Source organism: Molossus molossus, unplaced genomic scaffold, assembly GCF_014108415.1.
Source record: "Molossus molossus isolate mMolMol1 unplaced genomic scaffold, mMolMol1.p scaffold_m16_p_5, whole genome shotgun sequence".
Taxonomy (NCBI): domain Eukaryota; kingdom Metazoa; phylum Chordata; class Mammalia; order Chiroptera; family Molossidae; genus Molossus; species Molossus molossus.
In genome coordinates, this window is record NW_023425388.1 from 17,508,675 (window position 1) to 17,652,853 (window position 144,179).

Genomic DNA, 144,179 nt, shown 5'->3' on the forward strand with positions numbered 1-144,179 from the left:
TTATGCTCAGATATTGATTCCTAAACTTAACTCTGATGACTTCGTCTCAGTACTTGCCTGTTCAGTTCTGTTGATTTTTTCTAATCTTCACCTCAAGCAGATATTTCAAATCTCTTTTTTCGAAGAGAAATGGTATCTGCAAACAAAATTAGTATGCTATCATAGCATGCATTTTATTGATGAAAATAGTAAACAAGAGTATGCCTTTCATAAGATCTATCGAACATTCCTATCCTTTGGGCGCCAGCTAAAGAAATTATAATGGTGTGGGCTGGAAAAAAATGCCATAATGTGGTTTTATCAAAAAGTGAAATATGTGTTGTTATTGGCATATAGAGCCATTATTTTAAAAAATCGTATACAGCATTTTTATCTTAGTAGTGCTGTATAAATACAAATCTGTTATTTTGCCTTCTTATTTAAAAGACATCTGATTATGTTAAAATTTAGCACTGATATTATAGGGAAAGAAATTTTTTTTACATACAGAATTAAAAGAGAACCTATGACTTATTTTTCAGTCTTTGATAAAGCATGAGTTCACTTGCTTCTGGGCCTCCAGCCAAGAGGACGGTGATATTCAAAAATGTTTCTCTGTTGTGATATTATTATTTAAATAATTTTTGATGCTTTCATCTCCTACGGGCAGGAGTAGTAAGAAATCCCTTAATTACTTTCTATGTTACATAGAGCTGCTTTGAGTAACCTTAGAAAACAATTCTAATTAAGAAACTTGAAAAAAGAAAACACTGGATTCTACCTCTGCTCTTTAGACAGAGCTGAAAATACAGGTCTGAAAAACCCTACTGAATATAAAATTATTTAATACTTTTCACCAAATTCTTTTTAGTTTAATACGTTTTTATAATTTTTATTTTTGTGCATGTATTTTAAGACTATGATATTGAAAATTTGAATTTCTTCCATTGGATTTAATTACAATGGCATTTCTTTAATATCCTGGTTCATTCCTGACATCATTGGATATAGACACAGGTTAATTAGAATTTTTGCTCTTTAAAATATACAAACAGCCCAGCTGCTGTGTTTCAGTGGTTGAGCATCAACCCATGTACAAGAGGTTGCCGGTTTGATTCCTGGTCAGGGCATATGCCCAGGTTGTGGGCCAAATCCCTAGTGGGGGGCATGCAGGAGGTGGCCAATCGATGTTTCCATCTCTCTCCCCCTCTCCCTTCCTCTATCTCTAAAATCAATAAAGAAAAAATAATTTTAATGAAATATGCAATCATTTTGATAACAACTGAATTGATGTTATGCATCTGATTAGATCTCTGCAAAGTTCATTTGATGAAGTTATTGATATAATCAATATTAGGTCACAAATGTTTAGTGCTATAATTTCAAATGATTTAGTATTAGGTTTCATTGCTCATTTGTAATATAGGTGTAAAGCTCACTCAGGTTTATTTATTTGATAGAATTCACAATAATACTCAGAACATAATCACATAAGGATTTAACAAAGGCAAATAACACAACAAAGCAATAAGAGATGTCACACTAATATGGAGGTCAGGAGATTTACAGACACAACTCCCAGGAGTCTTCTAATTCTCACAAGGTGTGTGATCTTGAAATCAAACCATTATTTGTGTGTTGGATTTTGCTTGGAGATACTCAAGGAGGCAGATGTCCCTGGTGGGGGCTTTTATGCCCCTCTATCAACATAGCCTAGACAAGCTAGAAACTTAAGGCATAAAGAGCAGTTTGTTGGGACTCGCCAAGACGACCCTCAGGATCCACGATTATTTAAAACTCAGAGGACTCAGAGAAGGTGTTATTCTCATGGTACAAACATAGTATTATTATTGTAAAAGTTTACAGATTAAAATAAGCAAAACAAAAAGGTACATAGAGCAAAGTCTGGGAGAAACTGGCAAAGTTTCCAGGTGTCTACTCCCTAATTAGGAAGGTGCCTAATGTTAATTCTCCCAGCAATGAAGTGTGACATGTACAAACTGCTCTCAACAAGGAAAGTTCATCTGGGACTATGTGCCCAAGGTATTTGGAGGGAGTCGGTCACTTATGCACACAGTGTCTGCCTGCTTGACCTCAGCTGGTTAGACTCCAGCCCACAGAGAAAAAACGCCATTCACCACAGATAACATCAGCATAAACTATATGATCAAATTAGCACCCTGGGCCAAAGGCAAGAGGCACTAAAGAAAAACAAACAAACAAACAAACAAACAAAAAACCACTTTTATGAGGCAAGATGTTTCAAGGACTTAACGCTCATCGCACAGAGTCAGGCAAGGACCCCTCGTAGGGACAAGGCTTTCTGGGAAATGCGGAGGGTTTGAGCAACCCAGGCCCACAAGTTAAACTTCCCTACATCTGTTCAAGGTACAGTGAAGAGGCAGAGAAGGAACTGATATATTAAAAACAACTTATGAGACAAATCTATTTCAATTTGTAGGTTTAATTTGAAGCATTATACAAATAACCAACACTAAGGAGTGTGTGTGTGTGTGTGATATTTGTGAAGCAATGAACAGCTGAAGCACTAACTAAATGTTTAAAGCATAATAATAATAATATAATAATAATAATAATTTGGGGGTTATATAACATGATCGTATTTTGTAGACTTGTATGCAGAAATATTCAGAAATTTAAATTATAAACCTGTGAAGTTAGAGAATGTATGAGTACAAATAAAACATTTTTTGCCATGAGATTATAAATGTTATAATTGAAAGATACATGAAGGTTTATTATACTCTGCCATAACAACTGCCTAAAAATTGACATGAAAATACATTTTAATGATTAAGAAGAAAATGGATTACTAAAATAATTCTAACAATTTGAATAGGTACTGGATAGAATGGGGGATTTTGCTAATCTTGTTAAATATGATACAGTTCATATGGTTTTGTAAGAGAATATATTTTGAAGACCATTGCAATGTATTTAGCCTTGAAATAATATAATATCTTTAAAATATTTAGCAAGATAATAAATCGATACAGTTAGATGAGACAAATGTAAAATCTTGATAGATACTGGGTGCTGGCATAGATCTAGGATTCTAGTCATAATTTAATTGTGTATCTTCTAAATAACTAAAATCAAACAACTATGACACTCAGAATAGAATGAGCAGCAATTTCTTAGATATGCATTGTAAATACGATGCGTAGTGATTTCTCAGATTTTATTCTAGTCTGTAAAATTTCAAGGGAATGATTAATAGTTTGCATTATGGCACATTTCACAAGGAGTTGGCCTTTTTAAAAATCAGTTGGTGTTAATTCGAAAATGAATAGTTTAGCATAACAGCAAATATAACTTTCCCCTGTGCTATTTCTAGCACATAATGTGACTGTTATGTTTGATTCATGTTTGGGGTCTGTACGTTTTCAGTCCCTTCCATTCATGCCAGGAGCATTTGCAGCAATGAAACATTATTGTCCACAAATTCTCCTGTCTTCTGTGTGCAGGCTTATTTAATACATGCACCCTGTTGTTTTCCTATATGTGTCTACTATTTTCTGTATTCCACAAGTCTTGTTCTCACAAGTGGATATTTCCCAAAACGGTGTCAACATTTATCTTCTGATTATCTTTCTTCAGAATATTTCTTATCTCTCGCAGACCTCCTTTCTCTGGTCTTTCTCCAGTTTCTCAACTATTCTCTGTTTTTATGCTTGAGTTTATTATGGATGAAACAGACCTAATCACATTACATTTTAAACTAACGCCTCATAAAATATCCTTAATTTTCACCATGACAATGTTTCTCCAGGTTTCCGAGGCTCTAAAAGACATAGTTGTAATTTGACTCATTCATCCTCCTCATGCACCATGTTTAATCAACCAGTAATTACTATTGTTTTAACTTTTCTTTTTCTCCTCTTTGTCTCTTAGTTTTCTTCATTCCACTTACTCGTTTCAGCCACAATTTCAGCTCTTTTGATCATTGCAGTTGCTTGTTAATTACTTTCTTCACTGATAGGCTTTTTGTCATTTGTATAGGAACCTACTCTCAGCCAAAAAATGCAGATGTCATATCTTTGCATGTCAGGTAATATGTTAGACAATCTATACCTCATCTGCTTTTTACGTACCACTCTGACTACTCACACTCTTATCAAATGTTACTTAGTGGTATTTCTTCCCAGTATATTTTCACTACTTCTTTCCTCCAGTCTATAAATTTGAATGTATGCCAAGGTGAAAGGAGTAAAAAAAAAATTATAACGTGCCAGCAGCTTTATATTTCTGACCAAGAAAGATTAGACTTTGATGTCTTTGATGTTCCTCTATTTTGCTCTTTGTGAGCACAGTAAATGCTGCATTATTAAGTGTGATTAAAATATGATTTGGGATCAACACTCCACTGTGCTCTGCCAGATAAATATTTTTGTCATTTTTCTTTTAGTTCAGTGATTGTCATACCCTTGCCTTCTTCCTCTTGGGGGAGATGGGTCCCCACCTTCCAATTAGCAGGACTCAGATGAACACATCCCAGAAACTCTGCTTAGTTTCCCTTCATAGTCTTGTCATTTACACACCTTTGATCACTTCTTGCTTATTCTATTTATTTTTAAAAAGTAGTAAACAACAAATTGAAAAAATAAATTATAAAACAAGAAAAAAAATATAAAAATATTTAGAATATTTTCCTGATTCATCCCATTCTATTGTTAATAATAAAACTCATTTGTGTCAATGTTTTGGGTTTTTTTACCTCTTTTTATTTTATACTTATCTTTTACCTTTAATAAGTCAAAATTAAAGACTAGGATGCAGAAAATCTTAATTACTGTGTATCTGCCTTCACCCTATTCCCCTGATATAAACAGGAGAGTATAACATTCAATCATTCAAAATTTAAACAACTTAAACATGCATAAATACATATAGTTTTTTTGTTTTACTTTTATTTAGATAGTTCACTCTTATTTTCTCAGAAAAAACTCTAAGCTAAAATAATCCTATTCTGTGCGTAATGGTATTCACTTGTTTCTAATTCCTGTACTTTCATAGAAACTTCATGAGTTGACACACACAAAAATCATTTTCTGATGATAAAGACAGCAGCATCAGATACAAATTCTTCCAACACATAAACCACAAATTATGTTGCACCTATTTGAGGTTACACTGTAGAACAAAATAAAATACTAGTTAGTTTGCAATCTTAGTATTTTCTAATACATTTGACAACTTTAGTAAGCATATTTGAATGCCACCAGCTGGCTAGTCTCAGTAAGTATAAATGTGTAGTCTAAGAAAAAATTCTAATCATAACTCTCAAATGACATGGAGCAAGGCAATAACTAGAAATGCATTATACCATTGAATGTTTTCCAATGTAAATTACCTCATTTGCAAAATGTACTTAGCACAATGATTTTTATGGATTTTTACTCTATTTTAGTTATCAGTCTCTGATTTTAACAAATAAAGTTATTGAACACTGGTATTTAAAAATATCTAGTTTGAAGAGCTCTCTGGGAAAAAGGAAATACTTAGATAATAGATATAAACCACTTGGGATAAGGATGCTGTATGCTTTTGTTTTAGCTATCTTCTTTCTTTATCCCTGTTAAAAACACATTTGAGTAGTGGAGAATATATATATAATATATATATAATAAATATATGCCCAACCCCCAACTGATTAACAATATTAATACTTTGAAATATTTGTCAGAAATACATGAGAAGTTTTTCTTTTAAATCTTAAAAAAAAAAAATTTCTTCTGCTGATTATGTCTTCACACTCTTCTCATTTTATTTATTCCATATTCCTTTTGTTTGTTTATTTGATGTGATACCTTGCAGGGAATTTTCTATAGGACTAAGGTTTGTACTCCAAGGAAGGCATGTAATTAAGAGGTTTAGGAGAAAAAATAAAAGATAGACTACATTTACATAAAGGTGCATAATATCTACTATATTCCCAGAATGTAAAAAAGGCTACTGGTAGAACTATTATGCTCATTTGCATCTATTTAATGAATACACAGTTGTTTCTATTATAGACTTTTTATCTGAGTCAAAAATCAAAACTATCTCTTATTAGTAAAACCTGTGGGCAAGTAGTAGAATATCAAATAATAATTGCAAAAATATCTTTTTTTATAGATAGTTATATACTACATACCTTGGTATTCATAATGAGTGTGTATGTTATTGCTAAGCAGATACACAACTAACTCAATTGCAGTAATTCTAAATTGTATTTCATATACCTTTCGACCACAGTGTGTATTAGTGAAAGAGGAATGTGTCCAATGTAATGTATAAAGCAAATAAAATAGATTTTGATTTGGTGTGTCTTTCTAGTATCTATCTTAAATTTGATATCACACAAATGGCATTTAAGGTACTAAACTTGATCATTAAATGTTTTTAAAGATCAGATGAGTAAAGCATTCTTATGAGCACACCTAGAATTATGATCAGTCTGTTTTTTTATAGTTTTTAGAATGACATTTAAAGAATAATTCCTTTTGTCGAAAGAAACTTGTACAGAAATAGATTCAACAAAATATGCGTGCATGGAATTAAAACTCCTCTCCTCTTCCATTAATCTAATTCATTTCATTGTACAAAATTCTTTTATAAATGTATCTGTGCACTGTGGAAATGTCAGCGAATGTAATAGAGAAAATTCCTGGGAGATTTATCATGGGATGTAATTTTTAAATTACCTATATTGTTGTGCTGGGCAGGATCACAGATGAAACTTATTTGAAATCACTGCTTCTTAGATGATCTTGAAAAGCTTAAAAGGTCATCGGGCTCCCCATCATGACTGAGAGTTAAAACATAAGTTAAAATGTTACAGAGAAAAATTTTTAACCAAGACCTATTTTTGAAAGCACAATACCTTTGGTTTCTGCTGATGTGTTTTCAAGTGTAAGGCCTAGTTTACTGTTTTTGTTGTTGTTGTTGTTTTTTAATTAACAACATATGATAGAAAATAAAAGTGAGTGTAGATTAACTGATTTGCTTAATAAACACTACAGGTGCTGACTTGACCAGTATCCCCAATGGTTAGAGCATCAACCAGCACACCAAAGGGTCAAAGGCCACATACCTGGGTTGCAGGTTTGATCTCTGGCCCAATCAGGGGTACTTACAGGAGTCAACCAATAGATGTGTCTCTTTCACGTTGATCTCTCTCCCCCCATCCCTTCCTTTCACTCTCTCTAAAAATAAATTGAAAAAATATCCTCGTTTGAGGATTAACGAAAAAAACTATGAGTGCTTAGTTCAAAATGTTGATTTACTAAATATAGAGTTCCAAACTAAGAAACGAGGAGACAGTTGTTAGCACTGGAGAAAAAAACATGTGAATGGTTTGTAAGAAATATGAAGGTAACATAAATATCTATAACAATTTAAGTGAGTTATGGAATTATAGACATATAGACTAATGAAGTGACAACTGGAGATTATATCTCTGTGTGTGTGTGTGTGTGTGTCTGTGTGTGTGTGCATGTGTGTGAATATATACATGAATGAACCTGCAATTCTAATTAGGAAACCTGATTTACCCAGAGAAAGCTAAAAAGCCCAAGTTTTCACTTCCTTGAGCAAGAATGCAAATCAAGATTATCGACAATGCAAAAGTCAGTCCGAGAAATAGAGAAAACACCAAAAGATACTGAGTCTCTTTGCATAAATTCAAGAGCTTTGATGGAGTTCACTTAAAAGTTTGTAATAGTTTATTAAAGAAATTTAGAATAGTTTATTTAAAACATTTCAAAAGTTATATACAGTAGACCCAGAAACATGGAAGTGAGATCCCTCAGAAGAGAGGGTGGGGGAAGGGGAGATAAACCACAGAACTTATATGCATGTATGCATAACCGAAGGACATGGACAACAAAGCCGGGGACGGGGCGAGGGGGATGGGGTTCCAATGGGGTAAAAAAGGAGAAACATCTGTAACAAAAAAAAATTAAAAATTAAAAAAAAGTTTTATTTTCTTAATTATTTCCAACTATGATATATTTATAAATATATTTCCTTAAACCTTTATACATCATATATTGTTAATTTAAAAAAATTTTTTTCTTTATTGATTTTAGAGAGAGGGGAATGGAGAGGGAGAGAGAGATAGAACCATCGATGAGAGAGAACATTGATTGACCACATCCTGCATGTCCCCCACTGGGAATCAAACTGGTGACCTCTTGGTGCATGGGTCACCGCTCAACCACTGAGTGACACTAGCCGGACTATATTATTAAATTTATTAGGTAATTAAATTTGGAAATTCATCATACATTTAACAGGGTTAGAAAAGGAAGAAAGAATGGGAACAAGAAGTACCAGACTAAAAAATAAAGAAAAATTTTTAAATAAAATAAAACGTTATCACTGAACAAAACATAAATTAAGCTGTTGTAGTGTCAACCTGTATTTCCATTAGGAAAACTGGGAGGCTGTTTAAAATTGATTTATCCCCTGAAGAGTATTTTATAAATAGATTACTACAGTTTCCAGCATCAAGGGAAGAAATAGAATGCATTAGTTTGTTTACCACATTTTAAAAATAAATGACCTATATTTATTGTTACTAAGTTTACATATATATTATTTCTATATTCAGTTAAGCCTTGTAGGGTAGGGAATGTGTCCATTGGAATTCTGATAGGAAACCAATGGCATGTGCCAATTAAAAAATCAAAATAAAAAAGTATTTTACTATTCATATTTAACAGAACCAGGCATTTTTATGCAAACAAAAATGATTTCAAACAATCAAGTTTTCATTATGATGCATTTTTTTAAAAAATTGTAATTGTCTGCATGTTAAAAAGTCAGAAAAGAACAATAACAATATAAAAAAATTGCAAATACATTAAAGGCAATTCCCATTAATAAAATAAATAATGATGTGGCAAGTACTATGAAATATAGTAGAGAAAATAATAATAAAAAAATAAAACATCTGACCAAAAAAAATCCCATTCTATTTATGTATTCTGACATATAGAAAGATTAGCGCTTTATATACTCCATCCAAGGATCTTGTCAAATTTACCTAAAAGTTTTGAAAATACCTTTTGAATTTTCAAGAATTTTATGTATATGGTCATCTCACCTCTGAATAAAACAGTATGATTTCTTTGTTCCCCACCAAAAATATTTGGAGACTAAGTGTTTTTGTAAAGAAACCAATTAAAATATAACTAGTCTAGCCAGTGTGGCTCAGTGGTTGAGCGTTGACCCATGCACCAAGAGGTCACAGGTCTGATTCACAGTCAGGGCACATGCCCAGGTTATGGGCCTGATACCTGCTGGAGGTCATGCAGGAGGTGGCCAGTCTATGTTGTTGCTCATTGATGTTTCTATATCTCTCTTCTTCCTTCCTCTCTCTCTAAAATCAATAAAGGAAAAAAAAATTATATTAAAAAAAACCAAAATATAACTAAACTATCCTACGTTGTTTCTTGGTGGGGCTGTTGGTATGATGTCTTTGAGAGCTGACTAACCAAAATCCATACTTTCTTTTCAAATTCCTGCTGAGGATGGGCAGAGGACTGATATTATTAAGAGGCCTTAATGCAATCTTCTCCGATGCAGTGAGTATCTAATCCCACTGTTTTTCCTTACAGAAAAAAACATTAAAATTGTCAAAAAGATTATTCACTGTTGGAAGTTGAAATCATTTTTCATACTCAAAGTTATTTCAATGTTTTATAAAAGCCAGATCGTTTTAAGTATAACTCACAATTCATAAATAGAAAAAAAAAAAAAAGAGATCATATATATATAGTAGTGGAAGCATTTAAGAAACATACACTAATATTCCTCAGAGTATTGGGTCTGCCTTTGTTTTTACTTACTTATTTTGATTAATCAATTGATTTTTACTTACTTATTTTGATTAATCAATTGAGACAGCAGGTGCCTGTTTACTTATGAAATATAGTAATACAATTATACTTACTTCTTATCATTTCAGGGATTAATAGTTTATATTGTAAACTGATTTTTCTTCCCAAACTTCTTTTACCCCATTTGTAAGTAAATTGCTTTAGATTTACTACTTCATTTCTTTGTTGGCTAATGACCAAATGAGAAATTACTAAAACCAAGAACTATCAACAACCTGATGAGAATTTCAGCTACCAAATTTATTTCCAAGTTTGAATCTCAGACAAGATAAAGAGCAGCTGGCTTACCTAAGTTGTTGTGAAGGCAAATAAAACCAGATAATGCAACCCAAGTACATCTCCTGAAAATGTGTCCAAAACTTGTTTTGTTGTGTCTAGAAATTGATCATGCTCAGTCTCAAAGATTTATGTTTCTGTATCAGTGGATACATCTATCTATTGATTGGTAATAAAGATTTAATTCTTGTTTATTGTTGTTGTTGTTGTTGTTGTTGTTGTTTGCCTAGAATTTTGATGACGAAGTTAAGACACATGAAGAAGAACTCAGAACTTAGAAATGTCAGGGCTATGGGAACCTTTAGACTTTATACCTTAAATGTGATGAAACTGATACAAGGAGATTTATGTGACTTTTCCAAGAGATACAATTATTGTTAGTGTTTGCACTATAGCAAAAATCTCTTAACATTTTTTCTTATGGTACATTCTTCTAAGCCATAAGCTTTTTCTTTATAAATAAGAGGAGCATTTCCAATGGGCTGTACATTAAACTGAATGCTTAGCTTTAATCCATTTACCTTTTTTATTATAAAGTAGCTACACATCACCCCCCATTAGTCAATGAAGAACCCATGAAACTAAATATTTCATCATTTTCTCAAGATCACACAGAAAGTGAACAACCTGGACCCAAAGCCATGTGCTTCATCATTGGGCTAGTTTGTCTCTCTTCTTCTGACAATGTTCTAAACTGGAAGCTAGATTTTTATATAAAAAGTTTAGTGGCAGAATGAGTGGTCATCCAAGCCATCTCTCTTTTAATAAAAAGCCAATATTTTCTTGAAAATACTGGAAGATCAAGCATGCATAGACAGTACCATTAACCAATTAGATAATTACCTGCCTACAGCTTCTCCAAGCCAATGAGCTCCAAGCAGGGCATACCTGAAATTTCCTTTTTTTATTATTATTACAAAGCTTTCCCACTCCACTGCCTACCTTTGAATCTCTGCCCAAACACAAGTGATGGCGGCCGACTCACTCCCTATGGCAAGTTCTGAGCAGTCTTTGATTGTTCTCATTTGTTCGGTGTTTGTTAGTTTCCCCCATCCTTTACTATTTTGAACTGAACTTGATCTTACTTACTTTAAGATCATGTTTGTCTAAATTATACTACAATTTACTTACTCTTTGTGATAACACATGCCAGACTGCATTTGATGAGATAGTCTTTGAAAGGTGTGATTGTTTTGTTTCATAGGGTTGGAACAAACAGAATTGGTGTCTATGTATGAGTGGGGAGTGTCACTGAACTAATGTTTAGATAATTAAAAACTTCATGAAATAGTGGAAAATCACAGCAATTGTTGTTGTTGTCTCTGACTATTGTTGTCTCTGACACCGCATTCCTTGTATATCCTTTTGAAATTACACCTTCATATTAATTTTCTCTTTTACAACATAACTCCTTTGACCAATACAACATGGGACTGGAAATGTATGTACCACAGGACTCAGTAATTAGAGAGGTTATTCTTCTCTCTATCTCTGAATTTAATCAATTGCTTTTCTTGCATATGGATGGATTATTTGAGGTAACATTTTTGTTATCCCCAGTTTTCTCCAATGATCCTGTAAGAATACAGTCAGGATATTGTATTTCTCTGATTCACAAAATGTTTATGGAATAGAAAGCAAAAAGTAGATTGAAGCCTATGTCTCTAAATGACTTACATTTTGAAAATATTTTAATTGGTGTCTTGGACAGAAGATGAAAAAGAAGAATGCCCTTATGAGTGGTGACTGTGATAGAATAGTTGCTTATGGTCTTAGGAGCTGATATAATTCAGGTTCCCATGAGTTGGAGAAACTGGTCATCCATTCCAGAGCTGTGTCCTATGGAGGTGACTAGAGCATGGGAGGGAAGGTAGACTTGTCTCCTATTAATCTGTAGCAGACAATATGGTTTTATAGAGGGTTTGCAATATACATACAGAATCTAAGAAATCTGAGGTATGCACTCTTATGCACTAGTTTTGTTACTCAGCTATCAGTAACCAATTGAATACATAATTAGGGTAGCGGAAAAGCAAATGTCCTGTGATACACAAAATATCTTCTTACTTTCTTGTTTAGCTGTCTTCCCATTTTCTTATTTTTATTTGTTTTAACACTGAACTCTAGTCAGCCTAAAATCCCCACAACGCTGAAGGTTTATTTCCTATTTGAAGAGTTACATCTGCTTTCTTTAAAAAAAAAAATCACAAGTCTTGGCTGGTGTTCCGGCACTTCCTCCAGATGCAGTGAGACAGATGATCAGGCCCCTGCAAATAAGTCTTAACTATGAACATAGCAAAGATTATTCCAGAAAAACCTCACAGATTTGGGTATTTTAAACATAAATTATATTAGAAAATGAAAACCATTGTTACCTAAGAAACACACAATTTAAGGCCTTTGATTTTGGAAAGTGGAAGTTGTAACTTGAAGTGGAAAGCTATATTGGAGAGTTTTTATAACAACCGTTTCTTTCGGATAAAACTGTGATAAAATTATCATTCTATAACTTACTTTTCCCTGAGCTATATTTATAAAAATAAACTTCAGTAGCCCAGCTCCTGGCTCAGCAGATGGAGCGTGTCATGGACTGAGAGGTCCCCATTCAATTCCTGCCCAGGTTGTGGGTTCAATCCCCAGTAGGGGGCATGTGAGAGGCACCGACCCCTGTTTCTCACATCTATGTTTCTATCTCTCTCTCTTTTCCTCTCTCTCTCTAAAATAAAATCAATAAAAACATATTTTAAAAAATAAAAATAAATACATTTTCATAAATAACAGAGAGTGCTTACAAACTTATATCTGTTCTTACCCACAGTGTACATATCAACATTTGTAATGCATTTGTCAAAGGTGATTCCACTCGTTTTGTTGAAGATGTTTATACATAAAATGAATAACAATAAATTTAATTTTGGCAACAACACAGGCAGCAGTGCACACCTTTCTCAGCTGTAGCCAAAGCAAACCCACAGTGCGTGCACAGCTAGGTCACCAGGCTATCGGGTACCGCTGTTGTCCCCCAGTCTAACGACTGAACGCAGTGGGGGTCCCTGGCCTGGCCACTCCGTGCGCATAGTCCACTGGGGGCTTCAGCCGAGGTCTGCATTACACGCGGCCATCTCAACCTGTTCTCAGTGGACAGGAATAAGCCCCGAAGATATTTTTAAACTTGATATTTTTCGCAGGAACTAGGCTTCAAAGATGTCCTGAAAACACCGTCAAGATTCAAAGTACAGGCCTGCGATCTTCGCTCTTGGTTCCCATTGACATCAACCAGGATTCTGCGCGCAGAGACTGGGCAAAGCCGACCTCATCTATGGTCACCAGAATGTTCGAATGACTCCAGAGCTGCCCGAAACTTCAAACTCTGTGTTGATCACACTTTGACATGACATTGAATTTTAAGTGCTCAACAAATAGGTATGCTGCCTTTTACTTGTTTAATTTTAAATTTTTAACACTTACGGAGTCTTTACAATTTGAAGGTTAAAGTGAAGTTAACTAAACACATTGAAAATGTTGAAGTATATGGTGGCTTTTAAATATCCTTATATTAAATTCTTTTTTTCTCTCATGAAAAATATTGATTTATTAAGTATCTAACAATTGCGAAAGGAAATTGCCATCCAATCGTTTGGGCAAACCAAACCCACCAAATGAAACGTCAGTAGTAATTAAAAATTGTGAAAACAAAAACAGAAAGACGGACCACGAAATATTGTTGGGGAAGGTTCATCAAAGAGATGTGACCACTGCCCAGCCGGTATGGCTCAGTGGTTGAGAGTTAACCCCTGCACCAAGAGGTCAGGTCTCTGGTTCGATTCCTGCTCAGGGCACAGGCCCAGGTTGTGGGCTAAATCCCCAGTGTGGGACATGCAGGGGACAACCAGTCGATGTTCCTTCTCATCAATGTTTCTATCTCTCGCTCCCTCTCCTTCCTCTCTCTCTAAAATCAATGAAGAAGAAAAAAATTTTTTTTAAAAAAAAAAAGATGTGACCACTGATTTGATGCACAAGTTAGACCTGTGTTTGGAATGTGTGCTCTGTTTGCGGTCCCCATACCAGAAGCTACCCAAGGACACAGGCTTGATATAACGATGTGGGAATGAGACCCTCTGGACTGGACATGACCAAACCCGGTTAAGGCCACCTGTGTGTTTAACTGCACCCAGTTAAGACTTCTAAATAAACTTTTAAAATTCTGCTGAGTGGGTGTGAAAAACGACTTGCTTTGAGGCCACCCAAGGTAAGCTTCATAAGTCAGTTCCCTGGTTGGTCAGATGTGCTGCCCAGCATATCTGGCGAGCTCTGTCTCTTTCTTCAGTCTCTCTCTGTTCTTCGGGTTTGGGGCTGATTTCAGATTACCCCTGGAACGCTGCCAGAAAATTACAAAGCAACAAATGTATCAGGAGATATTTACAAAACAAATGTAACATTTTAAGTACGATTAGCTAATCATCTTTGTTTCTAAGCTTTGTGGAGTTGTGTTGCCTGTGTTCTAGGTTTGTGCTTATTCACCAGAGGCTGTAAACCTCACGGGGGGAGGGGGGTACAGGGTTTTAAGACACTTTTTTTTTCAATTTTTTTTTCCTTTATTGATTTTAGAGAGAGAGGAAGGGAGAGGGAAGAAAGAGATAGAAACATCAATGAGAAAGAACATCGATTGGCCACTTTCTGCATGCCCCCCACTGGGGATTGGGCCCACAACCTGGGCATGTGCCCTGACCAGGAATTGAACCGGCGACCTCTTGGTGCATGGGTCAATGCTAAACCACTGAGTCACACCGGCCAGGCCTAAGACACTTTTTTAGTGATCTTGTGATGCATGACATTGTATGAAATTTCTTTTCTGCATCTAAGTATAAGGATTTAAAAATTGGTTTTTAAGCATCTTTCCATTGTTTCATGAAATTCCATATTTAATAATTTTTCTGCTCAAAGGACATTTCCGTCTCCGAAATCTACTATTAACATGCAAGGATTACTTGAAAGTGTATGTAGTCGTCCTCCCCACCCCATACATGGTTTTGCTTTCTGAGGTTTCAGTTACCTGCCAGTAACTGTGATCCAAAAAATTAAATGGAAATAAACAATAGATTGAGATTTTATGTTGGGCTGCATTCCACATAACAACTCAATGTAGAATTCAGGAAACAGGTTCAATAGTCAAATGTGGACAGAAGTTGTATTTTGTAGAAAGGCTTATCAGGAAAGCTTCTCTAGAAGTAGTATTTACATAAAGATGTCAGTGGACAGTCATTCTGGAAATTAAGGAATAAAAGAACAAAGAAATCTTCATCTCAAGGGTCAATAGAAAACTACTTAATAGTAAGTATAGCACAGTCTCTCTGCTCTGAACAGATTCATGATCCCAGACGTAGAGCTAAGGCAGCCTCCAGGAATCCCTGTTATGCAAGATTTTTAACCCTTCTAGTCACTGAAATTCAGGAGGTCCTTGGAGGGAGGTGTAGCCGCTGGGTCAGGTGAGATTGGGGGGAAGATTGATATGGCAGTTATTTGCCAACAGGACTGAAGTCTTTCACTGTTTTAGAAACTGTTTTCCCCTTTATCGTGTACTGTGGTGAGGACCGAGGCTCCATCACGCATTTAACAATTGTATTTGGTATAAAAGTTCTTCCTACAAATCAAGCATGTACAGCAAAGAGATCTGTTCTTATCCCTACGTCCTCACCTACCACTCAGGGCAGTGATGTTCCATCATACAAAGTGTGCCTGAATATTTGTGTCTTCCTAAAACATACGTTAGGGCTCCGTGGTGATAGTATTTGAATATGAGGCTTTGGGGAGGTGATTAGGTTATGAGGGTGGAGCCCTGACACTGTGAGTCTAGTGTTCACAGGTCAAGACTGAGGCCCAGGAGAGGAAAGTGGCCAGAGGACCTTCAGTAGGGTTTGGACAAAAAGCAAGCCCTGGTCAATACGCACTGCTCTTGATGCTAACATTGGCCTTATTCTTATACAGTAAATTTAAATCGTTTTGTTGTTGTTCATTCTCACCCGAGGATATTTTTCCATTGATTTTTAGATAGACTGGAAGGGGGCGGGGGGAGAGAGAGGAGAGGGAGAGAGAAACATCGATGTGAGACACACGTGGATTGGTTGCCTCCCTCAGGACTCTGACCAGGGCTGGGGAAAAACCTGCAACCCAGGTACATGCCCTTGGCCAGGAACCAAATCTGAGACTCGTCAGTCCACAGGCCAACACTCTGACCACTGAGCCAAAGAGTCCAGGGCTATGAATTTCAGTTTCAATTTTATCAACAAGTTTTTTATCAGTAGATCCTATCAAAACACATGGCTCCAAAAATTTTTGTCGAAGATTATCTACCCTAGGTTATAAAGAGAGAGAGAATTTTTTTATATTTAAAAAATTATAGTCACTATGTAATGTTTATGATTTATTCTTTATCATTATTTCATTTGTTTACATAAACTGGGTTTTCAATATGCTCCTTTGGGTCTTCTACTGTAGACAAATTTCTGTGATAAATGAATAATTAAGTGGTCACAAAATGCTTCGAAACGGTGTACCTTGTATTTTGAAATAATCAGTCGGATTCAAATATAATTGTATCAAAAATTTATAATAGTTATGGCATTCTGGAACTGGCAGTCTAGTTTGGATTTCCCCAAAAGCAGACTCTGAGATGGGTGGTGTATTTGTAAGGCAATCTCAATGAACATGGGTCTGCTAGGGGAGTGGGATGAGAAGGTCACCAATAAGAATGAACGTGGGTCTTCCCAAGGGGTATCAGGGCTCAATCTGCTGAGAACTTTCTGAGTTCTGAGAGAATAGACCAGCAGATTATGGCTCCTGAGTAGAAGATCCTGAGATATTTATTCAGCAACTATTTTTCCTCTTTAATGTAGATTACACTGGGGTCCCTGCCTCGCTGGCTCGTCCAGTTCACCCACTATAGGGGCCAAAGAACTCCCTATGGCCAAAGATGCTCTTAGACTGAAACATAGATACAAGTCCATTTGTTGTATATAAAATATGTGGAGGAGACCTCCGGGACTGGGCTAAATGTAGATGGACTGGATATTGACAGAATCTTCTCCAAGATTAAAAAATCAGAATTATTCTGAAAAGTTCATATTTTGTTCATATTATATGTGAGGCAACATTTTCACTATGCAAAATTTGTAATGAGAAAAAGAGAGAAAATGGCCTGGAAATTATCATATATATGGGCTAATTTTAAGACAGATGAAGAATAATTTGCTAACTGATCTTGCACTTTTTTCTCTACTGGCCTCAAAGTGGCATATATATCAAATAAGTCCTTTGAACAAAAAAATGAGAGTTACAATATTTTGATATTTTCTCTTTAAACAAAAACCTTAGATGCTTAGAGATAATAATGGATCTGAAAAGGAAAAAGAAATGAGGAAATTGTTAAATGCAATTAGGTGATGATTATTGGAATAAAAGCTAGCATTGTTGTGATTGAGTGTTACCTAGGCAGCAAGAACTAGATAATGCCATTATGAAAATGAACCCATTAACCTTCAGAATCTATTTAAGTAAAGGCTGTATCTCTAAATGAGCTGAAATGGGAACAAACATAAAGAAATTAGCTTTAAATATATTTATTAATGTCAAATATCATTGCAGGTTTTGTCCTTATGTATTTTTATGAATTATTTAATGGGTATTCCTGGCCATCATTCTGAATAATCTTATAATAAGGCAATCAATGTAGAAAACTTAATCTTGTTCTTAAGCCAAATTTTTAAAAATACCTTCTTTTTTATGGTAATCAGTCATAAAATAATGATATTCCCAGGTTAATTTCATCCAATTTGCTTACCATATAGTCCATTTAGTACTATAAACACCTGGGTTAATATCTTGATTTAATTTAAAGAAAGATGTTTATACACATAATGAATGCATCCTTGCTTAAGATTTTCTTTTTCTTGAATAATAATGCTTATATTACACATTATCATCACAAAATTTGAAAATATATGTAAAGATTATGCATTAGTATAAAGCATCATATCTTATATATCATCTCTTGTTTAGTTTCAGAACTAACTGAATTTTATAATCAAACCTATATATAAAGAATATTACTGTAGAAAAAATGTAGGTCATTGTGAAACCAAGCATCAGTGTTTGTGTCTGTTGTCTCACAAAATCTAAGAATGAGTTCAGGGACTAAAGGGTAATTGAAGGAAAGTTTATTGGAATGATAGACAGACTCCCACAGTAGGGAGGGGAACCAAGTGGGTTTGCCAGTGGGGCTCTGTTGTCTAGGGGTAGATATGTACTTTAATAGCCTCTGATTGGTCCTTTCAAGGAATTCTGCCTTAGCAACATCCATACATTTTAAAGCTTGTGATTTCCACCTGACTGGGTTCAACCCTAGGACATTTTATAGGTACTTTAGTGGCTTCCTGTATTTGATAATTTCCCAGACTATTAGTGAGGAGGAGGGGAAACACCCTTGGAGCAACCCTATGGTTGCTTTTGGTTTCTCCCCAAATCCAAGTAGGTTTCCTATAATGCTTTCTAGGGTAACCTGGCTTTCTGCAGTAGGAACACACTCTATAGCTTTGTAGCAGAACTCATTCAGCAACCCTGTTGCCTTGCTTGAAACCAGCCTTTCTGGTTTTCTGTTTGTTTGTTTGTTTGTTTGTTTGTTTGTTTGTTTGTTATGTAGTTGACCTGTGCTCCTTCCACGAGCTTCTAATTTGCATTTCCATAATTGGGGAGAGGGAGTTTCTGGCCTTGGAGGCACAGTTCCCATGTTGACTTTAGTTTTATTTTGAGATCTGTGAAGTCCAAATAAACCTCCAGATGGACTGTGCACTGGGCTGCCTGCTGTGTGCTGAGCTCCAGGTCATCTCTAACTTCCCACATGGCTCAGCCTCCCCGTCCCTCACTGCCCAACCTGCCTCTGTCTCCTTAATTGGAATAGTTGAAAGTATTTTATTTAATATGTTATATATTAGTATTTGTAAAAACGTAGAAGCTTTACAATATAAATGTTTAATACATGAAAATATTGAATACGTTTTTTATCTCTTTCACAATGTTGAATTCATGCTGGGTAGATACTAAAAAATATTTTTGAAATAAATGTTATTAATATCTGTATTACTTTTCATTTTATATTAAAAGGCAATATTTTTATAAATGTTTTTCTGTAAATCTGATTTAGAGACATGAAATGATGAATTGCTTGAATGGCCTTTATATTTAAATAATTACACCACAATATTAAATATTTAATTTTAAAAATTATTTGAAAATGACCACTCATGATATTTTAAAAATATGTACTGTGTGTTTAAAGAAAGCTTTGTTTCTTTCTTTATAGTCTGGTTACTTTTCATTTCTTCTGTCTTTTTTTACTGGCTATCCTCTTCATTAAAATGTTGAAGGGAAGTGGTAAAAGTGATCATGCTTGTCTTGGTCCTGATCTTACCAGTAACCCCGTTGGTGTGCAATTGTGGGAGTTCCCCTGGTGAAATCTCAAACTGCCTCAGTACACAGAGCAAAAGGAGAGATTAAAGAGATGGGCAGAGCCCAGCTGATGTGGCTCAGTGGTTGAGCATCGACCCATGTACCAAAAGGTCTCAGGTTCGATCCCTGGTCAGGGCACATGCCCAGGTTGTGGGCTCAATCCCAGTGGGGGGCATACAGGAGGCATGAAACATTCCAAGGACAGGGGAGGGGGTGAGGTGCCTCACATTGCCTGGATAAACTTGTGGGTCAACCTGCAGTCAAGTACTCTCATTAACCTCCTCCAAAAAACTCTTAATTCTATCACCATTGATTAGTTTGTTAGTCACTGAGCTTTGATAGATTCTCTACCATGTTGAGAAAGGTCCTTCTATTTCTAATTGCTAAAATATTTTATAAGAAATAGATGATGGATCTTGCCAAATGCTTTATCTGAATTTTTAAGTAATCACTTTTTTCCCTTTCCTGTTAATTTGATAAATTGCATGTATTGATTTTGTAATCAACCTTGAATTTCTTGGGTAAACTCCACTTGATCATGTTGCATTATCATTTTTTATGTTGTTGAACTCAATTTGCTAAAATGGTCAGGATTTTTGCATCTGTTTTCATAAGGGATATCATTGTGTAGTTTTTTGTTGTTGCTGTTTTTGCTTTTTGTAATCTTGTTATCCGGTTTTAGTGACAGGATAATAATAGCCTCATAGAATGAATTGGGAAATATTTTATCTTTTTAATTTCTGGAGGAGATTGTACAAAATTGGTAGGATCTCTACCTTAGACGTTTTATAAAATGCATTACTGCATCATTGCAAACACCTGGGTCTGGAAGTTCCTTGTGAGAAGGATTTTAACTACAAAGTTAAGAAATTTTATACATATTGGCCTATTTATGTTAAATATTTCTTTTTGTGGTAGCATCTGTAGTTTGTGTTTTTCAAGAAACAAATTCCTTTCATCTGAGCTGTCAAATCTTCATTGTTTATTTTTAATATCATATCACTAATCTTTATACACAGAATAATTTAAAATCAAGCTACATATGTGAAATTTTTGTCAGCCTGATTTGTTTGTACTTGTTTAATGCCTAAATGTTTAGACAAAATATTGTATTCCAGCAAAATATTTTCTCAGACATGTTGTTCACCAAGTAAGATTTTTTTTGTATTTATATGTTGTCTTTTTATAAAGAAGAAAACAGAAAAAACAACTAACACCTCATGGATGGCTGAAAAAAATAAATAAATGACCTGGGAGGAGGCAGTGTTGATTTAGCCACGTGCTCCATGGCTATTACGTTCTCCAGTGGGCACTGAGATACATCTACACCTGAGTGTGAGCCCTCCGATGGCTGGCTGCCTATTTCTTCCTGCAGCTGTAAATCCCGCTGCTTCTGAATTCGTGGCTCTGAAGGTATCCGTCTGATCCCAGGGAAGATCTCAACTGGTAGAAGTGAACGTTTTCCTCCAATTGTGTACCCAAGAGGGTGGAGTACTAATGTATTTCTGGCTCCAAGAGAGATACACTGATTAAAATTCATCCTTGATATTTCTTCTCTAGTTTAAGTACAGAATAGCTCATTAAGTTGCAGAAAAGACAGTGTGTTATATAAAAACTAAAGAAATGTAAGTTCAGTTTTTGGAAGTTCCACTGAAAATATAGGCATTCACATAAACAAAAAGAAATATTCTATACCTGGGGAAACATCAACAAAAAAAATACAAACCCAGATACAGTGGTGTAATCAATTACGTCATGTACAATTATTTGACTGTGAAACGGGATATGAAATAAGAATTAACTTAATTTAGACTACATACTAGTCTGTAATGAACCACAGTTTTATTTTTGTGTATGAAGTGAGGTAGGGATTCATGGAATTTTGGAAGTATTTGATATAATTAAGATATTGATTTTTATTATTCAGGAACATAGTGTGTCTTTATTTTCTCCAATGAAGGATTCCATATATTTTGTGGAATTCTTCCTATTTATTTTATATTTTTTAATTGCTAGCTTTGATTTTATTAAATTATATCTTCCAAAAATCCTGTTGAAGATATACAAAAATATAGCTTACATACTGAATATGTATTTTACGTGTTTGTATGTGTGTATGAATGAATGGGTATGTTTTCGTCACCTCACTGCTGAATTATCTTACACATTCTCTTTATTAGTGGATGGGGTGGGGGAAAGAAGTTTCACTGTATAGAAAATAATTATTATTTATTTTTAGATTCTGTAAGTATAAGTATTTCTTAGTATAAAGCAGTATAACTGCCCAGCCAGTGTGGCTCAGGGATTCATGGAATTTTGGATGTATTTGATATAATTAAGATATTGATTTTTATTATTCAGGAACATAGTGTGTCTTTATCATCCCGTGGATCGAGAGATCCTGATTTGATGCCTGGCTTGTGGCTCCATCCCCAGGAGAGGTATGCAGGAGGCAGCCGTTCGACGTTGCTCTCTCTCGCCCTCTTCCTCTCTCTCTAAAAAATGAATTTTAAAAAATACATGTTAAAGTAATATAACTAAGAACATTGTTCTTTCTTAATATACAAAAACAGTTATTTCAATATTTCATGAAGTAAGATAGATAAGAGCTTTCTAGAAACCTCCTTCAAACAAGTTTCCTTCATCCATAATATATGAAGGGCTTTTTGCATTCGTATATAGTAGACAATATCAAGCACAGTTACAGATCATTGTATGTTTTGGTCATTTTTTAAATGAAAAAAATACATAAATAAGTTTTCTAATTTTGTAAAACAACCCTATATTCATAATACAATTTAGTCTTGATGTGTTTATCTTTTTTGTAAGGTGCTAAATTCATTTCCATAATATTATAATTAGAATCATTTGAAATAATCAATGCAGGGAGTTGGGGTTTTTTTTTTAAATAGTTATGTTACATTCAGAATTACTGTCAAATATTGAGACTCATACATTAGTCCAGGGATATTCTTTTTATATTCCCTAGAATATCTTTAATACTCTTGGCATCTCTTCTTTTTCCTTCTTTAATCCCTTCTTAACTCCACATGGGACATACTCAATCTGCAATTAGTTTATTTAATTTTGGAAAATTTTCAGGCATTCTATTTTTTTAATTCCTACACTCTTTAAATAATAAATCTAATTTTATTATAGGTCTGTTTCTGATTGTCGTTGGCTATTATTTTGTGTGTGAGTGCTTGCTCCCCATGTGTGAATATCCCTCACTATTTGACCTTAGTTATATTATTTAATATCCCTTTTGCTCCAGATCTTCATCTATAAAAGGGAAAATGTTTTTCATATAGTAGTTTTATTTCTATTTTACAGCTAAATACCTAAATATAATTATTCATGTCAAACGATTATAGATATAATCATAGCTGATAGTTTTGATATTCATTATTGTATTATATTCAGGGCAATGAGTAAAACAATCATACTGATCTATAAAATTATTGGCATAATATATAGGCACTAGCATAAATTCACTGGAATTATTTTATAGATTGAAATGGAACTTTCTAATTTTTCTTCTGTATTCCCTGATAACTTTATTGAAAATGCATCCTGTAAATATAAATTTAGTGTTTTTGCTACTAAACATGTATCTTCCATTCTTTTTTTAAATTTTTTTTCTTTATTAATTTTTAGAGAGTGGAAGGGAGAGGGAGAGAGAGACAGAAACATCAATGAGAAGGAACTTCGGTTGGCCGCCTCCTGCATGCCCCCCATTTGGGTACTGGGCCCACAACTGGGGCATGTGCTCTGACTGGGAATCAAACTGGTGACCTCCTGGTACATGGGTCAATGCTCAACTGCCAAGCCACACTGACCGGGCGCCATTCTTTATACTCATATAATAGAATTAATTGTCTGGATTTTAAATCCTTTGATTCATGCAAATCCAAACTTTTATACAGTGATCCCTAGATTTGCTTTATATAATCCTTATTTTATGTGTGAAATGTCTTATAAAGAACTGTGGGAGGGATTGGGGAAAATAACACTCACAGTAAAAGAAAAAATGCCAGCCCCATCTGGGTGGCTCAGTTGTTTGGAGAATCATCCCCTACACCAAAATGTTGTAAGTTCAATTCCTGGTCAGGGCACGTACCTACGTTTGCAGGTTTGATCACAGGGTGTCTACCAGAGGCAACAGATTGATGAGATTGATGTTTTTCTCTCGCATCAATGTCTCTCTCTCCCTTCCTCTCTCTCTAAAACCAATAAGCATATCCTCAGATAAGGATTTTGTAACGGGCCAATGTAACAGAACTATGGCTACAGATTTTCATATAAATATAAAGCATCACCACTCTGTTCTTTCAGTCTTGCAGATTTTTGTATGTTTGTTTCTTTCTTTTAACTCTTTTTCAATGAAACATGTATTCTATTCAGATTATGTTTATTAGCTTAATTCAAAAATTTTCTAGCAGTGGAATTTCTTCAAATGTTGGATAAAAATTTAACTTGCAGAATTTTACTTTATTGTGGTTTTTCAGGTGTTATGTGTCTCCAAAAATACTTTAGTGGAAAATATATATATATATCTTTAGAAAATGCTAGCAAAATTTCTGTGAAATTGGAAATTTCCATGTATTTTGAACTCATCTTTGATCTAGTTCCCCAAAATTAAATCAGTTCATTGGTTCTTAGCTTTTTCTATTTTACTTTAAATTTTATAAATCTTAGGCTTTTGTTATTGTTAACAATGTAGATCATAACAAATTTTTTTTACTAAAGAGTTTTGGAAGTCAAAATGTTCTTTTTTTTTTTCAAGAGAAAATAAATTGAAATATGCTGTACATAAGCATATATTGTTATTAATATTTTAATAACCTTTATTTGAAATGTTCATATTTCTTGACTTGAGTCTTTATTTGTCCCAGAATGTTTAATAATTTTTTGACTATCAGATAAATATTCAACTCCAGAAATAAAAACTTGTATGTAACTAAAAATGGTATATCAATGGCTGTCACCCCAGTGCCAGCAGAGTAGGACATCATTTGCCATTGCATATAAAAACAATTAATGCTGTATCATCATAGTCTTCCTTGGATACGATCCCCTCAATCCCCTCAATCCCAGTCATACATTCATGCTTTGCACCACACTTCTTCACAGGCCTTTTCTTCCCTAAGCCAAATCAATTTTATTTGTGTAGCTCTGTTTTTGGTAATAATAAAATAATGTATGAATTCCCCCCACTAACTATTAATTAAATAATACCTATGAATTCTAACAGAATTACTCTTCTTAAGAATATTATGCCGCCCCGGCTGGTTTGGCTCAGCAGTTAGAGCATTGGCCCATGGACCAGAAAGACCCGGGTTCGGTTCCTGCTAAGGGCATGTATCTTGGCTGCAAATTGTCCCCAGCCCCAGTTGGGTGTCAACCACTCGATGTGTCTCTCACATCGATGTTTTTCTCTCTCTCTTCGTCCCTCTCTCCCTCCTGCTTTATATAAAGATAAATGTAAACATGTCCTCAGGTGAGGATAAAAAAAAAAAAAAAGAATATTATGCCTTGTCAGAGTTTTTGAGTTTTAAAATAGTCACTTCATATTCTAGCTGTCAAGAACCTCACACATTTCCTGTGGATACTTTATGTCTTAAGTCTGTGATTTTTAGTAATATTAGAGCCAATCAGGTGCACTTTTAAGCATAAACAGTAGCTAGCAAGGCTGTCCTATAATAGGTATTGACGAGATGATGGTTACTTTCAGCTCAGATAGCTTACCTGAAATTTTACCTCTAAATTTAAGAAACACTTAACTGGCCCTGGCTGGTTTGGCACAGTAGTTAGAGCATCAGTCGGTAGACCAAAGAGTCATGGGTTTTATTTTGGTCATGGGCACGTACCTCGATTGTGGTTCGGTCCCCCGCTATGGTCGGGGTCGTGCAGGAGACAACCAGTTGATGTGTCTCTCTCACATCAATGTTTCTCTCTCTCTCTTCCTCCCTCCCACTCTATCTGAAGATAAATGCAAAAATAGCCTCCAGCGAGGACTGAAAAACAAACACTTAACTCTTTCTTCCTCTGCAAAGCCCCATTTATTCTCTCCAGTTCCTTACCTTTGTTTCCCCTACTGAGGCTCCACACTCTTTTCGACGGGCTTTTGTTTCATTTTTATTTCACTTTAGAAATTTTAAAGTGAGTGAAGGGCTCCCCACAGGGAGGGCACTTTTAGGGACCCATAAGAGGTTGCTACTCAAGGTTATGGGGGACGTCTGAATAGTTACAAATTCTAAAGATGTTGAAATTTTTTTAAAAAAAGCTTCATGATTTTCGGGAAAACGTCATCTAACTTGCATCTTTTTTATTTAATATGTATATTTGATGGCAATTTTAGTGAAATGACTTGGCATAATATACCAGAAAGGGCAATTATAAATTATGAAAACTTTAAATAAATATATGAAGGAATTTGGAGTTAAACTCCAAATAGTAAGTGGTGTTTATTTTTGTTTTTGTTTTTTGTTGAATGACAAAAAGAATCCCTTTATTCAATAAAATTTCTTGGTGGTTTGGCTAAGGAAATGAGATGCAAATAGAAGGAAAATAAAATAATAAAACAGATTTTAGAAAATAAGACAAACCATCTGATCTTTTGGGACTTATGCCAAACCAAACCATTTGAATTTTCTTTGTCACTATCCTGTAATTTATATGCTAATGATAGTATAATTCTAGCATCAGTAACTATATACTTTAGGATTTAGTGGGCTCTACCTGCTCATTTTGTGTCCAGCCAGATGTACATACAGCTGAAAATTATATTGTCAGAGAAGCATCTGGAAATGGATGTTATGTTTGGAAGCAAACCTAACTAAAGAAAGAATGTTTTTCTGTCAATACAAAAGCTCTCTAAGTAATAGAAAAACATTCTTTTGTTGCAAATTTCTTCCTCAACTGATCCTTTATAACATCATATAGTTATGTGTGTGGCCTTACATCTTATAAACAATATAATCACAGGTATGACATTAGCAAGAAACTATTCTGATAAGATGCAAACAGGTTTGACATGGTATTTTTTTTATATTTTTGCTGTGTATGAATTTGTGTATATATACTTACTGGGGGATATGTCTGAGTTAGGTAAGATTGAGGAAGGATAGAGACCAAAGTAAATTATATGAAACCTTAATAAAACAAATTCTCTGATATGCATGATATTATTCCAGTTATGTGCAGGTGAATTGAGTATTGTGTATAAGTTTATTATTTTTGTGTATAATATGTAGAGGTGTATATGTGTATGAGGTAGATGTATGAATAAACTGAAATGAATTTTCCTGAAGGAATAACCTGAGTAACAAGGTAATAAAATATAGAAAAAGCATAAAGTGAGATGATAAAACATGGGGTTATGAAGGGAAGGTCATGATGTTCCAGTCAGGGACTAACACACATGGAGCAGATGGACAGTCCGAAATGAGGTAAATCCATAAAGGATGAGTGATGTGGAGGGAGATGTCAGGGTACAGGGGGATCAGTGATAAGGAAACACTATACTGAAAATGCTCATTCCACGCCCATGCCAACCTGACTCATCTGTCAGTCACCTCAGGGTGGGCATTGGCGTGAGTCACCAAGTCAACGTACAATGCTAGTACAATTTGGACAAATCAACTTTTAAAAAATATAATGTAGAACTAGCTAATCACTCCGATTATTCATTTTCCCTGTGGTAATCTAGCTTTGTGAGCTTTCTGAGGTAAAGAATAAAGATATAATGAACCATTTTTATAGTGTAGGCCAGTCGTTAACCAGTAAATCAAGGAAGCAGAAGCAAGTCCAACAAACAGCAAGTGTTGCTAATTTTTTAACATATTTATTTCATAGCTTGTTTTCAGACTCAGGTATTGTAAACCAAGGCACACACAATTCATTTTCCATGTTTCATATTTTACTGTGTGCTTTCCTGTTCTGAAAGAAACAGCTTACTTTAAAGAAAAGAAAAAATATATAATGAGCCATTTTTAATTTGATTATCTCAGATTATACTAACAGTTAATACTCTTCCTGCAAGAAAGTAAAATGACTTTTAGATAAACATTCTTCTTAATCCCAATAAAGGTACAAATAAACTAAAAGTGTATATGAATGAAAATGTAAATGTTGGAAATCGATTTTGCAGTTGAAGGCATTTGTAGTATAATCTATGTGTTTCTTTCACACGAATTGTTCAGCTGGGTGTAAATAGCAAACTTTCACAGGAAAAACTGAAATGTATACCTTTTTGGACAAAACAAATTCTATTTTCCATGTCCTGATCAGCTCTCCCAGACTCATCTTTGATTTTATAATACATGCTTCTGAATGGAGACATCTGTTGAAATTTTATAAATTTTCAGTTGCTTGCCAAACAACATAACTACGGAAGAACGCACCTGCTCTAGGAAGCTGCAAACAATGCAAACATGTAAACTCTGCCCGGACCACGCAAAATCTCCACCCCAGGCTCATGGTATGGATACAAAAATTGGCTGAAACTATAGCACTGTAACCTGTGTTTGTCAATTAATGACACACTGTGTGTTTTAATATTCATGACCAGTGCCAAGAAGACACTTATTTTTAACTTGCTTTTATATGAAATTTTAGTGGATACAAAGTGGACCATTCTAATATCTCCTTCTAAATGGATACAGAAATGGCGATTTCCCTGGGAAACAAGATTCAGATCAGTTATGATGTCCTACACAGCCTTCTATCACATATTGGTCAGAATGAGGGCGCCATGCTCCCAATATCATGCACAGGGATGTGCAGTGTGTTTGCCTACATCTGTAAGGTGAAATTCTATTGCACAACGAGTACTTGGCTTAAGAAATATAGCGTGAGCTGAATATTAATAGGCATCTATAATATATCAGAATCTTTGAGAGACACATTAGTGTCCATTTTCTTTTTTTTAATGTTTTGTTTTATTTTAGTTTAGTTGCCTCATCACTATGTATCCCTTCTATGCCCTCTTCCCCCTCCACCCGCACAATCCCCACCCTGTTGTCCGTGTCTATAGGCTCTCTCTCTTTCTTTTCGCTCATTCCCTCCACCCCCCCTCCTCAATACCTGCCCCCTCAAACCAAGCTGTCTGCCTGCTCTCTATCTATGAATCTGTCTCTATGTTGCTGGGTAGTTCAGTTTGTTTATTAAATTCTACCTATTAATAAAATCATATGATACTCATCTACAGGAAAGTGATAACATGTCCTGTGAGTAGTGCTGAAAAGGGAGAAGAAATATATCCTCCCTCACTTTTCAAAGTCTAATTGTCAGGAGTTTAAATAAGTAAGTTCTGGTGCATTTGTTAAATAGATTTTTTTAGTCCTTTGGATGATGAAGCAATACGTATCTGTAGTATTCCCCATACCACTTGTAAAATATCTACCTAACAACAACAGATTGTGTATATATACACAATCTACCTAACAAAACCACAAGAGCAAACTTGCTGCCTTTTTCTTATACATGTTGATAAAATTATAGATATAAATGTAATAGTTTAAATCATTTCAAATTGTCCCAAGCCCTTCTTAGTTATAACACATAATGATGCTACAAATCCTGAATGTGTTGATTATTTTCTTAGATAAGATTTGTCTTTACTAACACGATAGACTGAGAATGTAGGAAAAAGACAACCTACAAATTGAGCTAATTATTATGTGTATAATCAGATCTTAGAATCTTATACATACTTAAAACAATTGCCACCCAAACTTTGGCATTATACTGAAAAGAAGGGCTGGAATGGATTTGCTTCTTTTCTATTTCTCATAAGCTTAAAGACGTATTTATGTAATTGTTCTACGTTTAGCTCATTAATGTGTATGCTCACGGTGGATTAAAATGACATTGATGAGAATGTTCTTATATGATTATAGATGGATTCAGTAGAGTGTGGTTTCACAGCCCACGGGCTGCAGAGTGATTCCTAGAGATAAAATGTGTTTTATCTCTTGCTACTTATGGAAGTATCCCCAAATTAAGTGGTTTAAGCATTAACCTTTTGGCTCCCAGCTGAGTCTGCTGGCTGATCCTTCTGGTCTGGCCGAGCTCAGCTGATAACGTCTGGACTTACCCATACAGCAACCACCAGCTGGTGGGTCAGCTTGTGTCTGAATGATCCAGGGGTCCTGACTCACATTACAGGGTGATGGAAGCACCTGAGTTTATTTCTCCTGGTATCCAGCCAGCCAGCCTAGATTTCTTCGAAGAGTGGTTGTGTGAATCCACAAACTGCAAGAGAAGCCACCCCCGGGGTACCAGCCCTTAGTGAGCCTGTGCTTGGACCACTTTCTCTAGTCAAGTCTAAGGGCCAATGAAAGTCACATGGCCACTCCAGGTGCAAGGCATGGAGCCGGAAGCCCCACCTGCTCATGCTGTGTACTGTGGACAGGAAGGAGTGTGTGGGCATTGGGAGGTTAACCACAGCCATCCTCTGGCTGAAATTTAGTCACGTTTCTGTCACATGGAAATATTCTCACCCTTATCCCAGGGACCCAAAGTGTCTCATATACTTCCGTCCTTCGGGTTGAAATCCAAAATCTTGTGATCTAAAATCAAGTCTAAAAGGCAGTCTTGCATGTGTTCTTTTTTTTGTTTTGTTTTTTTTTTGAGCTACAGAGACGAATTACTTGCACCCTTCCCCCACAGCAGCAAGATATACAAGGATGTGCTAGAAATGTACACTAAACACATACGTCGGCATTTCAAATTAGAGCAGATGATAGTTTACCAGCTGTTCTACTACAAAATAATAGAGGCCACCCTTTATCCAGCTTGCTATACGATCTCCTCATTGATTTTCCTGGCTTCCATGAACAGATTATTCATTGTTTTCCAGCTTCCCTTAATTGTTTCTTCACTGCTTTTGCGAGTCATTGCTACCTCCCACTCCCAAGATTAATGATATGTATAAGTACAATATCTCTATTAATTATCTATTGCCATATAACAAACTATTCCCAAAACATCAATGGCTTAAACCAATAATTATGTATTTGGCTCCTCAATTCGTGTGTTGGCAGGGAAGTCTGTCCTGACTGGGCCAGCCTAGCTGTTCTCTGCTGGGTTAGCTTATGCATCACGGTACAGCTGACAGGTCAGCAAAAAGATGGATGAGTTGTGGTGGACTTGCTCACAGGACTTGTACCTGGCAGACTCTTGCCAAATGGAGGGGGCTGGTTCATGTGTCTCTTTTATCCAGGAGTATAGCCTGTGCTTCCTCAAATGTATTTGAAAGGTTAAAGACACTGCGAGATAGAGTAACCTCAATGTTCAAGCACTTCCAAGTCTGCTTCTATCATGTTTGCTCATGTCCCATTGGCCAAAACACTAGCGTTAAGTATCACAGGTTAAAACGTTGGAGAAGTAGACTCTACTTCTTGATGAGAGTGAAAGGATTTGCGCTAATTTTTGGAATCTATCACACGAAGTTAAATAAAGAAGGAAGCATCTTTTCTTGTTTGTATAAGCATGTGTTTTTTGAGACCAGTTAGCCACAAAGAAGTTTAGGTAGGTAGTTGTCAGTGAGGAAAATGACGGGATCTATTGCAAAGATGAAGAACCTAATGGAAGAAAATTATCCCTGTGTTTCTCAATGTTTCAGCTTTGTCTGGGCCTTCTGAGAAAAGGAAATAGACAAGCTGTAATATAGAGAACATCTCACCCTAGAGACATTTGATCACATTCCAGAGTAATAAACCTAGAGATTTATTTTTTCTCCTAGGGAGTTTTACTTTCCAGAGCAAAAGATAAGGTCTTCCTATTTCTAGAAGGGAAGATGGGCAGTTATGCTAGCAGGTCTATATAAGTATTAAGCCTCATAATTTTAGGGTTCCTCTACGATTGTGCACCCCTGCTGCCTGTGACTGTGAGCATCTGACTGCTAAGCACGCAGTGGAGACACATGCATGGAAAACCAACACATTATGCCCTGCAGACTGTTCTCTGGTCCAGAGTCCTGTGTTTTCCATCAGAATATGAATATAAAAATCTTAACTGATCCATACTATGCAGAAGCAAATTATTTGGTAACATTATCCCTTTGAGTAATCCACTAAGGCTTTATTGAGTTTGTGGACCTGAGAATAAAGTTAGAAAACAGGATATTACAAATATAAATTGTTTATTACTGGCCGCTTTTAATTATAGTAGAGACTGATTTGCTATAACAATGGGCTGATTTGCAAACTGAAAGTCCTGAAAGTGAAATATCTTAAGATATTTGAAGCTTCAAAGATATGAAAAGTATCTCTTGTTCCTGGAATTCAAAGAGTAGGAAAGAATTGGCTTTTCATAATACCAAAAAAAAAAGAAGACTTTTTCAAGAAATTTGTTGAAAAGGATTGGTAAAGCCTCCTTCTTTCAGACTTTAAATAGAAATGCCATTTGAAAGCTTTTGAATGGCACAATCCCATTTCTATTCAGCCCGGCCCCAAGGACAAAGTGAGATTGTAGCCTTTCTATTCCACTCACTTGGCTTGAAGATCGCCATCACTAGTCTATCTGTGTGGGGTTCTCAGTCCATTCAGAATGAAGGTGCCTACAGTTTTGGTGTCTGGTGAGGGGCCTGCTTCCCAGCTCAGAGACAATTGTCTGTCTCAATGTCCTCATGTGGCAGAAGGGCCGAGTGAGCTCTCTCTGGGACCTCCTCAGTAAGGGCACTGATCCCATTGATGAGGGCCCCACCATCATGACTGAATCACCTCCTAAAGGCCCCACCTTCAAACACATCACACTGAGAATTAGGTTTTTGTATATGAATTTTAGTGGTACACAAACATTCATTCTGGAGCTAAATGAAACATTTTATTTCAAAGAAACAAAAATGAATTGAGACCTAGGATATGTTTGATGTCTAGGAAATAAGTGTGTGTGTTGCTATGTAGGTATATAGAACTAAGTGGGGATAAATTGATCAGAAGCATAACATATTTTATGGGACTCATTCAGCCAAAAATTTCAATGGGCAGAATTAAAATTCTTTGACAGCTTGAAATTTCGAACTTCTTTTAACTTTCGATCTTATAAAAGGTATTAAGTTATTAATGAAGAAAATTATATTTTCAGTTTTTTTACCTTAAATATTAAGAATGATTTATTAGATTTACTATTAATTATAAAGAATATAGTTGTTTACAGTGTATTAATCTTATCTGCTTGTCAATTTGATGCCAACCGCCTCCTTATTTTAGTGAATTGTATCTATTTAAACTGCCTGCTTTCTTTCTTTGTATTGTTTTTGGATTTTTAAATATTTTATGCATTTTATTCAGTAATTTTTGGTTCTGAACAGAAGTTAAGTTTAGAACTTTCAGAGCTTTCTGAAGGTTTTCCCTGTTAACAACACAGTTCATTGATTTTGTTTTATAATATTTTACACTTACTAATAACTTTTTTGTCACTTAAACTTTATCTATTAGTTTTCCCTTCCAGAATAGTGTAATCTGATAATTCAGTTCCTATATTGTTCATATTTTAAGATTATAGTCTTTCACATGACGATTTACTTTAGGTTTTTACTGACATTTAGAGTACATGTTGCCTGCGTAGATTTCTACTGAGGACACTTAAATCAACCTTATTGTTAATATCCTTCCGTTCCTGTATATAAGTATGGACGACTTATTTTTTATTTAAATTATGTGACAGAGACCAAATGGTAATTTGTCTGTCATTTTTTCCTTGTTTGTCATGGCTTTTGCTTATTTATCTGCTGTAGTGTTTTCACCAAACAAATACATATGACTATAAATAATAATCGGCTAGCTCTAAACAGTCTGCTGTTTAGAACTAAACAGTTTTGACATTTGGTCAAAATACTATTTTGGATGCTTTTACTTTTGTTACATGTTTTTTATTTTAATTAATTAATATTGTTATGTAAGTATTTGCCAGGTATATATTTGTAAACACATAGTTTTAACATTCATGTATCTTTTTATTTTTTTATTCAAAGGCTTGCATATAAAAATATATACCGGCAGTCCTGACATTGCAAAGAACCATATTAATCGAAATTTGGGCAAATCTGGAGAATACAATTCCACTATGCCCAAGTTCCAGTCCATATGGTTCTGTACAAAATAGGGACTGCTTGCAACTGGATCTGGCTATTTCTGTCAATCATTGGACAAGATTTGAAATTGTTCCTCTCATCTAGAGTTTATATTCACTGTTTAGATATTTTTCCAACTTTTTAAAATTTTATGGTTTACTAAATAAAATCATCTGTGTCTTGTCAAATTAATAGCTTTTTATTGGTTTAGAGGTGTATTATTTCTAATTCTACTACAGGTAATGATTACATTAATAGTCACTTTTGAAGTTATATATACACACACACACACACACACACACGTGTGTGTGTGTGTATACATATACATATACATATATATATATATCCCAAAATACTTTAAACAATTTTCACATCCTTCAAAATTTGTTAGGAATTTAATCGTATTTTTGCCTCACACTGTTTACCCTCCTTCTGAATTCTGATGATAGCCACTTTGATTTGAGATGATTAACTTAAATCAGCTTTTTGAATACTACCTGGGAGAAAGATGTGTTTATTCAGATGCCGAGCAATTATGTGCTTATTTATAAATGAAAAAATAATTATTTATGACATAGTGACCTAAAACCAAAGAAGCTAAACAAACAAATAACAAACAAATATTCATGAACCTTGTCAGCTACCAAATAATGTTAAAGCAAAGGTCTGAGGGAAATTTAAATCTAACTGCTTACTCATTATTTATGGAAAGTTTATGAATTGACTCTGTGTGGTGAACACACAATGCAGTATACAGATGATGTGTTATAGAATTGTACACCTGAAACCTATATAATTTTATTAATCCATGTCATCCCAGTAAATTCAATAAAAATTTTTAAAATATAAAAATAAATAATTCTAAACTTGAAGTATATAATAAGAAAATTGATGTTGGTATTAATGTAAAAATAAATGTAGTTTATTTTTCAACATCAAATAACATATTATATATGCTGATTAATGCTGTCAACTATTACTTTATGATGAAACTTATAACTCAATAGTTATTATTATTTTTAAAATTTATTTATTTTTATTAATTAATTTTTGTTACAGATGTTTCTCCTGTTTCCTTCACTGATTCCCCCCTTCCCCTCCCTCCCTACCCTGTCCCTAGTTTGTTGTCCATGTCCATTGTTCATGCATACAAGTTCTGTGGTTTATCTCTCCCCCACCATTTCCTCTTCTGAAGATTGTCAGTCTGTACCCCACTTCCACGTCTCTGGGATTACCCCATTCCTCAGACTGTTATGTTCATTATTTTCCACAAATAAGTGAGATCATATGATACTTGTCTTTCTCTGTTTGGCTTGTTTCACTTAGGATGATACTTTCCAAGTCCCTCCATGTAGTCTCAAAGGATAAGAGATCTTTCTTTCTTACCGCTGCGTAGTACCCCATTGTGTATATGTACCACTGCTTTTTTATCCATTCGTCTACTGATGGACACTTGGGCTGTTTCCAGAGCTTAGCTATTGTAAATAGTGCTGCTACGAACATGGGGGTACATATATTCTTCCTGATTGGTGTTTCAGGCTTCTTAGGGTATATTCCTAGAAGTGGGATCACTGGGTCAAATGGCAATTCAATTTTTAATTTTTTGAGGTAACACCATAAATTTTTCCATAGTGGCTGCACCAGTCTGCATTCCCACCAGCAGTGTACTAGAGTCCCCTTTTCTCCACACCCTCGTCAGCACTTTTTGTTTGATGATTTGTTGATGGCAGCCATTCTGACAGGTGTGAGGTGATACCTCATTGTTGTTTTAATTTGCATCTCTCTGATGATTAGTGAAAAAATAATTTTACTATACTATTTAAAAAAAAGAAAGAAAAATTATGAAATCAGTATTAACTGTTTATAATGCAAATATCTGACCTATAAACTCTGAAAGCTTATAAAATATATTTTAAAGAACTACATGAATAATAAATAATACATAATAGAGAAAAATATTACTCATATACCCTTATCCTCTATCATAATTTTGAAAAAAAATTACCATTTTAAAAGCATATACTATAGAGTATTTTTAAGCTTAGTGTTTTATATGTATGTAAAATAAATGCACTTTCCCTCCCATTTTAAACACTTTAGTGCACATTATTTCCCCCTGCTGGTAATAGAATGGAGGTGCAAAGAAAATCAATTTCTGTGTGGGTTTTTTTGTTTTTTTTTTCTCACAATTTGATATCCTGGTATCTTGCCACATATTTCTCAAAAAAAAGGATTATGCATGGACTGGTAACTATAAATTTCATCAAAAGCAACATAAGAAAACATTATTTTCTTTAAGCATGATTTTTGGTAGAAGGCTGACTGTGTCTGCTAGCCTGAGTTTATTTTAAATTGATTTTTTCCTCTACAATGTAAATTGAAAGGGGACAGTGTATAGAAGAAGTTAAAAAGACCAACAAATAAATTATTATTTTCTCCATATGATTTAAGATAATCTGGAAATTAGAAGAAAGAAAGTTGTTTTCATTTCCGACACTTCAAATGGGTATGTTTCTTTGCGCAAATTAAGGACTGAAAAACCTAGGCATGGTTTACTTGAGACTGAAGAATAATTTAGTTTGAGTGTTATGTGTGAGACTTGAGTTATGATGCCTCCCTGAGGACTTGTAAAATTATTTGTGGACTGCAATAGTTTCCAAAGTTTTCTAATAAGACACTGTGGGCCAACCCTGCCAGCCCTCCTAAAAAAAAAAAAAATGCCATCTCTTGAGAATAAAATCATAGACAGATTTAATGTTCTGCAGGAATTAGGATGTTACCACGGCTGATTCTCTTAGTATGTTTCCTCTGGACACTGAGCAGAGACTGACATGCAAAAGGGAAATATGTAAATTCACAGTTATATCTCCATACCCCAGCCTCTGTCAGTTCAAACTTGAGTTGGACTTCATGGAATAATCTGAACTCCTCTGTACTATTGAGTAATTTTCAAATTTGGAGGACCGTCTAAGGGGGAGAATTTCTACGTGTGCTGATATTAAACCTGTGGGTTGTACCCAAGCATACTGCACACTTTGTTATCAGATGGGCTTCTTTCATGGCATAGTCTAGTTTCAATACCCTCAACAAGAGCTTAACCGGTACTGGTCCTGTTAAGAATCTCCTTGGCCAGAGGTAATATCACATCTTTATAACATTTCTCTGTGAACTCAAAATCCCTCCAAGGTATAATGAAAAGGATATCCTTAAAATCTAAGGTGAAACCAAATATTGCAAAATTCAATATTCAGTCTGCACACAGATCACCCTTGACTTAAGCTCAGAGGTATTTCTCAGTATCAGGAAACTACACAAGAGATGATCAAAATCTTAGTAACAATGCTAATAACAGCCCTATCTGACAGCTCTTAAAGGATATCCGGTTAAGTGGATGCTCTAAAGAAGTCTGTGGGTCTAGAATTTAAATACATACATATATATATATATGTTGTGGACTGCAATAGAGTCTCCGTAATAGTCTAATAGGGTAATAAGTGTGTGTGTGTGTGTGTGTGTATTCACATATATTTACAATTTGAATTTATATATGTATGTATGAATTCATGTCTATATATCTGTATCTGTATATGTATATGTATATATGTATGAAAAGAGCAAAAAAAGAAAAAAAGAAAGAAAAGCAGCTGGTTATTTGAAAGAATAAAATGAGCCTTTGATAGACACCTAGGCATTAATGATGCCATGAAAACTTTTCCTGAAGCAGTAGTACCTGCTTATGATTCTGATTCACTAAGATGCTAGAACAATTAACATCCATCTGTAGCAGTTAGCAGATAAAAAAGTGACCTTACATTGTTAGTAATCAGTGTGTCTATTGTTATAATAACCTGAGAAAAGGCTTTGGAATAAATCCATGGCCCTAGAGAGTCAGAATATTGAAACCTAGGAAAACAATGTAGGGACTTCAGATGAACATGAAATAAGTATAAGTTTTTGTGATTAAAATTAAAGGTTCGGGGCCTAAAGTTTTTATATCTCTGCAAAGGCATTATTTAACTTGCCAAAACTGACATGTAGAGATGTACCCCCAAATTTAGTGGCTTGATAACCCAGCCGCTCATTTGTTCACAGTTCCGCACTACGGGCGGGTTCAGATAAGGGTATAGTCTGCTGGTCTTGCTTAGTCACCACGTGGTCCCAGGAATCCGGAAGGTGACCAGGACTCCACGTCCAAGTTAACATGTTGGTATGTCTGCTGCCTCAGCTGGAAAGTCAGGAGCTTTGGAGTCATCCTTTCCTCTTGTTCTCCTCACAGGAGGGTCAACCGTCCTCACCAGTAAATCATGTGTCCAAGGTGAAACAGAAATTTCCAGAACCCTTAAAACCCAGGGCCAGAACTGGCACCGTGTAGCTGGAACTCTGCTGAGCAAACTGATTTCAATGTCAGCCAAGATCTAAGGGAAAGGAAAAAAACAAAAAACGATTTCTCTATGGCAGGAGTGGCAAATATTTTATTGTCGTTTGAAATTTCTAATAACTCACCTTCTACAAATTTTGCATATGGCTCTGACAGGCAGACTCGTGTTTTTTCATGTTTCCCCAAGTTTCATCTCCTTGTAACATGGACTCTGGCTTGAAGTTCAAATTAAATGAGTTATATTTTAAATTAGGTTCAACTTCATCTAAATTAGGTCCAGATGAGGATGTGACCATTGGGTGTGGTTTTATAGTGAAATGTTTCAAATGCAAATACCTGTAGACAAATAAATATGGAGTTTAACTCTCTTTCCTTCTCCCACAATAGACCCTCCATACACCTGTGTGTAAAGGATAGGATAATCAAAGTAGACATGCCCATTTGAAAAGGAAAAGGGAGCCCTGGCCAGTTTTTCTCAGTGGTTAGAGCATCAGCCTGTGGACCAGAAAGTCCCGGGTTCAGTTCCCGCTAAGGGCACGTACCTCGGTTGAAGTTTGTCCCTGGCCCTGGTTAGGGCCCTGTTGGGGGCAACACTCAGTGTGTCTCTCTCACATCAATGTTTCTCTCTCTCTGCTATCTGAAGATAAATGCAAAAAAAAAAAGTCTTCAGGTGAGGATAAATAAAAAGGGAAAGAAAGCCCTGGTCACTATGGCCCAGCGGTTAGAGCGTCAGCTTGCAGACCAAAGAGTCGTGGGTTCGATCTGGTTAAGGGCTGTTCAGACTGGCCCTGGTTGGGGTCATGTGGGAGGGAACCAATAGATGTGCCTCTCTGCCATCAATATCTCTCTCACACACACACACACTCTTTCCCTCTCTCTCTCTCTTTCTCTTCCTCTCCCTCTCTTCCTCCCTCCCACTCTATCTGAACAGAAATGGAAAAATATTCTCTGATGAGGATTTAAAAAAAAAAAAAAGGAAAGGGAGCCCTGGTCAGTTTTCTCAGTGGTTAGAGCGTCAGCTCATGGGTGAGGAGTCTCAGGTTCGATCCCTGGTCAAGGGCACATACCTCAGTTGCAGGTTCAATCCCTGGCTCTAGTTGGGGGTTGGGGTCATGTGGAGGCAACTAATCTATGTATCTCTCACATGGATGTCTCTCTCTCTCTCTCTCCCTTTCTCCCTCCCACTCTATCTAAAAAATCAATGGAAAAATATCTTCAGGTGAGGATTAAAAACATTAATTAATCAATCAATCAATCAATTAGTTAATTATAAATAAAGAAGGGACGGGTGAAATGGGAGGCACATCACTGGTCCATAGCAACTGTGAAATTCAAGCAGGTATATATCACCACTTCTTTCATTCCGGGGACAAGAAATGTACCCTTTCCTCTGGTAAACAACCAGTGAGAAATATTTTTTAAATGACCAATCAGGTTTGTAGCTGGGGTCTGCTGAACAATTCTAATAGGGCATTGGGCCGTAAACATTAGGAGGCAAAGGAGATATTCGTTTACTTTTCAGTATAGGGCCCAATTTTCTCTTTGGTCTTTAGGCTCAGATCTTTGATCTTATCAATAGGAAAATTTGATGGAGGTTTATTTTTGTCTATATTTAGACTAATTTCCCCCCAGAATTACACCACTTTGAAGAGAGAGACAGGCATCTTCTCTAGGGGTCTAGTACCAACCACCGAGCCTACTAGAACTCAGAGTCACCAGTCTTTGTGTTCATTGAACCTTGATTCTGTACAATTGAGACTGTTGCATCTAGAGACTACTAGACTTCAAGTCAGCAATTTTGTGAGTTCTTTTGATCACCTCACTGAGATTTTGAGATTGCCTAAGCATGAGATGCTGAAACTTCACCCCTATAGTTGCCCATAGAATATTTTCTTTTAATGAATGTTATTTTCAAAATGAAATTCAGCACTCCACACTCAGGCTTATCTAAAGTTTCATGGCTGCTCCTTACCTGAGCAAAGACTGTCCTTCTCCCATAGGCTTACTCTACTACCTTTCCTGTCTGAGACTTCAGAAACTGACAACAGACCGTGAATGTCCCCTTCACGTGTTCATTTAACAAGGTTGAGAATCTTGGAGTTTAGCCATTTGATCTGGGTGGCTAATAAATAGCAGTCATTTATTTTTAACAGTTCTGGAAGCTGGGAAGTCCAAGATCAAGGAGCTAGCATATTCAGGGTCTGCAGAAGACCCTCTCTCTGCTCATGGACGGGCTTTTCCTCTTTGTGTCCTCCCATGGAGGGAGGAGCAAGGGAGCGCTCCACGATCCCTTTTACCCCCAGGTTCCCCATATCACGACAGAATCATCTCCTAAAGGTCTCAACTCACAATGAGGATTAGGTTTCAACATGGACATTTTGGAAAAGACATAAACATTCAGTCTATAGCAAATAATGTTTTTATTTATTTAGGGATTTCTTGTTTCCTTTATTTCTTTGTTTGTTTGGGTTTTTTGGTTTGTTTGTTGTTTGTTTTTTACTAAAATGGAGGTTTTCTACATCCTGTGTATTTGACTACCACTGGCTTTTTTTCTCAGTGGTACATAGCTGTGAGTTCTTATTTCTTGGAACTTTAGCTATGACGTTTTTTTAGTATACATTTTAAAATTAATTTCTTCTGTGAGCATTTGCACATGATTTTAGCAGGGGTCTGAGGGCACAACCAAAGATGGATCTTCACATGCAGAATCTTTTTTTTGGACACTACGCCGACCTGTGGGTATAGGCTTCACTTTGAATGTAACCCAAAATCAAGAATAAAAATTGGAATTAGATTTTGAGAGAGAACCTTCTTAATTTTTTTTCTATTCAAAGTATGCAAATAATTTTCTGTTGGTGATAATTGCTTGTCTATTTTCTGTTGTTGTTTTTTTTATTATTATTATTTTTGGTTTTCTGTTTTCCTAGTTACCATCGATGTAGCTTCTCTCCAGGGGTACTCGCCTCCTTGACCAGCCATCTGACTTGCGCTCTCAGAGTACCCCCGCCCCCAGGGATTGCGCTTTCCTCTTCCTGGCTTTGATTTTTCAAGTATCTGATTCATTCTTTTTTTTCTCTCTTAAGCCTTACATATGATTAAAAATATGTTCCTTTTTAGCATTTAATTCAGTATTTTAGATGTACTTACTGTACAAGATGTTTCTCTGAAATCTCATCTAATCAATTACTTAAAATTAAAATTTTTCTTATAATTTTGAAAACATACAAATCTACATTTTAAAATGTCTCTTGTTAACAGAGTAACAGATAAAAAAAGAATAGATCCCTAATCATGTAAAATATCATTCTTGCTTTTTATTGTTGTGTTCAAGAAATTCGTTTTGCCATCCCACCCACATACAATATTCCCATAATCTATACTTTCAGCCTTAATTTCAATGTTTTTTACTCAACTTGGGTTATCACAATAAACTGCACAGCTCTGCTTAGACATATTTCAGTGTATCTCAATTGCGTCTCAATACACATATGTTCAATTATTAAATTCTATTTTTTCATGACTCTAAATGTTAATATATATTTTGATAGTTCCATAGACTTGAATAAATGTATCGTATATATTTAACTATAATTTATAAACATATCTTAGACCTACTGAAGTGATTTTGCAATTCGATTTTGATAGAGTGTCAACTGGACAATACTTTTATTTAGCGTTGCTCTCAAACATTCTCTCTTCTCTCCACCTCCATAGTTAATACCATGTTAAACAGAACCTCCAGTTACTTTTGGATATGAAATACATGTAATTCGGTTCAATTTAAATCTTTCCTCTCTTATCCAGTTTAAGCTTAACATCTCTGCTCGAGGCTGTAGTGGGCTGAAGAGTCGCCTCCAGCCGCAGTAGAAAGGGAAGACTAATTCTGTCTGCCAGCCTTCTCCCACCTTAACTTCTATGCTCTTCTTCCCGTTGGAGCCGCCATGGTTAGGACACAGGGAAGGAGCGTGAGTGCAAGGCACAGCATCCTCACACCTCTCGTGCTGCAAAAAAAAAGGCAAATATATACCTGTCTCTAATTGACCCACAGCTAAACTCCTGCTATCTCCTGTCTCAAATTGCACAAATGCGCTAACATCTGATCTACCCACACACCTCCCCATCTGTTAATAATTTTATTTTTCCAGTTGATGGGGTTAAAACTCCAGAACTGTTTGTGACCCTCTTTCCTACATACACTTTTCTCCCTCTCACTCCATATCAAATGTATCACAAAATCATGCTAATCCTGTCTTCAAAATATCAAAAACTTCCTGCTTCTCACCATGTCATGGCAGAAATTGGGTCGGCGGGAAGAGAAAGAATGCATGCACTTGGAGGATTAGACAATGACTGTTTAATGCACAATGGTGCTGGCCCAGCGGAGTCACCTCCAAAGGCCGAGCCCTGTGCCTGGGTTCAGCTGCCTTTTATACACGATAAGCCTCCGGGTATTTGGGGGCTTTCTAGTTCTGCTGTACTTTAGGCAGTGGGTCGATGTAGGGAATTACAAAAGCCAGGGGCGGGGTCCCTGCACTGCCTAAGGGTCTGCAGCTGGCTTGCCTTCTCATTCCCACCGCTCGATTCTCAAGCTCAGCCTTACAGAACATCTGGGACAGGAAGTCCCCTTAGTGCCACGTGAGGAAGATGGGCAACAATCTCTCTGACTGCTTCCTGGGGAATAGGGGCGTTGAAGGAGAGGGATGCAGCAACTCGAGTTCTTCACCATGCTGAGGAGAGTAGTTGGGGGTCCTTATTTGAAGCATCATTTGGAGCTTTATTGTCTCTAAATGAGAGGAAATGAAATGGGTTAGCATGTTGAGAATACAAGGGCCAAACAGGAGTGCTATAAAAAGCATTAAGAGAGGACCCGCTAATGGGAGTACGCAAGTTCCATTTGTTACTCCAGGAACTCGAGGATTCCGATAATGCCTGTGTTTTGTAATTTGTTCCTTTAACTGCTGGGCCATGTCTCTAACTATTCCTGATTGATTAACATAAAAGCAACATTCCTCATTTAAGAAGAGGCATATTCCTCCCTTTCCAGCAGTAGGTCTAACCCCCTTCTATTTTGTAATACTACTGCTGCTAAGGAGTTTACTTGGTCCTGTAAGGCTACTAAGGATACAGAGTCCAGTGCTGGGATCAGTCCAGAGGTGATGACCATCGATTCTACTGGCAGAGTCCTCAGACGCTTGCCATAGACCAATCAGGAGGTTTCACTGTCCTCTTAAGGGTGACCTTCAGAGGATTGTTCTGGCTGGTAGTCACTCTCCAGGCCGGTTAGTTGTCATGTGGCCGGGGAGCTGCCTTTCCCCATGAGTGGTGGGTCTAGGTATTCAGACCTGCAACCTTGAGACCTGTGAAATGGTTAGTATAACTAAATAGGGCTCTTTCCAGGTTGGTTTGAGGGGTTCCCTTTTCCAGTCCTTTATTCAGATTTGGTCCCCTGGTCTGTGTACAATTATTCCCAGGAAAATGGGTATTGTATCAGTTAACCACTTACGTACCTTGAGAATGGTTTTTCCTAGTCCTTGGAGTTGCTTTTGGATTTCCAAATTTCCCAGTTCTTTTATATTCCATTTGAATTTGATCAGTGAAGGAGGTCTCCCATGTAAGGTTTCATAATGGGAGACCCCTATGTTTGCCTGAGTGGTACAACATATTCACAGGACAGCTAGGGACAATATATCAGTCCAGGACAAGTTGGTTTCTTGACATAGTTTTGCCATGGTCTGCTTAAAGTTCTGATTCATGCGTTCTACTTTCCCTGAGCTCTGGGGCCGGTAGGCCGTGTGCAAATTCCATCAGATGCCGAGACTTTTAGCTACCTGCTGTACTATTTCTGCTACGAAGGCTGGGCCATTGTCCGATCCTAAAGTCAATGGCATTCCATATCCCAGGATGATGTCTCTCAGTAGAGCTTTGGTTACTTCTCTTGTCTTTTCTGTACATGTGGGGTAAGCTTCAACCCAGCCTGAGAAGGTACAGATGAAAACCAGGAGCTATTTATTTTCTCTGCTGGGTCCTATTTTCAAGAAGTCTACCTCTAGATCTTCAAAGGGTGCTTGGCCACAGCGCTGGATCCCAGCGGGCCCAGCGGGGCCTTGTCTGGTATTGTTTTGAGCACAGAGGAGACAGCGTGGGGAGACCGAGGCACAGAGGGATGGAAGTCAAGCAAATCAGGTAGTATTGGCTTAATAAGTCTTCTAGGGCAGGTTTTCCCAGATGGGTGAGTTCATATTGTTGGAGGGCTAACCAATGGGCTAATTTTCTCGCACGTAGATTCTGTGGTCTGGGAGTATGCACCACCCTCCCTTCATTATATTTCCTCCCTCCTGTTGGGCCCATTCTTCTTCCTGGGCCGTACATTTTGGGGTTGCAGGTTGTCCTGGAGCCAGCATAAATTTTTAGCAGTGTGGTGGCTGCTAAGGCCCTCAGCTCGCTACAACCGGGTCAATTTGCCTTGAAAGGTAAGCTACAGGTCTCTGCCAAGGCCCAAATTCCTGGGTTAGGAGTCCTAATGCTGGTGCCTCCGTGAGCTTGGTAAATGCCTTCTCTTATTTGGGGCCCCAGACAAGGGACATCTTTTTTTCTCCTTTTAGAACCTCATGTAAGGGTTTTGCTGATTCTGAAAATCTGGGTATCCATATTCAACAGAACCCTGCTGCTCTCAGGAATTTTCAAATCTGTCGACGGGACATGGGGACCAGAATAGTGCAGACTGCCTTTTTCCTTTTGGCCCCGACATTCATTTGCCCTGGGTGATCTTGAAACCTAAGTCTGGCTGGTAGCGGCTGGCAGTTCCTGGTTTTTTTTTCACTGGTGGTTGGGACATTCATTTTCCCACCTCCTGCATGCTTCCCCCTGGGGATTGGGCCCACAACCTGGACATGTGCCCTTGACTGGAATCGAACCCGAGACTCTTGGGTCTACGAGCCAATGCTCTAACCACTTAGCAAACCGGACAGGGCTGAGGGCAGGAGGGCGGCCAGCAGGAGCGGCTACACCAGCCCAGGGAAGGTCACAGGAGGGAGCCGCAGATGGGGTTGGGCTCCCCGCAGCCAGCCGCCCGTCTGGCCCCTCCTGGGATGTGGGTCCAGCTGGGACATGGCAGGGTGCTGAGGCTGGGAAGGGCTGAGGCTGTCTGGGCACAGTGTTCTTCACGCCTTGGCTTTGTGGAAAGCTCCTCGGTGTGGCCTGGGGCCTGGACCAGCACCAGAGTCGGAGGCAGAGTTTCAGAGGGGCTGGGGAAAGCTCGGAGATGGAGAAAACTTGCCTCTTGGCTTGGGAGGGGTGCTCAGTGGCCCGGCTCCTGCATCCTTGTCTCTCCCTGCCTCTGTCTCCCGCAGCTTCTCTGGCCTCTCTCTGTCCGCCCCAAACTCTGGCTTCGCCTCTGGGCCTTTGTCTGTCTCTCTCCTGCCCTCTCCTGTCTGTGTCTGTGGGTCTCCCCGAGGGTTCCCCATCAGGTTAGGCCTCTCATGCCCAGGATTCTATGTCTAGATGTCCTGCTGGCGCCTGGGTCTGGAGCCACTTTCTGGCTTTGGTGACAATTTGTTAGTTGACCCAGGTGCGGCACTGAGTCTGGAAGACTGATCCCCCCTCTTGTAGGGTCCCATCAAGGCCCATTCTCTGTGGACCCCCTGTCCCCCGCAGTGGTAATTGCATTGCTGTTGGGGGTTTTGGTCCCTGGGTTGCTGACCTGAGACATCTTCCCATCGGCTCTGGCGACACAGTGGCCGGCAGTGGGGGTAAGACGGATGGAAGTGGGCTGCTGGGCAGGTACGTTTCCCCATCCTTACGTAGCGGGGCATATGGTGATGGCAGTGGAGGGGCTTCTTCCAAATCCCCTTGTAACATAGGAGGCTGCTGAATTCGCTGTGAAGTCTTCCTTTCACCTTGGGCCACGAGGGCCTTGCACAGTCCTGACTAGTAACACAGAATCGGACCCACGGAGGCCTGATCTGGGCTATTTCCAACCTCTGGTCTATGTAGGGAAATTGGTCAGATGGCCAGAGTCTCTGGTGACTACCCTGTACATGGCCTGAACTATGGGAACATCAAGGGTGCCCTCAGAGGACCGTACCACACCAAAGGTGGCTCATTCTAATTCACAGAGGATGCGCAATTTTCGGGGGTCAATTTGACCCCATAATCTCCTGAGAATCATTTTATAAAATTTTTTATCATATATTCCAGAACAGTGGGTTTAGAGGAACTTCCCCCCTATAATGATATCTAAGATGGTTAAGTAAACCTCCCAGGGAACAGTGTTACGAGACAAATAGGAGGAAACTCATTCTGTCCGCCTGGCTACTTCTGCCTTGGGGACTTTGGCACCTCTTGGCATTGGCAGGTCAGTATAAACCCCTGACTTGGATTGGGTTAGCTGGGTGGAGACAATATCCCCAAGAACCTATGAGGTCACCATGGACACACAGGCTCTGTAATAGGCGTTGTGTAGCATGGTCACTCACAATCACACAGAATTTAAACTTTCCACCCAGGAATTCCCTATCCTGTGCAGCATCTTTGCTGCCTAGGAGGTGATCAAGCTCCCTGTCCACCTTAGAGGAGGGCTTGAACTTGGTCTTGGGTCTCCGGGGACACTTATCGGTCCGATGTCCTGGAAGGATTTTCTATCCTCCCCCGAGTCCGTTCGAGTGAAGTGGTGGGCCCGGCGAGGATCAGGGTCCAGTGAAATCCTTGGTGGTATGCCTTCCTTTCCATTGTGGGGGCCCCAAATTAGTGCTGTTTCCTGCTGGCCTCTGACAACGGTGGCTCCAGAGGCCAGCACAGCTGTCAGCTTCCTGGCCAACACACCAAAATGTTGTGGCAGAAATTTGGTCGGCAGGAAGAGATAGACTGCACACACTTGGAGGATTAGAAAATGACTGTTTAATGCTCTGTGGTGCTGGCCCAACAGAGTCACCTTCAAAGATTGAGCCCCGAGCCCAGGTTCCAGCCACCTTTTGTACATGGTAAGCCTCTGGGTATTTGGAAGCTTTCAAGTTCCTCTGTGGTTTAGGCTGTTAGCCCATGTAAGGGAATTACAAAAGCCAGGGGCGGGGTCTCTGCACTGCCTAAGGGCTGCACCTGACTTGTCTTCTCAACCACCTGTTCCGATAAGCCAATAAAAAACCCTCATTAATTTTGAGAATGATTTCAACAGCATCCAACAGGTTTATAGGCTTTTTTTGGGGGTGGGGGACTCATATACCCTTACACGCTTACAAGCTATTCAATCAGTTCTCATCATAATAACCAAACTTACTTTTTTTTCTTTATTCTCACCCGAGGACAGTTTTTCATTTTTTGTTCAGACAGAGTGGGAGGGAGAGACAGGGAGAGAGAGAGAGAGAGAGAGAGAGACAGAGGGGGGGAGAGAGAGAGAAACATTGATGTGAAAGGGACACATCGAGTGGCTGCTTCCCTCATGACCCAACCAGGGCCAGGGACAAACTACAACAGAGGTACGTGCCCTTAGCGGGAACGGAACCCAAGTCTCTCTGGACCGTAGGCCAACGCTCTAACCGCTGAGCCAAACCGGCCAGGACCCAAACTTACATTTTTGCGACAAGAAGGAGTGTATGCTGCCATACCCCACTGAGGGTCTATGAGAATCTACCTGAGCTGCTCTTTCTCTGGTCTTCTCTTTTCTTCTTTCTCCCTAATTCTTCTCCTTTAGTTTTTTTTTGCTCTCCATGTGCACTAGGAACTCCTGCTTTAGAATATTTATTCTAGCTGTTCATCCTGGGTGGAGAGATCTTCCTTGGGTCTCTATGTGGCTGATTGCCTAACCTTCTTCATACCTTTGCTCAAACTGTCTTCACAGTTCGTTCTGCCCTGTTGAACCTCTTTAATAGCCTTGCCTGCTCCTGTCCTATTTGGAACTTCGGATTCCCCTTTACCTTGCTCTAATTCTTTTATTGATTTCCTGGTTAAGTAAATCATGTTCAGGGGCATGAATCAATATTCTAGAAATATATCTGCCTTTCAAGTAAAGATTGGCTGTGAGTCTATTTCCCCAGTCAACACATTCCAAGAGAACTCTTTGCTTTTTTAAATACATTACCTCCTTCAGAAAGGTATCTTTTCCTCCATGAACATCATTCATTTATGTTAACATAACACAAACCAAATAGCCAAAGTGAAAGTGTATATTAAATATGAATTATTGTGAAATTAATTTTATGTTTGCAAACTTGGAGAGCAATCAACTTATAAGCAATCCAAGAGCAGAGTTTTGCTCTATGTTTCTTTCATCAAGTAAATTGAAAGCCCATGAAATAGATGTTTCATTTGTCATTAGGAAATGAACTATAGAATTGTAAATTTGATGTGGTGGTATGTCTCACTGTTTGTCACTTTCCATTAGGTGAGCAATTTGGGGGATTCTTTAAATTTTCCCTTGATATACAAAACAAAGAGACTAGCAGTCACTGTGCAATTTTTGTTTAGAATTTAGCTTTTTACATGATCCATCAAAGACATGGGGGGACATGAAGGCAGAGATTACCAAACCTGCTTTTCCCTAAGGCATTCGTTTTCCCAATCAGTTTGTTTTTCAGTTCAATGGAGTGTCTTACTTTTTAATGGTTCACTTCACTGTTACTTTAAAGGACACAATATATCAAAGTGGGGGAAAATGTTTTGTTATTTTTCCCATCAACAGTTGATAGAAAAGGCCAAAATTTCAGTTTTTATCATTTTTAACATAATCATATACACATGATAGCCTAATAAACTACATTGCAATCGTTTTGTTGAGATTTTTTTCTGTCTGTAGTAATCAACAGTGTGTGATTCAAAAATAAAAAAAATGAAAAAAAGCCTTCTACATAATAATACAATGATAAGTGTAACATTTCTATAACTGTTTGGAGGCGTAACAGATTTTTAAATCAGAGTGCATAGAGTATATACACTGAAGATTGAAAAGATGGCAGTATGCTGGGATGAGAATATGTTTCTTGAAATAGAAAGTGTTATGTATGTGCGAGCTAAGAGATATCTTGAAATTTTAATCCCTAGTAACTATGAATATGACCTTATTTGACAATAAGGTCTCTGCAGATGTAATTAAGTTAAGGTGACATCATGAGTGTGGACCCTCCGTGTTGACTGGTGGTCCTGGTGGAGAAGAAGCTGTGTGAAAACCAGGGACAGGCACAGAGGGAAAACGGCCATGTGAAGATCTGGACAGAGATTGGAATTATTTAGTTTCAAGTCAGAGATCACTGAGGATGTCCAGCGATGCTAGAAGCAAAAAGATAGGCATGAAAAAGTTCTCCCCTAGACCCTTGAAGGGAGCAAGGCTGTGCCAATACCTTGGTTTTGATTTTCTAGCCTCCAGAACTTTGAGAGATTAGATTTCACTTGTTTTAAGCTGCCTTAGGAAACTAATACAGAACTGGAAATGAATTTTCACTACTCTGTGAGCAATAGGGGAAAATGTTTGCCTCCTTAAATCCAGAAAGTAAGAAATGAAGTGACATTTATTTAAAGCACTCTAAATGCCAGGCTTTTAATATACATCTCATTTAATATAATTTAGCAAGATATAGCTTTGAAACCAAACTGCAGGATCTGGTCTGACTTCATTGTATTGCAAAATCAAATAACAAGTTCACCGACAAAGTGGCAAGACAAAGGAAAGTTTATTTGAAAAACAGACTTCCCAAAGCAGGGAGGGGACCCAAGTTGTCCAGGGGTAGATAAATACTTTGCTAGCCTCTGATTGGTCCTTTCAAGGAATTCTGCCTTAGCAACTTCCATACATTTTAATGCTGTGTTTCCTGCCTGACTGTGTTTAGCCCTAGGTCATCTAACTCTAAATTCATATTACCCTTCTTGAAAAAGCACGTGGGCACCCTTGAGTTAAAAAGCTTGCCCTATCAAGTGAATTGGAGTAGATTTGATTAGCAAAGATATATATAGTCCCATAACATTACTTAGTTGGAAGTGAACAGGTTCTGCTTTAAAAACAGACATTGATTAGCTATTCCTGACATTTGCACAGAAGCTTACTCCCAGGTAAGAGAAAACTTAGATGTGGTTAAGAACAAATAAAATAGCCTCGGGTCTATAGGAGTCTTAGGGGCTTCCTTTTTTATGATAATTTCAATTTCTTCCAGACTATTAGTGAGGGGGAGAGGAAACACCCTTGGAGTAACCCTACACTTGCTTTTGTTTTCTCCTCTAAATCCAACCTCGGTTTCCTATAATTTTTTTTAAGGTGACCTGGCTTTCTGCAATAGAAACATACTCTATAGTTTCGCAGCAGAACTCATTCAGCAATCCTGTTGCCTTATTCCCCAAAGCCAGTAGGTATATTAATTGGAATAGGTCAGACTCACCAGCACTATATTCTTTAACAGTAGATAAAATTCATTTGCAAACCCATCAGGGTCCCAGAAAAAGGAATGGGCACAATTGCTGTTCCCCTCTTGCCTAGAACCAGCCATTCTGAGTTTTGTTTTGTTTTGTTTTTGTTATATAATTGACCTGTGCTCCTTCCAGGAGCTTCTAATTTGCATTTCTATGACTGGGGAACTGGAAGCTTCTGGCCTTGGAGGCACAATTTCCCATGTTGATTTTAGTTTTAATTTGAGATCTGTAGAGTCCAAATAAACCTCCAGATGTACTGTGTACTGCATTCTACTCATGTGCTGAGCTTTCAATCATCTAAAACTTCCCCACGTGTCTCAAGCTTCCCTTCCCTGGTCCTGTCCTGCACTGCCTAACTTGCCTCTATCTCCTCAGCTTCATTCTACAATTAAGTACATTGATAACTATAGCACAGAGCTAATAAATGACAAAGGAAAGATTTGAACACATCTTAAAAACTGAAAACCCTGTGTACCTTCCTATACCAAATCTGTTGTAAGTTCCCACTGCACAGAACATGTGAATGACAGTGGTGTGTTACAACATGCCGTAACATTATGGCAGAGAGACATTAATTTTTTCACCTCAGATAGAGCTATTGCTGGACAGTTATTAAATTTTATTTAAATGATGCACATTTGGCTCTATAAAAGTTTATATACCAAACTAAGATATTTAGATATTTTTAAAATTCTCCTTACGTTCAATAATCTAAAATGAGAAAAATTTTTTTTAAAAATGATGGAACGTTTAGCAACTAAATAAAGGGCAGGTACTTTTCTTTACATAATTTATAAATGCATTTGACTGACACATAAAGAATAGCATTTAGCCAGACTCAGCAGAATAGCAAATTTTATTTGAATTCTAAAGATTGCTTAAAAGCTGAATCAATTTGCCAAGGAAAAATGCACTACTGCACTGTCTGAACATCATTAGTGATTAAAAGTACTTATAAAAATTGAAAACAGTCTTGGAACATAGGAAATAAACACTACATAGGGGAAAATACTTTATATTATTGTGTCTTCTTTTTAATGTTTCTAAGGTTTTGTCATATTTTATGGACAATTCAGTAATTTCTAAAATTTTTCTTATAAGTGATAATAATATTCTTTTAAAATATATGGCTCATTTTTGGACCTTATTGTATGTCATCTTATTTGATGTAATAGTGTGTGCATGTGTGTGCATGTGTGTGCATGCAGCATGAGTATGTTTGGAGCAATAATGTTTTGTCATTCTTCTATTTATTTATTTATTTATTTATTTATTTATTTATTTAATTCAATAAATATGTATCGAGAATGTAATATAGAACCAAATCAGGAGCAGCAGTGATAATAGAATTATGAAGTCTTCAAAAAATCTGACCATATAGTTAAGAATTAAATTTAGGATGCCCTAAGTCTTTTAAAAATTTAGAAATGCTAAGGTTCACCATGGCAAAAGAAAGTGGCTAATAAGCTCAGAAGGTTAAAAGAGAAATTATTGAATACATATGTCATATTTGAGTTTAGAAATGGTAGCACAATTTTAGAAAACCCAGAAACAAGAAGGACAAGAAAATATACTATCTACAAAAAATATATATATTTTATGATGATATAAAGATAGTCTGGTACCTTTTACGAAATAATTTATGTTTAATATTTAAGAAAAATGTGCTGTATACACACAGAGGACACATTATTATGAAAATTCTCAGCTACTATTGAGAAGGGTAAAGCCACTTACCTTATAGAAAGTATTTGAAATCTGAAGAGAATGACATAAACATAACTAAGAAGTCAAGAAGTATCCAAGTCTGGCCGTTGTGGCTCACTGGTTGAGCATGGACCCATGTACCAAGAGGTCACTGGTTTGATTCCTGGTCAGGGCACATGCCCAGGTTGTGGGCCCGATCCCCAGATGAGGGCATACAAGAGTCAACCAATCGATGTTCTCTCTCATTAATGTTTCTATTTCTCTCTCCCTCTCATTTCCTCTCTCTCTAAAATCAATAAAAGGAAAAAAAAAATTTAAAGAAGTATTCGAGAAAGAATTCAGTAAAACATTACATCACTATTTTAATTGATATTGTTTTCCAAGTAATATTAACTTCCTTTCTAGTATCAAATACCTTGCACATGTGATTGTGGAATGCTTCTTTGTAACATATTATGAACCGAGGAATATTGCATGGCTAGCCGAAATATAAAGTAGGGAATGCTTTTCAGAGAGTAGAACATAACAAACTATTTAAATTATAGCTCAATGTGATAGTGTTTAACTATATTATGATAAAATTTATCATTTATACAGAAAAAGAAATGATAACTAGGATTCAGCATAGAGTCACTAAAATGAACATATAGTTTTATAACATACTATTATAAAATGATGATACTTGTGAAATTTTGTTTGTATATATATTTACATATATATAGATTTATATCTTAATTATTTAATAGTTCAACATGTTTAATGTTGTATACACACAGAAGACACACTATTACTATGTGGATAAAATGGAATTAAATCATTGGCATTTGTTTCATTGTAATATAGTTTTTCATACTTAAATATTATGTAGAAGAATTCAAGTATATGTCTTAACCACACTCATAAATATAAATTCACAGAATTTTTATTCATAAATTTTAAAGTAAAAAGTTAAGAGGAAAATATTAAATAATGATAAAATAAAATAAAAAATGAATGAATATACAAAAACCTCCAAAAATTTGAGTAATGGATTCAAACAATTAAAATTAATAGATGTAAAATTTTTTATTTGAGAAAAAAATATATTCAATTAACTCTGTAGGTTTATCTAAATAGTATTTCATATATTAAGTTTAAATTATATATATATATACACACACACACACACACACATATATATATTTTAATCCACACCTGAGGATATTTTTCTATTTATCTTCAGATAGAGTAGGGGAAGGGAGAGAGAGAGAGAGAAACATCAATGTGAGAGGGATACATCAACAGGTTGCCTCCCACACGACCCTGACCAGGGCCGGGGACTGAACTGCAACCGAGGTACGTGCCCTTAACCAGAATCGAACCCTCGACTCTTTGGTCTGTGGGCCGACGCTCTAACTGCTGAGGCAAACCGACCAGGGATTAAATAATATGTTTTGATTGCTATGTGCTAATTTAACACAATTGTAAGAATAAAAAATGATGTAGCTACAAAGATAAGTAAATTCAAACTGTAAAAATGTAGTATCACTTCAGAGGTAATAGATTCAGTCTTCCATTCTAATTCTTATTTACTTCCCATAGCTCTAGCATTTTGTTCAATTCTTGATGTCAATTTTAATAGATACAATATTAAGCCAGAGTGAACTCAGTAGAAAAATAAGCAGGGCATCGAGGTGTAAATGCAAAGGCAAAAAAGTACGGTTTGCAATGTGAAAGACATTTTTAAATGCTCGAAGACATATTACTTACAATGGAATGGAAGATTGCCTGGCACAGCTCAGAAGTTCAGAACTATCACTAATTGGTGGGTTTTTGCTAAAAATGAAAGTGTACTTTAGTAATGTAAAGTCCATAACTGTTCAAGATGACGTAGTTTAAACATCGTTTGTGAGCCATCGTGAAGGACATCCATGGTGCCTTTTGACCAGAGCCCTTTTCTTACCAGAGCCATTCTTCGCTTTGCTCCAAGCAAGTGTTGTAAATGGGATGCACCTCCTTGCTAACTACACAAATGGACCTGACCTCTGCTAGCATTTGCTTGCAGAACCTACCACAAGTCAGTGTCTGTCTGTGGGTGTTAAATGATACAATCCAACAGATTTGCTTTTTCCTTCCACTGGAATATTTTTATTGTGAATAACGATATCATCAGTCCTTCTATGACGTTAGGAATTAAATGGTTCAGATGAACACCTGTTGGTTGTTATATTCCCCAAAATATTGAGGAAGTGAATATGCAGTTGAAAAGAATGAAGTCAGATTATATATGGCACAGAGGAGGGAGAAAGTAAGCCCCTGAAATGCACTGCTTTGAAGTCCGGCTATTTTCCTGCTCGCCATGTAACTTATTTAAGTCCTTTCTTTAATTCCTTTGGCTACCTCTTTACCATTTCAGTTAAGTGTCCTTTATCACTGAGCTGGTTGGAGTTGTTTTTCTGTGGTTTGTCTAAAATACTTGTCCATTAGGGAAGGACTAAAATAATATTTCTCAGCCACAATACGTCAAATAGAAGGATACTATGGGAGACAGAAATGGCCATTTGAAGAACGTACAACTGTGTAACAAAACTTTCTTTCTTATGAATTTCATCCAGGATTAAACCCTAGCATGTAGCTTTCTGTATAAAAGCACACTCCTATTTCTCGTTATTGCTGCAATTCTTAGTTCATTTCTTTTTCCCTGTAAATTTAACAATCCTAATATATAATTAAATGTATATTTTATATTTCCTTAAACTTATTGTTTTCTTAAAATTATTTTGAAAATAGAACAATCATGTCCTGGCCAGTTTGGCTCAGTGGTAGAGCATTGGCCCGCAGACCAATGAGTTGCGGGTTCAATTCCAGTCAAGGGCACGTACCTCAGTTGCAGTTTGTCCCCAGTCTGGTTGGAGTCATGTGGGAGACAACCAGTCGATGGGTCCCTCTCACATCGATGTTTCTTTCTCTCTCCCTCCCACTATATCTGAAGATAAATAGAAAAATATCCTCAGGTGAGGATTAAAAAAGAAAAAAGAAAATGGAACAATCACAATTTATAATTATTAGACAAAATGGTTTCTTTCATAACTAATTCGTAGACATTTTGAAATGCTTCATTTTATCATGTGACAAGAATTCTTTGCTTCTTACCAAATTTAGTCATGCTTCTAAGAATTCTGGGACCATCTCTGCACTCTCTATAAATTCATTTTTAACAAGAACCCAGCTAAGTCAGTTTAACTGGAATCCCACCCCCACATGTGATCAACCCAGATACTGTGTTGTGTTCCTCATCCCCCACCATCCCAAGGGGACGTCTGATCAGCCTGGCCTTTCTTCAGCCAAGCATCCTGTCAGACTGGTCCAGCCAGGATTCCCTGTGCCCTGGCTATTTCCTTTCAGGAATTTTCTGTCCACTGGCTCTAAGTTCCTAATTGTCCATCCAGATCCGAGCCAGGTTGTCTACCAAGGTCTATTATCCTCAATTGCAATAGTCCTGTGTAAAATCTGTTTTTACTGCTTTAATATCCAGTTTTGTTTTTTCTTTGACACATACTTGGCTTTTAGAAATTGTATTCAACTTCCAACATTTAAATATGTGAGCTCCAAAAACACACATATGCACATATATGATTTTAGGAGATACACAATCAAGACTATACTTGTATCTGACACAGATGCACATGTTCAACGTAAGAGCTCAACTGACCCCAGGCCTGTCCAAGGTCTCCAGGCGCATTTCCAACAATCTAACGGGGCAACTTATAAGTATAGACACTTGGGTAACCAGCTTGAAATGGTTGACACCCAATGACAAGGTCACCCAGGCCTTTGTATTTTAAGAGGGTAAAGCCACAGTGGGGAAGGGTCTGCTGGAGCTTAGATTCACACTGTGACCAACGGTGCATAGGGTGTCGCTGCTGCCCTTGGGGGGCGGGGGGAGGGCGGTCAGTGGATCAGGGGCCTTTCTCTGCTCACCCTTCTGCCCTTGAAATCTGACAATGTGTGAAATTCAGAGGAAGATTTAATGACTCTTAAAGGAAGATGGTCTCTTACAAATCATCCAACCTCACCGCAGTCTTAGTGCCGAAATTCTCTTCTGGCCAAACCCATTGCTCCTGTTCTCATTTTTCTTCTTTGCTTATTACGTCTTCACTCTGAAGCACATTTTCACAAGATTCATCTGAGATGTTTAAAAAATGTTAGAAAACTTGGTCCAGAATTTTATATCATGTTCTTTATCATCCATTTAATTAATTTGTTTTATCTCTCGTGCTTGCTTTATCTCTTCAAGATTGAAAGGTTTAAACTAGAACTGAAGATAAAAACACAACCTTTTGCCTCAAGGCATTTATCTTCTGTCCTGGACCTCTAAGCACCTAAAACTCATGGTCTAGATAGTTTTATTCAAGATATATTGACCCTGGGAGTAGCAGCTGATGAAGCTAACAGCTCTTGGCTTAGTCTCTGTCACAATTTGGAAAAAAAATGTTCCAGGAAAGTTGAATATCCTGATTGGCTGTGTCATCATCTCCACTGACAAAAATATGCATTTTAAGTGATAGCACCATAGAAAAGAAATGGTTTTTCTGACCAGATGCTGCCTCCTCTGAGGAGGTTTTTGTTGTTTGTTTTTTATCTACTATAGAGTAGCACTCCCAAATGTTCCCGTTTTCTACTTTATTTTTTTTCATAGCATCTACCCACCAGCTGACATATCCTGTAATTGTCATTATCTGCCTCCCTCACTGCATTTAAGCACCTCTGGAGCAGAGACTTGTTCAATTTCAGCCACCTCTTTGTCTTCAATGTTAGAACAAAGCCTGGTAGAGAGGGTACCCAATGAACATTGTTAGATAAAAGCAACTCATGCTTTTTTTAAAAAAAAAAATACAAATCCTAAAAATCTAGACCAGTATTGCAGTTTCAAATGATTTACTTTAAATAGAAATGACTAAACTTGAAAAGGATAGTTTTTAACAACTATAGAAAGTGTCCTGTATTATCTTATGAAAATAAACGGTCATCTCAATATTTATTCACTCTTTTAGTAAAATACATTCACATTTAGTACTTAACTATTTTACTACTACCTAGAAAAATAAAGCCAATAGTAATTGAATATGATGGGTTAAACCTCAGCTTTCCAAATGCGTGCCTTTTTGTGTAAACTCTATCATCAGGATATTAGTCGGCTAGGACTGCCATAACAAATGACCACCGACCGTGTGACTTAAACAACACAATTTATTTCTCACAGTTCCAGAGTTTAAAAGGCCAAGGTTAAGGTTCTAGCAGGCTTGGTTTCCTCCTGAAGGCTCTCTCCGTGGTTTGGGGATGGCTGCACCCTCACATGGCCTGTCTCTGTGCACACATCCCTGATGCTGCTTTCTCCTCTTACAACGGCCCCTGTCGTGTTGGATTTAGGCAACTCCTTCACGATGACCTCATTTAACATTAATTATCCAGAAATGAACTCTTTAAAAGCCCTGTCTCCAAATATAATTACATTGAGGGTAGGGCTCCAACATATGGAATTGAGGGAATACAATTTGTACATACCTATAGAAAGTTCTTCTTAATTTGCCCCAAAGTTCATTTCTGGATTTACAAACAATAAACTGAGAAATCACTGTTTTTTTCTTCTAATACTTGTAGAGGTTAAACAGAAGTTGTTCTCATGCTATTCAACTACAATAGCATGAGTGTGCATGACCAGCATCTTCTCATATAGCTTGTAACAGATGATATGTGAGTGATGATGTTACCTGTGGGGAGAGGTCATCGCCTGCACTTGGTAGTAGTGGGAGTAGGCTTCTTGCAATATTCCAAGAAAAAGCATCTCTGAGACTCATAAGGGAGGATGAGATATTGTAGAAAAGTTTATGTTTATGTTTGTGGAATTATATCCCTGGATGTCCAAGGTCCCCTTTCCTGCAGTCTTGGCATAAAAGTGTAGTTGTGGTTTCAATAGGCTAGAATCAGAGCCAGTGTCCAGTTTTCCTTCCATGTCAGGGTAGAGTCCAGTTCAGCATCAGGCTAGTTTAGTCTGCATTTCCCACTACAATCCATTAGTCCAGTGCATGTGTGGTTTGCAAGACCACACTTGGACAGAGCACAGGTGAGTGCAAGGAAGCAGGAAAGAGAGAACCCCACACACCAAAAGTCACAAGAGAGCAAACTCTTTTGTTTGGGGGATTATGTATCCCCAAATTTTTACAGGCTTGCATCAACTCCACTCATTCTGGCTAATGATCTCTGTTTCCAGGTTTGGATGACAGGCACCTTACCTAGTCACCCCAACTGCATGTGTCTATCTCCCCTTTTCTGTATCCCTTCTTGCAGTGACCTTTGGGGAATGGGCCAGTGGTCTCCTGGGGGTTGTGAAATTGCCATTTCCTGGTGAAACCTCCCAAATGACATGCCTATAATGTCTAGCCTTTTTTTTTTTTTTTTGCTTCTTTACTATTTTTAATAACTAGATAATTACAAGTGTGTCAATAATATTAGAACTCAGGGAGAATGATGCTATTGAATGTTGATGTCTATTACATTTATATTTGTTTTGTTTCAATACTACCTGTAATTCTAGGTCACATATTAATAGATCTGTGATTTTCAACCTTTTTCATATTATGGTACACATAAACCAATTGCTAAAATTCTTCAGCACACTAAAAAAAATTTTTTTTGGCTGATCTGACCAAAAAATAAGGATAATTTTTATTCATTCACACTATATGTCTATTGTGTTGGCTGTTGTCAGTTTTTTTTCTCCATTTGACAGTAAGGGAAAGAATATTAGTGCCCTGACTAAATAGTCAGGTATTGCATGTTTTAAAAATTCTTGTTGCACACCAATGTGCCGTCATGCACCCAGTGGGAAATTGCTGTAATAGATGATATATTTTGAAAGAACTTACGTTTTTGCATGATCAGTCTATATAAAAGAATATAAAGAACTCACTGTTGTTAATATTGAATACACACTATTCTGCATTACACAAGTGATATATTTCAACAAGAAATTATAAAGTTAGGTGATGGCTAATCTGATAGTCCTAACAATAATTAGGTTCTAATTTTGATAACTAATCGAGACATATTTAGACTTAAAAATCCCAAATACATCCCTTGAAGAAAATATATCTTGAACTTCATTATACCATTAAATGAGTCAAAGGGAAGAAAAGTTTCTTAAAGTTTATTTCCATTAATTTAACATTATTTTTTATGAATTCCAAAGATAGCAGAGCCCACCACATTGGAGGCAAATGCACAGGGGCTCCGGAGCCAGGCCTCAGCTTTTTAAAAAATTGGATGGGTATTGTATCTAAATATTAAGCATTCATCTGTGTTTTGGTGAAGAAAAGTTAACATGGGTAAAGATGTTTGACAATGGATAAACAATTTCTATTCAAATAGACCCTAGATGATATTCTTGTTTTACTTAAAAATAATTGTGTTTGGGAGTTGCTTTGCCAGGTTTCAGGCAGTGGGTGACTTTTACTCAACATTTTTTACTTCATTTACTGGGTGGTTTGGGAAGCTCTAGACAGAACACGGGTAAGGACATTGGATTTGATATATGAATTCAGCCCTGGATAGTGATAGACAGAGAAGGCTCTTTAAGTACTTGAGGCTCCAATTGTGAGACACTTGTCTTTCAACAGTAATGGAGAAAGAAATCGTATTTTTCCATATGGGTGTGCTGACCATTTTACAAAGTAAACCTTGAAATATACTCAGCATGGGCCCATATAAAAACAGCTTTCGTTGTATGTTACCTATCCTTATTTTGATTTATTTTTCAGAGTAATGAAAAAACATAATTGAGCCAACTTTGGACTAAGTTTTCATATATAACATGTACCACAAACAACATCTGTAAAAAGAACCTTAAGTACAATTTAAATATAATCTTTAAAAGTTTGTGGTTAATAGGTTGGATCATGTTTCTCTCATCCCCAATTCATATGTTTACAAATCCTAATTCTCAGTACCTCAGAATATGACCTTAGGTGGTGGCAGATATAATTACCTAAGGTGAAATTATACTATAATAGGATGGACCCTTAACTCAAAATGAAGGTTGTCCTTATAAAAAGGGGGAAATGGGACACAGACCAGACACTCACGCAGGGAGCAAGTCCCGTGGAGACGAAGGCAGAGATTGGTGTGGTGCGTTTACAAAGCAAGGCATGCCCTATCACTAAAAACTGGAGGAGAGGCATGGAACTAGCTCACTCACAGCCTTCAGAAGGAACTAACCCCCCAAGACTTTCATCTCAAACTTCTAGCCTCCCTAACTATGAGTTAATGCACTTTCGTTATATTAATCCACTCAACGAGTGGTACCTTGTTCTAGAAGCAATTGCGAACTAATATAGGTTAGATAATCGTGAATGCTAATCCTCACAATTCTTTTTGATTATTAAAAGTATGAATGATTTAAGCAGTAAGCCCATGGGTTTCTTAATATTTTCAATGGAAAAGAATCACTAATCCATTTAAGAGCCCAGGAGAGTCATCTTCCTTGAATGAATGGACTAGCCCAGAGGGGTCTACATGCACAACTGAGGAAGAAAGAACTTCCAGGCACCACTGCAGAGAAACTAGTACTGGGATCACCTACTTCACATCTATCATCATCACATGCACAAAATAAAATAAGAAAGTTGCACATGAATGGACCATGTTAATATTCAACCAATATGTAATTGAAAAATATGACAGAGTAACTTTAAACAAATCCTACAGTGTTGATCCAAGAAATTACAAGGTAGGAAACAACAAAATAAATAGCTATAAGCTTATCTAAAAGGAAATTCTACCTAATATTACAGCCCTACCCATAAAATAATTATTCTTCATGGAAAAATCTTTTGTGATCAAATATGGTAATCACTTAAACATATAAGTCATTTAAAGACTAAAAGTTGTGCAGTGTAGTTAAATACAACAAATTTTAATCTTTTAAGTTAAACAGTTCTGTGGGTTCTTTTGTTTTTTTAATTTTTGCTTTTGTATATCTCCAGAGTTATGTGATCATCATTACCATCTAATTTCAAAACAATCTTACTACCTTAAAAAGAAACCCTATATCCATTCACAGTCCTTCTCAATGTCTTTTCCCACCCATTGGAAACAAGTAATCTTTTTTCTCTCTTCTACTTGTTCATAAAATAATATGTTTTATGCACTTTCTAGATCTTCCACATAAATGGACTCATACAATGTATGGTCTTTTATGATGGACTTAATTTACTTAACAGAATGTTTTCATCCACATTGTATCTAAAAGATCTGAGCCGGCGGGAGATCACATCCACAAAGCACGGCCAGTGTAGAGCAAAATGGCTTTATTGCATATGCCTGGGTGCAGGTGGACTGAGACGCAATTTTCTAGCTCAGCATCGAAATCTCTTTGTTCTCTGGCTTTTATAGGCCCAAACTACAGAAACAAACAACAAAAGAAAACTATATTAAAAAAAAAAAGCTACATTCTCTTGGCACCGCTTAATTGGTGCCGGGCTGATATAAAATGTCTCAGAGGTAAGGAATCTGCTTCAGCAGAGGTCGGGGCCATCATTAATCCCTTTCTTTTTTCTGGTCCCTCCAAGCTTTCCAAGGCCACCATTAACCCCTTACCTTCATGGTTCCTCTGAGTGTCATCCCAGGGTTTTTAGAAAACTGCTCGGGTGTTTACGTGCAGGAATAACTGGTCAGAAAGGAGTTTAATTTTGTTAAAACATTATTAACCCTTTCAGTATCGTGTACTATTTTTTTTCTTTATTTTTTGTTCTGGGATATTTTATTATATGAATATATTCATTGCAGTTACCCATTCATAAATTGATGAACATTTGATTTGTTTCTCTCTTTGGGTTATGATGAATAATGCCTTTAGGAACTTTTATGTACACATTAGCTTGGATATATTTTAATTTGATTATATACATAAGGACGGAGTTTGTATGTCACAAACTTTAACATTTTGAGGACCTGCAAAGTGTTTTCAAAACTGGCTGCACAGTTTTGAAATACCAGTAGCAGCATATGAGTGTTCCACTTCTCCATGTCTATGTAAGCTCTTATTGCTTATCATTGCCATCCCCGTTGGTGTGAAGTGGTATCTTGTGGTTCTGATTTGCATTTCTCTAATGATTAACATAAAGTATGCTTTCATGTCCTTATTACAATTTACATATTTTTTTTGAGAAATGACTATTCAAAACCTTTGCTCAGCTTTTTCTCTTGAGTTGTAAAAGTTCTTTGTAAATTCTGGATACAAGTCCCTTGAATGACATTTAATTTGCAAATATTTTCTCTCATTCTATGAGTTGTATTTTCCTGGTGGCATCATTTGAAACACAAGTGTTGATTATCTTGATGAATTCCACTTTATCTGCTTGTTGTTCTGTCACTTATATTTTTGCTTTCAGTTATTTACTAGATCACAAAAAGGTACTTCTACATTTTTTTCTAAGAGCTGTTTCAAAACCATATGTTGAAAAGACTATTCTTTTTTTACTGAATCATCATGATACCCTGGATAAAATGAATTGACGATATAATGTCAGAATTTATTTCTGGACTCTCAGTTTCATTACATTGATCTATAAACCCAGCCTTAATCTAATTCTCTAAATATTTATAGATCCCTCATGATCCTGATATAAAAGATTGTGTCCTCTGCAAACACAGATTTACTTTTTCTTTTGCAATCTAATATCATTTTGTGTTTTTATTTGCTAACTGCTCTGGCTAGAACCTGTAGCTCAGTGTTGCAGAAGTGGTAAAAGTAGACATCCTTATCTTGTTTCTGATCTTAGCAGGAATGTTTGCAATTTTATACCACTAAGCATGATGTCAGCTGTGGATATTTCATAAAATATTTTTTTCAGACTAAGGAAGATTCCTTTTTTCCCTTGTTTGTTGAGTATTTTTATCATAACAGGTACTGGGTTTTTTTTTTTTTTTTTTTCAAATGAGTAGAACCTTTATTCTATTAATACGATGCACTTAATTGGTTGATTTTCTTAAATTTAATTATTCTTGCCTTCTTTTATTTATCCCATTTGGTCATAATGTGCAATACATGGATGCATATACTGCTACACTCAGCTGACTAGTATTTTCCTGAGGGTTTGTCCTAGTGTCTTAAGGTATAAGGTTAGGTTATTGATTTGCTCTCTCTCTCTTTTTTTAATATAGTCATTTATAGCTATATATTTCTCCTTAACCATTGCTTTTGCTTCATTTTCTAATCTTTGGTGCATGAATTTGGTTTCAATACTTATTTTGTTTTCAAAGTATTTTTAACTTCTTTTGTTATTTCTCTTTGACTCATTGGATATTAAAAATAGTGTTGTTTAATTTCTACAAATTTGTGGTTTTTTTGTTTTATTTTGTTTTGTTTTTGTTACTGGTTTCCAACTTAATTCGTTAGGATTAAAAACATACCGTGTATGATTGAAACCTGCTTAAATGTGTTGGAACAAAGGAGAGAGAGTCAGAGGGAAGGAAGGAGAAAGGGAACCAACGAGGTGGTGGTGAAACCTCCGTCTATTAGATTCCAAGACATCCAGTCCTTACCAGTATGCTAGGTAGTCTCTTAGATACCTAGTGAATAGTATCATGTTTTCTACATCTCTTCTACTTCTGCAGTTTATATCTGAATCATGTTTTTTCCCCCTCTGTCACCTCCTGCTAGCTTATTCTTTGTCTCTCAGACCTAATTCTAAGTAAGTTGCTCACTACTTACTTCACTGCTTAAAACACATACAATCAAGGCAGATCTTTACCTAATCACTAATGTACTCCGTGGCCCCAAACCCCCAAACTCTCTTCTCTCTTGATGTTACTCAACTACTCTTGGTTCCCTGGACACATCAAGTGCTTTCTCGATGACATTTCAGTGCCTGCAACACTACACTCCTCCATGGTCACCTGGGTAATCATCCGATGCTTCAGGTTGAGGCTCCAAAGCTTCCCTTGCCTAAGAAAGCCTTGTCAGGTGCCAGTTTCTTCAGAGCCTCTAAGTTAGACAGCATCTGGCAGCCTTGATCCAAAACGCACATGGTTAGTCAAAATGAAGGTAGTAACACCATTGTCATAGTTGAAGAACCATTAGGAACTAAGGTAGGATCCTCACGTTCACAAGGCCTCCCCGTCATATTTTTCTTCTGTATTTTATAGTATTTGACCTCAGATTTTGTGGTATTTGACCTACAAATAACAGAAAATAACAGGAGATTAAAACAAAGTTAATTAGAAAAAAAGGGAGTCATGATTGATCTGTCGTGATGGATAGGTTATTCTAAGCTTCCTTCTTTCCACAGATGGTTTATGTTAATTAACTATTTTTGATAACTGTGATTTTAAAATAAAAGTCCATTTAAGAGGATATGGAAATAAAGATAAAATGATTTAGCCTCCTCATCCCCTCATTCCCCACCCGTCACTCCACAGTTCACAGTTGTGTTCAAGGCTTCTTGCTCAGCTTCAAAGGCTTGTGGGTCCTCTAATGAAATGTCAGATACCTGTCTAAGTATTAATATTGCATGCTTGACTTCAACCAGGTCTCTCGCACTGTCCTTGGAAAGTGTGTCTCTTAATAAGACAGATGATATAATTTGCAATGCCCTTTGCCTCTACACTTGGCTGAAAAAATACGTGTTTTCATATATGATTTCTTGACGTCAAAGATGGGAATAATTCTGCAGTTAACCAGCAGAATTTCAAAGTTATTTCAAGTTAATGGACTGTAATTGGACATTTCAAAGAGAAATGTCTTCTTACAGGTCATGATGAGGAATCGGATACTATTGAATCATATATTTTTAAGGCGACAGAAATAGTATAATTACCTATTAGTCACAACTGGTAATCACATTTGTTCCTTATGAGGCTCCCAAAAGACTAGTAAATGGAGAAATAATAATAACTACCAGACTCATGCTAAAATTCCCAAAGCAATACTTACTTGCCAGAAACTAGGTCTGGATACCAGCTTGGGTTAAAGGAGCAAGAAAACTACTTGCTTCACCTTGAATCATAATCTTAAAATCAACCAGAAACTGAAGGGTTTGAGGAAAAGTTATACCGAGTTCAGTTTTAAAAATCTGGTATTAACTAAACATTTGATGCACATTATATTTGGAAAAGAAACTGTTATGGGTTGAATTGTGTCCACAAAAGATGCTTAAGTCCTAATCCCCAGTATCTGTGATTGTGAGTTTATTTAGAAATAGTGTTTTTTGCCAATGATCAAGTTAAGATGCAGTCACTAGGTGGGCTCATAACCAATGTGACCAGTGTCCTTATAAAATGGGAAAGTTTGGGCACAGAGGCAAGTACACAAAATTGCATTGTGAAGGTTTAAATGAGGATGCCACAGCCAGGGAACACACACCTGGCAAACCACCAGAGGCTCGGGAGAGGCATGGGACAAATTCTCCCTCACAGCCTCCAGAAGGAGCCAACACTGTGGACAACTTCATCTGACTTCTCGCCTGCTGAACTGAACTGCAAGACAATAATTTCTAAGTCACAAAGTTTGTGAAACTTTATTAAGGAAGCACTAACAAACTAATATGAGCTATCCATAATTTTAATTTATAAATTGACCTACTCAAGGAAAACATAGTTAATTTATATGGAAGATTGACTATTTTAATTACTGAATTTATCTATTCAAAATTGTGGAAAGAATTTGTGACAGACACAAGCTACTCCTATTGAATTTATGTGATAAATAAGCAGAAAATCATGTGTCTTAATTTGAACGTATAATATATAAAATTATTTTTTCTTCACAACCTTCTAATAGCTTAGATTTATTTTAGAACGATTGTATAATGCATTCAACCTTTGAGTCATTTTAAAATAGGCTTAAAAAAACTGAAAACAAATAAAAATAGCAAATGTTCTATCATTTGCCTTTGGCAGAAGAAACTGAAAATCAAGTGAAACACAGAAAAAATAACATGAAAACTTGCTGCCTTGAGGTTAAAAATTATTTGCCTAAGATGTCATGTAAAATTGTTTGGAAATAAATTTATATTGTTGATAAAGTATATGAATCTCTCATAATGTGATAAACCATTGGTCTCCAGCAATTTAAATATATTATATAAGAGTAACAATGTATTAGGTAATTAAATTTTATAAAAATAAAACCTTCCATTCTACATGATGTTGAAAATCAATTTAATAGATTATTTTCCTGACATAAATAATCGTTTACTTTTAAAACATAGGTTTTTATAGATAAAAAGAAAAATGCTAGTTTAGTGAGTATAACATTTAAAAAAAAAACAAAAAAACCTCAAATCTCAATAAAACTCAGTCATTTTGAGCATTTTCCCTACCTGCCTCCTGAGATTAGTTCTAAACACTGAAGGCTTATTAAGTCATGTGGCATCATTGGAGAGGAGGTGCCTACTTCTAGGTCTATTTTTTAATGTTTAATTAAATTTATTGGGGTGATATTGGCTAGTAAAATTCTATAGGTTTTGAGTCTAGATTTCTATACTACATCATCTGTGTATTGCATTGTGTGTCCACCACCCCAAGTCAAATCTTCATCACCATGTGTTTGAACCCCTCTATTCTGCGCTCCTCCTTCCCTCCCTCTGCTAACGGCCATACTCTGGACTGTGTCTCCTTCCACGTCTTGCGTCCTGAAGTGGCTGCTAACGAGACTTACAGCCTCAAACCTCCCTCTCTTCCTCAGGCACCATCCTGTCTCCATGCCACAGCTGTTAAAGGACCTGCTAGCAGAGAGGATGTCTGAATAAATGGCTGAAAGGGTTTCCACTGAGGTTTTGCATCTTCTGCAAGTAGAGCCCCGGGGCAGCACACTCACTCGGCTGGCGCTCACACTGGGTAAGGGGCCAGGGACCCTTCACTCACCCTCCAGGATGTTCTCGGAGGCCCAGGAAGGAATTTGACGACCCCTCCACTTCCTTTAGTCCACAGAGGGGAAGCTGCTCCACCCTGTGCCCGGGTTTGGAGACCCCTTGCTGCGCGGCGGGCCCCGAGAGGGTAACCGCAGCCCTGGTCTCAGCCACGCTCATTCCCAGTGAGTCTGCTGCCCACGTGCCTGTCTCAGGGAGGCCAACCTTGTAGGGGGCAGGTGTTCTGCTCCTAGACCCTCACCCGTGACAATACTCTGGTGTTTTCCCACGTACTTTTTATCACCCTTCCTACAGCAGGGTTTCTTTACCTGACATGGTCAGTTGGGGGAAGTGATGCTCAAAACCTGGCAGATATTTAGCAGTAGACTTCCCAGACTTTCACCTTCCCTCTGTGCCTATCATTCTGCCACGATGACTTTCTTCCTAAGCAGGGGTGACTAAGGGATGCTGGAGCTAGGGACCTAGCTTTAGTATCTTTAAAAACAAAGGAAACTCACGGAAGCACCCAAATGACAACATTTGATGCAGATTATTTTAAATAGTTCTCTCTGCACCAGGCTGGCTTCCTGGACATGCCACTCATATTATTGTACAGGGCCCTGTGGTCAGCAGGACTCCACGCTTGGGTTAATATCCACAATGATAAGCAAACCTTACATTGTCAGTTTCTTAACTCTTTATGTCCAGGGATATTTTTCTCCATATTCTCTCAGTGGCCCTTAAACCATACCCTAGACTTTATCATTTCCATTCTTCTCGGTAAAATAATGCAGAAACTCAAATTTATTTCTAAGTTCCTTTTGTTCCATTTTACTCACTCAATTATCCTCTACACACTTTAAAATAATTAACTGAGGCTTCAAAACATACCCATCATTACACTAAATGTTCTCTAATTAAAATAGAAATTTAAATGAAGTTTTCCAAGTGGATTAAAAAACAAACCTCAAGTCTTCTGCATGTAAAATACATACTTAAAAGAAATTGGTAAAGAAAATATGTAAAATTGTGGGCATAAAATTAAAGTCAGTTGCCCTGGCCGGGTGGCTCAGTTGGTTGGAGTATCATCCCATACACCAAAAGGGTTGTGGGTTCGATTCCTGTCAGGGTACATACCTAGGTTTTGGGTTCCATCCACAGTCAGAAAAAATTACTCAACAATGTAAAGAGTGAAATTTCAGAGTGATCAGATATATAATAAAGAAAAAATACAAATAAGGCATCTGTATGTACCAAACAACCAAAATTTAAATTAGAATGAAAACAAATGACTGAATCATAGAAGTAATTAACATTATTTCAAATCGTGTTTGTCACAAAAGGAGTAGACATTTAATAATAAGAATGATCAGAATTAGTACAGAGTTAACAGAAAGTATTTGAAAATGCTTAAACATCTCCTTTTACTCTACCTTTAAAGATTTGAGCACTCCAACTTTATTTAGAGAATTTCAACCTATAGTTTTAGAAAAATGCTGTTTCTTATACAAACTCTTAATAAGATAGAAATAAAGTGCATTACAAAATATCAAAGATCTTTTAATAACATTAATGAATAATCATAAACCTAAAATATGTTTAATTCCATGAACATTGGGAATTAAAAGACACCTGCTATTGTAATCATTTATGAGTATTATCAAGATGATAAAATCAAAGGAATAAAGTAAATGAGATTGAAATTACAATAAGAAAGTTCAACAGAATATTTATATAACTAAAGAAATATTTCAGCATTTCCAGCTTAAAAATATTAAAATTAATAAAGGATTCTGATGATGTGGTTACATAAAAGATATTTAAAAGTAACAGTTTCTTCCCAGCTGGTATGACTTAGTGGTTGAGCATCGACTCATGAACGAAGAGGTCACCAGTTCGATTCACAGTCAGGGCACATGCCCAGGTTGTGGGCCTAATCCCCAGTAAGGGGTGTGCAGGGGGGAGCCAGTCGATGTTCTCTCTCTTCAATGTTTCTTTCGCTCTCTCTCTCTCTCCCTTCTCTCTCTCCAAAATCAATAAATAAAAAATAAAAGTAGCAATTTATTTTCATAATATGCACATAAATAAAATAATAAAAACATTATTACTTTTTCCACTAATAAAAAATATCTCTAAAATCTTGCATATAAATTAAAAAGACAAGAATATTCTTATTAATAAGACAATCAAAACCTATTGAAGAATATTACAAAAATAAATGTATGAAAACATGTTGACATTGGGAAGATTTAATGCCATAACATGTTACTCCTACCCAAATTTGCCCTTTTTTCATTGATTTTTAACAACATTCTATTAATGCAGTGCACATTGGCCTAACTGTAAGAGCTAAAATATGCACACAAAGGCAAAGCTCACTGGGCAATCAGCTCTGCTCACTCCACGTGTAAATATGTCTAGTGTACCAAATCAGCCCGGCAGTCTTCTGCAAATGGACAGTTCTGCAAGAGGATAGTTCTCTTGTCGTACAAGGTCAGAAGTTCTCAACCTTTCAGACTCAGGAATTTTAAATCTCTTAAAAATTACTGACTCCAACGTGATCTTGTCTATGTCAGGCGTACCTGTCAACATATGCCATATCAGAAATTAAAGGTGATAAAATTAAAACATATTTATCTATTTAAAAAATGATCTTATTATTCTACAATGGCAATTTAGTGTGAAGAGTGGCATTATTAAACATTTTTGTTATACTATAAAAGGTCTGGCATGATAGAAGCCAGCTGCATTTCTATAATCTGCTTCTGTATTCAAAATGTTGCAATATGCTATTTATTGAAGTATATGGATAAATATACTCACACATGTCATGAATAAAAAAATTAAATGTAATTGTGAATACTTCTTTTTAATACTATACCAAAATTTAACCAGTTGTAATTTCCTAAGGTTTAGTTACATGTGTTTAGTCTGAAACCATATCTGAAAAATGTGTATGTTTCCTTTTAATCTATTCCTCTATTTTGAAATTTTATTTTGTCTATGCAATATTATGCATTCATAATTTGAAAAATATTGTTCCAATGATTCTGCAGCTTTTCCAAATTTTGGCATATTTCACCAAACAACATCAAGATCACGTTTGTTAATCACAACCAATGTCATCAGAAATTATTTCAATTTCGAGAATATGTCAAGCTTAAGATGGCAGATGTAAGTTTTCCAAAATGCTAATTGTACTTGAGAGCTCCCATTTTATCATCGCCAACATTTTTCTTTTATTTTTCCTGAAATGACAGCCTCACTTCTTTTATTTTCAGAATATGTCTGCCAAGTATCCAAATCTGAATAATCGTAGTTTGTCTTTTAGTCATTCTTTCCAAAGTGCTTTTGCTTGATACAACGATCATACAATGGTATTAAACTGGAAGTGCTTCATGTGTTTCTCATTCATCATATGGAGTATTAAAAAAACACTGAGATGTAAGAAAATAAATATGTACTGCTTCATCAGGAATATTTGTTACTGAAGCAGGCTTTTTGGCTATTATTATATGGATTTCAAGCGTACAATTCTACGAATCACCATCTGTATTTGCTTTGTGTACCCACCACCCACTCAAATCTTCTTCCCATATATTTGATGACCCCCTTTACCACCACCCCGCTTCCCTCTGGTAACCACCACACTTTCATCTGTGTCTATGAGTTTGTATTTGTTTTTCTTGGTTGTTCATTTGTTGCTTTCAGTTTTATATCTCACATATGAGTGAAATCATACAGTTCTTAACTTTTTCTGACTTATTTTGCTTCACATGATATTCTCAAGATCCATACATGTTGTCTCAAATGTTAGCACCTCATCTTTTCCTGTATGTAGTGTTGAAGATCATTACTACTCGTTCATCTTGTGAGTGCCTTCCTTGGGGCACCAGCAGTTTTACACGTCATTGCTTTTGCATCATCGAACCAACTGTCAACATAGTGATGAAGGCAAATGCTGCAGATTTCTTTGCATCGTTATTATGAAGCAGTTTAGGTTTCTTAGACCCCTTGCTCATCTAGAAATTTAAGAATAATCACTTTCCCCCTCTTCTCCTGGTCCCATTATCTGCCTTTAGTCTCACAACATGTACTACCAAACCTTAAACACTAATTATTCTATAGGCCTGCCTTCATCAACAATACCCCAAAGCAACTATAAAGTGCTCAATCTAGTTTTCAATTATAAGTGGGTCAAAGGCGAACCTAGGTTGGCCAGTGTGGCTCAGTGGTTGTCCATTGTGTTCAAGATGATGCTTTTGAACACAGCTTCTAAAAAATGAAAGGACAGACTGTTCTCTCTGCTCCCTAGTTAGGACTTACTGTCATGCCTTACCTAAGAAAATCTAGCTGTGTTCAAAAGCATCATCTTGAACACAATGGACAATAGAGTTGAGTGAACACCTAAAGCAACTGGTGTCAAAGCCCAGGGTATGCTGGGAGTCAGCTGCTGAGAAAATTACTAAACTGTTCATCAAGGGTGATACAGTTTTCATTTCGGACCTGACAAGAGCAATGAAACACAATTATTTTATATTGTTTGTAGGAAAATTTGCCTTTATCATGATATTTTCTCATTTATCTTCTCTTATATCTATTCTTTAGAGTTTCTCAAGGATAATAACCAGCTTGCTTAATTGCTTTAATCTTCTATCTGCTACTAAAAAACGGGGCGGGGGGGGGGGATGAACCTGTCAAACTATTGTACAGTAGTATTGATGTTAAAGACTAATAAACTTTGTGGACAAAATTATTTTATATCAGAGAATATAATTTCTAAATAGTTTTTAAACAGTTTTGTTATCAAATTTTAATGTATTTCAAAGAAGAAATAATCTTCATCTTAGCATATTTCACACAAAAAATATATTCCTGCAATATCCATTTTGTGAAAAGAAACTACTTCACCATATGTTCACATACATCGTTAAGCTTAAAGTACCAAATTGACTATTCTATTACCTTTCCTTTTAAGCCTATAAAAAACATATGCTTATTAATAAATAGTAACATATCCTTTAATTTTATTAAAATCTGTATCTTGGACCAATATATCTTTCTTGAATTCCTACTATCTTCAAAGCAACTATTTTTAATTAGATTTAGAAAAAAAAACAAACTTGTCTTTATTTTGCAAGTGGCTAATTTTAAATGGTTTGAGCTGATTAAAATATCTTTTTTATCCTTTTTGCCGTGCAATTATCATATATTTTCCATTTATCTACCTCGGCATGAAAAGCAACTAGGAAGTTATTCTATAATATACACTTCCTGTTGCAATTTAATTTACACATTATTGCCATGTTTGAAGAGAAAACAGCAGGCTTCACAATAGCAATCACTTTTTGTGACTGCTAAAATTATCATATATCTTTAATTTTTTTGCACTCATCCGCAGGGGTTCAAATACTCATTTTCTTCATGTTCTTTTAAGATTTGAAATTCACATTCACTTTACCCAAAGCATTGGCATTCTGATGCCAAATTCAGACATTACACAATTTCTTTCTTGCTTTGTCACATAGAAGTATCCAGCCCAACTTCCCAAAAAACTATTTCCTAGAAGATCAAGATGAAATTCTACTTCCAATGAGGTACGATTCTTAGGCCACTTTATAAAAGGATTACCCCAAATAAAAATCAGTTCTTGTTGTACTAAACAGCTGTCAATATGATGCATTTCAATCTGAATATGCCTCTTCTCAATAGGAACCACTCAATCTGCCATAAATATATTTACATAATGATAAATCTATCAATAATATGTACAGTTATATTTTATTTTCATGTGTATGGGCTGCATTGATACACATTGCTGACTTGTGCTAAACTATTGGTTCAGCTTTTCATTTGTTTTACTGAACATTTCTTTGGACCATTTAGAATTGCTCTGCGTAAAGCTAATCAATTTACTTTGAAAGCTATAATATTACACAGTGTGCCTGCGCCACATTTTATCTGTCCTTTTGAGAACTGATGAACATTTATGTTCTTGCCAGGCTTTGCTATCGCACATAATGCTGTAATGAATATTCTCACACATGTCCTTTTTCATGACTGTGCTAGAGTTTTATGAAGTATATTCCCAAGAGGAGAATCGTGGAGCCAAGGTTCACTAAATAATAACAAACTGCAGTCCAGAGTGGCTGTATCATTTCACGCTCTTAGTATCAGCATCTGAACTTTTCCATTTCAGTGCCTTGTTAATATTTACTTGTCTATATTTATTATTTTTATTTTAAAATTCAAGCCCTTTAACTAAAAATATGAAATAAACAATCCACCCGTCTTCCCCCATCCAACACCTCTGCCAACTACCAATCTGTTCTCTATATCTATGAGTTTGCTTTATTTTTATTTTTAAGTTTTTTTAGATTTAGTATATGAGATATACTGTATTTGTTTCTCTCTCTGATTCATTTTGCTTAACATAATGCCAGTGAGGTTTTAATGCAATTTGATGTTGCATAGTTTTAATTTGCTTTTTGCTACAAAATAAAAAGTTTTATTATTATTATTTTTCCTCTCACCATTTACCCCTCAACCTCTCCCCCTTCCTCCTCTTCCTAAGCAATCACCACACTGTTGAGGGTTCTTTCTCTATTTTTTTCTCTTTCACTCAATCTGTCCACTCTCCCTACCCAGCCCTGTTGTGTGGGTTTTTGTTTTTTTTTAAATAAATAATCTAGTTTATATTATTAAAATACTACTTCATACATTTTCCCAATTTATTTTTTCCTTTTATTTCAAATATGTTTGGATTTTCAATTTCCTAAACCCATGAGTTAAACACAATGTGTGTCAGTCCCTTCGCTGCCAACTGTCTTTCTATCATCTAATGTCGTCCACATTCAAACAATGGTTTAGCAAGTTCTGCTGCATTTAGAATTGGCTAGAAAATTCAGTCACATCTCTTAATTATTGTCTGTGTCACCTTTTTTTCAAAGATAATTTTCAGAACTTTTCTCCTGATGTAGTTCATATTTTGGGCATAGGACTTGAAGTCATTTATTTGGAAAGCTCACCTAATTCTCTCATGCCTTTTCTATGGATAGGACCTAACATCCACTTTCCCAGACCTTTATAGATGTGCTGCACTTGCCTCGATTTAGCGATGATTCTATTCCATTGTGCCATTGTGGGTTTTTGGGTTGTTTTTCTTATTTGAGTGATTGTTTGATTGTTTGTAAGTGATATTTTTAGGTATTTTTTTACTATATTGCTTTTGTTTCTCTTAAGTTGCGGACTTTCAACTTTAAAATTTTAGGTAACAAAGTTTTATCATAGAGGCAGGTGAGCCAGTGAAGAATGGGACCTCGGAAGGGGAAAGCTGAGACATGGGGAGGTTGGAGGTGACCTGGGGCTCAGCACACAGGCAGAACCCAGTCCACAGCATATCTGGAGGTTTGCTCAGACTCTATATCTCAAAGTAAAACTAAAACCAGCATAGCAAATTCTGCCCCCAGGGCCAGAACCTCCAGTCCCCATTTATAGAAACCCGAATTAGAAGCTCCTGGAAAGAGCACAGGTTAATTACATAACAACAACGAACCAGAAAGGCTGGTTTCAGGCAAGAGGGGAACAGAGACTGATTGCATAGTTCCCTTTTCTGGGACCCTGATGGGTTTGCAAAGGAATTTTATTTACTGTTAAAGAATATAGTGCTGGCAATTCTGACCCATTCCAATTACTACACCTACCAGTTTCTGGGAGCAAGGCAACAGGATTGCTGAATGAGCTCTGCTGGGAAACCACAGAGTGTGTTCCTATTGCAGAAAGCCAGGTCACCTTAGAAAGGATTATAGGAAACCAAGGTTGGATTTGGGGAGAAACCAAAAGCAAGCATAAGGTTGCCCCAAGGCTGTTTCCCCTCCTCCTCACTAATAATCTGGGAAGCCACTAAGGCCCCTATAGAGGTCCTAGGGCTGAACACAGTCTGGTGGGAAACAGAAGCTTTTAAAATGTATGGAGGTTGCTAAGGCAGAATTCCTTGAAAGGACCTATCAGAGGCTAGTAAAGTACATACCTACTCCTAGACACCCATGGGCAGCCCACTTGGGTCCCTTCCCCGCTTTGGAGAGTCTGTCTGTCTGTCTTTCAAATAAACTTTTCTATCACTTACTCTTGGTCCATGAACTCATTCTTCAATTTTATGAGACAACAAATCCAAACACCGTCACTTGGTTTCAATTTTATATATGTTTTTCTATATCTTTTTCTATAATATTTATAGATTGGATCTACTGGTTTGGTCCTGAAACTGATTTTAGTCTATCTTTAAATTAAGATAAAGTTTTAAAATATCTTTTACTTAATTATTTTATACACTTGGTCATTAAGAAGATAATACGTTTTGCTCAGAAGAAAACAGTATTCAGGCTTTTAAGTATAATTAAAATGAATAAAGTCACTGAAGACAGGGACCTGTGTTAAAATCATGATGACCTCAGGGTAAAAGCAAAACACAGCTAGGTGGCATAAGAAACAAAATTTAGAATGTAGCATTCTATCAAAAACAAAAATGGAAGTACATAATAAAATGAGATATTTAAAGAACAACTTGGAGGTCCATTGTAGAGTCATAATTACTTTGTAACTACAAAGAGCAATGCAAACTCAATGCGATTAAGAACAGATCCAAAGATGGTCCTTTTTTTTGCTACACTGCAAAAGCCGAGGGAAGAGTGTGTCGAGGACCGTGCAAATGAAAGAATAAGATTAATAAATTAGATTATGTATAAAAGAAGTTCTCAGTACAACATGTCATCATATTTTTATGCAGACTTGATGAAAACTTGACTAGTAAATCTGTAATTTCACATCTGTACTATCTTGTAGATAGTATTCATTGACCTCACAGGCTCTGAGGGATTTGGAGAGTAGACTCTAGAATCCTTATACTTGGCTGATGGGGCTTGGTTATTTTAATTTGCATGTGATTCACTAATGAGTCCTGTTTTTTGTTTTTGTTTTTTAAAAAAAGGAGGAACCTTTGATTCTGTGGAATTTGGTCCAAGATTTTGCATTTCTCAATAGTTCCTAGAGGAAACCAAAGCTGCTGGTCCAGGACCAGGCTTGTGTTACCAAAACTTTAAATTACTGGGTAATACTTTCTATTTCCAGGAGTGAACACACGCCCCAGAGAGCGTCTTTAATCGTTCAAAGTTCTGCAGCGATAACTTTTCTTCACTACCTTCGTCATAATTAGAAAGCACACCATATATATATGTGTGTGTGTGTGTGTCTATGCATATATATATAGACACACACACACACATATATATAGACACATATATATATTTTTGTGTACTTATTCTTCATCTAATAATTTTCTTCATAACTGTTTGAATCACAAATACTTTCACATGTACAAGACCTCTCTTAATCTTATTGAAAATATGACTCAAACATTTCAAAACCATTTATTTTTGTTATCATTAAATGAATTTCTTTATGAATTGTCTGTGGTTTTTTCCCTTTTAATGAAATATATTCAATTTTTTGAGGCAATCTATGCGTTCACAATTGGTGTGTGTTCAAAAAACTTCTGCACAGCAAAAGATACAATCATCAAAATGGAAAGGTGACCCACTGTATGGGAGAGCATAATTGCCAATGATACATCAGATAAGGGATTAATTTCCAAAATATATAGAGTGCTCATACAACTCAACAAAAGGAAGACAAAGAACCCAATTAAAAAATTGGCAGAGGAGCTAAATAGACACCTCTCCAAACAGGACATACAGATGGCTAAGAGACATATGAAGAAATGCTCAACATCACTAATCATCAGAGAGATGCAGATTAAAACAACTATGAGGTATCACCTCACACCTGCCAGAATGGCCAACATCAACAAATCATCAAACAACAAGTGCTGGTGAGGGTGTGAAGAAAAGGGGACTCTAGTGCACTGCTGGTGGAATGCAGACTGGTGCAGCCACTATGGAAAACAATATGGTGTTATCTCAAAAAATTAAAAATGGAACTTCCATTTGACCCAGTGATCCCACTTCTAGGAATATACCCTAAGAAGCCTGAAACATGAATCAGAAAGAATATATGTACCCCCATGTTCATTGCAGCACTATTTATAATAGCTAAGATCTGGAAACAGCCCAAGTGTCCATCAGTAGATGAATGGATAAAAAAGCAGTGGTACATATACACAATGGAGTACTATGCAGCTGTAAGAAAGAAAGATCTCTTATCCTTTGAGACGACATGGAGGGACCTGGAAAGTATTATCCTAAGTGAAACAAGACAAATATCACATGATCTCACTTATTTGTAGAATATAATGGACATACAGTCTGAGGAATAGAATAGACCCAGAGACATGGAAGTAGGGTACAGACTGACAACCCTCAGAAGAGGGGGTGGTGGAGGGAGGGAAGAAAATCACAGAACTGATATGCATGTACACATAACCAATGGACATGGACAACAAAGCCGGGTATAGGGTGGGGGGGATAGGGAGGAGGGTGTCAATGGGGAAAAAAAGAAGAAACATCTGTAACAAAAATAAATTAATAAAAAATTTAAAAAAATAAACTGGATGTGGGGTCAATCAGAACTCATTAGAGCTACTACTTGAAAGTATTGTCATTTTTGTGTATCCCATTTAAGAAAAAGGTGTATAATATATACACAATACACTTAGTTTACATTTTAGAGTTCACCAGTTTGGAATGGAAAAGGGACTTTAATATATTTTCACAAAGTAAGATTTTGTTTAGATTATAGATCCTCCTTTACTACCCCTTTTCACACCTGTAACGTATGCTTCTTGTTTCCTCCAACCTGGTACTTGCTTCCGCTTCACAGTCTTATTTGTAAATGTCCATGTTTATTAGATATGTGTGAGAGTTTAGTTCCTCCAGATCCTCATAGTCTGTCCTTGTAGGATCCTCAAAATCCATGGTGAGTATTTAGCTCAAATTCCCTGCAGGTCATCTTTCCTCACTTTCTGATTGGACAGTTAGCTTGTACACTGTATTTAAATATGATTCTATCCTCATTGCTAATAGCAAAAATCCCTCATATGTGGGATATTCCATAAATATAAAACATTTCCAGGATGTTTGCACGTTTCCAGATTTTTTACTTCGTTTTTCATTTCAAAAATAATATATGGTGGAGAGAGTGTCCCAGATAACTGTTAACTTGACCAACTAGATTCTGTTCCATATTAACCTTACTAGAGTGATTTTGGAGAAAGCCAAATGTCTGAAAGATAGAATTAATTATAATTAAATTTTGTTATATTGAGCATACAAACTAGCCATCTATATTTTGAACCACAGAAACTTTCATTTAAAACATCAGAAATAACTTGTTGCACTATTATATTATATAAATTTATTCACAAATACTTCTTCTTAAATATTTCAATTACACTTTTTATGTTTTCCTTACTGCATTATTCTACTAACTGAAGCCTATTACTATATATGCATTCTACACGATTTCACCGAAAGACTTTGCAGAGACTTCCATTCCGTGCTGTCACCATGATGAATTAAATATCTAGCCTAAGGAGGTGATTACTACTCCTTGTCTTTTCTTGAGCTATTCATGGTTGCTAGTGTGATTAGAAAATAATTGTTTGATTTATTTACTTATCTATGCAGCTTATGGGAAATGCTGTGCATTTGGTTATAACATCTTTCTTAATTCATTCCTGGGAAAATGTGGACCATAGCATAATTAAATAATCTCTCCATGGATGACAATGGTAACTATAATCATTATATGTCTTTTGTCAGCCACCAGTAAAACAAATTGCAGGTTAAGAAAATTACAGAGTTTATCATTATATTAATGACTGTGTCTCAGTTGCTGTATTTTTTTGCCTATATATTCTTATGAACCTGTGTAATCATGTGAAAAAGGTTCTGTAATTGTAGTTTTCAGAGCATGTTCATGAGAAGAATGTTAAATGAAGCAAATGTTTCTGTGTTTGTATTAAACAAATTGGTGTAGAGCGAAAAATATATGACCAGTAGAACACCAGAGACTGCTCAAAAGGTTACTAGAAAATATGTGAAAGATAAGTTACTATAGTTTGTCAATCTTTTAATTATATATTACCACCATAAATGTTTTTAAGTAAAATCAATTATTTAATTTTTCTCTTAGATTTGGCTATTTATTGACTTTACTATAAACCAGTATTACATGAGAACTCGGTTAGAAATGTAAAGGTATTCGCTCTTCAAAATTTATGTAGAGACATAAATATTATAAAGTTAATGACAAGTTTCATCTATAAGTTCACTAATTTCTATTTTCGATTAATTTCACTTCAAGTTTAAAAATCCACATTAGTGCATTTAATTTTTTTAAATTTATGCATTGAGAAATTATTAATATAATTATTGATGTAATTGTTGACAAACATCCCAGTGTTAACTAATTGTTAGAGTTGCATTTATAATGACAGTAGTAAGTTGGATATTTTCCCCAAGCTTTTCTTTTTTTTTTTTTTATCCTCACCCGAGGACATTTTTTCATTTTTTGTTCAGACAGAGTGGGAGGGAGCAAGAAGAAGAGAGAGAAAGAGAGAGAGAGAAACATTGACATGAAAGGGACACATCGAGTGGCTGCCACCCACAAGACCCAACCAGGGCCAGGGACAAACTGCAACCGAGGTACGTGCCCTCAGCGGGAACCGAACTCGGGTCTCTCTGGACTGCAGGACGATGCTCTAACCACTGAGCAAAATTGGCCAGGGCTCCCCAACCTTTTCAATGTATTAACATTGAATGTTTCATGTAAACTTCAGAATTTTCTGTTAACCTCACAAAGAGTCTTCTATGGTTAAGATAAAATGGTGTAGACCAGTGATTCTCAACTTGTATGCCGCGGCACACTGGTGTGCCACAACAATTTTTAAAACATGCAATACTTTATTATTTTGTCAGAAGCACTGACCTCTATTCTCTTAGACTGCGAAATAAAAAATGACAGCAACCAACACAACAACCATACTGTATGAATGGATCAAAATTATACCTATTTTTTTTTTTGCCGTATTGACAAAACAATATAATATATATTTCTGGTGTGCCACAGATTTTTAGCAGTTAGTTTATGTGTGCCATGAGTTGAAATTGGTTTAAAATCACTAGTGTAGATGATTTCTCCAAACTATATTATTTTTACAAGCAACTTGTATGGAATAGCTTTCTCATTTTGCTTCACTTTCTCGTGATTCATATTTTCTGTCATTAATTCTGCAATTTAAACAGGTAATGAGTCATTAAACATAAATGCTTTCTGTTTGCCATTTATATAATTTATAGCTTTCTTTGGCAGTTTTGCATGTTTCAAACAGGAATTACCTTGAATACAGTGTATACAATCTTGTCACTTAGGGTGAATTACCTATTTACAAATCAGTTAAAAACAATGTCTTCAAATAATCAATAAGCAAAGTTATAAATGGCCAACATCAATCAGAATTAAATGATTGCACTTAAGAGTTATTCTTTAATTTACCAAACTGGCAAAGTTTAAAAGAGAATTAATCATGTAAATTGATGCGTGTGTTAATTGACTTAAGTATCAAACAGCTGGCAGTGATACTTCTCCTGGCGGAAATGTAAACTGGCATAAATTTCCTGGGTTGCAATTTAGAAAATTTTATTTTAAGTAATAAAACATTAATAACCTTAATATCTCTGAAGATGGATAGTCATTTACTTCTGCCTTTCTGGATAATCTTTAAAATGAGCAATAACAAAAATCTACATCACCACTAAACTAAAGCAAGGTATCATCTACACACTAATCATATTTGAGGATATACCATATATAGAATAATATTAAAAATTGATATGTTTTGCCTTGGCCGGTTTGGCTCAGCGGTTAGAGTGTCAGCCTGCGGTCCAGAGAGACCAGGGTTCCATTCCTGCTAAGGGCACATCCTCAGTTACTGTTTGTCTTCGGCCCTGGTTGGATCAGGAGGCAGCCACTCGATGTGTCCCTTTCATGTTGATGTTTTTCTCTCTCTCTCTCTCTCTTCCTCTCTCTCCCTTCCACTCTATCTGAACAAAAAATGGAAAAATGTCCTTGGTGAGGATAAAAACAAAATTGATATGTTGTTGCAAATCTTTATAAAGCATCAGACAAAAGAAAAGTCCTATCATGAAAAATGAGTATGAAGTCATTAAAGAAAACCACACTTGCCCAGCTGGTGTGGCTCAGTGGTTGAGCATTGACCCATGCACCAAGAGATCACTGGTTCGATTCCCAGTCAGGGCATATGCCCAGGTTGTGGGCCAGATCCACAGTGGGGGGCATGCAGGAGGCGGCCAATCGATGTTCTCTCTCATCAATGTTTCTATCTCTCTCTCCCACTCCCTTTCCCCATCTCTAAAATTCAATAAAGAAAAAAAAGATAACCATAGTTTACTCTGATTTGAAATAGAACATATTACACATTAATATTTTCTATCTTCATCATCATCATTATCATGACTATCACCTAGCATTAGTTTTCTGCTATTGCTGGAAGAAATTACTAAAAACAGCAGATTAAAACAATATAAATAAGGAGGAAGGAAGGATGGATAGGCAGAGCACAGAGGATTTTTTTTAGAACAGGGAAATACTCTGCATGATACCATAATGATAGAAACATGTTATCATATATTTGTACATACCCATAGATGTATAGCACCAAGCGTGAATTATAATGCAAACTATGGACTTTGAGTGATAATGACATGTCCGTGTAGGTATGACTTTGATGCACCTGTTGACAATAGGGGAAGATATGTGTATCTGTGAGGGCAGCAGGCATGTGCGAAACCTCTGCCTTCCTCTTAACTTTGTGCCAGCCTAATATTGCTGTGTACAAATAAAATCTTTAAGGCAGACAAATAAAAATCATGCAGACATATTATCTTCTGTATGTCAGAAGCCCGGGATGAATCTCATTGAGTTAAAATCAACATGTTGGCAGGGCTGTATTTCTTTCTAGAGAAAAAAAGCTCTAGGGGAGAGGGCATTTCCTTGCCTTTTCCAGGTTCTAGAGGTCACCCACCTTCCTTGGCGCATGTCCTCCTTCCTCAGTCTCCATGTTCATATAGTCACCCAGTAGTGTTCCATTGTATATATGTGCTGCACCTTCTTTTCCAATCATCTATCAAAGGACACTTGGTTGTTTCCATGTCTTGGCCACCGTGAATAATGCTGCAATGAGCATAGGTGTGCATATGTCTTTGTGAATAAATATTTCAAACTACTCAGCCATAAAAAAAGATAAAATATGGCCATTTGCAACAACATGGATTTGAGAATATCATGGTTAGAGAAATAAGTCAGACAGAAAAAGTCAAGACCTATATGATTTCACTCATATGTGGGTCGTAAAACTGAAACTCATAGACACAGACAACAGTGTGATGGTTACTAGAGGAAAGGGAGTGGGAGTGGTAAAGGGTAAATGGGTGCAAATATATGGTGATGGAAGAATATTTGACTTTGGGTAGTGGGCATTCAGCACAACATACAGATGATGTATCATAGAATCGTACACTTGAAACCTGTATAATTTTTAACCATTGTTTTGTCACCCCCAATACCTGTAATTTAAAAATAATATAGAAATAGACATCTAGGAAAGTTAAAACTTAAAATTTTAGTATTACAAAACCGGGTATTATAATTTATTAGGTATAATAAGCAAATAAACTCTATAATTTGGTCTATATGACTCATGAAAGAAAAGATACGCTATTGTACTTCAGATTTTGAAATTTTCCTATCTGGAAATATTTTTTAAATAAATGTAATTAGACATTTATTACTTTTTCATTGAGACTGATGTTTGCTTCTTCAATAATAACAACATGCCTTCTATATTGGTGAGATGCTAAGATTACTAAATGGTAAGTTTTAAATTAGAATTTGATATCCATTCCTGGTGTCTTATCTATATGTGGATTTCACAAGAATACATACTAGCAAAAGACTGTCTATTTGACTGTCAAAAATTTTACATTGTAAATTATTCAAGAGCATGCTATACTATTGAAACAAAGCGGTGGGGCTCAGGTTCATAGTCTTGCAAAATCAAAGAATGAGTTCATGGACCATGGGTAAGCAAAAGAAAGTTGATTTCAAAGTTAAGACAGACTCCCTACAGCAAGGAGGGGACCCAAATGGGTTGCCCTTGGAATTCTGTTGTCTAGGGGTAGATAAGTACTTTGCTGCCCTCTGATTTGTCCTTTCAAGGAATTCTGCCTTACAACATCCATACATTTTAAAGCTTGTGCTTCCCACCTGACTGGGTTCAGGCCTAGGTCATCTATAGGGCCATAGTGGCTTCTCTTATTATAATTTCAACTTCTCCCAGACTATTAGTGAGAAGGAAGAGAAATGCCCTTGGAGCAACCCCATGTTTGCTTTTAGTTTCTCCCCCAAATCCAACCTTGGTTTGCTATAATCCTTGTGAAAGTGACCTGGCTTTCTGTAATAGGACCACGCTCTATAGGTTTACAGCAGACCTCATTCAGCCACCCTGTTGCCTTGCTTAAACCCAGTAGGTATATTAATTGGAATGGGTCAGAATTACCAGCACTATATTCTTTTTTTTTCTTTTTTCTTTTTTTCTTGATTGATTTTTAGAGACAGAGGAAGGGAGAAGGAGACCAGTTATAGATTCTTTAAGGTAAATAAAATTCCTTTGCAAGCCCATCAGGGCCCCAGGGAAAGGAATGGAGACCAGAGCTGTTCCCCTCTTACCCTAAACCAGCTTTTCTGGTTTTGTTATGTAACTGACCTGTGCTCCTTCCAGGAGCTTCTAATTTGCGTTCCTATAAATGGGGGCTGGGAGTGTCTGGCCTTGGGGCACAATCTCCCATATTGATTTTAGTTTTATTTTAAATATAGCGTCTTAATAAACCTCCAGGTACACTGTGCACTGGGCTGCCTGCCTGTGTGCTGAGCTCCCAGTCACCTCAAACTTTCCGGTGTCTCAGCCTCCCCTTCCCACGGTCCCGCCCTTCACTGCCTAACCCGCCTCTAGCTCCTCACTACTTCATTATATATTGATAAATTTATCCTCTAACAATACATTTTGTGAATCAGATTCATTGATCCATGGTAGTTCTGATAGTATTCCTACTACCAGCAATATGGCGATGGTCTTATTTGAAACTATCCTCGCTAAACAAAATGTGGTGTGATTAATTGTATCTGTCGCTATATATATTTCAGAGTCATTTCCTTTTCCACTATTATGGCCATAACTTTATTTCATGTTCCCCATGAACCTTGGGCTTTATGTTCTTACTGATCTCCGTGCCTCCAGTTTGTCCAGTTTTGAAAATGGTGAATCTCTTCTTCAAGGTCTCTGTGAAATGTTAAACTATCTGATCAGCCCAGGTTTTAAAGTTTTTTAGGGGTTCCATAATTTTATTGTCATGGCAAATGAAAGTGTCTCTTCCCAGAGCCCTGTATAATTTTGTATTCTATCTCTTTCCAATTCTCTTACCAGTATACATTCTGGAAATATAAAATGAAGTATTGTCCTTTTCATCATCAGGGTCCTGGCAGAAGCAAATTGTTCATTCAAATAAAGTAATCAAGTGGAGTTTCCCATGGGATTACAGACAATTGTGTGAGCAGCCTTAAGGAGAAGCCGGGAGGCATATTGAAACCTGCTACAGCTAGCAGCCATGGGAGGGAGCAGAGAGAGCATCACTCTCCTGAAAGGCTTCAAAAGACAAGGGACAAGGACAAAGTTATTGGAACCAGAACTTGACAGAGCTGTATCCATTCCCTTTGTGAAGAGCCTGGTGGCCCCTCTAGGTCAGCCAGTGTTAGAACTCCCCTTAGAATTTACAAGTGTAAGTTCAGCTATAACCTCCGAGGGCTCAGAACTGTAAGGGGAGAAAGGATCTGGGGAGGCAAACAGAATATCCAGTTCATTCCACGTAGACATGAAATGTTCCTCAGGCTTTTGCGTGCTTTTCCCTTTTTCTGGAAATGCTTCCCAACCCTCCATACACAACCCCTTTGATTGGTTCCCACATTTAAAACTTGGAAGCATGTTTAGGGATACTATATCCTTTACTATTCAAGACAAAAGGACGCAGTCTTTTTTATTCTTTCACACTATTTCCATCTCTTGTAAATTATTCTGTTGTTTCACATTTCATATTGAATCATAAAAAATAGGTTAACGTGTGTGCTTATTTTTGCCTTCTTGCTGTTTTTTAATGATTCTGGAGTTGGCACAGTGAATAAGAATTATTTTGATATTTTATCAAAATGTTTATTGATGTACCAAATTTTTAAAAATTTTGTCAAAGGTGTTTTAAAAATTAATACACATAGGTAAAATATACTTCACAGCAGGTTAAAGTTGTGGAAATATCTTTGAATGTGACACTAGGGGAAATAATATCAGTTTAAAATATTAATATTTTCAAATGTGACTATATTATAATGTCCAAAATTAATTACTTCTAACTTATGAAGCAGAGGAATATAAAAAAGGTAATACAAGTTAGAAACACATTTATGGCAAAGAATTTACCATGTGCATTTTAAAGTCTTTATTTTGAACAAATTCTAATATGACTTTCCTCAGGAAAAAGGTAAAATAAAGTTAATAAAGATAAATATAACTTAGGATGTTTATAAATTTTAACTTGGTTGGAGAAATATTCCATAGTATTTCTTGATCATGCACATGAGCAACTTCTGGAAAGAAAGTATCAGGAAAAGATAATGTGATTAAGGAATTAAAGTATAATGGATGGAAAATAGTATACTATGATTACATTAATCTAATAAAACTATAACTTTCTCAAGTGATGTAAAAAATGGTTAAAATAATATAATAATGACTAATAATTTCATTATCAAGCCTGTAATGCACAGCGTCACATTTAAGATAGTACTTATTAATACTGTTTCAAAGGAAGAACATTGAAAACATATAGAAATTGTCCAGGCTGCACTACTCTGTTGGAGCAGACTTGAAAAGAAAATGCGGTTATATAAAATATAAAATTTATAATGTGATAATTATTGATATTCTCTAAGTATCATAATGTGGTCAATGACATAAATTTCCTGTCATCTATAAACAAAAGAATTGAATTCCTCTCACTTTATTCTGTATTTTTCTACTTACATATGGATAGTCAGTTTTTGTTTTTCTTAAACAGCTTAGAAGTTTTCATTGTTTTCCCTTTTTAGTTTATTTTTATTTTTTTTAACATCCTCCATCTGTTACTCAATTTTAGGGATATCTTTTCTAAAGAAGACTGAAGCATCCTGTTTTAATTTTTTTTTTCTTTATTGATTTTAGAGAGAGGAAGGGAAAGGGAGAGAGAGATAGAAACATTGATGAGAGAAAACATCAACTGGCCACCTCTTGCATGCCCCCCACTGGGGATCAGGTCCACAAACTGGGTGTGTGTCCTGACCCGGAATAGAACTGGTGACCTCTTGGTGCATGGGTCAAAGCTCAACCAATGAACCACACCAACTGGACTAAAATATACTGATTTCTATTCAGTCTCAATCTTTAGTATTAAAAAAATATATACCTCAATTAGATTGTATACATTTTGGAACTTCATCTGTTTAATTTGCTGAATAATTCTTCTATTTGATATTCTTTGTAACAAAAAGACTTTGGTTGGTTGGTTGACTTCTATTGTTACTGTAGAAATTATTACCTATAAATATATGCTATTCTCTTACAAACTGAATTTCCTGTATATCTCCTTAATCAGACTCTAAGTCCCATGAGTCCAGGGGTTATTTTTCCTATGCTATTTACTATAGGGTACCTAGAATCTAAAACTTATAATATTTAATAGGTGCTCAAATATTTGTTGAATTAATGTCAAATAAGTAGTAGCTTATTTCATGGCATAATGCTTGCAAACATAATTATTTCAACTTCATCTTGGGGGAGTTCTAACAAATCTTTCTTGGGAGAATATACTCTTCCAGATAGAATTTTGTTTCCTCTCTGAGTAAGATTGTGGCTCATTTAGGAGACTTGAAATAAATGTGTTGTATTTGGGAGAATTTGCATGTGCATGTAGTATGAACTTTAACCCTAAGCTCATTTGAGTGGCTACCACTGTTTAATGATTCTACAAGAAAACATTGTCCCAGTCACCTATAACCTAGTGTCAATTTTCTCTTTCTTTCTGTGTATATCACCTTTCTGTCCCTTGTTTGATATTTTGTGTTTCCTGGTAGATACTCTTTCATTGAGGGTTTTATTTGTATGTTTCTGATAAGTTGGACTCATGCCCGTATTTTGTTTCAGCACAAACATAGGGATGTTTTCTCTAGATACAGTCTTGTCATATATTTTAAAATTAGAGACCAATTCAGTTATGTGAAATGGTTAACTAAAGTAGAGAAACAGCATCTTGATTTTATGTACTATGTCTATAGAAAAAGAAGTACTCTGTAACATATACGAATGTATAAAAAAGCTAAAGGTTATGAATCTGTTTAAAAGAAAACAACTAAACTGTGACTTCTCTTATTTGAAAAAACTGTGGGAATCATAACGTATACCTATACAAAAAGACCAAAGAAATTGCATTTAAAGAGGAAATGGAATGGATTAAAATTTTCCCTTGGAAATAATATTATATACCAACTAGTCTTTGAAAGAACTTCTCTGAACATCTGTATAAAAAAAATACTTTAAATCAAATCTATCTATCTATATCTATCTATCTATCTATCTATCTATCATCTATCATCTTTTTTTTTTTTTTTTTTTTTAGTTTGAAAGGCCTCTGTCAAAATCACCACAAAAGTCACTAGTGAAAGTAAACATAATAGTTTGACAAATTTAATCTGTGTTTTGTTTTTTTCTTCTAACAAACTATAAGGAATCAACAATTTACTTTTCACTGTTTCTCCTAAGGACCTAACAAGCTATCTTTAGTAAGTATCCCTCTATTTTGGAAATAGCTCTCTTCTTGTAACTATTTCTAAAGTTTAGGATATTACTCATTTTTATATGGACTCAAAATTTTAAAAAAATTAAAAACTTGTTAGAAAAAGAAAATATGAGATGATGGAGAGAGTGAGAAAAGATGAGGGCAAAAGTCAGAGAGTAGACAGAATGATTTATGATTATATAGATGAACTATGATAGATTCAATGACATAAAAACACATTGTTTAAAAAACTGGTGGTGACACCTATCTTAAAAAATATGAACAGAACATCTGCTGGTGACTTCTTAGATTTGGAGAATAATTGAGGCCAGCATCTAGATAGCTGTGTCTCCTCTAATTCACTAACATTAGAAATAAATACTTCTTTTAAGAATACAAAAATTAGATTTTATTAAGAAATGTCTATCTGCAAAAGATTGGGGGTGCCATTAGCTCTAATTTGCATTTTGTTAAGCTCTAGTTGAGATACTATATATACTGTAATTGACTTAATCGGGTATTGAAGTAGAATTTTGTAACTATTTTCCTATAAAGTAAATGCAGATATAATAAGAAAACTATTAGATGCAAATGAAACTATTAATTAAAACATAATTTAGGTAATACATTTTAAGTATGTATTTTTGCAAATCAATTTCTCTAAGGGTAAAAGTAGAATCATAAAAACTAATAACATGCAATTTTTTTCTAGCCTTGGACCAGATCTTTATTTCTCAACTACATTGTCACTGTCACTATCAAAATAGATTTACTTTCCTTAGATGGGTCATCTTACTTGTATTATCATTCTCTTTGGAATATAACAATTTACAAGATAATTGTTATGTGTTAAAAATATATACACTTTTTTGTCTTCCATAAAAAACCTTGAGAAGTCCTGGCCAGTTTGGCTCAGCAGTTGGAGTGTCAGTTTGTGGACCAAAGAGTCTCAGGTTCAATTCCAGTTAAGGGCAGGTACCTTGGTTATGGTTTGGTCCCTGGCCCTGGTCAGAGTCATGCAGGAGGCAACCAATCAATGTGATACATTGATGTTTCTCTCTCTCCCACTGTCTCTGAAGATAAAGGAAAAAAATATCCTCAGGGGAGGATTTAAAAAAAATAAACCATAAAAAAAAAAAAGAAATTTTTATATCTATGGGAAAGCTTTAGTTTCTAGAATTTGGCTTGACAAGCTAAGACTCTTAAAGTAATCACTTGGAGACTTTAATGAGTTAGTTCTATGTAACTGTTCTAAATTTTCGTGGCTTTAGTGTTAATTAAGCAACTCTTTGAAGGATGTAGAAGAGAGGACCTAAGAGTCAAGTTTCCAACACCCTCTAACCATGTAACCACCAGGACGCCTATCAGATTTCCGATCCCGGGTGTATTAAGTCTTCTAAAGGGGAGTATATCTCTGCCTTCAGAGGCCAGATATAGATTAATTGAAAAATTATAACAAAATATGTTAATGATAGTTGTTGGGTAGATAGATCTTTTAAAAAGAACAAGCATAACTTTGATCATTTTGTACTGTATTTCAAACACTGGTAGTGAATTAAAGGAAACATTATTATTAATATGTTTGGACAATAAAGTGTCATGGAGCTCTGTTTCTGCTAATGGTGGCAAGAGATTAGGCCCTTCACCTGTACAGAAAACAGTATAAAACTGGAGTGCGTGATGTTAGTGCACTTGATAAGAGTAGAGAATTATTAACGGACAAAAAACTGCTATTGCCTCTAACAAATACAGCAACTATATCACTTTTTTCTTATCCCCTTCCCCAGTATGAGTGGTGAAAACATTACCAAAACCATGTACTACAGAGCAGCTGGAAATTCAAAGAGTAGAGTCTGGTACTGACAAAACCATAGCAGGGTGGATATCATCTCTGATTACTGATAGATGTTACACATTTAAGGCAGAGCCAAGAGCCCAATGAAAAATACAAAGCCAGTGTGTAACTATAAACTTTCTACAGCTTTGAATATGTTTCTCAACTCATTCATGGTTGGAAAGGCAGAGAGCGATAGCCTTAATATTTTATTTTTGTTTGTTTATTTTTTATTGAATTTATTGGGGTGACATTTGAGGCTCCTACACATTATAATTGACTAGTAGTTACTCTATAAAGCACAGAGAAGACCTCCAGGGAACCAGGCAGAAAGACACACACAGAGACAAACATACAGGTACACAGACAAGCTGAGCTGAGAAATCAAAATCAATGTTTACTCACTATATAGGAAAAAAGATTTTATGGTCTGACTGCAGTGAAGTTAATTACTTCCTAAAATAAAATTAAGCAAAAAGAAAAAAAAAAAACTATCAGAAAAATAAAATCCAGAGCTGTAAAAAACTAGTTTACACTGTGCTGATTTTCAAACCAGATTACCAAACAGAAAAAAACATGAGAGTTATATATGTGAGGGGAGAAAGAATTTAAGAAAAGTCAAAAAAATAAGAAAGAACCAGATCATTTATTAAAATTCATATGACTCTTAAAGAAAAATTGTAACACTATGATTGAGTATGTATGCACTGTATGTTACATCAACAGTGACAAGAAATTGGGCTATGGAGCTAGACTAGTGGAAAAATGGATTTAACAGCAGTTAGGTCAGTATTAACATAAAATAGGTTTTGGTCAGTGTGGCAAAATGACTGCCACACCCTCAAGGGTAGGGTTGTAGAAATAGCTTGAGATCTGCAATTTGTTTATTTGTACAATGGAACATTCATACAAATCCCTAGCTCTACTGCAAATGTTATTTTATTTCTTTTCCAAGGAATTATTGCCATCTTCTATATGTTTTCTGATTTCTAGAAATTTTGCTTACTCTTAAATAAAATCCTTTTCATTATAGATTTTTGAACAGTTTTATTGAGTTATAGTATATATATGATATACTGCATATACATAAAATTTATAATTTGATATATTTTTAGATATCTATGCCCGTGACAGCATCATCAGAGCAAAAATAAAAGCAATATAGTGAACATGTCAATAACTTACTAATTTTTCTCATGTCCTCTTGTAATCCAGAAAGCCACAGATCTGATTTCTGCCATTATAAATCTGATTGAATTTTCATATACAGTGCACTCATTTTGCATGAATTCTTTCACTCAGTACAAGTATTTTAGGATTTGTCCATGTTGTAGCATGTATCAATATTTCAATCATTTTTATTTCTGAGGACTTTTCTTCAGTTTGGCTATACCACAATTTATTAATGGGGGATATTTTGAGATAATCCTAAATTATTTAGCTAGTATTAAAATTGTTTCTTGTGAGTATCCAAAAATTATTTTATTTTATTTATTTATACAAATAAAAAACACTGTCACTGTGGATATTTGATTGAATTAAGCAAAGATTCACATAACAGATTGATTCTGAAATATTTAGAAATATCTGTATTGCCAAGGACCTGTTACTTAGTTGCTAAGTAAAAATAATTTTTGTCAGAGAACTTTTAATTCATGCAAATTATATTTTAAAGAGCAGTTACATGTGTTCTTATATTAGGATCATAATTAATAAAACATTTATTTACACAACAAAATTGCCCAACAGAGATTGTGAAATCTGAAATTGGAATTAAAACATATCTTACACAGCCCTGGCCTGTTTGTTTTTTTTTTATCCTCACCCGAGGACATTTTCCCATTTTTTGTTCAGGTAGAGTGGGAGGGAGAGAGAGGAACAGAGAGAGAGAGAGAAACATCGACGTGAAAGGAACACATCGAGTGGCTGCCACCCGCACAACTGACCAGGGCCCGGGACAAACTGCAGCCGAGGTACGTGGTCGGTTTGGCTCAGTGGTTAGAGCGTCGGCCTGTGGACTGAAGAGTCCTGGGTTCGGTTCCCACTAAGGGCATGTGCCTCAGTTGTAGTTTGTCCCTGGCCCTGGTTGGGGTAGTATGGGTGGCAACCACTTCATGTGTTCCTTTCACATCGATGTTTCTCTCTCTCTCTTTCTCTGTCTTGCTCTATCTGAAGATGCATGCAAAATTGTCCTCAGGTGAGGATTAAAACAAAACAAAAACATATCTTACAATGCAGAACTATTCAAAATAAAGACAAAGATAATTTACTAACAAAAATTTAACTTTAGATCATTAAACTAATTTGAATATATATATATAAGGTAGAATCACTAATTTTGTAAAATAATAATGTTAGTAATATCTAAAGGAAGAGAAATTAGTATTATTATTTAATAAAAGCATTTGTGAACAACTTAGAGAAAGAACTGTTTCATCTCTTGCTTGGTTGACAGGAAAAGGAAAATGGAAATATTTTTTTTCCTTTTTATTGAATTTATTGGGGTGACACTGGTTAACAAAGTTATACAGGTTTCAGGTGCACAATTCCACAACATATCTGTGCACTGTATTGTGTGTTCACCACCCCAAGCCAAGTCTCCCTCCATCACTATCACCCTAGATCCTCCTCTGCCTCCTTCCATCCCCCTGACAATCACCACACTGTTGTCCAGGACTTTTTTCTCTTTTTTGCTTTATCCGTCCACTCTATTTTGCTTGTTAGTTTATTTTGTTCATGGGACCTGGAGAGCATTATGCTAAGTCAGAAAAAGATAAGTACAGTATGATTTCACTTCTATGTAGAATATGGAAATAATTTTATATTGTTTTCTACAAAGAAAGGGATGATGTGAGCAAAGGCAGGGGGAGGAGACAGCAAGCCCAGTAACATGCAAGACTGTTACAAGTTACAGTGCATTAGAAGTTGACATACCTTTTATTTCTTCATATCTATTAGGTTTTCTCAAACTAATATGAAGTATATTTCCTCATGTTTTATATCTAATCATTTTTTACTGAAAGATGAATCGCAGGCTATAGCAATGTTCATATATTCTATATACACAATGTTATGTTGTTAGATACCTGGTAGAATGACAAAAACTACCATTGACTTTTCCTTAATCTTTAAATCATGAACATATATATTTAAATTTTTGTCTTTTGTTTTATGAATTTCATATACATCATTGAAATTATTGATAAATTTGTTATTTCATGTATATAATGACAAACTTTATAGAAATTATAAATACTGACTAAATCTGAGTAAAAAAATGTATTTGTGTCTTTAAATTACTATTTAAAAAATATTTTTTCTTTGCAACTATACATATATATTCTCATTGTTCTATATATAATTGAATTATTCAATTCACATTATATCACATTTTAAGCAAGATATCACAAACCAATACTTTGTTGCATAAGAACTGGAAATATCAACTTCTGTATTGATTAATGTTTAAATATCTCTATTGTGAAAAAGATGAAGTGTTGTATCTGTCCAGCATGAGTATTAATTAGGCAGTTGTCAATACTTTTCTCCAGGTGTAAATTGCTCTTTAAGGTTTACAAGTAAAATGACATGTCGAATAGCAGCAGCTGAAGATCCATATGTCACCCCTATCACGGTTATGTATCACTATAGCAGGATGTCAGAAACGGACACCTCTTCTAATTTTTCTAAACTTGATTTGCAGATTAAGAAAGCTTATCTTTCTTTTTATAATTATCTGACAACACTATTCACTTACAAAAATGTTATATTCACTCCAGCATTTTAGTAAATAGGCAGAGCAACCCTCCCAAGGGGATTTGTACAGGAACTATGTGGCACTTTTAGGAGGGAGTGGTTCATGTAGAAACTGGCTCTCCCCTGATTTGAAGCATATCCTATTTTTCTTTCCCATCAATAATGATGTTAAGTATTAACCTTTTCTACAGTAGCTTTGATGGAATACTTCTTAGTGATCTTAAGTAGATTAGCAAAGAAAGATAAATGGTTGTGACTCTGCCAACTTCTCATTTAATTCAATCAGAAGCCAATCCGAATGTAAACCAGATCCTAACAGAAACGAAAGACTTTTAAAATAATCCAATTCGTTCTCAGTGTTCCTCAAGGGATCTACCCTCTTCACCAAACAACTCCAATCTGTTTGAAAACCACCCAAGCTTCAGTTCCTGGCCGCTATATTTCATTGCGGGAGACAGCTGTAGAGTAAATCAAGCATCAAATAGACTGTAATTCATCCACCTTTACACTGGTGTGCTTTTTACTGCAAGGTTATATAGATGTCATAGAATTACTTGATTAGCATTTTCTTAGGGGAAGCAATACTTCAGTGCCAAGCCATGAAGCTGAACTGGATCAATAAAGTTTGGTTGACATAAAAATGAACTTTATTGAACCCTTTAGAGTAGTGCCTATGACAAAATTCAGAAAAGGAAAGAAATGGAAAATATATTTGTTTCTTAGTTTGGATTTTACTGAGGAATGCCATTTTGAGAGTAAATTCATCATACCTTTTTGTTGAAAAGAAAAATTTTAACCGGACTAGCATAGACTCCGGGAGGTGGTGGTGATGATGCCTGTAGTATTTATGGACTGTTGGCTAGTCAAAGTCTTAGAGATTAGCAAAGCCAGCAAGTGTCAGGATGGTTTGGAAAAGAGACTCTGGTTCCTATGTTTCCTTCTTTACCTCACATATGTACTTCTCTTTATATTTTGGCTCCATTTTCTCTCATTTCCAACCATCTTGGCCACTGATGGGAGTCACAGCTACTAATAATTTCCGAATTGGACATATTATGAATTTTAACAGAATAATAGGCAACCTCAGCTTCAGTTTAAAAGTTTCCAGGAAAGACTCCCTTCACTTTCTAGAATCAGCTTTGCCCAATAAACAGTGAGTTCTATCAGGAGTTAGCAGGTCGTGTAGGAAACCTAAGTGAAGCCAGGAAGAGAGCGCAGCTGCCACACCAAACAGAGGACCGAGCCTCCAGGGACAAAGGGACATACAGGACAAGGAACAGAAAAAGCATTTGTTCTGAAAAAGGAAAAAAGAAAACGTAAACAGCTATGTATATTGGTGCTACTACAGGCTGAGTCCATGCCCAAATGTACTTGTCAATTCTGTCCATTCACGCTTTTAAGTATTTTTAGTCCACTTTCTTATTCCCCATTGTCCCCAGAAGATAAAGCCTAAATCTTGCCTTACAGTCAAACCAACTTTACTATTAGTTTTGGAGTTTTATTTGCATTCTCCTTTATAGAACATGAGCAAATTAAGTAGAACAGGATCAAAGTGTGAATATGCCCCGGTTGAGAAGCTTAGTTGATTAGAGTATCATTCTGATACGCCAAGGGTGCAGGTTCAATCCCCGGTCAGGGCACATACAAGAATCAACCAATGAGTGCATAAGTACATGGAAAAACATGTCAATGTTTCTCTCTCTCTCTCCTCGCTCCCTTCCCTCTTCTCTAAAATCAATAAATACATTTTTTAAAGACTGAATATCATTTGTCACATACATTGTTTCTCTCCTTCGAATACACGTCTCAACATTAACCTGTTCCCTTTCAGTTTTAGAGATTAATGGACACATAATTTTCTTAAACAGAAATTTTACTACCAAGAGGTAGTAAAATCAGTGGCACCTCGTTAAAGTTACCTCAAAATTATTCTACAACTGATAAGAGCACTCTGAGAATCTTCCTCTCCAGATGCAAACAGCTGTTATGTATCACCATCAGCCTCCGTTTTTGTTAGGTGGTCCATATATTCCTTTAGCTAATTGATTTTTTTACTTGACTTACAAGTGGTGTGTGACTGTGTGTCCCTCGTGCTTTGTTTTAAACAATCCTGCTATTTCCAATCATGAAATGCTCCATAATTTAATCCTGTGTTACTTGAAATATGATGTCAGGACAGCAGCATAAGCATCATCTGGAAGCTTATTAGAAATGCTGACCACCAGGCTGTACTCCAGGCCTAGAAAATCCGGGTGTGATCAAATGCACACATGCATTGGATGTACATTAACTTGGGGTTAAAAGAAGAGAAATGTGTACACTAATCTATCTCCCTAATGAATAGCCATCAATCAACAAGAGCTCCATTTCTGAATATCTGTCTTATGCGATTCTTTGTAATAATATTTTCCAAAAATATCTCCTTTGACTTTTCAAAACTTCTCACTGGGATAATGATAGCAGTCCTCTAAAATTTGTGCTGACAATAGTCTAAACTCCTGGAATCATTTCACCCCATCAATTTCAGCATGATCTCCCTAAATATTATAATGAATGCATTGAATGATTCACTATATTGTGCAAGTACACTTGTTCATGACTTAAATAAAATTTTCAATAACTTTTAGATTAAAAGATTAGATGATTTCTTTTATCAAACGTAGCCCTTCATGATCTGGACCCTCCCTAACTTATAAAACCCATCTCTTGATATAGACCAGTGACTTGCAATTTCCAGAGGGCTTCAAGTTATTTCATCCTTCTGTGAATCTGCTTCTACCAATCCCATTACATGACAGTCTTCATTTTTCAAATACACTTTTAACCTCCCTAATGCTCCCCAGTTCTCCAAGATTTAATTCTAGTGTCACCTTGGCAAACACCTTCGTTAACTTGATACGCCATTTCTCTGTGTACCCATAGCAAGTTATTATAATTGCTAATGGAAACTATTTACCTTTTGCCCTTCGTCTAGAAAATTAGAGTTTATTTAGAACAGGAGATAATTTCCGTTGTGTTTACATCTTAATTTATATCATAAAGCAAGCATATCGCAAAGTCAACAAAGAAAATGCATACAGGAGTGAAAACATGCTGTTCATAACAAGTCGACTTTGTTTTACTTAGGCTTAGGAGTCTAGACAAGGTATGTTAGGTTTACTTAAACTGGCCCTTGATGATCCCTGTTTCTTGGTATTCTCACCCTTGTATAATCTCTCCTGTTCAGATGACTTGGTTTGGCTGTCCTAGTGACTTATTCTAAGCAATGAACTTTGGACAAAACAATGAGATGTTACTCTGTGGTTGGGTTCCATAAGATGTGACGTATGTGTTTTTAGCCGACTCTCTCTGTTGCTATCTTGGCTACTGCAGTTTGATGATGAAGCTGCCTGTTAGGAATGCCCATATGACATAAGGAACTGAGGGCAATCCTCAGGCTAAGGGTCAGCTAGAAACAGACCAAGGGCCCAACTGTCCTGAGGACGTGAATTCTGTCCACATCACATAACTTGGAAGTGGATCCTTTCCCTGTCCAAACCTACAGTTTAGATCCCAGCCCTTCATGACAAACTGATTGCAGCTTGCAAGAGACCTTGAAGCAGAGGATGCAGCTAAGCCCTGCCCAGATTCCTGACCCACAGAAGCTGTAAGATAATAACTGTGTGCTTTATCCTCATTTGTTATGTGATCATAGGCGACTAATACACATTTTCTAAAGCATTACCTTACCTAAAAATTGTGAGGCCCTAAATAATTCAGAAGTGATACTCTAATGATGTACAATATTTCAGAGATATTGGGAGTCCAGGGAAACTGTTACTCATTTTAATTCAAGTCATGGATGCCATGGATTCTGATAGGAATTCTGTATTTAAACAGGCGATATTATGATTCTGCATGGCGTGTGCATACAGTATCGATGTCCCCTGAGCTACACGCATGAGACTTTATCATTGCATTTATGCGTTACTGAGACTTTGCCATTATTGCCATTTTGAAACTATGAGATATGGGTTCCAAATCTATTGATTTAACCTATTCGCAAACATTTTCAGAAATTTATTATAAATATGAATTATGAAGGATGAATTTCGGAAAATGAGACACTATTTGAGAAATCACACTCTTTTTATAATTGTCTAAGTCTCAGATTTTTTTTTCAGTTATTACCAAGAATAGTTTTATTTTGAATGGCTAAATTGGCAGTACAAGGATACAAGGGGAATCTGACTATGATTTTTATTATTTTAGAGAGCAAATTTGAACCAGTAAGAAACAAAAATGAAGTAAAATTTATTCTAATTTTCTGTCCACATATTTTGACCTGCTATTACCATTATTCTGAGTTCAAAGATAATGTACATTTTTTCTGAAGATTGTTTAAACTGATTCTACAAGTCTGGTAAAACCAAAATACAAAGCCAGGTTAGAATATATTAAGCATATTACATCCCACTACTATTGTTACTAGGGATTTAATTTGTTTTTAAATATATTCATTTAACTCATATTCAAACAAAGTGGAAGACGTTCATTTACATAATTCCTTACTTAACTGTGTCCCTGCCAATTATGACACATTTATTTTTATACATTAGACTAAAAAGTTTGCTTTTTAAGAGAAATCATGAAATCTAAACCTGTTATTTTAACAGAGAAACTTAAGTTTAATCCTTAATTTCTTAACTACTGAAAGTCCAATAAGTTCTTTCTGTATAAAGCAATTAATGAGGTTAGTAAACAACTCAAAACTTGTGGGCAGATAAAATGAGATAGTTATAAAAATATTGAAAAGGTAATTATAAAAAATATTCACTAAGAAAATAGAAATGATTGTCTAAACAACTCAGACACTTGCCAAATATGTATGTCACTGTGAATTAAATACTCAAAATTAACCATAGACATTTTTACAGATATTTCTTTCTTTTTTTTTATCCTCACCCAAGGACACTTTTTGTTCAGATAGAGTAGGAGGGAGAGAGAGAGAGAGAAACATCGATGTGAAAGGGACACATCGAGTGGCCGCCACCCACACGACCAACCAGGGCTGGGGACAAACTGCAACCAAGGTACGTGCCCTTAGCGGGAATCGAACCCGGGTCTCTCGGGACCGCAGGCTGATACTCTAACCGCTGAGCCAAACCGGCCAGGGCTACAGATATTTCTTATAGATATAGTCCAAAGCTTAAAGAAAACACATGTTAACTAAAATAAAACATGACTGTCAGCAAATAAAAAAATAATTAAACATGTGAAAGGAGATTCCATAAAATATTGAAGTTTAAATTGCACTACCATGTTTGAATATGCTCCAGAGATCATTTGCCTTTGAAATAACGACGCACTTCACATTTTGAAAATAAGTTTCATTTATAATGAGGGCATCATTGAATTGTCTCCATGTTTAAAAGCATGGAAACTTATGCTTAGTTTATACCATCAAATGTGAATATTTTATTGCCTGAGATTGTGGTTACTTCTGACATTATTCTCATACATATTCTAAGCATGTTTGATTTTGTGTGTATATTATGTTACCAAATTATTATGTGAAACAAGGGAGAAAAGTAAGTGATTAATGAATGAATCATATGCCTAATTAATAAAGCACATTTGAAGGTAAAATAAGCATGAGAACATTTTTGTATATTTTATAATAAACCTTCAAATTATTGAGAGTATGTTTTCAACATTTATGTTATAAAAATTAAAAATCTAAATCTATCCCTGGTCCATGTGGCTCAGTTGGTTGGGGGCATCTTGTGCACTGAAGGGTCGCTGGTTCAATTCCTGATCAGGGCACATGCCTGGGTTGTGGGTTGGGTCCTTCCCCCATTTTCCAGTAGGAGGCATGTAGGAGTCAGCCAGCTGATGTTCTCTCTCACATCAATGTTTCTCTCACTTTCAAAAAATATAATAAAAATCTGAATCCATTTCTATAAAAATTATACCATGTTATATGCTGTTAACCCAAATATATATATATATATATATATATATATATATATATATATATATAGTGGTGAAATGTGTAATATTTTTGTATCTGTCATCTTTCCTACATTTTCTTGGCTTCATCTCAGAATTTGCATGAAACTCATGTTTCCATAGTAGATGGCAATCAATAAATATCCTCATAGTAATTTATCATAATAGTAATTAAAGAAGGAAAACACAAGAATAAGCACTTGTTGCTATAACTGTGTGTTTGAGTTTAAATATATGTTAGTCCGGCTCTGTTGTTAATGATTTTTATAATTTGGATGTTTGACACACAAATACTGCACATAGGAAGAATAACATGACATGAAAATTATATAGAGGCTGAGAATCTGGAAATATCAAGCCATCTGGAAATTGAATCAATACTGCAGTTGTTAGATATCTGAGTACTGTCCGCATTGCCAACCAAGAATGGGTACTTCTTAAACTCAACTAAACATTCTGACTCATAAGACCACAAAAGGTGATATTTGGCACCAGTCCACTCAAAAGGATGTAGGGGGGAACCTCAGCATACCACGGATGTTCTTCTTGGTGGGAGAGGGTGGGATTTCCTGTAGCAATCCATAAAGCCATGGCGAGCTCTCTTCTCCCCCAGCGAACAGCTCAGGTGTAAGGAGAGAAAATACACAATCCACAGGTGTGGAAATCACCATTGATGAAAAAGCCTCATTCCCACAGGAAGGTTACTTTTTTGAACCAATTCCACAGAGACCTCTCACGGATATCACAAGGTACCTGCCCAGTTATGAAAGCCTCCACACTCCGGAGAACCTCACAAAAGGGCTTCCTAATAAGCATTTATTGTCCCCTGGTTTAATTCAGCCTACACATAAGAATCATTTTACCATAAACAATGTTGCTTAGTGACTTAGTTGACAAACAGCAGCTTTACCTGTTTCCAGGGAAACAAAGATAGGGAATTGAACTGAAGTTAAAATTTTATGGAGAAGATAAACAATTTTGTTGACGCTTTGCCAACACCTTTAAAATGTAAAAACAAACCCCTTGCTGAGTCTAATGTTTCATGATCTTGATACACAAAAAAGGGCTAAATCAGAAGGTCATTAACAAATAGTACCAGGTAATTAAGGGCTGAGTCTTTTGTAACCTTTTATGTAGGGTTTCTTCTTAGAATCAACCGGTAGATACAGTCCACCTGTTCTAGAGTGACATGAGATATTATGTGGTTAATTAAATATACATTAGACTGGATTCACGTACATTAGGCTGTAAATCTAAGAATCTCTATCAATAAAACACTTGTTTTCATTGACATGGAATCAAGAGAAGAAACAATTTGAAGATGAAAACGTGTGCTCACTGTGTAGCATGTGCATAAAATTCAAATAGATATTGGAAACCGGGCATTTGTTAGTGACCTTAGTGAGAACTCCTTTAATGGTATATCACAAGCAGAATGGGGTCAAAATTATTTTTGCTGTGACTGTGAACTGAGGTAGTGAATATTATGACTACAGATATATAAAGGTGATGATAAAGCTGAGTAAGCGTAAATTCAATATTTTTCAAGACATACAATCTCAACCTTTTTAAAAATTGATGGGAATAATTTGTTAAAACTGTCAAAGTTTTAAAAAAACCTGTTAGGAATGGAAAATTTTCCCTAAAAGTGTGTAGATTGTTATAAGTTCTCAATTTCAAAAATAGCTACAGGAAATTTTATAGGTGTTGAGCAGAGAGCACATATTTAATAGAAAGTGAAAGCTTTCTGGTTAGTTAGAAAATTCATATATAATTTAACTTATGAATGAAAACCTCTGGGAACTAAATTTTATATTTGGTTCTCAACAATATGAAGAATGCTACAGATTATAAATATTTTAAATTCTCAGGAAATATACACATAACCAATGTGAAAAGATATATACAGTTAAAAAATAGAAAACCCATCAATTTATGAATATGTATGCATATAAAATCTTAATGAATAATATTATTAATGGTACAAGCATTTTGATACTCTATCTGGGTGAAGCTATTGTCATCTATGTTAAGTACATCCAACTTGGCTGTAATAATGACCCAACTTTGCAAATTATATTAATATACAGTATAATAGTTATTGTTTAGTGTCTGAATTCTTATATACATATTTCTCTCCAATCATTGAGAAAATTTATCTAGTTTGCAAAATTAATATTTAAAGTATTGGATATCTTATACAAAAGCTGATGAACAAAACAGATCCACAGACATGGAAGTAGGGAACAGACTGACAGACCCCAGAGGGAAGTGGATAAGGGAGGAGGAGAGATAAACCGAAGAACTGATATGCATCATATCTGCATCATATCTGCATAACCAATGGACACAGACAACCGTGAGGTGAAGGCTGGGGCTGAGGGGCAGGACCGGGAGGGAGGTGTCAATGGGGAGAAAAGGAGGGACATCAGTAATAATTTCAACAATAAAGATACATTTAAAAAAATAAATAAAGCAATTGGGAAACAACAAAAAACAATGATAAAATCAATAAATAGTGGGAGAAGCTGTGTGTGGAGGGTACTGGGATTTATGAGAACTGAATTTTCTGCTGTTATACTATAAACCTAAAACTGCTCTAAAAAACAAAACAAAAAAAATTAACGTTAACAATCAATAAAATAAAGTAATGTCAACATGCTCACAGTCAGTTACATATGGAAATATTATATGCTGCTAAAGGACTTATAAAACTAAATGGATAATTTTCCATATTAGTAGGCATACTGCTGAGGATCATGTAAACCAATACTTCAGAAGAAGGAAAACTTCAAACAACTGTCACAAAGTGTAAAACTGAGAAACTAACTTCCATATATTGTTAAGAATGTTTTTATGTGTATTATATGTTTGATATTTGTATACAATTTTGTATATTCAAAAATTATGCAAAATTTTAAATGCATCTTTAATATGTTAAGAAACATATTAAAACAGGTTATACTGTGTAAAACTCTTTCTACTGGTGATTTATGAAGTCTTTGCAATAAAGCCATTAGTTTGAAATCATGCTATGTAACTTTGAACAGATCAGCCACTTAGTCTTTTTATTTTATTTTATTTTATTTTATTTTATTTTATTATTTATTTTTGCTGTGCAGAAACTTTTGAGTTTGATGTAGTCCCATGTGTTCATTTTCTCCTTTTCTTTCTGTTGCCTTAGGTGATGTATTAGTGAAAATTCTGCTGTGTGTGATGTCTGAAATTTTGTTGCCTACAGTATCTTCTAGTATTTGTATGGATTCATGAGTTACATTTAAGTCTTTTATCCATTTTGAGTTTATTCTGGTTTAGGGTGTAAGTTGATGGTCTAGTTTCATTTTTCTGCAAGTAGCTGTCCAATTTTCCCAACACCATTTATTAAAGAGGCTGTCCTTACTCCACTGTATGCTCTTGCCACCTTTGTCAAATATTAATTGAGCATATTGCCTTGGGTCCATTTCTGGGTTCTCTGTTCTGTTCCACTGGTCTATATGCCTGTTCTCGTGCCAGTACCAGGCTGTTCTGATTGCAGTGGCTTTGTAGTATAATATGAAATCTGGTAATGTGATCCCTCTAACTTTGTTCTTCTTTTTCAAGACCGCTGTGGCAATTCGAGGTCTTTTTTGGTTCCATATGAACTTTTGAAGTATTTGTTCTAGTTCTGTGAAGTATGTCTGGTATTTTGATGGGGATTGCATTGAATCTATAGATTGCTTTGGGTAGTATGGACATTTTAATGATATTAATTCTTCCAATCCATGAACAGGGTATGTGCTTCCACTTTTTTATATCTTCCTCTATTTCTTTTTTCAATGACCTGTAGTTTTCTGTGAATAGGTCCTTTATTTCTTTGGTTAAGTTTATTCCTAGGTATCTTAATTTTTTTGCTGCGATGGTAAATGGAATTGTTTTTTCTGTTTCTCTTCTGTGAGTTCAACATTGGTGTATAAGAATGCCATCGATTTGTTGACGTTAATTTTGTATCCTGCTACTTTGCCAAATTTATTTATTATGTCTAGTAGATTTTTGATGGAGTCTTGGGGGTTTTCTATGTATAATATCATGTCATCTGCACATAATGACAGTTTCAATTTCTCCTTTCCAATTTGAATTCATTTTATTTTTTCTTCCTGTCTGATTGCTGTGGCTAAGACTTCCAGTACTATGTTAAATAAGAGTGGTGATAGTGGGCATCCTTGTTTTGTTCCTGTTCTTAAGGGAAATGATTTTAATTTTTGCCCGTTGAGTATGATGTTGGTTGTAGGTCTTTCATATATGGCTTTTATTATTTCGAGATATTATCCATCTATTCCCAGATTGCTGAGTGTTTTTATCAGAAATGAGTGCTGGATTTTGTCAAATGATTTTTCAGTGTCTATTGATACGATCATATGATTTTTATCTTCCATTTTTTTTGTGTGTGGTGTATCACATTTATTGATTTGCAAATATTGTACCAGCCTTGCATCCCTGGGATGAATCCCACTTGGTCATGGTGAATAATTTTTTGGATGTATTGCTGGATTCGACTTGCTAGTATTTTGTTCAGGATTTTGGCATCTATGTTCCTCAGGGATATTGGCCTGTAGTTTTCTTTCTTTGCAGTGTCTTTTTCTGGTTTAGGAATTAGAATTATGCTGGCCTCAAGAAATGAGTTTGGAAGTCTTCCTTCTTCTTGAATTTTTTGAAAGAGTTTGAAGAGAATGGTTATCAGTTCTTCTTTGAATGTTCGGTAAAATTCCCCCGTGAAGCCATCCGGGCCTGGGCTTTTGTTTACTGAGAGAGTAGTGATTACATCTTCAATTTCTTTTGTTATTGGTCTGTTCAAGTTTTCTGTCTCTTCCCAGTTCAGTTTTGGGAGACTGTGTTTCTAGAAATTTGTTAATTTTGCTTAGATTGTTGAATTTATTGCCGTATAATTGTTCATAGTATTTGTTAATAATCATTTGTATTTCTGTGGTGTCAGTTATTTCGCCTCTTTCATTTCTGATTTTGTGTATTTGGGTTCTCTCGCTTTGTTTCTTGGTGAATCTAGCTAAGGGTCCATCAATCTTGTTTATCTCTTCAAAGAACCAACTCTTTGTTTCATTGATCCTTTGAATTGGTTTTTTGGTCTCTATGTCATTTATTTCTGCTCTGATCTCTACTATTTCCTTTCTTCTACATGCTCTGGGGTTTTCTTTTTGTTTGCTTTCTAGTTCTTTAAGTTGTGAGGTTAGATAGACTATTAGAAATTTTTATTGCTTTTTGAGGTAGGCCTCTGGTGCTATGAACTTCCCTATCAGAACTGCTTTAGCTGCATCCCATAGATTTTGTGCTGTTGTGTGTTCATTTTCATTGGTTTCCAGGAAGTTTTTAATTTCTTCCTTGATCTCCATGGTAACCCATTCATTGTTCAATAACATGCTATTTAGCCTCCATGTTTTCAAATGTCTTTGCATGTTTTAGTTGTAATTGAATTCTAGTTTCATGCCACTGTGATCTGAGAAGATGCTTGATATGTTTTCAATTTTCTTGAACTTGTAGAGACTTAGTTTGTGCCCTAACATGTGGTCTATCTTGGAGAATGCGTCATGTGCACTTGAGAAGAATGTGAAATCTGCAGTTTTGGGGTGTAGTTCTCTGTAGATATCTATGAAATTTATTTGATCTGGCGATTCATTTAGAGTCTGTGTTTCCTTGTTAATTTTTTGTCTAGAAAATCTATCCAGTGATGGCAGTGGGGTATTGAAGTCAACTGCTATGATTTATTGCTGTTGATTTCTCCTTTGAAGTCCTCCAGAAGATTTTAATATATATTGCTGCTCCTATATTGGGTGCATATATGTTTACCAAGGTTGTATCTTCCTCTTGGATAAATCCTTTCAATATTATGTAGTGGACTTCTTTGTCTCTAGTAATGGCCTTCATTTTGAAATCTAATTTATCCAATATGAGTATTGCTACCCCTGCTTTTTTTCCCTTTCTGTTTGCTTGAAAGATTTTTTTCCATCCATTTGCTTTCAACCTATGTGAGTCTTTTGTTGTGAGGTGGGTCTCTTGTAAACTACATATATGTGAGTCATGATTTCTTATCCAATCAGCCACTCTGTGTCTTTTTATCAGAGCATTCAAACCATTCACATTTCAGGTGATAATTGATATGTACTTATTTATTGCCATTTTTGTTTTGTGTAGTTCTGTTTTTCTTCCTATTTCTTCTACTAATTACAGCAGTACTTTAACATATCTTGCAGTGCTAGTTTGGTGTTAATACATTCCCTTAGCCTTTTTTTGTGTCTGGAAAACTCTTTATTTGACCTTCTATTTTGAATGATAGCCTTGCTGAATAGAGTAGTCTTATATTCAGATCCTTGTTTTTCATGACCTTGATTACCTCATGCCATTCCCTTCTGGCTTGTATTGTTTCTGTTGAGAAGTCAGCTGAGAGCTTTGTGGGGTTTCCTTTGTAGGTAACTTGTTGCTTATCTCTTGCTGCCTTTAGGATTCTCTCTTTGTCTTTAATTTTTGGTATTTTAATTACTATGTGTCTTGGTGTGGGCCTGTTTGAGTTCTTCTTACTTGGGGCTCTCTGTGCTTCTTGAACTTGAATGCCTTCTTCCTTCACCAAGTTAAGAAAGTTTTCTGTCATCATTTCTTCAAATATATTCTACAACCCTTGCCCATTTCCTACCTCTTCGGGGACTCCTATGATGTGAATTTTATTATGTTTCAGTTGTCCCACACTTCTCTTAAGCTATCTTCCTGTTTTTTAATCATTTATTCCTTTTGGTTTTCTGATTGGTTAATTTTTTCTACCCTGTCTTCTAATTCACTGATCCAGCCCTCAGCTTCCTTCACTCTGCTGTTTAGTCATTCCAATGTGTTCTTAATTTCTGCTATATCATTCTTCATTTCCACTTGGTTGGTTTTCAATGTTTGTATATCTTTACTAATGGTACTGATGTCCTTACTCATGATGTTGAGCTACCTCAAGATCATGGCCCTGAACTCGACCTCTGATAATTTGCTTAGCTGCACCCCATTGATCTCATCTGCTATAGAGTTCTCTTGTTCTTTCATTTAGAATTTGTTTCTTTGTTTCACCATTTTGGCTATCTCAGTGGGTTTTGGAGGCTGCCAAATTTTTCACGTGGGCGTTGGTGTTCTGCTGTTTGTGGCTCCCTCTACTTGGTTTGAATGAGCCTGGGTGGGCCCACGTTAATCACCACAATCAAGTCTTACTTTCCTGGGGAGATATGCAAGCCCAGGAGAGGTTCGGTTATCCTCTAGCTTTTTCCTGGTGATTAGTAGTCTCAGTTACTCCGTGCCTTGAAATGTAGCCCTGGTGTTCTGACTAAGAGAATTTTCAGAGGGTGGGATAGATGCTGGTTGATAATGAGCTTCAATTTGCATTTCTTTGCCTCACCTGAAAAAGGCTGAATCTCCGAGGGAGGGGCTGCTGCTCTTCCCCACAGCTCTGGGAAGGAGCAAACTAGTCACCAACCTTTGTGGTCGCAACTCAGCAAATACTCTGAGTGCCCTCCAAATCCCGTGTGTCCCCACAGAGTTCCCGACCAGTCCACCATCCCTCTGGTAGAGCCCCAAGTGAGTGTCTGTGAGTATTTAGTGCTCTGTCCCAGCTCTGTGCTGTGGAGCGGGCTTGGGAGTTTAATACCGAGGGCGCTGCTCACAACTCAGACCGCTATTGTCCATGGACTTCCAGGCCGCTACCCTCTCACACCTCCACAGATCCTACCACTGTCCCTGGTTATATGGTCCTGTCCTGCTGCTTTTCTGTTGCTTTTTTTTGAAGATTTGTCTTTATTTTAGTTGTAATTCCTGTTTGGTCCTGTGAGATAGTCTGTGTAGCTTCCATTCACTCCGCTGCCATTTTATCATCCTTTATTTTATTGATAAATAAAAACCATAGTGAGTCAGACCGGTGTGGCTCAGTGGATTGAGCACTGTCCCATAAACTGAGAAGTCCCAGTTTGATTCTCCATCAGGGCATATGCCCGGGTTTTGGGCTCTATCCCCCAGTTGTGCAGGAGGCAGCAGATCAATGGTTCTCTCCCACATTGATGTTTCTCTCTCTCTCTCCCTTCCTCTCTCTCTAAAAAATTAATAAAACATATTGAAAAAAATAAAATAAAAACATAGTGAGAATCAACATAAATAACACCTCATCTTGGAAGCCCAATCTGAATTCTTTAGGCAAACTTAAGTGCACTCATATTGATCCTTTTTTTCAGTCCCTATAGATCCTTCCCTTTCGATTTTTGTTAGAGAATTTATGTTCTCTGAAATTTATATAGTCTGTGATCTCATCATTATCATATACACAGCTCATTCCCTTGTATGTGCACTATATTAGGTAATTAATAGATATTTTGAAAGACTAAATGCAAGACTGATGACAACAAATCTGATTCAAAATGTTTCTTTTGTCAGTGCCAGGCCAATATAATGAGACCTGGTTATTTTAGATTCCAAGGGAATAATGATTCTGAGACTAGTCATTATTTTGGTTCTAAATAGATTCATGCAAAGAAAGTGAGTATAAAATTAATAATGAACAAAAAATTACCTAATTCTACTGCTACCCTCCAAGGGAAAATGAACGAGAGTGTATATTGCTGTATAAAAATTAGAAATTAATACATATGTTAAGGTTTCTAATTTTTAAAATATACTCATACCATTTTTTTGTTGTTCACATTTGCTTTCAGGTTTTATGTAATATTTTTTATTATTTTATTCAAGTCCATCTCAGCCATATTTTATATCTACAAGAATAATGTTATAAGATGATGCTTATTCTCAATAATCACCTCTGTTTTAACTAATTCAATCCATAGAATGGAGTAGATATTGATGTCTTTTTTTTAACAGAATTAAAGTTTTTTTATAAATTTAATTCAGATTGATTAGGAATAGCATTAGGAAAAAATTGGCATGCTGCCTAAAGCATGGAAAAATAATTGATGTGATTTATTTCAAAATTATTAAATGCTATGCTCCATATATTACTTGTATCATTAGGCTGGTTTCTGCTTCTGAATCCATGTTATTTTGAACAGAAATGATTAAAGGGGTTATTAGTAAATCTACAAAGAACAGGGCACACAGTGATTAAACATTACCCTATCATCTGAGCTACGAATGTTCAGCATCATTATGTTCCCACAATAGCAATTACTATAACACTGAAAACTAAGTAATCAATATAGGCAGGTAGTGCTTGTTAAAGTTACAGAAAAGAGTACAGCCTCTTCTGTTCCAACCTCTGCAAAATCAATAAGCAGTCCTTTTCATAAGGAAGTCTGTTAGTCTCAGCTTCAGATGAGAGGGAACAATAGCTACAGCCATAAAGCTAAAATTATTCCAGTGTTTACCTCTTGTTTGCAAAATGTGATTTGATTTGCAACTCAATAGAAATAAAAATAAAATGCATCACAGTAAAATAAACACCATTTGAAATCATGATGATTGTAAGGTTGTTAAAATACTGAACATGTAGAAATGTTTGTGTGTGTGTATGTGTTGTGTGTTGTGCATGTATAATGTTGTATCAAAAAAAAAATCAGCAAGCCAAAAATAAACATTTATTCTTTAATACAAAATATTCTAGTTTACACTGCATCATATCCTCCCATAAATAGAGTTGTTGGTTTTTTATTTAGAAAATATCAACTGGTAGCTACATCACTAATATTGATAAATACCTCTGTGTTGCATAATAAATATATTGGGTCTAAATGTCACTGCCCCACAGTTTACAATGTATGATTTTTAAAAATATCTTATAGATTATCGAGAACATATCTTCATTGTGTAGGTGGAAAACCTAAGGCCCTGAAAACCTAAGCAATAGGGGCAGGATTTATATTAAGTATATTTTTGTGTGCTGACTGGAAGCTATATTTCTTGATTACCTATGTTTTCCCAAAATTCTTATGTTTTGTGGTGAAGCTGCTCAAATATGTATTGCCATGATTGGAGCTGTAGTTGTATTAGTTCTGGTTATTCAAGCAGCATTCATACAAATAAAACATTACTTAATATGCTGGAATTATATCATGGTCAATTCTGGTAACCCCAGAAGGTATAGCTTTCAAGAGGCAAAACTGTTTGAAAATAAGGATGACAATGTTGAATCTCTGTCTTAAATACCAAAACCCCAGTGTCCATTATAATTCCTATCATTAAATGAATTAATCCACTCTTGAACTGTCATTTTGCAGGTAGTTGTTGATATAATTCCTATCATTAAATGAATTAATCCACTCTTGAACTGTCATTTTGCAGGTAGTTGTTGATACTATGAAATAGAGGATGGATTATATACTAATTGATGAAAATGTTTCTGTTGTCTTAGAAACAAAACAAAGATTCACAAGTCTATCAGCAAAGGTATATCAGATAAAATGTCTATAGCAGGATCTCCCCAAATGTATGCACAGTAGTTAGACTTTAGGAGGAAATTTTGCAGACATGCTGACTGATCAGAGGAGATACTATTCAAGGGAACTGAGAGATGACCATGAGCCTTGAGTGAGAAGAGTGTATGTGTATAATGTAAACAGGAAAGTTTGTTGAGTGGCAGTTTGTTTCCACTTGTAGAAACAATTTATAAAAATTGTTTTGGAAGTAAAATGTAGAGTGAATAGTAAACTAAATGATCGATGATAGTTTAGTTTATTTTCTGGAAATGAAATTTGAATTTCAATTGTTGACTTCAATTTAGTGTTAAGTATTAATTAATTTATGATACTTACAGAGCACTTTTGTCTTCAACCAAATATAATTTTGAATGATGAAGTTCATTGATTATATGTGCAAAACCACCCAATATTTTCTATATAGTCTTTAATAAAATCAGTGTTAATTAATAATTACCAAGTTGCAAAGTTTCACAAATTCCATTAACTTTGTATTGTTAATGGTTTTCTTGCAGAGAAAAACAAATATCTGATTCCTAGTACATTTCTATTTATAACAATATTTCTAATTGACATTGTCTGAATTGATAAGGTCACATATTCGATAGCAGATGGGATTTTCTAACATATTTAATTATAAATCCATTGATACTTAAAGTGCTGCATCTAGACTTGCAGATTTATATAGATAAGTACACTTCTGGTGATTTAATGCATTCTGCTAAGGGAAAGACTAAAAGTGAATACAAAATTGGTCGTTGTTACTTCCCAAATTCAAAAGCCTTAATAAATATGGCTCATTTCTTTTCCACATGATAGTCATTTAAATGACTGAGTATACTGATATGAAAGGGAAAAAAACAACAAAAAGAATATGAATCATAATTACTTATGGTCTTAAAACATATTAGAAAGGAAACAAGAGTTGTACTGGTCATGAGTTTGAATTCCATTTTAATTTCTGTGGGTATGAGAAAGTCCAGTGTTCATTTTCCTTTAAATTTATCCACACTAACATTATCTCTATATTCATCATTCTGATCAAGATCAGCCTGTGTTTTCAATACCTACATGCACTTTGATGGTTACAATCTCCTACTTGAATTACTCATCAATTTTTTATTTCCTTTATATAAAATAATGTTACATATATTTCATGCTTAACTTATTATTCTGGGTTTTCATTGTTTATACATATAAATATTGAATGCTAGTGAAATTAAGTATTCATTTAAATTTTATTCATCTCATATAGCAGGCTTTTTGGAGATAATCTGGATGTAATCACTAAATTATTTCTTTCACTTATGTGATAATTAAATAATAAGTTGGAATTGAAGAAGACTGGCCTATACAACAAACATTTTGCAATCTAAGGTCCCAAGTTCACTGAATCTCCTTTTCCAAACCAACATAATGGGGAAGAAGAGGCTTCAGAACCTGTAGAAATCCTTAGAGTTTAAAACTCTAATAGATAGATTTCTATGAATAGCAGTTACCTGTATCTTATTTTTGTTATCATAGTAGAAGAAATTTACATTTTTGCTATATAAATATTTACTAGTCATATAAAATTTTATCTATATATTACAGAAAAAAATATTTTTAATTATACTCCATACTAAATGCTCTCATCTTCCTGATAAAAATACCTGCAGTTTGGTTTTCTCTAATTTCTGCTCAGCAATTTCTTCTTTTTACAACAAAATTTGTTGTGCTACATATGATCTTTGAATCTGCATGTTTGAACAAAATCACTAACTGCAAATACTATATTTAATTATTATAATTTCTTAAACAATATTAAAGCTTGTCATTTCCTTATATCTTTAGAACCCTTATTAAGACCTTCACTTACTTTGTTCCATAGTTCAGCTCCCTTCATATTACCAGAACACCCAGGCCACTGCTTGACCTAGTTTACTACAATTCTGAAGTTTTTAAATCATTTTTTCTGCCTAAAATTGTTGATCTTTGGTCAACCAAACCACCTACATAAATCTTTTTTTTTCTTCCACTGAGTATTGCTGAAGAAAAATATACTACCCTATTTATTTTTTTCTAAATCAATAATTTTTCTTTAGCAGAAACATCAATACTTTTTATTTTCCTTAGTCAACAAAAATTTTAAAATTTTCAAGCGATTCTTCATCATCATACTTTTTAAATTTCTCTGTCACACTCAAACACCTGACTTTCAGATGACCTTGTTAACTACATCATACGTACAATGATGGTAAGACAGTATCTCCTAAATTGCCTGCGTCAACATCTATTTTATATTATTGGGAAAAGTGAGTGACTGAGGAATAAATCATACTTCAACATGCATGCAGTCTTATGAGAAGGCATATACTCCTAACACTCACTACACAAATGAACATTTATTGTATATTTAATAGACAATATAAAGGAAAATCAAGGTGTGATAAGAAAAAGTAACCAATGTTCTATGATTAGTAATGGAAGGCTTTCCTGAGCAAGTGACATTTGAGCAAAGACTCAAAACAAAGTAAGAGTAGTAGGCCAGTGACAACTAAGGGAAGAGATTCTCAGACAAATGGTGTGGCAAAGGAAGAGGTCCTGGATTGTGAAGAGTGGTTTTGTCACTCTGTTGGGTTATGCTCATCTAAATAAGGTCTCCAATAGTCACTTGCCAGAAATTCTGCATGTACCTAACTGAGAACAATGGAGCAAAGATAGAGGCTGTGGAAGACACCTTACAAGTAGCTTCCTGGACAGCCTGCAAATGCAGTTGCAGATGCCATAGCACGGCCCAAACCAACTTCAAGGGCGTGCAGGACAGTTAGACCTCCTGAGTGGCCAGTGAGATACAACTAGATACATAAATATTTAAAAATCTCTTGAAGAGCCTGGTATGCTCATGGGACTAAAAGGAAAAATAAACTTCAATGGTACCTAGAAAGTAAATGGAAATGTGCTATGATGTTAGCTGGAATGTCGGAGGGAAACCAAATCATGTGTGACCTTAGAGTGAACATGACCATATGTCTTAGTTGACAACAGTCTCAGTTTATGTCAGAGTTACACAATAGTTCCATCTTTACCCCAAATTGTGTCCTGGTTTGATCAGTACAGTGTATGGTTTCTCTAACTATTTAAGAACTCAAAATTATTTTGTAATAGAGAATACACTTCCTGGACATTTTGACCTCTTTTTCTAGACTCTGAAATGGCCATCAATGTAAAATACAGATGTGTGGATATTTAACATCTTTATCGGAGAGTATGACTGTATAAGAAATCTAGTTTAATAATATTCTACTTATGGTACATATATTTATTACATTTCTGGGAAAGAATGAAGAAATGTGTCAAATTTTGTACAGCTCTTGGGAACACTGTACTGGTTTAAGTATTCTGGGGAAAAAAGGAAATATCATGTTTAGCTAAATAGAACTTTAGGAATGCTGAAATATCTCTAAGTGATTTAATAGAATTTATATCTAAAAAGTTTACTTTTAAGAAGATTGTCAATGAAGTATTGTGGGTCAAAGTATGAAGGGTGTTGAGGCCAGTGTAAGAAAACTGGCTCTTTTTCTCTGTATAATAGGAACCCCTGTGAAATTTTAAGCAAAGGGGTGATTTTTTTCCTGTCTTACATATTTTTTTAATTAAACTTTTTTTGTTGTTAAATTTGAGCTAGTTACATGTTCACATGAGATTGTAAGAAATAATACGGAGAGAGTCTGTGTATCCTTAACCCAGCTTCCCCATGGTAAAAAACCTTGCAAAACTATAGTTTAATATCACAACTAAGATTTTGATTTTGATGTAGACAAGATACAGAGCATTTACATCCTCATGAGCATCTTTAATGTTGTCCTTTACATTAATTTTTGGCAATGACTCATCTGTACTCTTTATAATTTGTCATTTCAAGAATATTACATAAACTAGATCAGACAATATGTATCCATTTGAGATTGACTTTGTCCATGCAGCAGAATTTTCTCCAGTCTGTTGTGTATCAATAGCTAATTTCCTTGTGTTGTTGAGTAATATTTATAGCACCACAGTTTGCTTTACTATTCATCAACTGAAGTGCATCTGAGTTTATTTAAGTTTTTGGCTATCATGAATAAAGCTTCTGTGAATGATCACATTCAGGTTTTTATGTGAACACAAGTTTTCAGTGTTCTGGGATAAATGCCAAAGATTACAATTGTTAACTCATATGGTATATGCATGTTTAGTTTTATAATAAAATGCCTATATATGTTCTAGGGTGACTGTAGCATTTATAATGTACAAGTGATCCAGTATTTCACATCCTCACAGTTTTTTGGGGTTACCACTACTTTTTATTTTAGCCATTATGATAGTCGTTTAGTGATACTTCATTTTGGTTTTAATTTGCATTTCCCTAAAACTAATGATGGTGAATATATTTTCATATGCTTATTTGCCATCTATATTTTCTCTATAGTAAAATGTCTTTTCATGTATTTGTCCCATTTACTACAGGTAATTGGACTGCTTGCTTTTCACTTGACCTCGGAAGTTTATTGTCCATTCTAGTTACTAGTCCTGTGCCAGGTTGTGGTTTGCAAATAGTTTCTCTCCATCTTTGCTTTTATTTTTATCCATTTTAGAGTCCTGTGCAGAGCAAACATTTTTGTTGCTATTTAGTTTGAATGGTATCTAACTTACCATTTTTTTAAATGTACAGTAATTTGTTATCAAAGTTGAGAACACTTCACGTAGATCTCAGAAAATTTTCTCTTCATTTTATTTTTTCAACACTCAAGCAGTTTTATATCTTTCATTTAAGTCCAGTTTGACATGACATATTGACCTGACTTATATATGAGATATGAAGTTTAAGTGCAAGTTCTTTATTTTTTTAACCTAGGGATAGCCTATTGCTCCACTATAATCCTGAAAAGGCTAACCTTTCCCCATGGAATTGCTCTGCACCCTTGTCATAAATCAGTTGAGCACATTTGTATGCATCTATTTCTGAACTCTCCTTTCAATTTTATGTGTGTGATGTAGGTGACTATCCTTCCACCAATATCATTGTCTTGGCTACTGTAAATAATTGGTAAATGTTGTTTTAGCAGTTCTTCAGTACATTTACATTTTTTATATGTAAAAATGAGTTTACTAACCTGTTTACTTTGTGTACAAAGCACCTTGCTGGGATTTTGTTAGAAAGTCATAAACTTATTAATAAACTTTGAGATAATTGACATTTTACTATGTGAATCTTTTCATTCATTCATGTAACATGTCTTCATTTATTTACATCTTTTTTGATTTCTCATTGGGCAGAAACCTAGCATAGATGCCAAATCAAGAAAAACATCAAATACATTTATTAATTGCTAACAAACACATATAAAAGCATTCAAATAAATATGTGCATATTTTTGTTTTATGTATCTGTCACTGATGGAAATTTGGCATCACTTTTCTTTATTCAAGTTCATAGTCTTCTTGAAGGATAAAAATATGGATATACCAATTATATTAGTTTCTGAAAGTTGAAGTAACAAATTGGGTGACTTAAAACAATAAAAAAAAATATTGTCTCACAGTTTTGGATGCTTGAATTCCAGAATCAAGGTGTCATCAGGCCTGTGTTTCCCATGAACCTTATAAAAGGACCGACCCTTCCCGGTCTCTTCTTAGCTAGCTCCTGGTGGTTTGCTGGAAATCTCTGGCATTTCTTGACTTGTCATTGCTTAATTCCATTCTCTGCATTTGTTATCACATAGTGTCCAACCTGGATGTGTCTCTCCACATCTGTTTCACCCTATTACAGTATGATTTCATTTGAACTTAACTAATTATACCTGCAATTACCTATTTCCAAATAAGGTCAAATTCTGATGTACTAGGGGTTAGAAATTTAACATATATTTCTTGGGAGACACAATTTAACCCATTACACTAGTCACATTTGAAATAACATATAGTTTTTGTTCAATAAATGTGTAAACAGGTATAAGAAGAAACTTTCATTTTTGTATTAATTTTCAAGGACCATTTTTGCAATAAATTCTTCAGGCAGCTTTGAAGATTTAGACTGTTTTGATGGTTATACAATACATCTGCTACGGAGCCTTTTTTATTAGAGATGGAAAATTAAAATAACTTAATGACTGACTGCTTGTAAAATTATTTTAACTATGCTATAAATTGCAGCAATGTCCCTGAGTGCAAGAAAACTGTAATACAGTTTTCATATTTCTGTTCACTATATGCATAATTTAGTGTCTCAACTAAATTACGGATTTTCTCTTAGAGAAAATAAATACTTCAAATGATTTATGGGTGATCACAACAAACATGTTGGTATTTTAAAGTTTTTATTCATAGTCAATGCTTTGTGAACTGACTCTTGATTCTGTGATGAGGTTAGATATTTTAATTATTTTGATGATTTAATTATTTTAGTAGATAGCATAATAAAGGCCTTTATAAAATTAATTTTTACTCATTCAAATATTCAATTCCCTTTCATTTAGTGCATATTTTGTCTATAAAGCTGTAATTTATGTTTCTTTTTTTTTTTTTCAAAAAGAAAATGAGTTGAATTGTACACTACATAAAATAAACATACTGTGTAATGAGAAAATAATTGTGCTAAACTATAGACATTTAGACCAAAATTGTTTAATAGCAAAGTAATGGTTTGTATCCAAGTTTGCAATTCATATTCTGTATGTTTTCAAGAAATGGTGGTAAGGATAGTCTTAATAATCACTTTCAATTTATTTTTCTCCAAGAATATTCAGGCAATTGTACTCCATAATTTAATGATGCTGATCTTTATCTGTATCGTTATTGTAAAAAAAATGCTGTTAGTTCAGAAATCAATGTTTGCAGCTTCAACAATCTGAAGAAAAATCTGCTGAACTAATTTTATTTTAGTCAATTACATTTGGGCAATGAGGAATAAAACAGAGATGAGAAAGATTATGCAGTTTATGTTGAGAGTAAAATACGAAATCCATTTCATTAAGACAAAATGATTTAAAGGTGAAAAAAGAAAGTCATTCTTCAGGGAAGTTTTTTCTCCTTCTTTCTTTAAAAATACGATGGGGAAAGGAGAAAGTTATCTTTCCAGAAAGATAGGTTTGTTATTCGCATTTCCCATATGTTGAACATGCTCTTTGTCAGTTTAACTCAGCCAGTACTGAAAACCATGTTCACAGGTGTTTTACAATGAGCACTGAATTAGAGCTGGGTATTATAGATTTTAATTCTCTTTCACTAAACAGAAAAAATATCTTTTAAATCCCTGGTCTTTACTTTCTCAAAGAATGAAGGAGTTAGAATTAGGTAAGATTCTACTTCTTTATGTGTAATTACCTATCTAAAATTCTATGATTTGATGTTCAAAGACGTTCAGAGCATTTTTAGGCATTGAAATTGATTTATGCTTTATTTAAATCAACAAATCAACTTAACCACACATTAATTGGAACTATTGCTGTGAACTACAGAGTAACCACTTGCATTTTGTTAATCTTAACATACATGTTTTCTCCAAGGAGGTCTTCAGAAATTCTTAAATATGTTGTTGAGCAGTGATGTTTACTTAGCTTAAGGTCTATTTTCTCTTAAAAGATGTCCTTAAGGATATTATTTCAACAGTAGCTAAATGAATTCTTACCCTATGTTAGCCTCCACAAGCATGGTAAAGGGGTAAAGTGACTAACTGGGAATCGATTATGTAACTCTCATTGTCTTATTCATTGTACAGTTAAATGAGAAAACAACTACATAGATAAAACAAATACAAAAGAAGATAAGGTAAAGTGTAACCATTCAAGAGTAGATTTTGTGCATTAAGCAATGAGTTATGAAAATTTACAAATCTGAGTATGATTTTAAATACATAATTTAACTGGTCAATACAGTTAATTTGTTTAACCAATACTGTTACTCTTGCTTTTTGCTACTCATTTTACTAAGCCTCTTGAATATATTTTTGTAATTATCAAAGATCTCTATCAAATAAATATAGGTATTCTCATTTAAGAGAATTGTTACTGTTGCAGGATGTTGAATTAACTTATTCCATACCAACTTAGGGAGACTTACTCTAAAGAAATTTAATCATATGCTTAGACAAAAAACTACCATTACTGTGACAAATTGCCATGTGAAAAATTCTAGTGGCTTGATTTTAACCCATAATGACAATACCATTACATGGCTTACAAGGGATTCATAGGTAATTGACATCACAATTATTTTAATGATTGCTCTTTTGAATTAAAATAAAATGGAAACTTGACTAACTTTAGTGTTTTTGAATACTAAAATTTATGGACTCTGAATGCTACAGTTATCTACCTCTGCAAACAATGAACATCTGCACTTATTTTTGTATCTCTATATTTCATGGGGAAATTAATTTGACACTACTGATTTATTTTACAATGACTACCTTTTTTAAATTATTTAACAACATGATCTCTTTGATTGACTCTAGTGAGATTTTTCGAGAACACAAAATAGAACGTTTTGGCCTTTGAGAACAGGTGTGCCTGATGGCTTTGCTTTTATTTTCGTTTAGCATCTATCACTTTTCTCTTGACTTCCCTCCCCTCCCCTCAAAATGCTCTTAATGAGTTTACGATGCACATTTAGCTGTTGTGTCCCACACCTGCTCACTAGATTTCTGTCTTACATGGCTGTTAGAATGTCATGTGGATTCCTCAGGACCTGTCACTACTGATGCTGTCAATCTTTTCACAGAAGCAATGTGAATTGACACGTTGTTTAGATGCAGGTGTTACTGTGAAGTCAGTTACAGTTCTAGAGGAGAAAGGAGATAAGGTAAATCCTTTCTGTCTGTTTCCCTGTCAAGTAGCAGGCTCCATTTCTTTTTAATATTATGTAACAGTGTGCAATGAACCTATACGCAATATATATATATTTCCAGAAAAGCAAATATGATAACTTGATAAAAGTATCATTGTTGACCTGAAAAATTATAAGATTCATTGAAAACATTATAGATGTAAAGGAATTTAAGAAAGATGGTATGTTTTAAAATATACTAAAATCAATAGCATTTTAATACGCCAGATACCCTGAGAAAGTCTATGGGTCCTATGATCCTCGGCCAGCTAATTACATCACAGTGAGGTTAACATAACTGTTTCTGAAACATGCTGCTATTCTGTCTCTGTCTCTTTCACACACACACACACACACACACACACACACACACACACACATCTCTACATGAGTCAAATCCGCTCCAACAATCTCAGTGTTAGGGAAAACTTATGATTGCAGAATGCATTATGACATGGTGTGCTGAGCAATGACCCTGGCGGACACATTCTGTTTATGTGCTTTCCTGAACTTGGAAATGCAGAAAATGTACAAGGATCACTAATAAGAAAACCTTGGAGATTATTGTTCAAGGCCTCTTTGGCTGGTCTGTGTTTTACTCTGGCTCTTTCTTTTTTTTAATACTATCACTCAGTATAAAAACAAAATCTGTTTTAGTGGTTTATGATTTAAAAGGAGGGATTCGTAGAGAACACCCCTATGAATGAGACTATGAAGGGCACAAAGCAATTAGTTACTTTTTTAGAAATAATTTTGGGAAAAGAGGTATAGAAAACTTCTTTTGTGGAGAGTGTAGTATGAATATTAGTTATGCTGTAAAAAGAGAGATAGAGGATATAGGAAAAGAAGAGAGTCAAGGTTATATGAGTGCTAAAAACCACTTTTCAATTTCCTGGTAGATATTAGTTAATAAAAAGGTGAAGAAATGATGATAATTCTTCATCATTCTCAGTACATTTGACATCAAGCAGACATAGGTTCAGTTTTAGGGGAAATACTCACAAGTCCATTTTTTTTCCTCTCTAGGTAAGTTGTGAGCAAAATTAATCATCCACAAACAATTATAAAATTCTCCTTGGTCCACCAAGAAGATTGATCCAATTCAAGCACTCCTCAACACCAGGAAATATAACATAAAAATAAATACCTTTTAAAAATACCAATTTTTTAAGGGCAACCATGTTAAAAGGTTCTTATTACCCAATCCTCTAAATCGAACGTCCCACAGATGGGAGATTCTTACCACCTGAACATTCCTTCTCTGGGAGTGTGATCTCACTTTAACCCAGAATTACCGATTCTTTAATTGCAAATCGGATTGTTTTGCTTGTTCTTTGTGAAGCTAGAAGTGTATATCTGGATTCAAAGCTGGAGCTGTCAGTGTATCAAATAAGCACAGTCAATCCTTTAGGTGGAGCTGAGCTTTCTTAGTAGATGTTTTTCTATCTCAGAGTTAAACTAATTCTATGATATTTTCTAAGATTCTGAAAGCAGTATGTTTAATCAAAGTACAAATTTAGGAAAAAATGTTTTTCTCTCACTTTTATAATGCAAAATTTTCTGAAACTCTGTGTAAAATTTTAATCTAGATTGTATTTCTAACAAAATCCTCAAAAGAAAATAGCCTAACTTTGCTAGGGAGAGGAAGGCAATAACAATATCCAACACTGAAAGATCTTCATTTCTTTCCTGGATTTTCTTTAATATCCCATAAATTATGTAACCTATATATAATTATGCGATTCTCAGCATTTCTTAGTTACTTTTAAATGGAACCAGAAATAGACATTTGAATGATTTTGCCCCAAAAATATTTCTTGTACATCTTTGTTTTCTAGAAACACACACACAAACACACACACGCGCAATTTACCTAGATTATGGTATATGAAAAGTTACTGAATGTGGATTATGCTTTATTTAATAGAGTAAACACACTGTCTCTTGTGACCATTGTTTCACTTTGATGAGGGCAAGTTGTTTTCTAAGAAAACTGTTATTTTTAAAATATAGGCCTCCTCATTTTTCTTCTGTCTCATATCTTTCTCTGTCTCCTTGATCCTATGAATTAAGGATAGTCGGAAAGAAAGCTGAGGTCAATATATGTTAACAAACCCACAAAAACTTTTACTTAATCAAAGTTGTCTAGGTCGAGTCTATTTTTTTAAAAAGTGTTTTCTAAATGAAAACAGCATCTTTCAATCACTTTGCAGATTATTTGTCTCTTTCTTATATTCTTACATTGACATATATATTCCTTATAAAACAGAAAGCAAATTTTATTCATTTTTTTAAAGAGTTCATTTTTTTAAATTGATTTTAGAGAGAGAGAGGAAGGGAGAGGGAGAGAGAGAGATAGAAACATCAATGAGAGAAAGCATCGATCGGCCATCTCCTGCATGCCCTCCACTGGGGATCAGGCCCACAACCTGGGCATGTGCCATGACAGGGAATTGAATCAGTGACCTCTTGGTGCATGGGTCGATGCTCAACCATTGAGCCACACCGGCCAGGAACTGAAAGCAAATTTTAAATAACTTTTTCACTGAAAACTAACAACCACAAAAATTGTTAATGGAAGGTACACATAACATAGGAGGGAGGGTACCTTCAGTATGAATGCTGGCTGTATTAATACATTCATACAATGCTAATTAGAAAGCTATTTGCTTGTGTGTCTTTATATTTAAGTAAAATGAGATAATGCTCTATCTAATCTCATTAATATAAAATAGAAGTATGCTAATGTTTAACAAATACACTCAGGTGTTCATGAACAACTAGTTCAGGTGTTGATTGAGCTGCTACTTTGAGGACTATCTATATATATTACTGTATAAACAAAGATTTTATAAACAGGCAGAGGAAATAATCTTTTGAGCAAGATTTAACCTTTGTAACTCTTCCAAGTCTGTTTGTTAATACTGATTATAAATATCTGATACATAAAAATACATTCAAATTTTCATCAAAAGTTGACTTTTCTGAGCAGTTTCCTTTGTATTATAAAACCACATGAAGTTAAACATTTGAAGGCAGTAACTGAGTATAGGAAGATAGACAGATAGATAGATGATAGATAGATAGATAGATAGATGATAGATAGAGGGTAGATAGAGGATAGATGATGATAGATGATAGACAGATAGATAGATAGATGATAGATAGATAGATAGATAGATAGATAGATAGATAGATAGATGGTAGATAGAGGATAGATGATGATAGATGATAGATAGATAGATAGATAGATAGATAGATAGATAGATAGATGATAGATAGATGACAGATAAATAAATAGATAAATGATAGGTAGATGCACAAATATAGACAAATATAATTTTGACCTGTATATTCTCATATGTGTCAAACTATGGAAATTCCATCCAGCTGTAAATGAGATTTGGTATGTTGCTTGCACCCAGACAGCTGATACCCTAAAAAAGTCGAAACACACATGATTAACTATCTTTGGTTACTACAACAGAATATATGATAAAGTGTTAATCTTTTTGAATAGGCAATTAGATAAACAGCAATAACTGATGTGCTAATTGTATGTTTCTGAAGTGTTAATGAGAAGATCACAGTGTGGCACAACGGGCTAGGATTTCGCAGAGCAGAAAAGAAAGCCAGCTGAGAAGCAAATGACTTGTAATTGGCATTAACACATATCAAAAGTCATCTTTTACAGCGGCAGTTTCGATCCCAAATCCATTCGTTGAGACCTATGGTCCATTGAAATTCTTAAAACATCATAATTGGGAGTATAAACTTCTGCAAAAATTCTTATAAAGTAAAAAATTGCATTTTTTTAAAGTGTCGTATCATTAAGAACAGTAACATTCTAGCAATTTAGGGAGGGGGGAGTAGAAATACAACACAGGATGATCTCAAGAACAGAGTCACTGAAATTTTTAGGTTAGCATTCCTTTTTACTGTAAATTTTGTTGTATCTCCTCACCACTTTCTATGGTTAATGCTACCTTACACAAATTTGGCTTTCACCAAATTTTTATGCTTATTATAAAGTTGTTTCCATTTCTTCTAAAGTCATTGGTAGTAAAGATGTTATTTATTGCTATGCTTGAATTTCTTATTGATAGTTCTCTTCTATCATCCCAGGCAACTTAAGTATTTTAGAACTATTAGAAACATAGCTCGTGGCAGATGAATTTGCCAGTAAAACCCAGGTTTCTGTCACTTTGGACAATGAGGAAGGTGTGCTCCAGAGTCTCTGGTCTCCTTTTATCAGTTCCCATTCCCACTTGCTTTCAAACGTTTCCTGTCTTCTCTTGCCCAGTCTTTCTAGTCCACAACTATTTACTATCCATTTTGTCCCCACAGACTAAATTTCCTTGGTAATGATGGTATCTTCATATTAAAACCATAGTCTATTGACTCTAAGTGAAGAACATTTTTCTGTAGAATTTCAGGCATCTGGCAGAAAGTGAAGAAACATGGGAGAGATTTAACATATGTAGGATGTTCATAACAACCAAAAAATTCTTTTAAATTTGAAATTGACTTGTTCTACTTACAAGGAAGCTGTCCTGGGATTGCTATGGAAACTACATGAGGTTGGTTGGTGATTGGTTACAAAAGTACTCCTGTTCTTGTCAACTTGTGTTTCATATCAAGGCGTTGATTACAAGGGAAACCTAATAAAGAAGCGAGAAAATAAGCACATAAAAATCTACCTGCACAGCTGGAAATAATGCTTCAATGTGTACCAACTAATAAAAAATCAGTAGGTGTTTTGGGGAAAAACACTGTTAGTAGACTGAATCATCAGAAATAATCTACACTTTATTGTATATTACCTTGAGAAATATATGAATTTATGATAATTATATGAATCGAAGATGATTTTCCTATACTGTTAATTAATTATTATTTAATTATTAGATAATATGAAAAAAATTCTTGCCTGCATACATCTGAAGAACAAATGTCTTATATTGGGGAAACAGATAATGATTAGAGTTCCAATCAACAGGAAGCCAAGGTTTTCCTCATGTTCCATGATTCTAATAAAATAAACAAATGTATTGACAATGTTAAAAGTAGACATCTGAAAATCAAAACACATAATTGAAAATTTGAACTTACTTTTTTAGTGACTAATAAATCATATTAACAATGTATACCATTTGAATGCATGACTGATGACCTAGTTTAAATATTTTGAACACTACAGCCAAAACCTGCAGAAACTCTTTCTTTCTTTATTTAAATTGATCATATGCTGGACATGGGGAAAAAAACAAAAACAAAACCTCAACAAATTGCCACCATGTAGCACATTCTCTGACTACGGTGGATTTAAACTAGAAATAAATAAAGATAACTAAAACTCAGGAACTATTTGTAAATGAACCAAGATTCTTTAAATAATTCTTATGTCAAATATAAAAATAAAATGAATATTAAAAATTGCATGAGAAATTGAAGAATTCCAAAGAAATATACCACATTTAAGAACTGAAAAACATAATATGGTCAAGCAGTTATTTAGAAAGCCCTTACTTAATTTTCAAACTTTTTTTTTTCAATTTTTTTTATTAATTAATTTTTTTGCAGATGTTTCTCCTTTATTTCCTCCATTGATACCTCCTCCCAATCTACCCTCCCCAGCATTGTTGTCTATGTCCATGGTTACACATACATGCATATAAGTTCTGTGGTTTATCTCTTCCCTCCCCACCGACACCCTCTTCTGAAGTTTATCAGTCTGTATTCTTCTATGTCTCTGTGTATATTTTGTTCATTATAGTCCACAAATAAGTGAGATCATGTGATATTTGTTTTTCTCTGATTGGCTTGTTTTACTTAAGATAATACCCTCCATGTCCCTTCATGTAGTTTAAAGGATAAGAGATCTTTCCTTCTTACAGCTGCATAGTACTCCATTGTGTATATGTGCCACAGCTTTTTTATCCACTCATCTATTGATGGACACTTGGGCTGTTTCCAGATCTTAGTGATGGTAAATAGTGCTGCTATGAACATAGGGGTACATGTATTCTTTCTGATTGGTGTTTCAGGCTTCTTAGGGTATATTCCTAGAAGTGGAATCACTGGGTCAAATGGCAGATCAATTTTTAATTTTTTGAGGAAACACCATATTGTTTTCCATAGTGGCTGCACCAGTCTGTATTCCCACCAGCAGTGTACTAGAGTCCCCTTTTCTCCACACCCTCGCCAGCACTTGCTGATTGATGATTTGTTGATGGCGGCCATTCTGACAGGTGTGAGGTGATACCTCATTGTTGTTTTAATTTAATTTTCAAATATTTTATTGATCAATATATGCAGTGAAATCTCAAATCATCAGATGGCTTTTTCTTTTTAGGGAGGTATTTACAGTCTGATTTTAAAATTTGTAATGAAGATTTAAAGAACCAAGGTACTACCCAATGTAAAACTTTAACATACTAAAGTCATTGGAATTGATAGATAAATTGATCATAGGGAAAGATTGGGCATATCTGCTATCACTTTATTTAGAGCAGTATTGTCACAACAGTTTAGTTGGAAATTATTGCTCTTCTCAATCAAAATTACTTGAAGTAATTGGCTATCCTCACAGAAAAATAAATAACATTGATTGCCAACGTATCATTTGCAAAATTATTCAGGGTACATCTTAGCACTAAATGCAGTGTTTGTGACACTCTTCGGTTCTAGGTTACATCATCAAACTTACTTTTATTTATAGTCATATGTTTAATATTAAGTTCTAAAAGTTAATCATGTCACACGTGGCTTCCGGGACAATACTTTTTTTCCCACTGGAAATAAAAATACTTGTCCTATTTACTTCTCTTCAATTGGAACTCTTTGGTAGTAACTTGTAGAAATTGAAATTTTAAAAAGTTGACAAAAAATACTGTCTCGCCCACAGAAATACAAAGATTAGATATTGAGCAGACTTGTGGCATTGGGATATTTTTTTTTCCTAATAACTAGGATATTTCAGACTACGAACAGTATTGATACCATCTGCAAATACGTATACTTATTATCCTGAAAAATGGTACTTCAAAACCTTTGGATATATTAAACTGTGTTTCAAAAAAGCAAGTCATAGAAAGCAATAGTTTTAAGGATTTGGGATTAAGAGAAGTCTCCAAATATTTTGTTTTGTGGAATTAGGAATAGATGGGAAGCAATTTCATTCTCTTGTTCACATAAAATCTTCCTCTTCCTCCACCCAAATGTGAATGAGTTAAGGTAACGTCTTATGATGTCCATGCAACCTCAGTAACATATTGTCACTTAAAACAGGCAATCAAACAAAATATAGAGCTATTTTTGGATGCGCCATATCTAATTTCACTAGAATAGAAATGTTCAGGGGTATCACATTGTCAAATATCTAAAAACCTTCATCTGTCCTGACATGTTTCCGATCATTTTCTTTCTCCTCTGAGGTTTTGATATCTGTTTATCTTCCGGAAGTCTGGTACCTTACAGCTTTATCTCTAAATAAGGAATCACATAGGACCCATATATGGTAGATAGGACTCAGCTTTCTTATTTGTTGACCTTGCTTCTGTTCTCAAATGTGTAATAGTTTTCCATGGAAGAAATTTTAGTGAACTATCGTGTGCTACACCAGCAAACTTACTAGTTTAGTAGTCACTATATTTTAATTTTTATAGCATTTTTGGCACCAACCTATTGTTTATTAGCAAGTCACTTCAAATCCTCTAATGGAGTTTTCTCAACTGTCATATGAAGCTAAGTATTCTGCCCTATAGTAGAATTGAAAACACTAGTAAAATGAAATATATGAAGATATTCAGAAGACTTTGACCCAAAATAAATTATTATTAAATGTAATTATTAGTAATATTGAAGATATTGTTTTAATGTTAATAATTTTATTAAATTTTAATATTAGTCTTAATGGTGTATATTTGATTACATTTATAATTGCCATATTGATGCATCTAAATGCTACTGTTATAAGTCAGCCCTCAGTATATTGAAGAAATTCTGGCAGGATGGGGTTTCTTGAGGAGGACCTTTTGTAGGTTGGGCTGATACCTCTGGTATATACTTTGCAGAAAAGTTATACCATTTCCCTGTCCTGAATATCTCTATTATAATTAAAGTTTAAAGAGCATAGTCTTTGGAGGAAATACATGATGAAAGCAAAATTCCACCTTACTTCCCATTCTTCGCAATTATGCTACCATCTATCTACACAGTAGTCTGGGCCCAAACCCCAAGGTTGATCCTTCTTCCGCCCTTCACACCACTCACACCAAGCAACGGCACGCACTCTCTGTGCTGTCTCCACATATAACTCAGATTCTTCTCTTTTTCACTATTTTCCAGGCACAAAAAGCTTTTTGGGGTCAACAGCTTCTTATACTTTGCACCTTGCTATGGGAACCTAACCGATCTTCACCCTTCCATATCTGCCTAGCCAAAGTTAATATGTTGCAGCATAGCACAAAATCCCCTTAAGATATAGATACAATCGGATCACTCCCCATTCACAGTAATGTTTCAATAAATTGCTATTGCAATTAAATTCCTATGCCCTCCATGGCCCTGCATAATTGGTCCCATCTCACTCCCCAATCCAATTTCAATTTTTTTTAAATCAGGCATCCTGTTCCACATGGGACTTTCTTCAGGCTCCTCAATTTAAATGATGATTTTTTTTTTAATTCTCACTGGAGGACACTTTTGCATTTATCTTCAGATAGAGTGGGAGGGAGAGAGAAAGAGAAACATTGGTGTGAGAGAGAAACATCGAGTGGCTGCCACCCACATGACCCCAACCAGGGCCGGGGACAAGTTGCAACCGAGGTACATGCCCTTAGTGGGAACCAAACCCAGGACTCTCTGGTGCACGGGCTGACACTCTAACAGCTGAGCCAACCTGGCCAGGGCTTAATGATGATTTTATTGTAACTTTCAACAACACATATACATTTTTAAAAATAAATACATTTAAAAATCATTTTCTTATATCTAAGATGCATTTTCTCCAGATGTTTGTGTTGTTACTTCTTTGTTTATCTTTTTAGTTCAAAGGTCACTATTTCAGATACCTCCTTCATTTGTTCTGTACCATGACCCTGTTTTAATTATCTCGTAGTACTTATGCATTATTAAAATGATATAAAATTGTTTATGTTTTGTGTTTATTGCCTTCCCCTTGTAGCACGACATGTGTCAGTCTTGTTTACTAGTGTATTCTCTGGGCTAGACCAGTGTGAGGCATATAGATAAGTGGTCCTTTAAAAGAGTTATTCATTTATTTCTTGTATTAGGTTAGGTGACAATGAGGTAGACATACAATCGCAGAAATAAATCCCAAACAATAGGACTAATTTCTCCCTCTTGTTGTGTCCATTTCAGAAAAACTACAGGCTGTATCCCACATTTCTTCACTCCAGCGATCTACTCAATTAGCAAACCACTGAGTTGTCATTTTTCTGTCACTATGGCAAAGGGAAACAGATATCACTAAGTTTCTTTAATGGCAATTACATTTTCTTGTCTGGCAATGACTCACACCACTGCATCTTACTATGAAGTGATCTACACCAGTTTGATGGCTCAAGCATATACAAAGTAATAAATGGTAAGATGCCATTGAATAAGAAGGCAGAGAGATAAAATACTCAGCTGCCTCCCCCACGGTGGAGCCTGGGGGTACGAGTCTGAGTAAGTCCATGTGCCTGCCCTTTATGAGGAGCTGCCTGGGGTTCCCGCAGCCTCAGCCTCCTGCCGCCACAGTTCCTGCTGGTTTTCCAGCCAGAAGTGATGGGGATTCTCTTCCTGGCACTGGGACCCTGAGCGGGGCGCCTGGTGTGGGACGGGGACCCCTCAGTCCTCAGGGAGGACCTTCCCAGCTGAGGTGTCCTCCTGATTTTTATCCGCCACACGTGGGTGTGGGACCAGCCCGTCTGCCTCCGCCCCTCCTACCAGTCTTGGTGTGGCTGCTGCTTTAATTCCGTAGTTGTAGGATTTCCATTCAGCTGATGTCAGGTGGTTTTGAATGATGGTTGTTCTGTAGTTTAGTTGTAACTTTGATGTGGTTGTGGGAGGACATGATACCGCATTTACCTACACTGCCATCTTGACTGGAAGTCTTGAAAGAAATGTTTTGATCTTAATTTCCAGTCCTGGAGCTGCTGTCATTATTATCAAGTTCTGCTAAAGTAATGATCTTCTGGTTTACACAAAGGTAACAGTCAGTTGCTGATCGCCTCATTAAGGCAAATTAATTATTGATTACCTCCCTTTAAGAAACTACATAACTCTTTTGAATTTTTTTCTTTACAATCTGCTATAAGATAAAGATTATGAAAATGTCTACCTTAATGGAAAAAAGTATTTATTATTTTACATGTTAATTTGTCTAATTTCATGAGAAGGTTATGTATAGGGCAGACAAAGAAAATATTGGAGGCTGAGTCCATTTTGAATAATGCCCTAATTATAATGCTGATGGCAATCAATGCTCATTTGAATGGAATTAAATTAATCCAGATTGCAAAGCTAATTAAATCCTTTGTCAGTACCTGTTGAGATTACAGAAACTTGACCTTCACAGGATCAAGTGTGATGGGTCAGGAAACATTAATTGAAAACAAAAAATGAGAGGTTAAATATACACTGGGAAAAAAAAAAAAAAACAGTAACAACAACAAAAAACACCTGGAAATTAACCCTACCTGATACTTTCAACTAAATCTGAATCATTTAGCATTATGTAATTTGTCATACAGATATCTAATTTCAAGCAATAATGAATGTGTTTGATCTGTAGTAAATTATTATTCAGCAAACAAGAGATGTCAGGAACTCAGTGGTGTAGTTCTGAGCTCAGTGAAATCCTGATGCTTTGTGAAGTGGCTATCTTAACTGGGCAATGGGCATTTAAAATCCCACTATTGTTCTTTTTATTTCATTTTATTTTTTCCATCACCATTTATCCTCACTGTTATTCTCAATAAGATATAGTGGGTAGGTTGAACTACTTCTGTTATTAATGCTTAATTTCATGATAAAGCTAAAATATTTTAACTCAGTGTCTCAAAGGATGTTTGCTCTTTTGATCCAGATTTCTATTCTAAATTCTTCAAATAAAGTAAGACAAAGTTATGACTTTGCATTCAGTTTTCTGTTTAAGGCATTTACATTAGAGATCATTGGGAAGTAAATTTTTTAGGGTAATATTTCAGCTTTGGCACAGAAAAAGAGTACGTTATTGTGTTTGGAAGAAGTCTCTTTCATATTCTCCCCCTCTTCTTTCTGTCAAGACATTTCTATACATACATAACTGATCAAACCTGTGGAAATTCTGGCTCCTATAGGCATGTCTTTGGATGTATTACTGTTTCACCTCAAATAATTTTCAGTAATGATGAACAATTCCTGTCCTATTTATATATGTCTCTACATGAGTGTCAAAGATACAGTTTTATTATTTCCAAAAGGAATTAAATACAGCTTACTGAGCCAAAGCTTCCCATTTACACTGAGACCGATGGTCTTGTCTTGCAGTCATACCTGTCTTTCTATTAAATATGTGGCCAGCAAAGAACTTTACCTGCATGTAGTGAGTCTAATCCACACAACAAAGCTAATGACGTTCCCTGTGGCACCACTCAACCCTGCTGATGTTGCTGCTGAGTCACAGTGACAGTCCTTCCTTCGTTCATTTCCTTGACGAATATATATTATCTATTCTGATGCTCGTGCTGCATTACGGTCACAGGGTATATTAGAGAACAAAACAGTCAAGCATGTTTTTTTGCCTCATGCTGTTTATATTTCAGTGGGGACAAGACTAAGAAAGACTAACATGAAAGTGAAGTATCTAGAACAATAGGTGGGAGTACGCGTTCTGCAAAAGTAGAGAATTTAAAGATTCTGAAGGCAGTCCACATTTGAAGTCAGATCGACAAGGTCAGCCTTATCTACTGAAAGTGACATTTGAACAAACTTGAAGTTGAAAAGGGAATTGATGCAGATATAATGCCAGGTTGAGAGAATAGTTAGCAAGCACAGACCCTAAGATTAAACAAGTATTTATGTCACTGTGAATTTGAAAATAACCAGTTCCAACACTAAAAATTATGAGACAGAAATATTTCAAAGTATTTTTATATAAAAACATTTTTGTATAATGGAGTTCCTGTAAAAAGTAATGTAATAGCCATTGAATAGAATTTTAATAATTTTCTATTATATGGAGAAAGATAAAAATGGTCCTTGTATATTGAGCTCTCTTCTTGTAAAATCAGGAGATAGGCTAAATGCAAAATTATTTTCACAAAGAACATGTGTTTTTCCCTGGTAAATGCATTTCTTTTGACATTTCCCTGTCTCAGTTAATGGTGTCACCATCCTTACAATTATTTATAGATCCAACATAGAGGTGATTATTTCTGAAGAACCCTCTGAATAGCCATTCTCTACAGTCAACTATAAAGTTTCTAGATTTATAACCTGAAAACTTATCATTTTTGCCCTTTCTGTCTCTCTTGTCTGAAATATTCTTGTTCTGGAAAATCTTTATGTAAAAATATTACCGAGCAATTGAAAAGAGCACAATAGGGAGAATAGAGAAGCGGAGCTGCCCGAGGACCGCACAGAAAGGAAGTAGTGGGAGGAGAGGACCCAGCCGTTGTTTGCCAGCCTGGGTGCTCTATCCATAGAGGTGCCAACTCAGGACCCTTTTCAGAAGAGACTATGATGCATATCAGAAAATACCAATGAACCCGCCCTGGCCAGTTTGGCTCAGCAGTTGAGCGTCAGGCTGCGGACCAGAGAGTCCCGGGTTCGGTTCCCGCTAGGGGCATGTACCACCAAAAAAAAAAAAAAAAATACCAATAAACCCTTGGAATATTAATCAGCAATCAAGGTATATACACAAAAATAGTGACAATAAAATTACTGATACATATGTGTCTATTTATAAATATAACATTATAGATACATGTGTTAATTGAGTAAATTTAAGAACTAAAGCAATATGTTTCATGTACATCTTGGTAGAATAATGTGCCTCATAAACAAAGAGGTAAAGGCTACATTACTTCCGCATGATTAACATATACATTTTATGTGAAGTACATAAAATGTTATAATACAAAAATTCACGAGTACTGATTTCATAAATGAACATTGACTAAAATAAAATTTCAAAAACATTATGCTATTTTTTTAAGACGAAAACATATGAAGAATATTTTTTTCTAGGTCTCTATTTATTTTTCTTTAAATATAGTCCACAGATCGTTATTATAGTCTTTGTCCTGGGAAATGCATGAGGGTAAAGTGAATTACACACAGGTTGGAACCAATAACTTTAAATCTGTGTTACTTTGAAAATGTATTGTAGAAAAAGATCCACTGAATGACTGTATTGAATCACTCATTAAAACACAGTGCACAGTGACCTGTAGACTGGTTGAGTAATAACAGGGTCATCTATTCTGTTTGAATTCTAACAGGTCCTTATTAAAAGGAACCAAATATTGTGAAATTTAGAAACCCATCCATTTATATTTGTACACATATATTATACCAAAAGTAGTATGTTGAGAAGAAATAAGGGGGAAGAAAGTGATTTTATTTTACCAAAATCTGTTTCTCTGGAACCTGTAAAACTGGTCCCCATCATGCCGCAGCATGCGCTGTGCCCAGACCCCTGGCCTTCCTGTAGCGTGGGGCTCCTCGCTTGTGAAGAGCTGATTTGACAAGCTGTTGCTAAACTACCAAGGTGTTAAATGAGTCAGCATGCCTGCTTGACCATCGTACATCTCACTTCTCTTCCTCAAGGTAAGTCCTCTTTCTTCATGAGAGAAGTTGCTTTAACAATTCAAAAAATTATTTGCAGACGAACCTCGTTTTTCATTGATCGCTCCGCTCCTTTCAAACAGGATATAAGCAAACTGTGGTGCATTTATAATGTAAGGCAGAGGTATGCACACCAATTTGGCAGACAATTATACCTGTATTAAACCCGCAATCTCTCTTTGAATGTGAAAATAATTAGGAGAGCAATTCTTCAGGGGGGGAAATGTACCTGCTCTTTCTGGATTCCTCAAAGTGATTGTTTGTGGGATGTTGTTTCTCAAGTGTGATGACATATGGGAATCACTTGGGAATTTTAAAAATACTGACATCACTAGTTTGTAAAAACATCCTTCTAATGTCCTAGAAATTATAATGCTAATATGTGTAGATCTTGCCAGAGGTTAATGGGTTGAAGAATTTGAAATGGTGGAAAATGTGTTGATATTTTAGAATTTAAAAAAATATTTGTTATGATATATATGTGGGGGGGTATAACATACATATGTGTAATATGTCATATCATCTGTAAAATATTATTTGAACTAAAAGTTATTTATGAGGGATGGCTCTATTTTCAAAGGTATTGTTAAATTTATTATTTCTTACTATTTACAATTTCTAGTGTTCTGCATAAGGATAAATTTATTTTAAAATCTATGAAGCTAATTTAGTCTGTATCCATCAGCTCCAAGATGCTGTTTGCTGTGATATAAAAATGAGATGGTTATAATTAAATATGGCTATTAAGACTTACAGGTACAGTATTTAAAGTTCTACTTGTTAGCATAGGTGTTTTAAGCAAATTCATAAGAACATTAAACTTAGAAATGGGAGCTGTTTGATTTGAGTGCATTTGAAATGTCATTGCTAATCTCCCTCTGTGCAGTCCTCATGAAGGTCACGACCTTCCTGGTTGCTTGTTACAACTTGACATAAATGCAGTGCAACCCTCCCGAAGCTGTAATTGACCTTTAACCACAGTATATTCACAATCCCTTTTAGGGATGTAATAATTTCATGGCAGAAAGACCATTCATTTGTTTCAATAATTATTGCTGACATCTTGTACTCTGTGTATTTTTAAAACAGGTTGAACAAAAATACATAGTGAGTTTTGTATTTCATCTAAATCGTATTACTAAAAGGTAATATTCTAATGCATTCTTTTAAAATGAGATACATTTGTTGTTCATTTGTGCAAGAAGGGGAAAACAGGCATTAGAATGTCTCTAAAGATATCTTTCATATGTGTGCTAAGAAAACCTAGCATAAGCTCTATCCTCTTCACAAACACTTATGTGCACAATTCAATATTGTTAACTATTGGCACAGTGTTGTACAACAGACCTCTGGATCATGTTACATAATTGAAACTCCATATCCTTAAATTGTCATCCTGACACCTGACCTTCTGTCTGTTTCTATGAATAGAGTATTTTTTAGATTACTCATACAAGTCAGATCATAAAGTATATGTCTTTCTCTGATTTCACTTAGCATAATACTTTCCAGTTCCATCCATGTTGTTGCACATGGCAGGCTTGTGTTTCTTTTTTTATTTTTAATTTGTTGTTGTTGTTGTTATTTATATTTTTAGAGAGAGAGAGGATGGGAGAGAGAGGGAGGGAGAAACATCGATGAGAAAGAACATCAATTGGCCTCCTCCTGCAAGCCCCTCACTGGGGATCGGACCTACAACCTGGGCATGTGTTCTGACCAGGAATCAAACCGGTGACCTCTTGGTGCATGGGTTGATGCTTAACCACTGAACCACACCGGCCAGGCTTGTCTTCTTTTTTATGGATAAATAATAGTCCAGTGTATGTGTATGTATCAAAGTTCCTTTCTCTATCTATTGATGCAAACTTAGAGTGTTTCTGTGTCTTGCCTATTATGACTAATGCTACCTTGGTGCAGATATCTGTTTGATCATTTTTAATCAACATTTTGTGATTTTTCAGTTGACGAGTTTTGACGTCTTTAGTTAAGTGTAATTCTGAGTATTTTATTTTTCATGGTGTTATTATAAATGGTGTTTTTAAACTTCATTTTAAAATAGTTAATTGGTACTGCATAAAAATACCACTGATTTTTGTGTGTTAATTTTACATCCTGCAAGTTTCCTAAATTTGTTGATTAGTTCTAACAGTTTTTTCTTGTAGCTTTTTTTAGTTTTCAGCATGTAAAATAGTGTCACTGCAAGCAGATAATTTTACTTCTTCTTTTACAATACTAAACCATTCAGCCACTTTATGTCTTTTGATTGAAAACTTTAATTCATTTATATTTAAAGTAATTAATACAGGGAAGAACTTACTATTGCCATTTTGTTATTGTTTTCTGTCTGACTTGTACCTCTTTTCCTATTCTCTTCCTTTGTATTTCATTGATTTATTTGTAGCGACATGCTTTTATTCCTTTCTCACTGTCTTCTGTATATCTTCTTCAGGTACTGTCTTTGTGGTATAGCAGTTTGTTTTAATCTGATAACACTGTAATCACATGCAAAGTATTATTACCAGAAAAATATGAATATTGGACATTTGCTCCAGTTCTGTTCTTCCCTTCCCAGAGAGAAACTGGAAGCTAGGTGTTTCCTCTTGATTAAACGGCACTGTGCCAAGTGTAGGAATTACAGCAAGAGGGTGTCTCAGATTTTCCTACTGGCTTCCTTGTGCCTGGTTTCTAATTGCTCAGGATTCAGAAACCCCTGACATAATTTCTGGATTTCTTACAAGTGGAATTAGTCTGTGCCTAATTGCTGAATATGCATGTCCAGGGGGGAAGGCGTACCCAGTGTTTCTATCCACTGTCTTGCTGATGTCCCACTCTGGCTATATCTTCATAATAATTACTATTTCGTTGGTTGTTGTGATAAATTTTAACATATACCTTAAGTTGTGTAAAATGTTGAATAAACATTAAGACTCTTAAGTTAACAAAACAATGTAACTTATTGAAATAAAAGTTAATAAAACTTATTTACAAATCCAGGGACAATCAACGCAGTTGCTCAGGATGTTTCACACTGTTCACGTTGATCCTTGGTCCACCCTGGGAACTCTGCTTTGCTCGTCAAGTAGTAACTCTCAGGCATAAACATGAATGTGAAGGTTTGCTTCCACAGGCTTCACTACACTCATTTTCATTAAAGCTGGACAGATATATTAATGAAAATACATAATATAGATTATGTGCAAAATTTATAATCACAAAGATACGAGTCCTTGAGAAATGTCACTTTATCAGAGCTTAGCATGTTTGTTTCACCAAAGATTTGCAAAAGCACCTTTGAATTAACCAAAGTCAGTCTAACAAGGTCTACTGGTGGATCATTTAAAATGCAGGCTCAATATTGCAATGAAGGCATGGAGGAAAATACAGTTCCCTTCATAAACATTTTTTAAAGAAAGTACAAATAATCAGATACAAACTTTTGGCATAACTGATTCATAACTAGTGAGAAAAAAGTATGCATTCAATATCAGAAAGCAATGCCAACCAAATGAAGGATAGAGAAGACATATTTTAACAACTTTTATATCAGCCAAACTCCTTTTAATGAGTGTTTTTAGATCTTTCAGAACTTAGTTTGTAACATTATCTAGTTAATCGGCTGTTATGGTATGAAATGAATTGAACAATTAAGATACTCATATTGAGAATTTAAGTCTTCTTTTCTTAAAAACAATTTATTGTTTTATAGTACATAGTATAGCATTTTATATCTTCTTATATCTTAGTATAAAATTATTTCCACATTCTAAATATAAAACATTATTTATTTCAGGTAATGCTCAAGTAATAAGACCTAGGAAATGAATGTGCATTGATTGATATGATATGATATATATAATATATATATACACACACACACACACACGTGTACATATATGTATATATATTTATATAGTTATATAGTTATGTAGTTATATGCAGATAGAGAAGTCAAAATGTTTGGGATGTGAGATGTAAAGCTTCTCTTTACCACTCATCCATCTTCTAGATGTTACAATTGAAGAAGATTATCTATAGGGTGTCCCAGACACTCTTAGGAGCCGAAACATTGAAATGCGATTGGCAAGGTCGTCTCCAGAATGCCTGGGAAGATGTGGCAGTGGTGCAGAGGAATGACTATTTTCCAGTGACAATCCTAGACCATCCCAAAAATGTTCCAGATAAAGAAAATAGATATGCAATGTGTTTATTTATATTCAAGCACTCATAGCAAACTTCAAACATTAATTTCTCATTCTATTTGGAAAAATAAGAGTTACCTGGATGAACAAAGAACGTAATTGCAGTAGCATTTCTGAAACCTGACTTTCTTTAATCTACTCCTAATGTTCATTTATCTGATGACAAGACTGCTGACAGAACTCAGTGTGACCGTAATTTTAGGCATTTCAGATATGGGTACATGATGTCTAGATGCCAGATAAATGCCCACGAAATCAATCTTCCATGCTTTCTTTAAACCACTAATGCAAGTTATCGCTTTATAAAACTATAATTTTTATGTTCACTTGTGTTCTAAATAAAATGCAGTCACTCCTGGAAGAATTCTTAGTTTTCAACTACATCAGTCCGCTTCATGTTTAAACTATATACCAAACATACTGATTAAGAATATCTGTTTCTCTTTGTTTGTTTGTTTGTTTTAGTATTTCTATATCAATAATATATAAATTATTTTTAAAATAAAAAAAAATACAGTTAAGAAACTCTGAAAGGTAGTGAATAAGAGAGCATCGCTGAATCTGGAAGTGTGCTACATAATAACTCAGAGCTCTATAAAAAAACCTTACTCATGGAAATTGTAAGAAGTTATCTGTGAAGATTGTTTAAAAGGATGCCTAGAACTTAGCATGTACTATATAATATTTAGTAAATTACTACATCTGTTCCCCAATGATGGTGGCTGAAAGTTAAGTTGCATTGCTATATCCAATTTTAGAAAACTGCATAAAGTAATATTTTTCATAACACAGGTCATGATCTATTATGGGGTCATGAAGGCAATTTAGTGAGTTACAATCCCATTAAAAATGTGAAATAGAATGTACTATAACTGAATGGAATTTTAAGTGTGTCATATAAAATATAGACATTGATTCTTAAATATTTTCTTTCAGATTGTATCTCTATCTATATCATAGGCATGCATGACAAACGTAGTTGCCATAAAAATATTTTTTTTACTGTGTTCAAGGGTAGATAAAATTCACAGTTCTAAGTTAAATTATCTAATGATTTAATCTTTAAAAAGTTTGATACTCATTCTGAAAATTTATTTTCCTTTAAGTGAAGTCATCTAATTTTCTTTTGCTGAGCATCTTTAAAATTAATTGATGATAAAGTAAATATTTAAAGACACTTTTAACATACTTATTTACTTACTGATTTATTATCTTATTATACAACAAAATGATTAGTTACCAAAAAAATATGTATTGGAAAAAGTAGCAGTGGGAATAAATCCTAGTTCCTGGTAATTAAAAGAAAAACTTTGCAAGTTTGCATTTTTTTCCCCCAATTCTGCTAACTTTGAATTAGATTTCTCTTTGGTTGTTTGAGTTACAACCGATGTTGACAACTTTTGGATGTTCCAAGGTATTAGTCTTAGTTCTATTTTATTTAAGATAAATTTCATTGGTAGTATATGACAATGGAAGAACTAGAACTCAGTATTTTAGGGTCAACTCAATTTTTTGTAGGGAGAAATTTTTCTTTTAATTGTCCACTGTAAATTGGACTATTGGTCTCTAAAAATACATGCAGAAAAGATGAAGAAAAAATGTTACAAATCAATTAATCCACATTGTCATGTATCTGATGAAAATTTATGAACCTAAAATTGCTATGAAATATAGTTTATTAATTTTAAAAAATAAACATTGAAATGACTGAATTGATTCAAAGTAACTTAACTGCATATCATTAAAAAAAGCACAATTTTAAATAGCACAACAAAACTCATCACTTAATAATATAAAGGTACCAGATCCAAAAATTACCTAATCCCAAAATGACCAGGCATGCAAACAACAGAAAATTATGACCTGCATACTTCTAAAGAAAATTCATTAGATAAGACTAAGAAATGAGAAGTTGATAGAACTAGTAGAAAATGACTTTAAAATACCTATTCTAATCATATTAATACTTCTGATGTTCAAGAAGATCGAGTAAACAGAAACACAATAAACAGAGCAACAGAAAAAAACAAAAGCTCAAAGGAAACATGGAATGATTCAAACTACAGTCACTGAAATGAAAATGTCACTGGATGCAAGTCATAGAGATTACCCAATGCATAGGAAAAAGATCAGTGAACTTGAAGGTATAGTAATAAAAGCTATCTAAAATTAAGGACAGAAAATAAAATAGAGAAGTCAGTGACCTGTGAGATATTATCAAGCTGTCTGGAGCAGAAAAGAAGAGGGACTAAGTTGAAAAAAATTAATGTATAATTTTTTTTTTTTTTTACAAAGTGGTAAGACTTGCTTCATGGAAGTCTGAAACTTCCATGAACCCAAACCAGAGTACATTTAACAAAGGCTCAGCAAAGGCACATCACAATCAAATTACCTAAAGTAAATCTTAATTTAAGAACTCTTAAACACAGAGAAAAATAATGCATTAGTTCTAGAAGAGCAAAGACAAGAATAACAACAACGCTTTGTCCGGATGTGCAGGCAAGGAGAGGGCTGGCAGATGTAAAACACTGAAACAAAGATACAGTCAACCCAGAATTTCTTAGCAGCAAAATATTTTTGAAAAGAAGGCAAAAACAAATTATTTCTGTGGATAAAGAAAGCTGAAATAATTCGTAAATTAGTCTGTTCAAGCTGGTATCACAAAACACCATAGACTGAGTGGTTACATCTGGAGTGTATTTCTTACAATCTGGAGACTAGAAGCCCCAATCAGCACGCCAGCAGGGTCAGGTCTGGCGAGGAGTCTTTCTGGCTTGCAGATGGCCATCTAATAGCTGTCTCCTCCCGTCTTGAGGGAGACAGGGAGGGGGAGGAACAAGAGTGAGAAAGAGAGAGAGAAAGGGAGAGAGAAAGCTCTCTGTTCTTGTCTTATAAGGACACAAATTCCCTTGTGAGGACCCTACACTCAGATCTAATCTTAATCTCATTACCTCCCTAAGGTTCCATCTTCAAATACCATCCCACAGGGCGTTAGGGCCTCAACATATGAATCTTGGGGTGACACAGCTCAGTTCATAGCTGCTTATTATGTATAGTCCTGCACTGCAAGAAATACCTCTACTTCATTCTCCAGATCAAATTAATTGATAAGACTGATCGCTATATCCTTTATATAGTATTAGTAGGTTTATTTGTGGTCATTTCCAGTATTATTAACTTTCTTATAGTTACAATTATTATGCCTAACTTTCTAAATTCTCTTACACTCTTTCCTTCACTTCTTCTTCAATCATACTGACCTTTTCTAGTGATTAGTTGAACACATTAAAGTGTTCTGACTTCAGGCTTGTCCCCGCTGCTGGTGGAACCATTCCCCTGGCTCTTGCCATGGCTGACCTGTCCCAGTGAATCCACTCATCAGCCATTTCTTCTGAGAAGTGTGCTTTGTCCCTAATGTTACTCACTTCCAGTGACTATGTGTCTAGTTTATAAAATTGCTGCTATCTGCACTTGTCTGATTCATGTTTAATTGTTCATGTTTTAGTCTCAGTATTTGCCCTTCGCTAGGTATGGGGTAGCAACAGGTTTGTCTACGTTTCTGCTTCCTAGAAAAGTACCTTGGAAGCAATGAATCGTTGAACAAATTTTCTTGAATTACTTCAGTACTCTTCTTTCTGTTTCCTTTAATTTACTTCTTCATGTTTGTTTTGCTTTCTAGATTTGACACCTTTACTTCATTATTTTATATTTTAGACTGATTGACAGGTTTTGAAACATAAATGTGGTCATGGCATTATCAGACAGCCATGCGTGCTGAATTGGGTTGAGCATCCTCTCCTTAGAAATCCCGAGCCAGTCCTTGCAGATGTGTGTATATGCACATAGCATGCACACACGTGCATACACACAAACACTTATATGCACATGCTATTTGGAGTTACCATCTCAGCTCCCAACTTACATGCAGCTCCAGAGGAAAGCCTTCCCTAATCCCACCTCCCCGGCACCGGCACACCTCCACTGCAGAAAGTGATCTTTGTGTTTTCCCACCGGATCCTCTGCTTCCTCGTATACAAGTCACTTTTTAGTTGAATTGCTTGTCTCCACACAAAACTATAAATTTCTGGAGGATTGATCTTTTTTATTGTCATTTTTTACTCCTTGTTGATCTTTGTACTTTGCATGTCATAAGCAATTAAAGTAAAGCCAATGTATGAAAATACCCAAAAAACTCTCTTTTCTTATGTCCTATTCTGGATGATAAGGAAACTGCTTCAATGAGAACTATCTGCTACCATCTAAAAATACATTGTTCCTCACCTCCTTGCCATCAATGATTGTCTACATAGAATGCATACCTGTCCTTCTCAGATACTAAGTTATTCTGCATTAAAAAACAAAATATTTTAAACCTGAATTGGCATTTTCCGTTGTTCTGTAACCTCATTTATTGATAGAGAAATGTTTTCTCTAAATTCTTTACAGATTGGTATAACATCTATCAGTTACGTTTGTTAATGCATATATAGGAACTATATCTGCCGTATTTAGCATAAATGACTACATTACTTATCTTTCAAACTCTTATTATCTACTGCTCTACATAAATAAAAGGGACCAAATACTCTTAATGAATTATTAAAATCTGTTTTTCTAATTTTAGGCAGTCATATAATTGCCTGTGGTACCACTATTAAAAACAGTTTCCCAGGCAAATACTATGCATATAAAATCAACATCTCCATGAAAACTCTGTTTCCACAAAATATTTTAAGTGAGTTTGAAAAGAGAAAGGTTAGAAAATGTTGGGTTATCATATTTTTTGCTATTGACAAAGTAAAATATATTCATTTAAATAAAAAAATCCATATAAAATTCTAGGTCATTTATATGTTTAAACTTAGAAGTATGAATTCTGAGAGTGTTATAATCTGTTTAAATTAATTTGCTCTCTATACATTAAATGTAGTTTCTTGTTTTTCTTTTGATCCACTTACCTAAAAATATATTGTGCTATTAGTTACCAAATACAAACCTTCATATTTATATTGATTTTTTCAACATATAAAATAAGTTAAATTGACCTCATTTGAACTGTAAAATGACACTTGACTACTCAATTTAAGATGAAAAATATTCTAAAAGCCATTTTCAATTTTGCTGGTTCTTTTCTTAATGAAGAAAGTAACCTAAGAAAATTAATGTCTTAATATCCTAAACATATTTGAGATGATATATTAATATGACTGTGATAATGGCAGTGGTTAGTAGAAGGCAAATTCATTAATAAACTTTCCAATTAAAATATATTTATCTGCTCCTGTATGAGTAACTTTATTCAGAAAAATATGATACTACAAATAAAATAACAAAATTTGTTTTAAAAATATACTAAATTTAATATATTTGAATTCAAATTTAAATTAATAAAAATTATATCACCTATAGCATTTCATTGTACTGAGGATGTCTAGCCTTTTCAGATTACCTATTAAAAAGATTATGTTTAATAAGTAGGCATTTTTTTTTTCTCAATTGTAAAGCTTGTTAAAAGCCCTGAAGCAGAATTTAAAACATAGCGATGTGTGTAGAGAACACTGTGGGCTGCTGGGCAGCATGCACAGCCTCTGATGCTTCAGCTAAACCCACGTGAGCAAGCGCTCCTCAGATTTGAAAGAAGATCGGCTAAAGCTATTGTGACCTCATCTGTCAAAGTGATGTCTCAGTTACACAAAAACTTCCAGCTGCCTCAGAAATGCATTAAGCACTGATCCTGAATAACAGAGTTAGCATAATGGATGGCTGAGTCTGTGCTTGGAATTGGAGTGGGCATATGAGGCTGACTAAGCAAGCCTTGTAAACTGAACGGACTCAAAGTAAGATAAAGTTTGTAACTTAGACAAAATCACAATAGTAAGTGAAATATTACTTAAAATAAATCAAATAATTCAATTTTATCTCAGAATATACAAGTTCATATGGTTACCCATGTGTTAAACTACTATTGAAAATAAGAGTAGTATTACCAAATGCTTGTACCATGGCTATGACTTGCCAGGTACTGTTCTCTAAGAGCTTGACAAATATGCATGAATATAAACCCCACACTAACCCTCCAAGGTGAACACTTTTACCATCACCATTTTCACTCATGGAAGAGCTAAGACCTAGAGATCTGAATGATTTAACCCAGTTCACACAACTAGATGGTGGACGAGCTAAGATTTGTTGCCAGACATTCTTGTTCTGAAGACTATGCCCTTAACTTTCTCATTGTACTTTTTTTTTTAAATTACTCATTAGTAAAATAACTTTGGTAAAGTAATATGTGATTAAGTTTCAGCCAAAATAAAATTTCAAACAGGACACACATGCACGCTCTTTCTAAGAATGGACTGAGATTTTAAAACCTTGAAAATGCAAGATGCTAACATAATGTATGTGATAATACGGCCAAGTTTGAGGAGTGTAGTAGTAGTAAATTTGACAGATGAATATTCTAGCACAATTGAAAAAGAGAATGGTGGTTGGATATTTCCAAATGTATTAAAGTTAACTGAGGATTTAAATGAACTGGTGCCCTGGCTGGTTAGAGCGTTGGCCCACAGACCAAAGAGACACGGGTTCGATTCCAGTCAAGGGCATGTAGCTTGGTTGCGGTTCGGTCCCCAGTGCTGGTTGGGGTTGTCCAGGAGACAACTAGTCAATGTGTCTCTCTCACATCAATGTTTCTCTCTCTCTCTCTCTCTCTCTCTCTCTCTCCCACTCTACCTGAAGATAAATGGAAAAAAGTATCCTCAGGTGAGAATTTAAAAAATAAATGAATACATAAATAAACTGGTGATGCTGAATGATTGTTGAGGAGCCATTTACTCTAAACAAGTCAGTGAGGGTACTAGTCAAAGAGGTTGACAGTGTTGTCTCTGGGGCTCTGGAATAAGATAGACCTGGGCTTGCTTCCCAGTCCAGTCACTTACTGCAAGTCTAGGGGATTAATTTCCTCCCATGGTCTGTCGCCTCCTGCATGTATTACCAATAGTATTTACCTCATAGAGGGATTTGATTTGATTTGATCCTTACCCGAGGACATTTTTGCATTTATCTTCAGATAGAGCCAGAGGGAGAGACGGAGGAAAAGAGAGAGAGAGAAACATCAATGTGAGAGAAACACATAGACTGGTTGCCACCCACACAACCCCCACCAAGGCCAGGGACAAACTGCAACCTAGGTACGTGCCCTTAGCAGGAACCGAACCCAATACTCTCTGGTCCGCAG